Source organism: Oryctolagus cuniculus, chromosome 7, assembly GCF_051225735.1.
Source record: "Oryctolagus cuniculus isolate XC-2025 breed Fujian yellow rabbit chromosome 7, ASM5122573v1, whole genome shotgun sequence".
Lineage (NCBI taxonomy): Eukaryota > Metazoa > Chordata > Mammalia > Lagomorpha > Leporidae > Oryctolagus > Oryctolagus cuniculus.
This window is the reverse complement of record NC_142873.1, coordinates 145,255,786-145,376,451: the sequence shown is the minus strand read 5'-3', so window position 1 is coordinate 145,376,451 and position 120,666 is coordinate 145,255,786. Positions and strand designations below refer to the sequence as shown.

The 120,666-nt window shown below is 55.5% G+C and overlaps 4 protein-coding genes and 2 long non-coding RNA genes across 19 annotated transcripts; 3 read left to right on the top strand and 3 right to left on the bottom strand.

The window, feature by feature from the left end:
- The first annotated feature begins 2,590 nt into the window (after positions 1 to 2,590).
- NUDC (nuclear distribution C, dynein complex regulator) lies at positions 2,591 to 24,656 on the top strand. Its single transcript, XM_002716096.6, has 9 exons — positions 2,591 to 2,779; positions 6,907 to 6,984; positions 21,722 to 21,925; positions 22,008 to 22,073; positions 22,463 to 22,582; positions 22,668 to 22,862; positions 23,675 to 23,758; positions 23,851 to 23,969; positions 24,391 to 24,656. The coding sequence occupies exons 1-9, from the start codon at positions 2,699 to 2,701 to the stop codon at positions 24,440 to 24,442; spliced, it is 999 nt and encodes a 332-aa protein (XP_002716142.1). The 5' UTR covers positions 2,591 to 2,698; the 3' UTR covers positions 24,443 to 24,656.
- On the bottom strand, positions 24,391 to 38,068 carry KDF1 (keratinocyte differentiation factor 1). Of its 7 annotated transcripts, none has more exons than XM_089301251.1 (5): positions 37,921 to 38,062; positions 35,581 to 35,743; positions 28,397 to 29,467; positions 27,898 to 27,972; positions 24,391 to 27,421 (listed from the first exon to the last, which is right to left on the bottom strand). In XM_089301251.1, the coding sequence occupies exons 3-5, from the start codon at positions 29,433 to 29,435 to the stop codon at positions 27,339 to 27,341; spliced, it is 1,197 nt and encodes a 398-aa protein (XP_089157377.1). In that variant the 5' UTR covers positions 29,436 to 29,467; positions 35,581 to 35,743; positions 37,921 to 38,062; the 3' UTR covers positions 24,391 to 27,338. The 7 variants fall into 7 exon arrangements, with proteins under 7 accessions (XP_089157377.1, XP_089157375.1, XP_089157376.1 ...); XM_089301249.1 differs by having other exon boundaries at positions 37,861 to 38,061; XM_089301250.1 differs by lacking the exon at positions 37,921 to 38,062 and adding an exon at positions 37,458 to 37,761.
- On the top strand, positions 37,981 to 61,921 carry LOC149125777 (uncharacterized). Of its 5 annotated transcripts, none has more exons than XR_016211204.1 (4): positions 37,981 to 38,115; positions 43,894 to 43,994; positions 44,312 to 44,365; positions 61,784 to 61,921. It is a non-coding gene; the product is annotated as an uncharacterized LOC149125777 (long non-coding RNA). The 5 variants fall into 5 exon arrangements; XR_016211205.1 differs by lacking the exon at positions 61,784 to 61,921 and adding an exon at positions 44,606 to 45,262; XR_016211201.1 differs by having other exon boundaries at positions 43,894 to 44,365.
- On the bottom strand, positions 60,908 to 65,456 carry LOC149125776 (uncharacterized). 3 transcript variants are annotated; one of them, XR_016211200.1, is made up of 4 exons: positions 64,980 to 65,456; positions 63,460 to 63,507; positions 61,734 to 61,923; positions 60,908 to 61,283 (listed from the first exon to the last, which is right to left on the bottom strand). It is a non-coding gene; the product is annotated as an uncharacterized LOC149125776 (long non-coding RNA). The 3 variants fall into 3 exon arrangements; XR_016211198.1 differs by having other exon boundaries at positions 64,958 to 65,398; XR_016211199.1 differs by lacking the exon at positions 64,980 to 65,456 and adding an exon at positions 64,434 to 64,939.
- Positions 65,457 to 65,532: 76 nt separating this feature from the next.
- TRNP1 (TMF1 regulated nuclear protein 1) lies at positions 65,533 to 71,022 on the top strand. Of its 2 annotated transcripts, none has more exons than XM_070077008.2 (2): positions 65,533 to 66,501; positions 70,353 to 71,022. In XM_070077008.2, exon 1 carries the CDS (start codon positions 65,661 to 65,663, stop codon positions 66,342 to 66,344), a length of 684 nt encoding a protein of 227 aa, XP_069933109.1. In that variant the 5' UTR covers positions 65,533 to 65,660; the 3' UTR covers positions 66,345 to 66,501; positions 70,353 to 71,022. The 2 variants fall into 2 exon arrangements, with proteins under 2 accessions (XP_069933109.1, XP_051712758.1); XM_051856798.3 differs by having other exon boundaries at positions 65,534 to 66,483.
- A 2,614-nt stretch (positions 71,023 to 73,636) lies between these two features.
- TENT5B (terminal nucleotidyltransferase 5B) lies at positions 73,637 to 80,706 on the bottom strand. Its single transcript, XM_002716121.6, has 2 exons — positions 80,130 to 80,706; positions 73,637 to 75,543 (listed from the first exon to the last, which is right to left on the bottom strand). Exons 1-2 carry the CDS (start codon positions 80,394 to 80,396, stop codon positions 74,524 to 74,526), a joined length of 1,287 nt encoding a protein of 428 aa, XP_002716167.2. The 5' UTR covers positions 80,397 to 80,706; the 3' UTR covers positions 73,637 to 74,523.
- Between the last annotated feature and the right edge of the window lie 39,960 nt (positions 80,707 to 120,666).

Below are 120,666 nucleotides of genomic sequence, written 5' to 3'. Positions count from 1 at the left end.
CTGTTGGTAATGTTCAAATGCAGATGGAATCAGAGGTTGCTAGGGGAGACTCACTGGTCACCAGGACCATTTATTATCCTGGTGAATTCATCAGAATCCAAGATCAGGCCTTGATTTCTCGGGGAGCAGTCACAGCAAACAAGTGCCTGACTGCTGAATGAAGTCAGAATGCCAGTTCAGGGAGGCAGAGCTCTGTAAGGTATGGATTCTGGATAGGCTACTTGGATTTGAATAATAACTCTACTCTTTCAGTGGAGAGACTCTGAGTATGTGACTTCATTTCCCTGTCCTTGTTTTCTTTTCCTTCAAATAAGGATAAAAACAGCATTTATAGCACAGGAGGTATTGGAAGGGTGAAGTGCAAAATTTTATGAAGTGTTTAGTACTGAAACCTAATAAGTCCGTAATTAAAAAAATGATTTATCCAGCTATTTATTTATTTGAAAGGCAGGGTGATAGAGAGAGGGGGACACAGAAAGAAGCAGCAATCTTGAATCTCTTAGTTTGCTCCCTGAATGCTGGGAGTGGGTCAGGCTGAAGTCAGGAGCCAGGACTTGATCTGGGACTCCCACATGGGTGGCAGGGACCCAACTATTTATTTTTAAAGATGCATTTATCCATTTGAAAGTCAGAGTTACACAGAGAGGAGAGGCGGGGGGTGGGGGTGGGTCTTCCATCTGCTGGTTCACTCCCCAACTGGCCGAAGCCAGGAGCCTCTTCTGGGTCTCCCATGCAGGTGAAGGGGCCCAAGGACTTGGGCCATCTTCTGCTGCTTTCCCAGGCCATAGTAGAGAGCGGGATCGGAAGTGGAGCAGCTAGGTCTCAAACTGGTGCCCATATGGGATGCTGATGCCTCAGGCCAGGGCATTAACCTATTGCGCCACAGCGCTGGCCCTGGGACTCAACTATTTGAGACATCACCTGCTGCCTTCCCAAGTTGTCAGCAGGAAGCTAAATGGGAGGTGGAGTAGCTGGGACACCAACCAGCACTGGATAGGGGATTTGGGCATTCCAAACAGTGGCTTAACCCACTGCACTACAACAGCTATTCCAGAAGTCAATAATTTGACCAATATTTACTGGTAAGTTATGTAGTAAAATTCAATGATATCAGACAAAGGCCGTTTTTTCATTCTTCAATTATTTATTTGAGAGGCAGGGTGAGAGAGCGAGCAACAAGCCTGGGTCAAGTTCTGCACTTCCAATCCAGCTTTCTGCTAATGTGCCTGGGAAGGCAGCAGAGGACTGCCAGAGTCGTCACCCACTTGGGAGACGCAGATGGAATTCCAGGCTCCTGGCTGTGGTCTGGCCAAGCCCATGGGCTGTTGTGGGAACATGGTAAGTGAATCAGCAGATGGAAGATCTCTCTCTCCCACTCCCTGTCACTCTTTCAAATAAAGACATCTTAAAAAAGAAAAGAAAATTGGGTTGATGGGGAAAATAGGGTCACAGAATTGTGAAAAATAAATTATTTTAAGCATGTTGTAAACTGAAGAGACAGATCCCAGGGAAAGAAATTTGTGATGCAGGAACTAAAAAGGATAAGTTTTTTTTTTTTTTTTTTAAGATTTATTTATTTGAAAATCAGAGTTACATAGAGAGAGAAGGAGAGGCAGAGAGAGAGAGAGAGAGAGAGAGAGTCTTCCATCTGAGAGTTCACTCCCCAAATGGCTGCAACAGTTGGAGCTGTGCCAATCTGAAGCCAGGAGCCACCTCCAGGTCTCCCACGTGGACGCAGGGGCCTAAGGACTTGGGCCATCTTCCACTGCTTTCCCAGGCCACGGCAGAGAGCTGGATTGGAAGTGGAGCAGCTGGGACTTGAACCCGCGTTCATATGGGATACCAGCCCAGCAGGCGGCGGCTTTACTCGCTACACCACGGCGATGGCCTCAAAGGTTAATTTCTAAACTAGAATCCCTGAAAAGGGGAATAGGAAGAGACTCAGGCTCGCTTTAGACGGCTGAGTCCTGTCCCCCTCTCTCACGGGAGTTAAAGTCAACAACAGCACTGCTCATGTCATTTGCTGGGCCCAGTGTAAAATGAAACTGTGTGGCTCCTTATTAAAAAAAATTAAAAATCTCAAAAGACAAAACATAAACATCTCAAGCCAAGCGTGGATTTCTTCTAAACACGGGGCCCTGGGCGGCTGCAGTTTAAATGCCCATGACCCTGCCGGGTGTAGCTCCTGGTGATAGCCTCGAAGGCTGTCCTTGGGTCAGGTCCCTTCTCTCCGGGATGCCATTGCTGCACTGTAGGCTACGAAGAGATGACTAAAGACAATTGGAGTTTCACTGTCCTACAAGCTGAGTCTCATTAACAAAGTGGACGCGCAAGGCTTGCCCCCTTTAAACTTCCAATTCCAACAGACTTGCTTTCTAGAAAGCTCTAATGCATCTGGTGACCATAGCAACTCAAGCCAAACTCCCGGGCCCCTCAGCTCCGCCCACCACGTCGCGTTCGCGCTCGTTGATTGGCTCTCCAAACCGACCAATGGTCGGCGAAGCGGGCTGTTTGCCGCGCGATCAATGGTCGCGGGCCGGAAGGGAGGCGGGAGGAGAGGGAGAGAAGGCGCGTGCGTGTTTCCGGCTCCGCTGCAGAAGGCGGACGACCGGAGCCGTTGGGCCCAAAGCGACCCGAGCGAACCGGGAGAGCGCGGGAGTCGAGTGCGGAGCTCGGGGCGTGGATCGGGGCCGGCGCGATGGGCGGGGAGCAGGAGGAGGAGCGGTTCGACGGCATGTTGCTGGCCATGGCGCAGCAGCACGAGGGCGGCGTGCAGGAGGTAACCGCCCGCGCGGCGTGGTCCCGGCCTGGCCAGTGGCGCCTGCTTACCCATCGGCGGCCCTAACCATGCTCCGTTCGCCCTTGCCTGCCTTCCAGGGCCGAAATCTGCCCCCGGGCCTCGCGGGTGTCTGGGATTCCGACCCCCATCCTCCGCGCCCTGCACGTTCTCGCAGCGTTCCAGCTTCCGGTCCGGCCTCCCTGCGGGCAGGTCTAGTGTCAGTCCCAGGTGCAGCTCCCCTCGGGAGTTCTCGTTGCAGCCATTCCACGTCCCTGCACCCGCCCCGGAATTCGCCCAGACGTAGGAGCCCCCTCTTCGGTCTCACATGCTTCCGGCGGAGTGGATGATGGCCGCTCCCGGAGGAACACCCTTTAGGGAGAGCCATCTCAGATTTGCACCTACCAAGACTGTGATTGGCAATTTCTAGGACTTGGAGCGAGCCTGGGAGTGTGGGGTGGGAGGACTGGGCGGTGTTAGCACGTGGTTTTTTTAGACCTAGAGTGGGGATGGGAGGCCTGTGTGCACGGTTGGTTCCCACGGCCTTCCTGCTTGGGGCCTGTCCCCGTCTGCAAGCCCCAGGTTCCTTGTCTCTGAGACGGAGCTGCCTGAATCGTGTAAGAGCAGTGTCTCGAAGACAATGCGTCCTCAGACTTGTTGGTTCAACAAGTGTTTGATTAATGTGTTTCAGACTCACGGGGCTGGGTCCTGGGGGTACAGAGGTGAGCAGAGCCCTGGCCTTGTCCTGATGATGCCTACAAAGCGTTGCAGAAGCCTGATTCTTACTGAGTGACCAGACACAATGCCTGGATGATAAGGACAACTTAGCATAGAATCTGAGGGTTTTTTTTTTTCGGGGGACAAGAACAGAAAGCTGTTGGTAGAAAAGCAGTAAGATTTTTCCGAAACTCCCATTCCATACAGCAGCTGAGGGCCAGGAGGGGCAGCTACTTGTGCGAGGTCATCCAGCAGGCTCCTGGCCTGGACAGGACCAGACTGCTTAGGCCAAGGTGCTTCCCGCAGAGCGTGGCTGAGTCTGTATCCCATTGAGACAGATTTTCTTTTTCTTTCTTTCTTTTTTTTTTTGTAAGATTTATTTATTTGAAATAGTGATACAGAGAGAAGAAGCAGAGAGAGAGAGGGAGGTCTTCTGTCCGCTGGTTCACTCCCCAGATGGCCACAGCAGCTGGAGCTGAGCCGATTCAAAGTCAGGAGCTTCTGGGTCTGCCATGTGGGTGCAAAGGGCCCAAGCACTTGGGCCATCCTCTACTGCTTTCCCAGGCCATAACAGAGAGCTGGATTGGAAGTGGAGCAGCCGGGGCTTGAACCGGCACCCATACGGGATGCTGGTGTTGCGGGCAGTGGCTTTACCCACTACGCTACAGCACCGGCCTTCAGACAGATTTTCATTCCCATTCTTTAACCTGCAGTGCTTTTGGTAACCCAGGACTAATAAGCCCTCTGAGGAGAGGAGGGTGTTTCTGATTTGCAAATGTGAAAAGGCTCCTAATCTGCACTCCCCTAAACCGTTGACACAAAACGGGATTTTGGAGGGGGTTCAATTTTTGAGTAAATCGGAAAAGGATCTGGTAGCAGGAATTGAAACCATTGAAATGAGTTCCAGTGTCAGATTTGGGCAAATAAAAGGACTGTGTCTGTGCTGAGCTTAGGTTACTGCTACGTTGTTTGACTCAGGAGGAGCTTTACCGAGCACATACAGCTGCTTCTTTCTTCTTCTTCTTTTTTTTTTTTTTTTTGACAGGCAGAGTGGACAGTGAGAGAGACAGAGAGAAAGGTCTTCCTTTGGCTGTCGTGGCCAGCACGCTGCGGCCGGCACACCGCGCTGATCCGATGGCAGGAGCCAGGTACTTATCCTGGTCTCCCATGGGGTGCAGGGCCCAAGCACTTGGGCCATCCTCCACTGCCCTCCCGTGCCACAGCAGAGAGCTGGCCTGGAAGAGGGGCAACCGGGACAGAATCCGGCGCCCCGACCGGGACTAGAACCCGTTGTGCTGACGCCGCAAGGCGGAGGATTAGCCTGTTGAGCCACGGCGCCGGCCTAACTGCTTCTTGACTTAGGATGGCATTGCATCTGGGTAAACATTGTAAGTTGAAAATGTATTTACTGTGCCTAGCCAGCTGAAGGTTGTAGCTTAGCAACACAGTGCACCTGCAGTATTGCTTCTTGCCCTTGGTGGTGGCCAGGCTCACCATGGGCTACAGCTTGCTGCTGCTGGCCAGCATCATGAAAGCATCATTCAGCTTTTTTTTTTTTTTTTTTTCTTGTTAAAGAGTTTTATTTACTTAAGAGAGGGAGTTACAGAGAGAGTGAGAGACAGAGAGAGGTCTTCCATCTGCTGGTTCACTCCCCAAATGTCTGCAATGACCAGAGCTGGGCTGATCCAAAGCCAGGAGCTTCTTCTGGGTCTCCCACCTAGGTGCAGGGGCCCAAGCACTTGGGCCATCTTTTACCGCATTCCCAGGCCTTAGCAGAGAGCTGGATCAGAAGAGGGGCAGCTGGGACTAGAACCGGCGCCCACATGGGATGCTGACACTGCAGGTGGTGGCTTCACCCACTATGTCAGCACTGGCACCCATCATTCAGCCTCTTATCACTTGCCTGGGAAGAAATCAGAAGCTTGAAGTACTGTTTCTCCCACATGCTTATCGCTTTTGCACCATCATAAGTTGCAAAATTGCATCAGGGACTGTTTCTACTCCGAACGGTACCTGGTGCCCAAGCTGTGGATGTGGACAATGTGGTTCACATTCCTGCTCATGAGGGTGGGTCTCTGCTGTGTGCCAGACACTGCTAAGGGCCTCACCTCCATGATCTTGTTTAATCTTCACAATGTCCCTAGAAATAAATCCTGCAGCTATAGAATTGGGAAACTTCCCCAAGGTTCCAAGGCTAATACACAAAGAATCTTCAAAAGGTTTATGAGAAATGTGTATAATGAAGAAATTATGTATCGATTTCAGTTTTTTTTCTTTTTTAAATTTTTTTTGACAGAGTTAGAAAGAGACAGTTAGAGACAGAGACAGAGAGAAAGGTCTTCCTTCCGTTGGTTCACTCTCCTAATGGCCGCTACGGCCGGTGCTGGACCGATCTGAAGCCAGGAGCCGGGTGCATCCTCCTGGTCTCCCATGGGGTGCAGGGACCCAAGCACTTGGGCCATCCTCCACTGCCCTCCCGGGCCACAGCAGAGAACTGGCCTGGAAGAGGGGCAACCGGGACTAGAACCCAGGCTCTGGCGCCTCACGTGGAGGATTAGCCAAGTGAGCCACGGCGCCGGCCGGATTTCAGTTTTTCTTATACCGACATTATCTGTTTTTCCATTATCCTCGCATGTCAACGCTGATGCTTGACCCCATGCTTTTTCCTGCTTGGTTACATTCGGGCCCTCCCAGTGTCAGTCCCTCTCAGCCTGCACTGAAGTAGCTTCATTTGTTCCCTTTTTGGCTGTGCCCTGCTTACTTAGGCAGTGGCTTTTTATTTATTTTTAAAGACTTAGTTATTTATTTGAAAGTCCGAGTTAGAGAGAGGAAGAGAAAGAGAGATCTTCTGACCTCTGGTTTACTCCCCAGATGGCCCTGGTGGCTGAAGCCAGGAGTGGGAACTTCTGGGTCTCCCACAGGCGTGGCAGGGCCTCAGCACTTGGGCCATCTTGCGCTGCTTTCCCAGCCAGTAGCGGGGAGCTGGATAGAAGTGGAGCAGCTGGAACATGAACTGACGCCCACATGGGACTCTGGGCATCACTGCGCCACAGTGCCAACCCCAGCTGGTGGGGTTAATGGGCTTTTCACCTCTTGGAGAGGAAAGCTGGACCCGGGCACCAGACAGTTCACGCCAACTGCAGGAGCGTGTTCCACATTCTCGGGCTGTTTTGGCACACAGGGAATGTGAGACGTGCCTGCACGCACATGAGAAATGAGAAGCCTGTCTTTCAGGTGGTCTGGATGAGACTGGGATGGGCTTTCTGGCGGAAGTGACAAAGGGGGCCCTCAAGGAAGGGTCTCTCCTCCGTGTAGAGGCCCAGGTCCCCTCCTGCACTAAGGAAATTGTCTCCTGTGCCCTTGCTCCCTGCACGATGTCTCCGTAACCTCAGACTATGCCCCCTGTCTTTCAGCTTGTGAACACCTTCTTCAGCTTCCTTCGACGTAAAACAGACTTTTTCATTGGTGGAGAAGAGGGGATGGCGGAGAAGGTGAGTGTCGGGCACTCGGTCCCTGGCGGGCCTGTCTCTTCAGGAGGAAGGCTCAGCAGGCCTTCTCGGGCGGAATGACCTGCAGCAGACGTGCAGTGCCAGTGGCGAGGGCTGGGGAGGCAGCAGCGTCCTTTCTGAAAGCCCCACTCCTTGCTGCTGCTTCGTCCACTTGATGGTCCCAGATTCTGCAGCGGGTCCATGAGAGGGGCAGTGTTAGATGTCCCTGTTTTTCAGATGAGCACATTGACTCAGGGATGTTGTACACCTTGTCTGAAGTCTTGAGCTGAGTGGTGGGAGAACCAGGCCTGTCTGTTCCTCCCCTGGCACCTGCTGCTTGGTTCCTTGTCCACTAAGCAGGTTTTAACTAAATTACCTAGCTGGGAGGTGAGAGTGGGCAAAAGTTAAGAATGGAGGCATAGAAGACAAATTTAGGGCCAGCACCCGTGGCTCACTAGGCTAATCCTCTGCCTACGGCACTGGCACCCCGGGTTCTAGTCCTGGTTGCTCCTCTTCCAATCCAGCTCTCTGCTGTGGCCCAGGAAGGCAGTGGAGTATGGCTTAGGTGCTTGGGCCCTGCACCCGCATGGGAGACCAGGAGGAAGCACCTGGCTCCTGGCTTCAGATCGGTGCAGCGCCAGCCATGGTGGCCATTTGGGGGGTGAACCAACAGAAGGAAGACCTTTCTCTCTGTCTCTCTTTCTCACTAACTCTGCCTGTCAAAGGAAAAAAAAAAAAAGAAGACAAATTTAGGAAAACTCTTGGGCTCCACGTTGTGGTATAGCAGGTTAAGCTGTCAGTAGGGACACCTGCATTCCATATCAGTGTCCAATGGAGTCCTGGTGACTGTATGCTTCTAATCTAACTTCCTGCTAATGTGCCTGGGAGGCAGCAGATGATGGCCCAAGTGCTTGGGTTGCTACCACCCACATGGGAGATCAGGATGGAGTTCTTGGCTTTTCCTGTCTGTCACTCTGCATTTCAAATTAATGAGTAAATCTTTAGAGTAAAAAAGAAAAGAAATTGAGGACATCTCGGACCCTGACAATCCATGTCTTCCCAGATGTTATAACCCAGAGTTCAAGGATTTGGAGACTGCATTTTTTTTTTAAATATTTTTATTTATATGAGAGGTAGAGTTATAGACAGAGGAGAGACAGAGTAGTCTTCCATCTGCTGGTTCACTTCCCAAATGGTTGCAATGAACAGAACTGGGCCCATTTGAAGCCAGGAGCCAGGAGCTTTGCCCAGGTCTCCCATGTAGGTGCAGGATCCCAAGGACTTGGACCATCTTCCACTGCTTTCCCAGGCCATAACAGAGAGCTGGATTGGAATAGGAGCAGCTGGGACACAAACTGGTGCCCATATGGGATACCAGCGCCATGGGCAGAGGCTTAACCTCCTATGCCACAGTGCCAGCCCCTGGAAACTGCATTTTGTAGCAGTGGTTCTGAGACCTTGAACTTTCTGACTCCTTAGGTTGTAATTATGTTTATGAAGGTTGATAATCATGAGGCTGGTCCCTCACTGAACTATGATTTTAATTTTTTTCTTTAGAAATCAAGATTTATTTATTTGAAAGGCAGAGTTAAAGAGGAAGAGAGAGATCTTTCATCTGCTGGTTCACTCCCCAAAATGGCCGCAATGGCCAGAGCTGGGCCATTCCAAAGCCAGGAGCCAGATGCTTTATCCAGGTCTTCCAAGTGGGTGCAGGTGCCCAGTCTTTCCTAGGCACATTAGCAGGGAGCTGAATCAGAAGTGGAGCAGCCAGGACTCAAACTGGTACTCATATGGGCATTGGTGCTACCGGCTGTGGCTTTACCTGCAATGCTACAGCACTTGACCCCTGATTTTACTCTTAATGTTTGTTTTCACTTAAACTTCAGTACGTTGTAATAGGAAGGAGGCTTTGTGCAGACTGCCTCCTGAGGCTTTGGTTCCAGCAAGCAGCGTGCTTGGTAAGGTCCTGAAGCTCTGAGGCTCCTGTGTCACCCATCAGCCTGGGAGGAGGAATCCCAGGGTCTTGGTGTGGCTGTGTGACCTGCCCAGATTCCCACCAGTTCCCTGTCCTTTCAGTATTCATGGGGCAGAACGTAGACTCCTAGCTCAAATATTGTTTCTGTGTTAGCACGAGCACCTCTGGGCTGGGCTGCCTCACAGCATTAGCATTCGTTTGTGCAACAAATGTTCATGAAACACTGAACAATTGCCGTGTCAGGGCCTGCGCTGTACCCCTAGGGGTTACTGGAGTGAGTGCAGCCATGGTCTTTGTTTCCATGTTTCTTGTAGCTGTTAAAAAAAAAAAAAAAAGTGGATTATAGAATGGAAGTTCTGGGAATATAAACAAGGGTTAACCTAGGTTGGGACCCCAGGAAAGGTTTTTTTTTTTAATTATTTATTTGAAAGGCAGTTACATAGAGGGGGTGAGATCTTCCACCTGCTGGTTCACTCCCTGTATGGCTACGGCAGCCGTGTCTGGGCTAAGCCCAGAACTCCATCTGGGTGTCCCTTGTGGCAGGAGTCCAAGTACTTCAGCCATTTCTAAAGCATTAGCCAGAACTCAAATTGTTTTTTTATTTTTTTTTGTTTTTAGATTTACTTATTTATTTGAAAGGCAGAGTTACAGAGGCAGAGCCATCCACTGGTTCACTCCCCAAATGGCTGCAATGGCTGGAGCTGTGCCAATCCGAAGCCAGGAGCTTCCTCCAGGTCTCCCATGTGGGTGCAGGGGCCCAAGGACTTGGGCCATCTTCTGCTTTCCTAGGCACATCATTAGGGAGCTGGACTGAAAGTGGAGCAGCCAGGACTCGAACTGGCACCCATATAGGATGCCAGCCCTGCAGGTGACTGCTTTACCACCACAGTGCCAGCTCCTCAAACCAGTGTTTGCATGGGATGACAGCATTGCAGGTGGCGACTTAAACTGCTGTGCCACAACTCCAGCCCAGGGAAGGCTTCCTGAGGAGGCGATGGCTTGAGTTCATAAAGGATAATAAGAGGTAGTGGGAAGAAAGTGGAGAGATAAGAATTGATGTTTCAGAAATGTCATGGGGTTGGCGCTGTGGCATAGTGGGTAAAGCTGCCACCTGCCGTGCCGGCATCCCATATGGGTACTGGCTGCCCTACTTCTGATCCAGCTCTCTGCTATGGCCTGGGAAAGCAGTAGAAGATGGCCCAAGTCCTTGGGCCCCTGCACCCACATGGGAGACCCAAAAGAAGCTCCAGGCTCCTGGCTTTGGATCAATGCAGCCCCAGCCATTTCGACCAACTGGGGAGTGAACCAGTGGATGAAAGACATCTCTCTCTTTCTCCATCTCTCTCCATCTCTCTCCATCTGCTCTCTGTAACTCTGTCTTTCAAATAAATAAATAAAATCTTTTTAAAAAAAGGAAATGTCATGGGAGTGATGATGGCTATCATATATTGAGTGTCTGCCGTCTCTCTGAGAGCCTGTTGTGTTCTCAGCTCTTGCCCAGGGTGTTGGTCAGATTCTCAGATGGGCAGAAATTTGTGCAGCCTTCCTGGTTGGTCTTTGTAACACAGTAACCATTGTGTTGAGTAGGAATGTGCAGAGCCACCAGATACATCCTTCCAAGTGCATGGTTAAGGGCAAGGGCTCTGGAGTCAGGCAGATGTGGGTTTGAATCTGGTTTCCCCCACTCCCAACTCCAGCAGTGCGTCCTTGGATGAGTCACTGAGTTGTAACCTAATTTTTCTTATCTGTAAAGGAGGATAATTCTTTTTTTTTTTTTTTTTTTTGAAATATTTTATTTATGTGAAACTCAGAGTTACAGAGAGACACAGGCAAAGAGAGAGAGAGGTCTTCCATTTGCTGGTTCACTCCCCAAATGCTGCAATGGATGGAGCTACACTGATTCGAAGCCAGGAGCTTCTAGGTCTCCCACGTGGGTGCAGGGGCTCAAGGACTTTGGCCATCTTCTACTGCTTTCCCAGGCCATAGCAGGGAGCTGGATTGGAAATGGAGCAGCCAGGACTTGAACCAGCATCCGTATCGGGATGCTGGTACTGCAGGTGGCTACTTTATCCGCTATGCCACAGCGCCACCCTGAGGAGAATTCTTCTTAACTCATAGGGGTTGTTAGCATTTTTTACAAAGGTAATACAGATGAAGTGGTTGGCATATTAGATACAAATTAGAATTCAAATTCACAACCTTGTTTTGGACCCGTTGGGGCCATGTGTGCTTCTGGATTTCAGGGAAGCGGTCCAGTGCCTGTACTGTACGTTGTATGCAGTCCCCCAGTCCAGGAGTGGGAGCAGCGTATCATAATCAGACACGTGAATATTTCCCCAGGGAAATGTGGATCAGTTTTCATATCCAGTGGTAGAAATAAAGGTTGATGTGTCTTCATGCCACTGACCTACACGAATACCCAAACACTAGTTGTGGCTTTTGTGACTAGGAACAGTGGATGAGAAATGTAGACTGAGTGAAGCCATAATGATCCAGTCACCATGGTGTTGACATAACGAGGAGAAGAGAGAATCCAGGAGTAAAATCCAGCATGAGGAGTTAGCCTGCTAATCAGTTCCTTTCAGTAGACGAAGGATGGTTGAAGTCATGCTACTGAACTATGTTTGTTTGTAAAAAAACAAAAATTGTACCATATGTTTTATGTATAAAGATGAATTCCAGATCAAGAAAATTCCTACAAAGAAATGTAGGAAACTGCACAGTCCTTGGTCAGGGAGGCTTTTCAGTGTTAAAGATGAGAAGCTATAAAGAAAAGATGGCCCAAGATTGAGACTGTGGTGGGCGCATGGCCTGTCAGTGAAGACGCCCGCGTCCCACAGTGCACTGCCTGGGACGATTCCTAACTCCAGCCGCCTCCTGATGCGGAAGCTGAGGAACAGTGGTGATGCCTCAAGTCACCTAGCCTCAGGTTCCTAGCACCCACATGAGAGACATGGCCTGAGTTCCTTGGCTGTCACGGGAGTTTGGGGAGTGAACCAAAAGTGGATGGAAACCCTCTGTATGTCTCTGCCTCTCATATAAGTAAATACATAAAGACTTTATTGGTGTTTTTTTTTTTTTTTAAGGTTTATTTATTTATTTGAAAGGCAGTTACAGATGGAGATCGTCATCTGCTGATTTCATTTTTCCCAAGTGGCTGTAATGGCTGGGGCTGGTTCAGACTGAAGCCAGGAGCCCAGAGCTCCATCTGGGTTTCCCGCAAGGGTAACAGGGGCCTAGGTACTTAGGGCATCTTTTGCTGTCTTCCCAGGCGCATTGGCAGAGAGTTGGATCAGAAGTAGAGAAACTGGGACTTGAACGAACTGGCCCTCGTGGGGTGTTGGTGTACCAGGTGGCAGCCTAACCTACAGCACCACAATGCCAGCCCCCATTAATATTTTAAAGAGAAAAGAAGTTTTAGAAAATTTATTTGAAGTACCCTCATTTAGTAAAAGAAGCATATGATACAAAGTCGGTTAAAAAGCAATAGGGAAAAGTTGATTTAATTTGTGGGAACTCTTAAAAATTGACAAGAATAAATGAAAAAATGAGGATTTCCAGGAAGTGGAAATTCATAAAAAAGATGCTCAAATTCACTTTGGTCTAGAAAACCTAAGTTAAAGAAACTGAAGAGGGGGCTGGCGCTGTGGCATAGCAGGTAAAGCTGCCGCCTGCAGTGCCGGCATCCCATATGGACGCCAGTTTGAGTCCTGGCTGCTCCTTTTCTGATCCAGCTCTCTGCTATGGCCTGGGAAAGCAGTAGAAGATGGCCCAAGTCCTTGGGCCCCTGCACCCACGCAGGCAACCCAAAAGAAGCTCCTGGCTCCTGGCTTCAGCCTGACACAGCCCTGGTCGTTGTGGCCATATGGTGAGTGAACCAGCAGATGGAAGACCTCTCTCTCTCTCTCTAACTCTGCCTTTCAAACAAATAAATAAATCTTGAGGGGGAAAAAAAACCCTTTCTTCGTGTAAGGCTGCATGAGTATATTGGACATTTCTGGTAACAGTGAGTTGTAGCTCTTTGAAAGCATTTTGTGGGAGCGGGTGTTTGGCCTAGAGGTTGATACACCTGCCTCCCCTGATGGAGCACCTGCTCCTGATGCCACCTTCACTCTTGGAGGCAGCAGGTGATAGCTCAGGTAGCTGGGTCCCCATGAGAGACCCAGGTTGGTTCCTGACTCCTGGCTTTGGCCTGGCCCAACCAGGTTATTCCAAGCATTTGAGGAACGACGTATCAACTCCTCCAAAAAGAAGTAACAATTTTTGAAACATTACCAAATATTTGCTCAGAGTTCTGATTTCCTTTGATGCTTTCTTACTATTTTCTCTATAAAATTGTGGTATAAACCACATAAAATTTACCATCTAAATCATATTGAAGTGTACAGTTCATCAGTGTGAAACACACATCATTGAGAAACAGACCTGCAGGATTATTCCTTTTCTTTTTTTTTTTAGATTTATTTATTTATTTATTTGAAAGTCAGAGTTACACAGAGAGAGGAGAGGCAGAGAAAGAGAGGTCTTCCATCCGATGGTTCACTCCCCAATTGTACATAATGGCCAGAACTGCGCCGATCCGAGGCCAGAAGCCAGGAGCTTCTTCCCGGTCTCCCACGTGGGTGCAGGGGCCCAAGGACTTGGGCCATCTTCTACTGCTTTCCCAGGCCATAGCAGAGAGCTGGGTTGGAAGTGGAACAACTGGGACTAGAACTGGCACCTATGGGATGCTGGCACTTCAGGCCAGGGCGTTAACCCGCTGCACCACAGCGCTGGCCCCGCAGGATTATTCCTCTTACAGAATTGAAACTCTACCTGGGGCAGCAGCTGTGGTGTGGCAGGTAAAGCCAGCACCTGGGCCACTGGCATCTTACGTGGGCAGTGATTCATGTGCCGGCTGCTCCACTTTCAATCCAGCTTCCTGCTGGTGGCCTGGGAAAAGCAGTGGAAGATGGCTCCAAGTATTTGGGCCCCTGCTCACATGGGAGACCCAGATAAGACTCCTGCCTTTGGCCTGACCCAACCCTGGCGGTTGGGGCTATCTGGGGAGTGAACCAGTAGACGGATGATCTCTCATTTTCTGTCTCTGCCTCTCTGTAACTCTGACTTACTTTCAAATAAATAAATCCTTATGGAAAAAAAAAAAGAAACCACCCACTGAACGACTCCTCCTGGAAACCCCATTGTACTTCGTTTCTGAGTGGTTGACTACTTCAGATACCTCACAAGTGGAATTATGTAATTTTTTAATGATGTATTAATTTATTTGAAAGGCAGAGTAACAGATATGAAGAGAGGTCTTCTACTCACTGGTTCACTTCCCAAATGACTGTGACAACCAGGCCTGGGCCAGGCTGAAGCCAGGAGTCAGGAACTCCATCCAGGTCTCCCACATGAGTGGCAGGGTCCCAAGCACTTGGGCCATCTTCTGCTGTTCTCCCAGGAACATCGACAGAGAGCTGGATCAGAAGTGGAGCAGCTGGGACTCAAACCATTGCTCTGATATGGGATGCTGGTGTTACAGGCAGGGGCTTAACCCGCTGCACCATGATGTGTGTCAGCCCGCTCCTTGTGGTTTTGATTTGTACTTCTCTGATGATTAGTGATGGTGAGCATCTTTTCATATACTTTTGACCATTGTTCATCATCTTTGGAAACATGTCTGTTCAAATCCTTTGCCCATTGGGAAAAAAAAATGGACACACAGAAAACGATAAACAGAGGCCTTCCATCCACTGGTTTACTCCCCAAATGCTAGGTGTTCAAGGTTGAACCCAGGGTCCAGGACTCCATCCATGTCTCCCACCTGAGTAGCAGGAGTCCAGTTAGTTGAGGCATCACTGCTGCCTCCCAGGAAGCTGAAGTCAGGAGCTGGAACCAGGAACCCAGACCAGATCTTCGTTGCGGAAGCCTGGTGCCCGCCACTCTGCTAAGTGCTTGCTCCCTTAATTGTGTAATTTGATTACAGATGTTTTTTGGTAGACAATCCAAAGTTCTAGGCTTTATACTGGTTGATAGGAATTTATACATTGAACCTTTGTTCCCTTGTAACTCATTTATTGAAGAAACCTGCTCATTTGTCCTAGCAAATTTCCCAGTCTAGATTTTGCTTGTTGTATACCATGAACTAGTTTTACTCATAATGTATGACACCAGATATGTGTGCTTTTTCTTCCACCCAACAACCAATTCTCCGATTGTCCAGACACTAGATGCCGTGTGGTTCAGTTCTGGCACTAACTGCCCAGTGTTAGTGCAGACCCCACAGGCTGAGAGCTCAGACCCCACACCTGCCCCCTGAGACCTGCCTCTCAGGAGCCCCAGAGTACCGATTGTACTTTTATTTTTTTTAGAAGATTGATTTATTTACCTGAAAGGCAAAGGTAGAGAGACAGATCTTCCATGCACTGGTTCACCCCTCAAATGGCCACAGTGCACACGCCTGAGCCAGGCTGAAGCCAGGACCCATGAACTCCATCTGGGTTTCCCACATGGGTGCAGGGGCCCAAGCACCTGGGCCATCTTCTGCTGCGTTCCCAGGCGCATTAGCAGGGAGCTGGATCGGAAGTGGAGCAGCCGGGACTGAAACGAGAGTTCCCATATGGGATGCCGGTGTTGCACGTGGCAGCCCGACCTGCTAACCACAATGCCAGGCCTGCACCTTCACTTTACTAGAACGACAGGTCTCAGGAAAGTGCTTCGCTTACTGTTACTGTTTATTTTAAAGGATACAGCTCAGTCCCAGCCAAATGGAAGGGCTCCAGAGGGCAGGTCTGGGTCAGGTGGGCGAGCAGCTGAGGCTTCCCTCCCGGTGCCTGGATGAGTGCGCTCGCCAGCCCCCTTGGCAGGGACTCCGATGGCAGGCTCCTAGTGTGGGCAGACTGAAGAAACCCTTGGTAGTGGGGCTGAGCTGCCTCTCCTGGCTTCTCCCCTTCTGGGAGATGGGTGGGTCAGGCTGAAAGTTCCAGCCCCATTCTCCTGTCTTGGTCTTTTATCTATCTATCTATCTATTTATCTATTTATTTATTTTTAAGCTACTTACCAAGAGCTGCCTCGGTGGAAGACCCTCCTATACTTGGGTGATTCCAAAGGATTTAGATTCTTTGGACCTGGGGCAGAGACCAAATACCTGTTGTTACTGTAATCCCAGGTCCCCATGGTGTCCTGTAGTGGTGTGTTCTTCCCTTGGGTTTCCTGTGTGGTGGTGGTTAGGGCCAGAGGCTCTGTCTCAGCCACTGGGTTTCCTTTCTCCCCAGGGCTGCTTCGTAGGCGCACTGCTCTATTCCACCAGGAGGCCTGTGGCGTGCGGCCATTTCTCGTTGGGTCAGCAGGCACTGGTCATACCTCAATCTACTAGTATGTTCTTAGAGGCTGGCAAAATGCTCATATTTTGTTCTTCCTTTGTGAGCTGAAAATCTAATTAACCATTTGGTTACCTAGAGAGGATACAAGGTGAGAGCCCATTGCTTACTGCGTTCAGGTTGAGTACTTGGTTCCCCAGCGTCTTCTAAGGCTGGGAGGGAGGCTGCAGCAGGGGAGTGTGTTTCCCACTGTTGTCATGAGTGCAGAGTGTGTGTGAGTGTGTGTGTGTGTGTGTATATATATATATTTTTTTTAAAGATTTATTTTACTTATTGGAAAGGCAGAGTGACAGAGAGGAAGAGGCAGAGAGACATCTTCTACCTGCTGGTTCATTGTCCAAAATGTGATGGCCAGGGCTGAGCCAGGCCAAAGCCAGCAGCCTGGAGCTCCCATCCAGGTCTCCCGTGTGGGTGGCAGGGACATCGGGGCCATCTGACTGCCATTTCCCAGCTTCATGAGCAGGGACTGGATTGCACGCCAGGCAGCCAGGACTGGACCAGCTCTGTGATGTGGGCTGTCAGTGTCACAGCTCTCCCTGCATACATAGGATTTTTTTTTAAAGTATTTTATTTATTTAAGAGGCAGAAAGAGACAGACAACTTCTGTCCACTAGTTCACTCCCCAAATGCCTGCAACAGCCATGACTAGGCCTGGAATTTGGTCTAGGTTTCCCACATAGGTAGCAGGGACTCATACTTGAGCCATCGCCTGCTGCTTTCCAGGGTGCATGTTAGTAGAAGGTTGATGTAAGGAGCAGAGCTGGGATTCAAACCCAGCACTCCAATATGTTATGCAGATTTCCCAAGCGTCTTAACCACTGGGCCAGACGCCTGCCCAGTGCAGATTTATGTTCCATGTCATTGCAGTTATTCTTTATTTGAAAAGCAGAATGATAGGGAAGAGAGAGACCAAGAGAGAGATCTTCATCTTCTGGTTCACTCTTTTTTTATAAAGATTTATTTTATTTATTTGAAAGACAGAGTTACAGAGAGAGGTAGAGACAGAGAGAGAGGTCTTCCATCTCCTAGTTCACTTCCTGAGATGGCTGCAATGGCCAGAGCTGCGCTGATCCAAAGCCAGGAGCTTCTTCCGGGTCTCCCACGTGGGTGCAGGAGCCCAAGGACTTGGGCCATCTTCTGCTATCCCAGGCCATAGCAGAGAGCTGGATCGGAAGAGGAGCAGCCGGGACTAGAACCGGCGCCCATATGGGATGCTGGCGCCTCAGGCCAGGGTGTTAACCCACTGCACCACAGCGCCAGACCTGGTTCACTCTTCAAGTGGCTGCAACAGCCAGGTATGGTCCAACTTAAAACCGGAAGCTAAGAACTCCATCTGGGTCTCCCGTGTGAGTGGCTTGGACCCTCACCTGCTGCCTTCCTGGGTGCATTAGCAGGACGCTGGCTCAGAAGCAGAGCACAAGGACTCCACCCGGCATTCTGATACGGGTGCAGTGTCACAGGCGCTGTGGTGCAGACCTGCTGCTGATACTCTTGCTGGAGGCGCAGGCTCCGGGTGGAGCACGGGCTTAGCCTGCAGTGATGAGGACATGGTGCGTTCTGTGTGGTTCACAGATGACTCTGCCTCTCCTCTTGGCACCCAGAGGAACAGTAGTGCCACTCCCAAGACAAGAACCACAGGAGGAAGAGAAAGTCGCTGAGGGCACTGGCTTGTGGGCGAGAGTTGGGAACCCCCGCGGTGGCACTGGGATCACAGCAGTGGTCCCCAGGGATGTGCTGGTGGTTGTGGTGTTGGGGACATTTTGGGTCATCCTTGCTTTGGTGAGGGCTTGTCTGCTCTTCTCCTTGCCTTTCCTCTAGGCATCTCCGAAGCTGATACCTTTAGTTCTTTTTTTCTTTTTAAAGATTTATTTATTTATTTGAGAATTACAGAGGGAGAAGCACAGGCAGAGAGACAGAGTATCTTCCATCCACTGCTTCACTCCCCAGGTGGCTTCAACAGCTAGGGCTGGGCCAGGCCGGAGCCAGGAACCAGGAGCTTTTTCTAGATCTCCCAGATGGGTGCAGGGGACCAAGGGCTTGGGTCATCTGCTGCTGCTTTCCCAGGCCACAGCAGAGAGCTGGATTGGAAGTGGAGCAGCTGGGACTCAAACTGGCTCCCACCGCAGGCGGCAGCTTTACCCGCTATGCCACAGCACTGGCCCCTATCTTTCAGTTCTTATTCCCAGGGGCCCTGGAAGTGGGTGAGCCCCAAACGCACCACTGTTGTTTAATCTTTGGAGTGAATAGTCTCCCTCCCTCATATATGGAGGGGGATACTTGCATCATTACCACCACCGGGAGGGACACATTTGGGATCTCCTGCCTCTGGGTTCAGCTTAAAGAACTCTCAGGTCTGCCCTGGGCAGGCTGGCAGACCACTCTGCTCCCCTGTCACCACGCCTGGTCAGGGAGAAGCTGTGCACACTAGGTGGTCTGTGGGGCAGGCCCAGCCTGCCTCACCCCTTCCCCACCCTGCTAGAGTGTGCAGTTCTGAGATGTATCCAGAGGCTGACGCTTGACGGAGGCAGCCTCTGGGTTGGCTGTCCTACCTGAGTGCGTGTCTGTTGCTGGAGCTGGGCCTGAGCAAAGCCAGCAGGAGGAGATTGGGAGGAGGGGTCAGAGGCTGCTGTGATTGGCCTTGACTCTGCTGTGCCCTAACTTAACCGTTAGGAACCAGGAAGGAACAGGACAAACGGGATGGGACGTGATTCACTGAGAGGGAAGGGCCCTGCCCCCTCCTCTCCTTGGCTGTGGTTGGTAACTGATTTGAGTTCAAGGTCTCCCTGATTCGGGATTAGGGCCAAGGCCCTGTGGTGGAATAGCCTCTGCTGGCTTGCTTGTCTTCTGACCTTTGTTTTTCTGCACAGCGGAAGGGCTGTCAGGTGGCTGGTTTCCCTGTCACACACATGCTCCTGTTTGTCGGCTCGCGTGTTTCAAGGGGGTGCTCTTAATGCCCTTTAACCTTGCAGAGCTGTGGGGCCAGGGCTTGGGAGAAGCCGGAGTGGGAAACCGTGGGATGTTTGGCAGAACCTGAGTTCTGGGTGGACTCCTTCCTTCCAGCTCTGGCTCAGAGCTGCTTGAAGATTGGTTTCTTGATCATTGGTCACTTGGTGGGCACCCAGGGAGGCCTCCAGGTGTGTGTGTGTGTGTGCGTGCACGTGCATGCTGTGTGTGGGGTGGCATAGACCTGCATTTCCTAAGGGTGTGTTCTGGGCCTGTTGAAGAACCCGAGTTCTCCTGGGGCACCTGAGAACTAGTCTGGAGTTTCTCAGGTGCCCTGGCGGGGGGGGGGGGGGGGGCAGGGACGTTCTAGGCAGATACCATATGCCAGGGTTGCTTTTTAGAAATAATAGTGGCACCCAAGTAAGAATAAACCAAGAAGTTAGATGTGAGAGTGACTGTCAGGTGTGCATGAGGGAATTGGCCAGGAGGGCTTGTTACAAATAAAAATTGCTGGACCACATTCTAGAATTTCTGGTGTTACTGAAGTAGGGCCTGAGAGAGTGCATTTCTGAGTGGTTCAGGTGATGCTGATACAGGGCTGAAGAATCACACTCCAGAGATACTGGTGTCACCATGGCCATAGCACTTCTGTTCCCGCAGCTGACAGGCCCAGCTGCAGCCAGTCCTAGCGTATTGGGAAGCCTACACTGTCTATGTGACTATGATGTGATATAAACCATACCAGGCTCTTTTTAAAATTTGTTTATTTGAAAGGCAGAGAGAGAGATCTCCCATCTGCTGGTTTATTCCCCAGATCCTATAGCATCCAGGCTTGCCCAGACAAAAGCCAGGAGCCAAGGGTTCCATCCAGGTCTCCCGCATGGGTAGCGGGGACCCAAATACTGGAGTCATCACCTGCTGCCTCCCAGGGTATGCGTTAACAGGAAGCTGAAATGGAGAGTTAGAGGCATGATTCAAACCCAGGCACTGTGGTATGGACTGCAGGCATCCCAGTGGCAGCTTACCTGCCGTGCCTGTGCCAGGCTCTTGGTGGGTGCTGTCAGAGTTCTTGTGGCAAATGAGGAAACTGAGGCTTCAGTAGAGTCCCAGCTCACTTACCCAAGGTCGCCGGGTCGGATTGTGTGTGGGGAGCCCTTGAGTGGAGGGGGCCAGCTGGCAGGGTACGGGGTAGAGGGCATAGTGGGAGAGAAAGGATTTGAAATTGACAGGCCAGCCTCTGCCCTCATGAAAGCGATGTGGCCTTCTGCGTGTGCTGAGGTGGGGTCTTGCAGGCAAAGACGCACCCAGGCAAGAGAGCATCAGAAGAGCGGGCTTTTTTTTTTTTTTTTTTTTTTTTTTTAATTATTTGAAAGGCAGCGTTACAGAGAGAATGGCACAGAGATCCTCCATCTGCAGGTTCACTCCCCAGATAGCCACAATGGCTGGGGCTGGGCCATGCCAAAGCCAGGAGCCCAGAACTCCATCCAGGTCTCTCCTGTGGGTGGCAAGGGCCCAAGCACTTGAGGTGGAGCAGCCAGGCCTCGAACCCGGTGTTCATGTAGGTGGCAGCCTAACCCACTGTTACATGCCGGCCCTAAGGAACAGGTCCTTAAAAGACTGAAGACCCTCTTAGTTTTTTGAATTTTTAAAAAATTTTAAATATTTATTTATTTATTTGAGAGGAAAAGGTAGAGAGAGGTCTTCCATCTGCTGGTCCGCTCCCCAGATGGCTGCAATGGCTATAGCTGCACCCATCAGGAGCCAGGAGCTTCTTCTAGGTCTCCCACATGGGTGCAGGGGCCCAAGGACTTAGGCCATCTTCTGCTGTTTTCCCAGGCCATTAGCAGGGAGCTGGATTGGAAATGGAGCAGCTGGGACTCCAGCCAGTACCCGGAGCAGTTTTACCCACTACACCACCGTGCTGACCTCTATTATTTTATTTGAAAGGCAGAGTTAGAGAGAGAGACAAAGACGAAGAGGTCTTCCATCTACTGGTTTACTCCTCAAATGGCTGCAACGGCCAGGACTATGCCAGGCCAAAGCCAGGAGCCAGGAGTTTCTTCTGGATCTCCCATGTGGGTGTAGGGGCCTGAGCACTTGGGCCATCTTCTTCTGCTTTTCCAGGCATGTTAGCAGGGAGCTAGGTTGCAAGTGGAGCAGCCAGGTCTTGAACTGGGGCCAATATGGGATGCTATTGCTGCAAGCAGCAGCTTAACCCACTATACCACAACTCTGGCCACTGAACTTTACTTTTTTTAAAGTAGCCACTATGTATTGAGCTAGGTTCGTTGTAGGTATTCTCATTATGACTCTGAGGTGGGTGCATCACCCCATTGTGCAGATGGGGACCTGAGTTGCGAGTGCAGTGCTTTGCCGGGCGCCCCACAGCAGCAGATGCGGCGGCACCCAGGCCTGGGCCGCGGCCTGCTGTGGTGCCTCATTGTCTTCTCTTGTGCCCCAGCTCATCACACAGACCTTCAACCACCACAACCAGCTGGCACAGAAGGCCCGGCGGGAGAAGAGAGCGCGGCAGGAGACCGAGCGGCGGGAGAAGGCGGAGCGGGCAGCCAGGCTGGCCAAGGAGGCCAAGTCAGAGACCCCTGGGCCCCAGATCAAGGAACTGACGGATGAGGAGGCAGAGCGGCTGCAGCTGGAGATTGACCAGGTCAGGGGAGCCCCCGCTCTCCCTCCCAGATCCCCACTGGCATTGGGGGCCTTGTTGCCCACTGCTGTGTCTTTTACCACAGAAAAAAGATGCAGAGAATCATGAGGCCCAGCTCAAGAATGGCAGCCTTGGCTCTCCGGGGAAGCAGGTGAGGTGCACTGGGATTAGCCAGGGGCCAGGGGCCGCTCTAGCCTGCCGCTTTCTCTGGTGCTCCCTCCCCGTCTTTGAGGATTCCTCTGAGACAGTGGCCAAAGGACTGGGCCAGCAAAGGCAAACTCCTCTGGTCTTAAGCTTGGGCACTGCAGCCTGAGGCGGGCTGGCTCCGTGACGCAGCCACGAGCTTTGTTCTGTGGGGTGAGATAGCCTGGGCTCTTGGCAAATATCAGGTCAGGTTTTACCTCTGGTTCCCAGGGATCCAGGGCATGGGGATCTGCCTCTCTGTTGAGTGGGCAGGGAGCAGGTTCTGCTTTGCAGCCCAGGGTGGGGTGGGGTCAGTCTGTGCCAAGAAAGTAGCAAAGCACCCCTGACTGCGAGCAGGAGGCTGAGGAGGACGAGGAGGAGGAAGACGAGAAGGACAAAGGAAAACTGAAGCCCAACCTCGGCAACGGGGCAGACCTGCCCAGTTACCGCTGGACCCAGACCCTGTCGGAGCTGGACGTGAGTGCGGGGCCGGGGCGGCAGCCAGGGAGCCGGCCTGGTGTCTGGCAGCCCCTAGTGGTCCCTCCTCCTCTGCTCCACACAGCTGGCTGTGCCTTTCCGTGTGAACTTCCGGCTGAAGGGGAAGGACGTGGTGGTGGACATCCAGCGGCGCCATCTCCGCGTGGGGCTCAAGGGGCAGCCGGCCATCATTGATGGGGAACTTTACAACGAGGTGAAGGTGGAGGAGAGCTCGTGGCTCATTGAGGACGGCAAGGTGGTGACCGTGCATCTGGAGAAGGTGTGTGTGGCCCAACTCCCGGCCTGGGTGTTGATGCTGGGAGGAGGAGGGGCTGAGAGCTGGGGGCCTGGTGGAATTAGCATATTTAACCCCCACAGCGAGACTTGAAAGTAGGTCTGTCACTGTTCCAGAGTCAGGAAATGGGCCCAGAGATTTGTCCAGGCTCCTCTAGCTAGGAGCGGGTGGGTGGAGTGAGGACGGAAGCACTCTCCAGTGATTTCCATGAGGTTTGTGTGTGCATTCAGTTCAACAAATATTTGAACACCTACTCTGTGCCAGGTAAGTTCTAAGTGCTGGGAAGGGAACAGCAGAGAAATCGTAGAAGAGTCTGGGGCTCGGGAAGCCTCCGGTGCCCGCCCCTTGGGACACAGGCACCAGGGAAGAAGGTTGCTCTCTGTAGAGGGCGGGGCCTGGCACAGCCTCCTGGGGCACAGGATGTCCTGTCCCGGCCCAGCTGGGTGCTGCTGGCTGCCTCTCACCCCTCCGTGCCCTAGCCCTTGGTTACTCTCCCCTCTGGGATGTCCTCCTCTGCCTCTTTGTCTTCTTGTTTTCCTGCCCATTTTCTGTCCAGTACACTGTTGTTTCTCACAGCCCTCCCCCTGCCCTTCAATCTCACCACACTGGCCTGGAACTGTTTGCTTCTGTGTCTGTGTCTGTCTGCCTGAGCCGCTGGGAGGGCAGAGGTCTTGCCTGTCTGTCCCCCTGGTCCCGGCACGCTCCTCGTGTGTGGGCTGTGGCTGGGAAGGAGTCTGGTCTGCAGGGGTTGAGGGGTGAGTCCCACAGAGCAAGCCCCCTCCTGCCCCTTCTCACAGATTAATAAGATGGAGTGGTGGAGCCGCTTGGTGTCCAGTGACCCTGAAATCAATACCAAGAAGATTAACCCCGAGAACTCCAAGGTGAGCCATGGCTGCATGGGAGAGCTGGACAGGGAGGTGAGGGGCCTGGCTGATTGCGAGCTTCACCCATCTGTGTCACTGCCTGCTCCCAGCTGTCAGACCTGGACAGTGAAACTCGAAGCATGGTGGAAAAGATGATGTATGACCAGAGGCAGAAGTCCATGGGGCTGCCCACCTCGGATGAGCAGAAGAAACAGGAGATTCTGAAAAAGTGAGCAATTCAGGGAGGGTGGGTGCCTGGGGGCTTGGATCTGGGTGACAGCAGTGAGTGGACCACCGAGTAGGACTCAGGAGCTGCCCTGCCCCCTCCTGGAATGAGCCAGCCAAGTTTATAGCTTGGCGGCCTTGGCTTGCCTAACCTGATCACTCGGTGAGGTCATGTCGAGGGCAAGGCCAGCTCACGGTAGGTAGGAAGGTGTAACACATGGTCATTGCCACCTACAGGGAAACAGTGCCAGTGCTGGCACCTTGGCCGCTAGTCTCAGGGACTGGAATGGGCCTCAGACACCTGGGGCCCTGCCCCTGCCCGACCTGGCTTTAAGGTTCTAGAGATTAGACCTGACTGGGGAGGGAGAGGGGAAGCTTGGGGAAAGGACTGCCTGTTTCACTTTATTCCTTTTTTCCCTTCCCAGATTCATGGATCAGCATCCAGAGATGGATTTTTCCAAGGCCAAATTCAACTAGCTCCTGCATTTGCCTCCCTGAACTTTTGAGGCCGAGACCCAGCCATCTGACTTCCTTCCTCTCCCTTCCCTGGAACTTGGGAGCCTCAGGGCTGAGGCAGGCGCAGGGCTGGCCCAGGCACACAGGTCCCTGAGCACCATGGGAGAGGGCCTGGTGGGGGTCCCGTCCTCCCCACTTGGCCAATGTTACACATTAAAGCTATTTACTGGCTCTACCTGTGTCCTCCCTCTGGCCTTTCCCTGGGGCACAGGCCTGTCACGGCTGCTGCTGGGAGCTAGGGTTTGGCTTCGAGCCCAGATTCTGCCATGTGACCCAAGGAAAGTTTTTGCCCTTCTCTGGGCCTCAATTTCTCGTTTAAAGACAAGATTAAGGCAAGGCTTTTTCCTTTGTCTAGGAGTCTGAGCAAAGGTGAGTTTCTGGCTACAGAGACTGGAGCATGTGTCAGGTTCTCAGAGGGGCCCTTCTCCTCGGGCAGCTTCCCCCCCGCAGCGGGGCTGTCCTCCGCTGAGCCAGGTGTTCCCGGGGCACTAGGGCAGCAGGGGCTGGGGTGGCACTGCCTGGACCCAGGGACCACCTCAGCCTCAGTTCTCTTCTCCGTGTGGTTTGGGGACATGGCTAGGAGGACCTGGTGTCAGTGGGGCCCTGTGAGTCTCTGACCTGAGCCTCTAGATTTGAGGCCTTCTCAGTGCCCGGCCCTGGGGGTGCACAGCCAGCCTCTTGTCCACCTTGGCCACTCGATGGAGAGGCCGCAGAGGCTGTGGGAGGGTCTAGCTGGGTGTCTGAGTGTTCCGTTCTGTGGGCCATGGTAACCCCTGAACTTCCGGAACACAGCATGTCTGCCTCCAAAAATTTCAGAACAGTTTGTAAGGATTTCCGAGGCTATGCAGTACTTGGTTTGTCTTTTCCTCAAACCTGATAAACTTTTGTTTTGCTTTGCTTTCAATTTCTATTTTATTAGCAGTGGCTTGCCAGTCAGATGATAGGCTAAAACTGTCTTGAACAAAAACAAAAAGTAATGAGTAGTTTTAATAAAGCACAGAGATCACCTGGGGACTTAGTCGACCTGCAGACCCTGACTTTGTAGGTGTTGGTTGGGAGGAGGCGGCAAGAGTGCAAGACCCGGCAACCTCCCTGGTGATGGCTGATCCTGGGGCCCCATCAGGACTTTGCCAAGGAATCATGCACGTAGCTAAGATTTTAGGTGACGTCAGCCAGGGTCCAGAGAGGTGGACCTTCTTACCCAAAGGTGGCAGAAGTTTGATGTCTTGATCTAGGAAAATCCTTCTGAACGTCCCCTTTTCAGGTATGCCAAAGCTGCCTCAGGATACAGCCTAGCAGAATTGTTGGGCTGTTAAGTACTTGTGTGTTTAACTATATGGGACTCCAAGCCAAATCCTACAGGACTTGAACTAGATGCTTCCCCGATAAACTCTTGTTTCTGGGAATACAAATAATGGGTCCCAAGGCTGAATTTGGAAGACACTGCTCGGGCGGGGCTGGAGAGGAGGGGCTGCAGTCACAGCTGTGCCTGCAGTGCTGCCCCGCTTTCCTGAGGTCATAGCCCTAAGGGACCATCCAGGGTAAGCAGTATAGCTCAGTTGTCTCTTGTGAAAGGATGCCCGCGGGGACAGTAAGAAGGGTGGGGAGGCTAGGCGCCCATGGCCTGTATTGGTGTTGCTGGGTTTGAATCCCAGCTGCAGCTTGTTGCCGATGCAGACACTGGGAGACAGCAGTGGTGGCTCAAGTGGTTGGGTGTGCTACTCACATGAGACGCAGCTTAAGCTCTTGGCTTTGGCTTGGCCCAGTTCTGGCCATTGAGGGCGTTTGGAGAGAACCAGCAGACAGGAACTGTCTCTTCTTCTCATAAAATAAATTGTTTTTAAATGTAAGGGGATCTTGAACATCTTCCAGCTGCTTCATGACTCAGCAACGGGCTGGTGGATCTGCCCTGGCCCCTCTGCTTGCAGACTGGCCCATGGGGGCAGCTAAGCAGGGTGCCTCTGAACCCAGCTGGGCTCTGGTGTCCAAATGAGGATCCTGCTTCTGCCCTAAGGTCAGCTTCCAGCTCCAGAGCCACAGTTAGTAGCTACATAACCCACAAGTGTTCTTGATTTCTCTGAGTTCTTGCTCCCACTCCAGGGTTGGAGTAACAAAACCACAGCACCCTGATGGCAGCAGGGAGAGGCAGAGGGGAGCAGCAGCCCCAAGGCAGGTTTGGGAATGACCGTCAGGGATTTGGGGATGGGCCAGCCTGCACAGGGCAGCCCATGGGCCCGCAGCACAGCTCCCCAACAAAAACCGCCTTCCTCCCGTTCGCCACTCCTGGCTCCAGAGCTCCCGGAGCAGCACTGCCCCCATTTCATCCTCGCGACTTCAACCCCACAGCAGCACTAAGCCACGTTCCATCTCCCACTCTGGGTAGCAGTAAGGCCAGGCAAATGGGACTAAAGATGATGCCACCTTTGTATTGCCAACTATGGTCATGTTAACAGAACAAACAACAAAACAGAACGGCGTGGAGTGGGCCCTGCCCACCCCCAACCCAGTCCACTTACTGCTTTTAGCTGGAGGGTCCCCCTGGGAGGGAGAAGTTTGCATGATTGGTACAAGTGCCATATTATGGGATAGAGTCAGGATTCAATCCTGGAAGGTAACAATTCTTTGTTTTCTCTGGAGAGCCACCGAAAGCCATGGGCTGGAAGGAGCAGGCCCGGGCCGGGGTCAGGCTAGCTGAGGAGGCCTTAGGGTGTGGGAACCAGGGTCCAGGAGTCAGTCGGCCAGAGCGCCAGAGCGCACACTGCCGAGTTCCTGGCCCAGCCTCCCCGAGATGGGGCGTCCTGGGCCCTCTATTCTGCAGGCTCTTCCCTGGAGGGTGGTGCCGCGGGGCCTGGTGGGGTCAGCAGTACACCTGGAGCAGGGGTGCCCCAGACGAGTCTGTGTCCGTGCCCTGGAAAGACGAGTCACGGCTGGCTGGGTACCCTGGGGGAAAGGGAGAGGAGGAAACAGGCTGAGAGGGGAAAGAACTCACCAGGCCCCAGGGCCGGGAGAAGCCTGCTGAGAAGCAGCAGAGCGGGACTTGAGCCCGAGTCGCTACGATCCTGACTGGGAGACGCACTCAGTTCCTTGTTCCTTGTCCTCTCGACCCTAGCTTCCCCCTCTGTAAAAGGGAATGATCTTGCTCCCAGAGGGTTGTGAGGGCCAAGGCCACCCAGGGTGCCCTTTCAGCACCACAGCAGATGGCCGTCTGCCCTCCTGCTGTCCACTCCAGAGCCGGGCTTAAGGGCTGGGGTCTGAGTACTGGCCTGTTGTGGCACCTGTGCTGTAAGCCAGCTTACAGGGTGGGATGGTTCTGGCCGCTCAGGCCCCTTGTCCCCTTCTGATCCCACCCTCCCCACCCCAGGAGGATGTTGGGTGAGGGGCCCTCAGGGTAGGCACTCATTAGATCAGGACCACACCTGGGGCTCCATAAGGCCTTAGCTTCCGGGCGATGGCGTCCGCCGTGGTCTCCTGGGAGATCTGCACTGTCAGCTCTAGGGGAGGGAAGGAACGGTTGTTATCACACCCAACCCCCAGCCAGCCGGAGGAGGGAGGCCCGAGAAGCAGGGCTTAGAGACCCTGTGGGGGGTGGGGCAGGTTTTAACGCCAAACCAGCGGTTCAAATCCATGAGTCCCCAGGTCCTGCTGCCCAGTCTATGCCAGGAAGCTACTCTGGCAGCCAAGAGCAGGGGCCAGAAGGAGCCTGTTAGCGTTGTCCTCTCTGGGCACCGCAGCAATGGCCAGAGAGCTCCCTGGGAAGAGTCAGCCTAGGAGCAGGGGAGAGGGAAACACGGGAGCTGAAGTCAAGAACGGGGTCTGGCGCGGGGTAGGCCCACAGTGGCCAAAGACTTGGGTCCATCCCTCCCTTGGTCACAGCCTCCCCTACTCCGCCCCTTAGCCCCGCGGGGCCCCACCTACCATCCTGGCTGAGACCCGAGCCCACCATGGTCTCATGGCCACTGTCAGGGGCAGGGGCAGTGGGGGCAGCAGCCCGCGTGGAGCGCCCCTCTGAGGTCTGTGGGCGGGTGCGGCTCTTCCGGGTGCTGATGCGAATGATGCCGCGCACCAGGCGGCCCTCGGCGTCCTGCTCGTCCAGGTGGTAGTCCTGCGTGATGCTGCTGATGAGGTCTGAGATCTTGCTGGTCTTCTCCAGGAACACCGTGTCCGACGTGCACTTGGCCAGCTCATCGATCTGGTGCACGCTGAACAGCTCCGTCAGCTTCTTGAAGATGAGCACGTCAATCTCCCGGCTCGACATGGAGCCGCTGCCCATCTCCGGCAGGTCCAGGTCCGACTCGTGGAAAGAGTAGTATTCCTCGGAGCCACGGGGGCTGCTGGCCAGGGTGCTGGGCAGGCTGTGCCGCAGGGGCGGGGGCTCGGCCAGCGGCTCCTTGCAGCAGGAGTCCGCGTCAGGGGCTGAGGACGGGGTGTTGCGATAAGGATAGACAGGGATGCCCTTGAGCTTGACGTCAGGGTAGCTGAAGCTGCTGCCCATGTTTGACTTGAGTCGCTGGCCATCCCGCCGGCTGGGGGTTGCACGGTCAGGGCTGGGGGGCACACCATTGTGCTCCTTGGCCCAGCTGGCTTCGGCAGCCCCCTCAGCGGAGTCCCCAGCAGACAGGCAGGGGCTACAGCCCTGCACACAGGCTCCACAGCGCTGGAGGCAGTCTCGGCAGCGGCGGAAGCAGAAGGCAGCCCGGCACCAGTCCCACACCCAGGGTCGCCAGAGCAGGCAGCAGGCAGGGGGCTCGGCAGCTGGCTCAGCGGAGCCAGAGATGAAGGTAATGCTCTCGGGGCCATAATGGCCAGGGTCCTTGGGGTCTGGCCTACGGGCTCGGTGGCTTGGCAGAGGCTGGGCTGGCTTATCGTATGTCTCCAGGCATAATTCTGTTGGCTGCTCCCAGGGTCCCAAACGTGGTGGCCCAGATGATGGGCGGGGGTGTCCAGGGCGGGGCATGGCTCATCGCATGGTTTGTTACAGCCAGACACCTGCAGGGAACAAGCCAGGAAGGAGTCAGGTTCATAGGTCAGGGATAAACCTTAGGGCTGATCAGCAGAGCTTTGGACACCTGGCTTCTATCTATCGTTTAGTTTATTTGAAAGGCAGGGAGAGAGGTCCCTTCCACTGGTTTGTTTCCCAAGTGCCTGCAACAGCCAGGGATGAGCCAGGTAGAAGCCAGGAGAACTCAACCTGAGTCTACCACGTGGGTGAGTTGGCAAGACATTCAACCACTTGACCACCACCTGCTGCCTCTCAGGTGCACATCAGCAGAGGCTGGAATCAGGAGCAGAGTCCGGACCCGAATGCAGGCTTCCCAAGTGGAGTCGTAACAGTTAAGCCCAATGTCCACCCCAGCTTCTGGTTTCTGAGACCTGTGACGTGCAACCCTCACTTCCTGGGACTTCACACTCCCTGGGATGTTATTTAAAAACAAACAGGAGCGGCCAGCGCCGTGGCTCAGTAGGCTAATCCACCTTGTGGTGCCGGCACACCGGGTTCTAGTCCCGGCTGGGGCGCCGGATTCTGTCCCGGTTGCCCCTCTTCCAGGCCAGCTCTCTGCTGTGGCCAGGGAGTGCAGTGGAGGATGGCCCAAGTGCTTGGGCCCTGCACCCCATGGGAAACCAGGATAAATACCTGGCTCCTGCCATCGGATCAGCGCGGTGCGCTGACCATGGCGGCCATTGGAGGGTGAACCAACGGCAAAGGAAGACCTTTCTCTCTGTCTCACTCTCTCCCTGTCCACTCTGCCTGTAAAAAAAAAAAAAAAAAAAAAAAAAAAAAAAAAAAAAAAAAAACAGGAGCAGTGTTGTGGCACAGCCGGTTGGAATTACTGTTTATGGGGCCACTGTTGTGGCATAGAGGGTTAAGCTGCTGCACGGGCCTCCTACATGGGTGCTGTCCTGGCTGCTCCATTTCCAATCCAGCTCCCTGCTGATGTGCCTGGGAAAGCAGCAGAAGACGGCCTAAGTGCTTGGTCTCCTGAACCCACCTGGGAGACCCGGAAGAATCTGCTGGCTTTGGCCTGGCTACTGCAGCTATTTGAGGAGAGAACCAGCAAGTGGAAGATCTCTTTCTGTCTCTCCTCTCTCTAATTCTGCCTAAATAAATAAATAAATAAATAAGTCTTAAAAGAAGTAGTAGTAGGAGGAGGAGGAGTGCTGGTTACAGTCCCAGGTACTCTGCTTCTGACCCAGCTCCCTGCTATATGCCTGGGAAGGCCGCAGACCTAAGTACCTGAGCTTCTGCCACTCGTGTGGGAGACCCAGATGGAGTCCCTGGCTCCTGCCCTCAGCCCGCCCCAGGCCTGGCTGTTGTGACATCTGGGGAGTGAACCAGAAGATGAAGATTCTCTTTGTCTCTCCATCACTCTGTCATTCCAATAAATAAATCTTTTAAACACAAACAGGCATGATGCATGGTGGTGGTAGCTGTACAATATGAATATATTTAATCACAGGACTGTACACCTAAAAATGGTTTAAAAATGTGAACGTGTATTTTGCCACAAAAAAGATCTAGAATCTCCCTTTGGGAGAAGCAGTCTCCCCAGTGTCTCCTGCTGGTGGGCCCACGCAGAGCCTCCAAGGCTGCTCAACAAATGCTCTTCCGCGTGATTTGCTGGGATCCTGATCACTGCCATCCCTTTCCTTCCTGCATCCTTCGATCAGACGTGGAAGGTTTGGGGTCCCCTCCAATATTCCAATCAAACTCAGAACTGTGCTCCTAGCCACATGTAGTGGCAACCACTGTTTTGCTTCGTTTGATTAGACAAGAACATTGAGTCACAACATACATCTTTCCCCTTTTGATTTGGTTGCTAGGAAGCTCAGAACTAAGACTTTATTCACTCCACAAACACTGAGCCTGGTCTTACATTGGGCACTTTGGAACCAAAAATGTATCAGTTACAGATCTTGTTTTTGATGACTCACAGGTGGTTTTTCTAGAGGGAAAACAGACGTTTTGTAGGACACATGAGGCACTATGGGAGAATCCTCTCTGGCTGAGGGAGTCCCAGAAGGCTATGCAGTGGTGTATAGGGGAGGATCCCTGATCACATGTAGGCATTTATTGGGTCGTAACTATCCTCAGCCTGCGTTTTTGTTTTTGTTTTTAGATTTTATTTAGGGACCAGTGCTGTGGCATAGCAGGCAAAGTTGCTGCCTGCAGTGCCAGCATCTCACATGGGCGCCAGTTCAAATTCTGGCTGCTCCACTTCTGATCCAGCCCTCTTCCATGGCCTGGGAAAGCAGTAGAAGATGGCCCAAGTCCTTAAGTCCCTGCACCTCTGTGGGAGACCTGGAAGAAGCTCCTAGTTTCAGATCAGCACACCTCCGGCCATTGCGGCCATCTGGGGAGTGAACCAGCAGGTGGAAGACCTCTCTCTGCCTCTGTGTAACTCTGTCTTTCAAATAATTAAATAAGTAAATAAAGATTTTATTTAGGGGCTGGCGCTGTAGCATAGCAAGTAAAGCTGCTGCCTGCAACGCCAGCAGTGATCCGAAGCCAGGAGCCATGAGCTTCCTCCGGGTCTCCCACATGGGTGCAGGGCCCAAGCACCTGGGCCATCTTCCACTGCTTTTCCAGGTCATAGCAGAGAGCTGGATTGGAAGTGAAGCAGCCAGGACTTGAGCCGGCGCCCATGTGGGATGCTGGCACCATAGCACCAGCCTCATCCTGTACTTTCTTTTCTTTCTTTTTTTAAGGGAAAGGGTTTATTGGTGGGGAAACCGGATAGACCCAAGGGAAGGGTGAAGAAGGAAAAGAGGGAGGAAAGCCTAAGAGAGATCAAGAGACAGAGAGGGAAAAAAGACATGTGTTCAGGAACAGGTCCTCTTGAAACTTTGCTGGGTGGCGGGCAGGGAAGTAGGAGCAGCGAATCCCACTGTGTGTGGGGGGGTGGGGGTGGGGGGGTGGAGCTGACACCGGTGGTTGGGCCATGGGGCTTAGGACGGAAGCCTGCGGGCCAGGGCCCAAGATGGTGAGTGAGGCGTAGATGGTGCCACAGACTGTGCCGTTTTATTAACATCCCCCTCCCTTTTCTTTATAAAGCAAGTGTTGTATGGGATTACATTAGCCCCTAAAGCCCAGGAGGCGCAGAGGGACGATGATCTGTCTTTAGAGCTACTTCCTGCTGACGTGGGGCGATGTCTCAAGCCGCTGTCTCCTGAGTGTGGAGCCGAGTATACCCCCGTAGCGGCATTTGGTTGACCGCCTGGTTCATGCTGTATTTTCTACAACACGAATCCCTTTTCCTACTATCTGACTGAACACTGGTGTCCTCAACTGGTGAGGAGCAAGGGACTGGGCTAAAAGTTAGGACATCTGTGTTCTAAACCCAGTTCTGGCCATTGTAGGCCATGTGCCTTGGGCAAATCAGTGCCACTTCCCTAAACAGGCCACCATCGCCTCTCACCAGAGACTGTCAAGGCTCCCACTCCGGCAACCTCCTTCCCTTGTACTTGCTGCAGATAGTGAAGAACTTAAGAAAATGCACGAACCTGGAATAACCTGCAGAGACCACTTTAATTACATGATCAAAGTTAATATCGCCAGTAAGACGAACTGACAGCATGTGCCTCTTCCAGCTATAGCCTACTTATACAGTACTTCAGCCAAAAGTGCAACATCTGACTGTAATCATTAAGAAACCTCACACATGCCCAAGTTGAGGGACACAATGACTAGTGAAGGGGGCTGGCTTTGTGGCACAGCAGGTTGGGCAGCCACTCGCCACAAGAGCATCTCTTGTCAGAGCACCGGTTTGAGCCTGGGCTGCTCCACTTCTAAGCCAGCTCCCTGCAAACGTGCCTGGGCAAGCAGCAGATGATGGCCCAAGTGCTTGGGATCTTGCCACCCATAAGGGAGACCAGGATGGAGTTGCAGGCTCCTGGCTTCAGCCTGGACCAGCCCTGGTCATTGCAGCCATTTAGGGAGTGAACCCGTGGATGGGAGACCAACATCCTCCCCCCAACCCATTGCTCTGAAAATAAATCTTTAAAAAAATAAAAGCTTGGGGCAGGCGCTGTGGCACAGCAGGTTAATGCCTTAGCCTGAAGTGCTGGCATCCCATATGGGTCCCAGTTCAAGACCCAGCTGCTCCACTTCCCATCCAGCTCTCTGCTACGGCCTGGGAAAACAGGAGAAGATGGCCCAAATGCTTGGACCCCTGCACCCACATGGGAGACTGGGAAGAAGCTCCTGGCTCCTGGCTTCAGATCGGTGCAGCTCCAGCCGTTGCGGCCAATTGGGGAGTGAACCAACAGATGGAAGACCTCTCTCTCTGCCTCTCCTTCTCTCTCTGTGTAACTCTGACTTTCAAATAAATAAATAAATGTTAAAAATAAAAATCACTAAAATTTTTTTTAAATCTTTAAAAAAATAACTTGGGGCCGGCGCTGTGGCACAGCAAGTTAAAGCCCTGGCCTGAAGCACCAGCATCCCATATGGGCACCGGTTCTGGACCCGGCTGCTCCTCTTCTGATCCAGATCTCTGCTATGGCCTGGGAAAACAGTAGAAGATGGCTCAAGTCCTTGGGCCCCTGTACCCACATGGGAGACCTGGAAGAAGCTCCTGACTTCGGATTGGCTCAGCTCCAGCCATTGTGGCCAATTGGGGAGTGAACCAGCTGATGGAAGACCTCTCTCTCTTTCTCTACCTCTCTCTGTAACTCTTTCAAATAAATAAAATAAATATTTTTTTTAAAAAAATTAAAATAAAAACTAAAACATGATTGTGGATCAAGAGAAAAAAATGCAAACTAGATAATGTGGTTAATTGGTGAAACTGGAAAATACACTAGAGGGGCCGGCACTATGGTGCAGTAAGTTAATCCTCCACCTGCGGCGCCGGCATCCCATACAGACGCCAGTTCTAGTCCCGGCTGCTCCTTTTCCAATCCAGCTCTCTGCTATGGCCTGGGAAAGCAGTAGAATATGGCCCAAATGCTTGGACCCCTGCACCCACATGGGAGACTGGGAAGAAGTTCCTGGCTCCTGGCTTCAGATTGGTGCAGCTCTAGCGATTGCGACCATTTGGGGAGTGAACCAATGGACAGAAGACCTCTCTCTCTGTTTCTCCCTCTCATTGTCTATAACTCTACCTATTAAATAAATAAATAAAATCTTTTTTAAAAAAGAAAGAAAATACACTGGAAATTACTTAATAGTAGTATATGATGTTAAATTTCCTGAATATTTTTAGGTATTTATTTATTGGGGCTCTCAGTGTAGTACAGCAGGTTAAGCTGGCCCCTGTGACACTAGAGTCCCATATAAGCACTGGTTCAAGTCCCGCGATTCCACTTCCAAGCCAGCTCCCTGCTGATGCACCTGGGAAAGCAGCAGCAGATGACCCAAGCCCTTAGGCCCCGACACCCACGTGGGAGACCCAAATGGAGTTCCTGGCTCCTGCCTTCAGCCTGGTCTAAGCCCTGCCGATTGTTGACATTTAGGGAGTGAACCAGCAGACGAAAGATCTGTCTCTTGCACTCTTTATTTATTTTTAAAAGATTGCATTATTTATTTGAAAGGCAGAGTTACAGAGAGGCAGAAGCAGAGAGAGAGAGAGAGATGGGTCTTCCATCCACTGGTTTACTCCCCAAATGGCTGCAACAGCCAGAGCTGGGCCGATCTGAAGCCAGGAGCTTCTTCCAGGTCTCCCATGTGGGTGCAGGGGCCCGAGGGCATGGGCCATCTTCTACTGTTATCCCAGGCCACAGCAGAGAGCCGGATCGGAAGTGGAGAAGCCGGGACTTGAGCCAGCACCCACGTTGGTTGCCTGTACTGCAGGCAGCGGCTTTTGCCCACTGTGCCACAGCATGGGCCCCTCTCTATTTATTAATTTATTGGAAAGGCAGAGAGAGAGGAAGAGACTGAGTTAGATCTTCCATCGGCTGGTTTACTCTCCAAATGGCCACAATGGCCTGGGCTGTGCCAGACCGAAGCCAGGCGCCTGGAGCTGGGTGGGACTTGAACCGGCATCCACGTGGGATGCTGTGGTGTTGCAGGTGGCAGCTTAACTGGCTGTGCTGCAACGCTGGCTGCAACACAAGGCTCTCTGTTCCTACAATTCCTCAACCCGTCCCCTGGCTCCACTCACCACTCCAGGATCTCTGGTCAGACGGGAGCTGCTCTCCTGAGATCTTCTGCCAAGCTCTGTTAGCTGGGACGGCCTTGTACTTGAGGTTAGGCTAAGCCTATCTCCCCAGGGCCCGTGAGGCTGCTCAGGGGCGGAGACTATGCTGCTCCTTCTGCCTGGGTGTCTGCAACAGGGCGGGTACATCAGGTGCTGTTGTGGGGCCTCTGGGCAGAGAGGAGGGGCACCTGGGTGCTGAGGGTGACGGGAGGGGGAGGGGCAGCGAGAAATCCTGTCTCCAAAGGTGCGGGAACTGAAACTGCACAGCTGACTGTCTGGGGCATGCAGTTAAAAATCCTCGCTGTGGCTGGAGCAATGTCCAGTTGAGGATGGATTCAGTCATTCGCTCAGTTAGCAAACGTTCACTGAGGGTCTACCGTGTGCCGGGTGCTGTTCTGAAACCCCAGGGCAGAGCAGCAGACACAATTCCCTAACCTCAGGAGTTTGCGTTGTGAAGGAGCTCACATTGTCCTAAGTGCTCCGGGTGTGATAAAACACTTCTCTTAAGGCTCTATTACCACTACTCTGAAGCACACACAGTCCTAAAGTTGTCCAAGCCACACATTAGCCTGGCCCCAGGCTCCTATCTGCCAACCCTTCCTTCTCTCAAAGAGGACTCGGCTCTGTTTTCCAATGGCACCTGTTCCTTGTGAGGGAAGGGACAGTTAAAGCTGCCCACTCCCAGCTGTATGGAAAAGACAGTGGGAGCCCTGAGCCTGGCAGGCTCAGACTGTAGTCAGGAAGGTGGGCACCTCCACCCCTCTACAGCCACATGGAGCACACAGGTTCCTGGGCTTTGTAAAGGGATCAGGAAGTTTCCACCTCCCTCCCGTGCTGTCCTCCAAAGCCGGAAGACTTGCACTGCTGACTAGATCAACCCAACCGCGTTGCGTATCGGAGTGCTAGCTAGAGTCAGTCCCAGCTCTGCTGCTGATTCCAGCTTCCTGCTCGTGCACCCGCTGGGAGGCAGCAGGTGACGGATCAAGTGGTAGGGTCCCAGGCTTCTGGCTTTGACCTGGCTCAGCCCCAGCTGTGTGGGCATTTGCAGAACTAGTGGGTGGGAGGTCTCACCCTCTCTCTTTCTGCCTTTCAAATAAGTTAAATAAAAATTAAATAAATCCAGCAACTACATATTGAGCACATATAACATCACTGTGCTAAATGCTGAACAAACAGCAGAGAAGGGGCCAGAGGACCCCACACCCCACTTTGTGCAGCCCCTGCGGCTGCTCTGTGAACAAGTCATGCCCCTCCTTAGCACACACACCCGAAGCAGGGTAAGCAGGGTAGGCCACAGCCAGGGACACCTACACAGCTGACAGGGTCGGGGCGCTCTGGGGCCCACCTGCTGCTCTCCCTGCCCCCCCCCAGTGCTGGCAGCACGGGGTGAGGGTGTGGGAGAAGGGGAGTGCCACACACAGGTACCCGCTCCCCTCCAGCCTCTGAGTCCTCCTCAAAAGTCAAACCCCGCCGGTTTCCTACAGGCTGCATCCCTGGCTCCTGCCCCCACCTCCGAAATCCTATAAGCACCGTGGCCAGAGGCAAGGTTGTAAGCCACAGCTCCCACGTCTGGAAAAAGAGATGAGTATCCTCGCGGGCCCCCAGGGAGGTTTAAGTGAGAGACCGCAAGAAGCGGGTTTAGCGCAGTGCCGGTGCCCAGGAACGAACACACACACTCCCGGGGGTCTGCCTCGGGACCGCCCCTCCGTCCAGCGTCCCCAGGGACAGGCCCCGCCGCACCGGCCTTTGCCCCACGCCCATTGCCCAGCCCTGCTCATCACACAGCCGTGGGCTCGGACGCGGGGCATCCGTGCACCCCGAAGGCGCAGCCCGAGACTCACCCCTCGGCGGGGGATCCAGACCCCCGCACTGCTCCCAGCCTGGCCCAGCCCCCGCAAAGGCACCGCACTCACGGCGAGCGCCAGCCTCTCCAGGTACAGAACCCTCCGCCGCCGGCCGCCTCAGCCCCTCGCCCGTCCGACGCCGTTCCTCGGGGTTTGTCCGTCCGACCGTGCCCCGCGCCGGCCCGGCCCCAGGAGCGAACGCGGCCTCTCAACCCACTGTGGCCGCCCAGCCCGGGCGCCTGCCTGCTCAGGCCGCTCCCTGGCCCGCGCACCCCGGAAGTGGGAGGGTGGCCCCGAGGAGCCGGGCCCGAGACCCTCCCCCGTCCGTGCGCAGCCCCGGCGGGCTCCCCACGCTGACGACGCCCCGGTTCGCGCCCACTCGGGTCCGCGCGGGGCTTACCTGTCCCGCCAGGTGAGCCGCCTGCAGCTCAGCCCCTTCCCCGCCCCCCTCGCCGCTCACCTGGGGCGCAGGTGAGCGTCTCGCGGGAGCGCGGCACGGGCCGCCGCTGGGGACACACTTCCTTTCTCGCGAAGCGCGCGGCGCCGCGCACCTGGGCCGAGGCCCCGCCCCGGGACTCTGGGCGGGCCCCGCGGCCGGTGTTGGGGCGCCGGGCAGGGCGGCCTGCTTTGAGTCCCGGCGGAGCGTGATGAACAGGTGCTGGGCTCAGTCTCCTCTTCTGTTAGATGGGCGGGTGGTCCAGGGAGCACCCTGGCAGGCCTTAAACGCCTCCTCCGAGGCGGTTTCCTGGAGTCTGTCTGGGTCTCCGTTATGGAACTGTGCTGGTTTATCACAATGCCCAGCGCACACAATGCCCAGCGCACCGTTGCTTTCCTGACTCCTGTTAGCCTGTTACCTTGAGGGTAGGTCTGGCCTTGTTGCCTGTCCCCAGTGCCCACGCACAGGCCCTGGCACAGACCAGGAACTCAGGAAACATTCTTGACTGAGTGAACGGCTGGGCTCCGATTTCTTCCTGGGCCCTGGGTCCTCTGTGTGCTGGTCAGGTCACCTTCTCATCTGTTCCGGGAAACCTACAGGTGAGGAGAGTGACTCGGCTTTGGGGCCGGGCATTGCAGCCCCACTCAGCAGAGGTGGCCAAAGGCACCGTGAAAGCTGTCTCCCTGGGGTCTCTGTCTCTGCAAGACGCGACACCTGTGGAAGGCAGGCAGTCCGGGCTCAGGCTGTCCTGGGTTCCTGCTCGCCTTAATAAGAACTTAACCATCTCACCAATAAGTGAGTGACTGGTAGGGAGCATCCCCAGAACCCATGCTAAGCCCCTTGCACAGCATTATCAAATCTCTCCACTGATCGGCCGGGTGGGGTGGGGCAGGTATGTTTTTTTTTTTTTTTTTTTTGAAAGATTTGTTGACACAGAGAGGAGAGGTCTTCCATCCACTGGTTCACTCCCCCAATTGGCTGCAACAGCCGAAGCTGCGCTGATCCGAAGCCAGGAGCCAGGAGCTTCTTCCGGGTCTCCCACGCAGGTGCAGGGGTCCAAGGACTTGGGCTGTCTTCTACTGCTTTCCCAGGCCACAGCAGAGAGCTGGATCGGAAGTGGAACAGCTGGATCTCGAACCCTCCTAAACAGAGATACTCTGTTTAGGCATAATATTAGGTTCAGCCACATGAAACTGCTGTTAATTTATCTTTTTTGATACTTTTAAAAAGCCACTCCCCTCCCTATCCCATCCAGGGACGTGTGGCACTCAGGAAATGGGGTGCAGGTGAAAACCTTTGTGCAGGTTCATTCTTGGGGTACGGCCATAAGAAGCGCCCATATGGGAGGCAGGCGCTTCAGGCCAGGGCGTTAACCTGCGGTGCCACAGCACTGGCCCCGGGGCAGATGTTATCATTCCCATTTTACAGGTGGAGCAACTGAAGCTTAGAGAGGAAGAAATTGTTTGCTCAGGCAATGGGCACAAACCGTCTGAGCAAGAACCCTCCTTCTCTGAGCTCCATCTGCAGAGACAATGGTAGCTACCGCTGGGAGGAGTTGCAAGATGACCCATGCAAAGTGGGTAGACTTAGGCACAGGTGATCAGTTTCCAGCAGAGCCACTCCCCTCGACATCCCCTCCAGGGATGTGTGGCATTCGGGAAATGGGGTGCAGGTGAAAACCTTTGTGCAGGTTCATTCTTAGGGTACAGCCGTAAGAAGCATCTGCACAGGCGTGCCGAGAAGGAGCGTGGACAAGAATTAGTAGAAACAGTTTGGGGTGGTAGCTTCAAGCCAGAAGCAGCCCAGTGCCGCTGACGGATGATGCAAGCGTGTGGAGCGCCCACGCACATGAACAGAAAAGGGATGACAGCCAGCACTCGGCCGGCGTGCGCAATAAGATGATAGTGAGTGGAAAAAGGCAAAGCCAGAAGATGACATCTGGAATGGGATCCCTTTCACACAGTTCAGACACTGGAGCTGCTCTGTTTAGGCATAATATTAGGTTCAGCTGTATGAAACTGCTAATTTATCTTTTTTGATACTTTTAAAAAGATTGATTTATTTATTTGAAAGGCAGAGTTACAGAGAGGCAGAAGCAGAGAGAGAGAGAGAGAGAGAGAAAGAGAAAGGTCTTCCACTTCCATCTGCTGGTTCACTCCCCAGGTGGCCACAATGGCTTCCATCTGAAGCCAGGAGCCAGGAGCTTCTTCCAGGTCTCCCACATGGGAGCAGGGACCCAAGGACTTGGGCCATCTTCTGCTTTCCCAGGCCATAGTAGGGAGCTGGATCAGAAGTGGAGCAGCTGGGACTCAAACCGGCGCCTGTATGGGATGCCGACAATGCCAGCAGCGGCTTTTACCCACAGCAGCTGGGAGCTAGATCAGAAGTGGAACAGCTGGGACTTGAACCGTCAGTCATGTGGGATGCTGGTATCACAGGCAGGGCTTTACCTGCTGTGCCACAGCACTGGCCCCATCTTTTTTTTTTTTTTATCTTAAACATGACAGATGTATATGATTCAGCCTAACTTATATGTGAAAAAAAAAATGTTAGAATGAGCCACTCATGAGCACAGAATGATAGGCAGAGAGAATGGCAACAGCATGGCGCAGCAGCTCAGCTGATGACGATGGGTAACACGGAGTAAAAATGCTAACGTGGGGCCGGTGCGGTGGCGCAGCGGGTTAAGCCTCTGCCTATGAGGCCAGCATCCCCTGTGACCAACGGTTTGAGTCCCAGCTATTCCACTTCTGATCTAGCTCCCAGATAATGTTCCGGGGAAAGCAGTGGATGATGGCTCATGTACTTGGGCCCCTACCGCCCATGTGGGAGACCCAGATGGAGTTCCAGGCTCCTGGCTTCAGCCCAGCCCAGCCCAGCCCTGGCTACTGCAGCCATTTGGGGAGTGAACCTACAAATAGATCTCTGTCTCTCCCTCTCTCTCTCTGTAATTCAGCCTTTCAAATAAGTAAAATAAATCTTGTGAAGAAAACAAGTGAGTCTAGAGTCTTACGTAGTTTTTTCCCAATTGATTTATTCGTTCTTTAAAAATTAAGTACGTTTAAGGCCTGCACCGTGGTGGGAAGGTGAAACCTCTGCCTGCAGTGCTGCATCCCATATGGGCACCAGTTCGAGTCCTGGCCGCTCTTCTTCTGATCCAGTTCCCTGCTAATGTGCCTGGGAAAGCAATGGGAGGTGGCTCAAGAGCTTGGGTCCCTGCACCCACATGGGAGACCCGGAAGAAGCTCCTGTCTCCTGGCTTAGAATCAGCCCAGCTCCAGCCATTTTGGCCATTTGGGGACTAAACTGGTGGATAGAAGATCTCTCTCTCTCTCTCTCTTTCTCTTTCTCTTTTTCTCTTTCTCTTTCTCTCCCCTCCCTCTGCCTCTCTCCTTCTCTCTCTGTATCTCTGCCTTTCAAATAAATAAATAAATCTTTTTTAAAAATTAAGGTATGAGGGCTGGCGCTATGGCACAGTGGGTTAAAGCCCTGGCCTGCAGTGCCGGCATCCCATATGAGCATCGTGTCAAGTCCCAGCTGCTCCTCTTCCAATCCAGCTCTCTGCAATGCTCTGGGAAAGCAGTAGAAGATGGCCCAGGTCCTTGGGCCCCTGCACTTGCGTGGGAGACCCGGAAGAAACTCCTGGCTCCTGGCTTCGGATTGGCGCAGCTCTGGCCGTTGCAGCCATCTGGGGAGTGAATCAGCAGATGGAAGACCTCTTTCTCTGTCTCTACCTCTGTAACTCTGTCTTTCAAATAAATAAAAACAAATCTTTATTTATTTATTTGGACAGGCAGAGTTAGACAGTGAGAGAGAGAGAGAGAGAGAGAGAGAAAGGTCTTCCTTTTCCATTGGTAAACCCCCCAAATGGCTGCTACAGCCGGCACTGCGCTGATCCAAAGCCAGGAGCCAGGTGCTTCCTCCTGGTCTCCCATGGGGTGCAGGGCCCAGGCACTTGGGCCATCCTCCACTGCCTTCCCGGGCCACAGCAGAGAGCTGGCCTGGAAGAGGAGCAACCGGGACAGAATCCAGCGGGACTAGAACCCGGGGTGCTGGCGCCACAGGTGGAGGATTAGCCTAGTGAGCCATGGTGCCGGCCAAAAAATAAATCTTTAAAAAAAATAAAGTATGTACAATGAGTGTTGTGGTGCTGCAGGTTACACTGACACTTGGGACACCCACATCCCACATCACAGTGCTGATCTGAGTCCCGGCTGCTCCACTTCCATCCAGCTTCCTGCTAATGTGTCTGGGAGGCAGCAGATGATGCCCAAGTACTGGGTTCCTGCCATCCACATGGGGTACTTGGATGGCTTTCCTGGATCCTGGCTTCAGTCTGGCCAAGCCGCAGCTGTTGCGGGCATTTGCAGAGTGAACCAGCAGATGGAAGATTCTCTCTCTCTCTCTTTCTCTGCCTTTCAAGTAGATGAAAATAAGTATTTATTAAAATTAAGATATAACTTACAGATAGTAAAATTCACTGTTTTTATTGCTAAATTTTTTTTTAATTTTTTTGAAAGGCAGAGTGGACAGTGAGAGAGAGAGACAGAAAGGTCTTCCTTTTGCCGTTGGTTCACCCTCCAATGGCCGCCGTGGCTGGCACGCTGCAACCAGCGCACCGCGCCGATCTGATGGCAGGAGCCAGGTGCTTCTCCTGGTCTCCCATGGGGTGCAGGGCCCAAGCACTTGGGCCATCCTCCACTGCACTCCCTGGCCACAGCAGAGAGCTAGCCTGGAAGAGGGGCAACTGGGACAGAATCCGGCGCCCTGACCGGGACTAGAACCCGGTGTGCCGGCGCTGCAAGGCGGAGGATTAGCCTAGTGAGTGCTAAAGTTTTTTTTTTTTTTTTTAATTGTATTCAGGGCCAGCACTGTGGTGCACTGGTTTAAACTCCTGTCTGCAGTGTCGGCATCATATATGGGCACCAGTTCGAATCCTGGCTGCTCCACTTTGGAGCAAGCTCTCTGCTTATGGCCTGGAAAAGCAGCAGAAGATGGCCCAAGTCTTTGGGTCCCTGAACCCACGTGAGAGACCTGAAAGAAGCTCTTGGCTCCTGGCTTTGGCCTGGCCCAGCCCTGGCCATTGCAGCTATTTGGGGAGTAAACCAACAGATGGAAGATCTGTCTCTGTCTCTCTCTCTGTATTTCTGCCTTTCAAATAAATAAATAAAGATTTATACATAAATCTTTTGGTATCTTTATAAATAAATAAATCTTTTATTTTAAAAAAGGTTTATTTATTTATTCAAATGCAGAGCAACACTGAGAAGGAAAGACAGGGAGAGACCTGTTGAATCTGAGGGTTTGTGAGACAGTAAGACAAACCACAACTCCGTGGATGGCACTCGGGGTGCTGGTTAGAAGCCGCACCACCTGCAGCCTTGGGCCTGAGGGTCAGGTCAGGGGAATTGGGCTGATGTGTGCATCCGGCTTCCAGGCTTCAGCCTGTCTGTGTCCCTTCCTCCCTTCTGTGGCTGTCTGGTTTGCCTAGTGTGCTTCTCCCAAAGGGGCACTAGGGGGCAGCACACAGCAGTGGAAATTGCCAGAACTTCAGAGTCACTGTATCTGGGTTGGAATCCTAGATGCACCATTACCCATAACTTTAAAAAAAAAAGATTTATTTTTATTTATTTGAAATGTAGTGTTAGAGGGAGGGACAGGAAGAGAGAGATCAATCTTCCATCTGCCCATTCACTCCCCTAATGGCCGCAACAGCCAGGGCTGGGCCAGGCCAGAGACAGGAGCCAGGAGCTTCTTCTGGGTCTACCATGTAGGCGCAGGGACCCAAGAACTTGGGCCATCTTCCACTGTTTTTCCAGGCCATAGCACAGAGCAGGATCTGAAAGAGAGCAGCCAGGATTTGAACTGGTGCCCATATGGGATGCCGGCACTGCAGACAGTGGCTTAACCCAATGTGCCACAGTGCTGGCCTCGAATGCAATTAAAAAAAAACAAATCTTTAAAAATAAACACAGTCATATTCTTATGCTTTCCCAGGCACATTAAGCAAGGAGCTGGATCGGAAGTGGAGCAGCCAGGACTCGAACCGGCACCCATTTGGGATGCTGGCGTTTCAGGCGGCAGCCTTCCCCTGGGAGGTGAGGAGCAAGGGTGCTGGGCCCTGCAGTTGGAGCCCTGGAATGCTGAGGAGCCGGGCTGTGGAGCTCCAGGAACTCTAGACTACTTGCTATGTCGGGTGGGAGACCGCAGGTGCACCTGGAATGGGAGGGGCTCCCTGGCTCCACCTGGCATTGCACCCAGGTGCTGGGCCTGGAGGAGGCTGGGTGCTGAGGAAGCGCCCTGCACACGGTGGTCGGGCAGGGGCTGCTCCTTTGGCCGTGACTTTGGTTCCAAGCCCTGGTAGACGGATTCTGCAGACTCTTGTGCTCAAAGAGCCTTCATCCCATCGCTTCAGCTGATGGAGGCGGCAATGAAGCACAGGACAGGGACCGCCTTGTGAGGCCACACGGTGAGTACACAGCGGGTGTGGCGACAGCTGACCCCCTGGTCCTTCCCGTGGCTGTGTGTGGCGTCAAGATGCACCTGGGCTCAAATCCTGCCTTTGCTACTTAGCAGCTTGGAGCTCTGGGCAATGGACTGGGAGCTCTGGGCTTTAGTAACATCCATGAATTCCTTTAGCCCTTCGCTTCCCTACACCCCCACCCCCACCATGCTGCTCCGTCCCCAACCCCTCCCACCTCCCACACAGGTCACAGATACGCAGGCCTGGGCTGACTCCCCTGCTTACTCACGGGGAGCGACAGACAGCACAGGCCGCTGAGCAACCACCACCCACTCTCTGCCCGCCCTGCAAGCTCATTTCCTCTCCGAAGCTGGTCCAGAGGAGCCCAGCTGTACGGCTGCCTCCTGGGCTATCTCAGGAGGCTGTCCCAGCCAAGCGGACTCTAGATCTGCCTCACCCCGACCCCAGAAGGGAGCTGACTGATGTCACCTGGGACACTAACCAGGCTGGGGCGGGTGTTTGTGGAAGGAGTGAGGGAGCACCTCCGCCCACTCCCTCTCTCGGGAGCCGGTGACCACCACCGTCACCTCCTAAACCACTGTCGTGACAGAAAGAGCCCTGGAGAGGAGGTCAGACAGATGGGGGAGGTCATCCTGGCCCGCCTTTCCCACGGCGTGAGTTTGGGCAATGACTTCATTTCTCTGAGCCTCAGTTTCCTCTTCTGTAAACGGCCTTCCCAAGGAGGAGACATTTTAGCTGAGAACTGAATGACTTAGACGTAAAGAAGGGGAGGGAGAATCTTCCAGGCAGAGCATACAGCTGGTGCAAAGGCCCTGGGGTGGGGGATAGCTTGGCATATTCAAGAAACAGAAAGGAAGCCAGTGTTTCTGGAGTGCAGTGAGCCAGGGGGAGACTGATTGGGGACCGGGGGCTTGGGGGTGGGGAAGGTGATGCCGGCTCTGCCTCTCCAGAGTCTTGGGCAGGGGAGGGACTAGATTTAACCAATATCTCAAAAGCTGCACTCTGGTCACTGGATGGTGACCACAGGAGGGCAAGCCTGGAAGCAGGGCGTCCAGCCGTCCAGGGCCGAGATGGTGGTGCCAGGGGACATGGGGAGCAGTGGTTGGCTCACAACACATTCTGGGCACGGAGCCCCAGGTCTGGATGTAGAGGGGAGGCAGGCGGAGGACTCGGGGTGCCCCTTGTTTCATGACCTATGGCTGATAAATAAACCCCACCCCTCAAACTGCCAGACTTGTAAAAATTCTGTGGTTGCTTGGGGCCCAGCTGAGCGGTTGTGCTGGTTTCCTGTGGGCGGCTGCATTCACCTGGGAGCTGGGCGGGGGCTGGATTGCCGGGGTGGCTTCACCTCTCCCCTGGCCTCTGCCAGTCCTCTTCACAGTGGGGCCGCTGGCTTGCAAGAGACAAGCCCCAGCGTGCAAACTCTTAACGCCTCTGCTTGCTCCATGCTCTCGATGCCCTGCTGGCCGAAGCCTGCAGTGAACCTGGGAGGGGCCCACAGCAGAACACGGACATCTGGACACCTGGCTGAGCAGTGTAACAGTTTAGCACAACCTGGAGCCAGCGTCATGGCACAGCAGGTTAAGCTGCCACCTGCAGTGCTGGCATCTCATGTCCGAGTGCTGGTTCAAGTCCTGGTTGCTCTGCCTGCTGATGTGCCTGGGAAAGCAGCGAGAGATGGCCCAAGTGCCTGGGCCCCTGCACGCATGTGGGAGACCTGGATGGAGCTCTGGACCCCTGGTTTTGGCCTGGTTAAACCCCTGCTGTTACAGCCATTTGGGGAGTGAACCAGCGATGGAAGAGCTCTCGCTCTCTCTCTCTCTCTCTCTCTGACTCTGCCAAATAAATAGGTAAGTCTTTAAAAAAAAAAAAAAATGTGGCAGTGGCCCGAGGAAACTGATGAAGTTCAAGGGTAGAGCTGGGTTTGCTGGGGTTTGGGGGTGGTTAGATTGTGTCCTGCCCCAGGACCCCCCAGATGACAGCCTGGGGAGGAGAGTAGGCTGGAGATAGCCAATGGCAGCACAGACACCTGGCAGGTGTGGTGGGGTGGGGAGAGTGAGGCCAGAGGGCGGTCTTACCGAGCCCTTGCTCTGTGCCTGGCCCTGGGGAGATCCAGGGAGGAATAAGACCCGCTATGACATTAGGGGGTTCACAGTGTGTATGCAGGGGTGCCACTACAGTGACAGAGCAAGAGCTTGGTACTGCACTGAAAGGCAGAGGTCTGGAAGGCGCGATCCCAGGAGTGCTTCCTGGTGGAGGAGTGCTAGGCGAGACAAGATGGTGGAGCTGGAGCAGGGAGAGGCCAGCCGGAAGTGCAGGGGTAAAAGTGACCTCTTACAGACCAGCTTCAGAGAGCACTCTGCATTTTATAGGTGAGCAAACTGAGGCTCATCTCAGCAGGGAGAAGTAACTCCTCCCAGATCCACTCACCACGTCCTGGACTTCTTTCCACCCAGCTCAGAGGGAAAGGGGAGAGGGAGCTGCATGGGAGCGCCCCTCCCTCTGTCCTGGACTTGCGCCACCTCCCCTAAGCATGCCCTGTCTCTTCTCTCTGTGGGCAGAGACAGAAAGAGAGGTGATGACATGGACATGGGTGGGGCAGACCCAGACTCGCCCTCAAGGACCCCCCAGTCTGAGGGTGGAGCCCCCAGCCTTGACCTCAGAGATTTATGCTGTCTGAGGGGTGGCTGAAATATGGGTCTGATCTCAGGGATGAAGGATGGAGGGAAACTGTGTGGAGACCAGAGGTCAGAGGTCAGGGCCAGAGGTCTAGGCAGGTTCCCTGCAGAGTAAGAAAGGGAGGTAAACTTGCCAGGGTTAGCCCCTGGGGATTAAAGTTGGGAGATAGGTGGGAGGTAGGGAACTTAAAGCTTAAACTGAACTTGTCCTGCTCTTCCAGACTGGCCCCAAGGGTCCCTAGCACTCTGCCACGAGAAGCCCCCCAGCTCAGCAGCGCAACAACAGGCGAGCTGGCGAGCTCTGACCCCCACGGGGGAAGAGACACCTGCCTGCTCCCAGCTTGTCTGTCTGGGGTAGGGCCACCGCTGTCTGGGGCCGGGCGGGGAGGGGGGAGATAGGAGGAGTGGGGCGGAGGGAGCTGAAGGGGGCGGGAGAGTTTGTGCTCACACCTAAGACTTCTTTTTCCTGGCGCCTGAGCTCTCTGTACAGGGGCTGACAATCGGGCTGAGATGGGGTGGGCGCAAGGTGGGGGTGTATGGCTGGGGGAGGGGCAGGCATGATCCCAGACACAGCAGAGGGCTGTGGAGATGGGCACCACGAGGTTCTGAAATGGAGGGAGGAAAGCAGCAGACACAGGGGAGGTGCACACATTCAAGGAACGGGCTGTCGTTCTTCCGCACCAGCTCAGAGCCCCCCACTCCATCCGGCGGCTGGGAAACCCAGGCTCTGTTACTGGGGGCTCTCTCAGCCTGGGCCAGCCCTGGCAGTTGCAGCCATTTGGGGAGTGAACCAGAGGATGGAGGATCTCTCTCTCTCTCTTTCTCTCTCTCTAACTCTGTAAAGTCCCCCATTGCTATTTTTTTTAAACTCAGGTAAATGTTTAAACTCTGGTATCTTTTATTTTAAAGATTTATTTATCTATTTGAAAGTAAGAGTTACACAGAAAGAGGAGAAGCAGAGAGAGAGAGAGAGAGAGAGGGAGGCAGAGAGAGGGAGGAGTCTTCCATCTGATGGTTCACTCCCCATTTGGCAGCAATGGCCAGAACTGCGCCGATCTCAAGCCAGGAGCCAGAAGCTTCTTCCAGGTCTCCCATGCGGGCACAGGGACCCAAGGACTTGGGCCACCCTCCACTGCTTTCCCAGGCCACAGCAGAGAGCAGGATTGGAAGTGGAACAGCCGGGTCTTGAACCAGCGCCCATATGGGATGCCAGCGCTTCAGGCCAGGGTGTCAACCCGCTATGCCACAGCGCCGGCCCCTCCCCCCCATTACTATTGTATTAGAGTCTATGTCTCCCTTTAGATCCCTTAACATTTCTTTTAAATATCAAGGTGCCCTTTAATTAGATGCATATACATTTCTTATAGTCACATCTCCCTGTTGTATTGATCCCTTAATCATTACATAGTGCCCGTCTTTGTCTCTTTTAACAGTTTTTGTGTTAAAGTCTATTTTGTCTGATATTAGGATGGCTACACCAGCTCTTTTTTGGTTTCTGTTCACATGGACTATCATCCTTTCGCTTTCAGTCTACATGCATCTTTGTTGGTGAGATGTGTTTCCTGTACGCAGCAAATAGATGGGTTTTGTTTTTTAATCCATTCAGCCAGTCTGTGTCTTTTTTTTTTTTTTTTTTTGACAGGAATAGTGGATAGTGTGAGAGAGAGACAGAGAGAAAGGTCTTCCTTTTGCCGTTGGTTCACCCCGCAATGGCCGCCACGGCTGGCGCGCCATGGCTGGCGCGCTGCGGCTGGCACACCGCGCTGATCCGAAGCCAGGAGCCAGGTGCTTCTCCTGGTCTCCCATGGGGTGCAGGGCCCAAGCACTTGGGCCATCCTCCACTGCACTCCCTGGCCACAGCAGAGAGCTGGCCTGGAAGAGGGACAACCGGGACAGAATCTGGCGCCCCAACCAGGACTAGACCCCGGTGTGCCAGTGCCACTAGGTGGAGGATTAGCCTATTGAGCCGTGGCACCGGCCTGTCTGTGTCTTTTAACTGGAGAGTGAGGCCATTTACATTCAAGGTGACTATTGATAAGTAATGACTTTGCCCTGCCAGTTTTCCACAAAAATTCCTATTTTTCACTTTGGATTTCCTTTGCACTTCTACTGGGAGATTTTCTTCCTTTACCTTCTTTCGTAGGGATGACCATGTTTCTGTGTTTCTGTGTGCAGCACATCCTTAAACTTCTTTTGCAGGGCTGGACGGGTAGTGACAAATTCTTTCAATTTCTGTTTGTTATGGAAGGTCTTTATTTCACCTTCATTCATAAATGAGAGCTTTGCAGGGTACAGTGTTCTGGGTTGACACTTTTTTTTCTCTTAAGACTTGGAATACATCTCTCCATTCTCTCTTAGCCTGTAGGGTTTCTTATGAGAGATCCACTGTGAGTCTAATTGGAGATCCTCTGGATGTGATCTGGGATTTCTCTCATGCACATTTTAGAATTGTTTAGTTATGTTTTACTCTGGTGAGTTTGATTACAATGTGTTGTGGTAAAGATTTTTTCTGGTCATGTCTATTAGGAGTTCTGTGTGCTTTGTGCACTGAATGTCTGTTTCTTTTTCCAAATTAGGGGAGTTTTCTGTTATTATTTCACTAAAAAGGCCTTCTAATCCTTTTTTTCTTTTCATGCCTTCAGGAACTCCTAGAAACCCCATGGTGGGTTGTTGGACATATCCTGTAGATTACCATTGATGATTTTTAGTTTTATAATTTCTTCTATTTGTTTTTTGTCTGACTGTATAATCTCCTGTGCTTTGTCTTCTAAGTCAGATATTCTTTCTTCTGCTTTGCCAATTCTGTTGTTAAGGCTTTCCACTACAATTTTTATTTGTTCTATTGAGTTCTTCATTTCCAAGATTTCATTTTGATTTCTCGCCTTTTTAAAAAAGATTTATTGGCCGGCGCCATGGCTCACTAGGCTAATCCTCCGCCTTGCGGCGCCGGCACACTGGGTTCTAGTCCCAGTCGGGGCTCCAGATTCTGCCCCGGTTGCCCCTCTTCCAGGCCAGCTCTCTGCTGCTGTGGCCAGGGAGTGCAGTGGAGGATGGCCCAAGTACTTGGGTCCTGCACCCCATGGGAGACCAGGATAAGTACCTGGCTCCTGCCATTGGATCAGCGCAGTGCGCCAGCCGTAGCGTGCTGGCCGCGGCGGCCATTGGAGGGTGAACCAACGGCAAAGGAAGACCTTTCTCTCTGACTCTTTCTCTCACTGTCCACTCTGCCTGTCAAAAAAATAAAAAAAATAAAAAAAAAAATTAAAAAAGATTTATTTATTTGAAAGAGTTACACAGAGAGAGGAGAGGCAGAGAGAGCGGTCTTCAATCCATGTTCACTCCCCAGATAACTGTAATGGCTGGAGCTGCGCCAGTCTGAAGCCAGGAGCCAGGAGCTTCCTCCAGGTCTTCCCACATGGGTGCAGGGGCCCAAGGACTTGGGCCATCTTCTAATGCTTTCCCAGGGCATAGCAGAGAGCTGGATCAGAAGTGGAGCAGCTGGGTCTCGAACCAATGCCCATATGGGATGCTGGCTCTGCAGGCAGCAGCCTTACCCGCTATACCACAGCACAGGCCCCATTTTGATTTCTCTTTAATATCTCAATCTTGTGGGAGAAATTTTCTTTCATGTCATGTATGGATTTCTTTAGTTCATGCATTTGCTTCTGATTACTTCTATGTAATCTTATGATCAATATTTTGAATTCCATTTCTGGCATTTCTTCAATCTCATCATCTTCACAATCCAATATTCCAGCGCCGCGGCTCACTAGGCTAATCCTCCGCCTAACGGTGCCGGCACACCGGTTTCTAGTCCTGGTCAGGGCCCCAGATTCTGTCCCAGTTGCCCCTCTTCCAGGCCAGCTCTCTGCTGTGGCCAGGGAGTGCAGTGGAGGATGGCCCAAGTGCTTGGGCCCTGCACCCCATGGGAGACCAGGATAAGTACCTGGCTCCTGCCATCGGATCAGCGCGGTGCGCCGGCCGCAGCGCGCTGGCCTCAGTGGCCATTGGAGAGTGAACCAACGGCAAAAGGAAGACCTTTCTCTCTGTCTCTCTTTCTCTCACTGTCCACTCTGCTTGTCAAAACAAACAAACAAACAATCCAATATTGAAGTGTTGTCTTCTTTTTGGGGCGTCATGTTATCTTCCTTATTCTTGTTTCTTGAATTGGTGTGTTTGTTCTTCAGCATTTGTGGAGTGATTCCTTGGTTTCTTCTTTGTTTTTTCACTGTGGCAGCTTTTATCTTTGTACTATGCCTCTGTAGATTAGTGAAGTGTCTGCTTTCATTGAATACTTGGAGGTGTGTGGTGGGTGTAGCCAGGGAGCTGGGTTCAGTTCTCCAGGGTGAAGGGCGTGTCTGAGGTGACACACCCAGGTTTGGCATGGTAAATCTGCTCTTTTTTTGTTTTTAATCAGAAGGGAGGTTTATTCTGCTCAGCTGAGCTCCTCCCCTGAAAGGAGACCAGTGCCTGAGCACTAGCCCCTGTGGGTATAACATTCATCTGCTCTGCCCCAAGGACCACACAAAGGATCCATGCAGTCCTCATTGTAAGCTCAGATTCCCAGCAGTGCCCCTCACCAGGTAACCAGGGAGCCCTGAGTGTGTGGAGCCTTCCACAGTGACTGCCCAGAGACCCAGCCACACCGAGCCCTCCCATGCAGCCTCAGTGTTTTCATAGTCCTGGCACACAAGCCTCCCACAGTCATGAGCACCCAGCCCCCTGTCAGTTCTCCCCACCACACTCAGAAGTCTCCACTCGGCTGGTTGCTGGCGCAGCTGTTACATGTGTCCAAAACAGCGCCTGCTCTCTATCAGTCTGTTACACGATGTTGCTGCAGGGTGATTGGGGAGAAAGGTGCCCCCCCTTTTTCTTGTCCCCTCTAGTTTGGCAGGTACACTATCCCCCACGGGGCTCCAAGCCAGGTTCCCTCTAGGCTCTTCCTGCAGCTTTATTGCCAGTGGCTTGGGCTGCTGCAATCCAGTTTCACTCACTCTCCAACACTGGTGCGGAGGCTCTCAGCTGCAGGGTGCCTGAGTTGTGGGCATCCACGCCCTCCACGTAGGTCCGCTGTCTCCCTCCAATTTGAGTGGAGTTTCCTCTGCTGTATTCTCCCTAACTCTTCCCTGAGACTGTACTCTCTCCACTTTTTTAAAACTATCTTCTCCTAGACCAGAACAGTAAGCTCCGCCATCTCAATCCCCATTGCCTTTGCTCTCTTTATTTATTAATTTAATTTTTAATTTTTTAAGATTATTTACTTATTTATTTATTTATTTTTGACAGGCAGAGTGTACAGTGAGAGAGAGAGACAGAGAGAAAGGTCCTCCTTTGCTGCTGGTTCACCCTCCAATGGTCGCCGCGCAGGCGCACTGTGCCGATCAGAAGGCAGGAGCCAGGTGCTTCTCCGGTCTCCCATGGGGTGCAGGGCCCAAGCACCTGGGCCATCCTCCACTGCACTCCCTGGCCACAGCAGAGAGCTGGCCTGGAAGAGGGGCAACCGGGACAGAATCCGGCGCCCCAACCGGGACTAGAACCCAGTGTGCTGGTGCCGCAGGCAGAGGATTAGCCTATTGAGCCGTGGTGCCGGTCAGATTATTTACTTATTTATTTGACAGGCAGAGTTACAGACAGTGAGAGGGAGAGACAGAGAGAAAGGTCTTCCTTCTGTTGGGTCACTCCCCAAATGGCTGCAACAGCCGGCGCTGCACCGATCCGAAGCCAGGAGCCAGGAACTTCTTCCGGGTCTCCCAAGTGGGTGCAGGGGCCCAAGCACTTGGGCCATCTTCCTCTGCTTTCCCAGGCCACAACAGAGAGCTGGATTGGAAGAGGAGCAGCCAGGACTAGAACTGGTGCCCACATGGGATGCCAGCACCTCAGGTGGAGGATTAACCCACTGTGCCACGGCGCCGGCCCCCTTTGCTCTCTCTACTAAAAGTGTTAGTGTGGGGGCCTGCATTGTGGAGCGGCGGGTTAAGCCATTGCCTGTGATGCTGGCATCCCATATCTGAGCCCCAGTCTGAGTCCCAGCTGCTCTGCTTCTGATGCAGCTCCCTGCGAATGCTCCTAGGAAGGCAGCATAAGATGGCCCGAGTGCTTGGGCTCTTAGGCCTCTGCAACCCACATGGGAGACCAGGATGGAGTTCCAGGCTCCTGACTCAGTCTGGCCCAGCCCTGGCTGATGTGGCCATTTGGGGAGAGTGAACTAGCAGATGGAAGACCTCTCTCTGTCTCTGTCTCTATCTTTTTAAAGGTATTTATTTATTTATTTGAGAGGTAGAGTTACACCTCCTTCTCTTTTTTTTTTTATTTATTTTTATTTTTTTGACAGGCAGAGTGGACAGTGAGAGAGAGAGACAGAGAGAAAGGTCTTCCTTTGCCGTTGGTTCACCCTCCAATGGCCGCCACGGCCGGCGCACCGCGCTGATCCGATGGCAGGAGCCAGGAGCCAGGAGCCAGGTGCTTTTCCTGGTCTCCCATGGGGTGCAGGGCCCAAGCACCTGGGCCATCCTCCACTGCACTCCCTGGCCACAGCAGAGAGCTGGCCTGGAAGAGGGGCAACCGGGACAGAACCCGGCGCCCCAACCGGGACTAGAACCCGGTGTGCCGGCGCCGCAAGGCGGAGGATTAGCCTAGTGAGCCGCGGCGCCAGCCACCTCCTTCTCTTTTTAACTACCTTTCAAATAAATGAATATATTTAAAAAATATAAATAAGGAAACCTCAAATAGAATACTTCTAAAAATAAATGAGAAATAAAAATTGTGAAATATATCTAGCATATATGTGTGTATATGCATGCATATAAAATAATACGTATTTCTACATAAAATTACATGTGCCATATAAAAATATCATGAACATCAGACACCCATCTTGCATTTAATGGGACCTCCAGGCCTTTTGAGCACCCTGTACCCCTCTTCTCCCCCCAGAGTCACCCTGAAAAAGATGTGTCCATTTGCTTGTTTGGAGGCTGATTTGTCCATTGGGTTCAGGAGGCATAGGATCTGGAACCCACAAAACTTCTAGGGACCCACAGAAGTACTTCCATTTTTTCAAAATCAGTGGGGGGGCGGGGCGGAGAGAAGAAACAAATTTTTCTTACAGAATTCCAAATCCTACATGTAGCTACTCCCCTGGCCCAGGAGGGGGTGCTGTCTGGGGTTCATGGTGCTCTGTGTCTAGCTGGCAAAAATGTTTACTAGAACAGATTATTGAATTATCAGCTGCTTTTTCTGTACAAGTTGCAATGTTTACTTGGCTTTTCTTCTCTGGCATATTAACATGCTTAATTACAGTGATAGATTTTCTGTTATTGAATCAAGTTTCCTAGAATAAACTCAATTTTGTCATGAAGTATGACCTCTTAACTACATTGCTAGATTCAGTTTGTAAATATTTTACTTAGGACACTTACATCTATGTTCTTTTTTTTTTTTTTTTAAAGATTTTATTTATTTATTTGAGAGGCAAAATTACAGAGAGAGGGAGAGACAGAGAGAGAGGTCTTCCATCAACCAAACTGAAGCCAGGAGCCTGGAGCCTCCTCCAGGTCTCCCACGCAGGTGCAGGGGCCCAAGCACTTGGGGCATCTTCCACTGCTTTCCCAGACCATAGGAAGAGGAGCAGCTGGGACTTGAACCGGCGCCCATATGGGATGCCAGTACTGCAGGCCAAGGGTTTAACCCACTGAACCACAGCGCAGGCCCTCTTTCTTTTTCTTGATCAGTCATGCCACGAGTTTCTAATACAGCTAATTTTATTACTGTATCAGTTAAAATCAGGATGAATTGGAATGTAATCCTTGAACAGCAACTCATGGCCCTACTCTCCCTACAGCAAGGCCCTTGTCCTTAAGGTTCTCACTGTTCTCTGAGTTTCTGACAGCAAAAGCGGGAGAGCAGAGAGAAAGCAGCAAAGATGTGGCCGCTCCTCACGGCTGCTTAGGCTCGGTGCTCGGTCCCCGCTGCTTTGCCTTTTCTCCGATCCCACAGATCCCACAATCATGTTGTCCAGTTAAATACACACTATTGGGAGTGGGCATTCGGCCTCATGTTAAGATGCTCACATCCCATATCAGAGTGCCTGAGTTTAAGTCTTGGCTCTGCTCCAGACCAGCTTCTTGCTAATACGCACCTTGAGAGGCAGCAGGTGATGGCTCAAGTCGATGGATCCCTGCCACTACCCACATGGGAGACTGGATTGAATTCCTGGCTCCTGGCTTTTGCCAGCCCTGGCTTGTTGTAGGCATTTGGAGAGTAAATCAGCAGATGGAGTTATCTGTGTCTGCCTCTTTCTGTCTCTCATATTCATATTCATATATGCATATATATTAAATGAATGAATACATGTTGTCCACATGCTGATAATTTCAAATTCCTGTATGCAGCCCAGTTGCTCCAGGTTCTTGTCTGCACTCGAAAAAGAATTCAAGGTCGGGGCCGGTGCTGTGGCATAGTGGGTTGGGCCTCTGCCTGCTGCGCCAGCATCCCATATGGACACTGATTCGAGTCTGAACCGACTGCTCCTCTTCTGATCCAGCTCTCTGCTTATGGTCTGGGAAAGTAGTGGAAGATGGTCCAAATGCTTGGACCCTTGTACCAGTGTGGGAGACCTGGAGGAGGCTCCTGGCTCCTGGCTTCGGATTGGTCAATGGAAGACCTCTCTCTCTCTCTCTCTCTCTCTAACTCTGCCTCTCAAATAAATAAAATGAAATCTTAAAAAAAAAGAAAAAGAATTCAAGGAAAATACATAGATACAGGTGAGCAAACAAGCAAGATTTATTTAAAGTGAAAGCACACATCAAGGAGGAAGTCAACTTAAGAGAGAATGAGCTGTCCTTGTTTTTTTTTTTTTTTTTTTTTTTTTTTAAGATTTATTTACTTATTTGAAAGGCAGAGTTATAGAGAGGCAGAGGGAGAGAGAGGTCTTCCATCTGCTGGTTTACTCTGCCATGGCCAGAGCTGGGTCTGTCTGAAGCCAGGAGCCAGGTTCTTCTGAGTCTCCCATGCGGGTGCAGGGGCCCAAGGACTTGGGTCATCTTCTACTGCTTTCCCAGGCCATAGCAGAGAGGTGGATCAGAAGTGGATCAGCCGGGACTTGAACTGGTGTCCACATGGGATGCCAGCACAGCAGGTGGCAACTTTCCCCGCTATGCCACAGCGCTGGCTCCATGAGCTGTCCTTTTATACAACCTAGAAGCATAGGGGTTGGTGTCTTGGGAGGGGCTTAACTGAATATTTAATGATGGTGGAGTTGAGGATGGGGCTAAGCCTGCCTATTTCTGTCTCTTTTCTGGAAATCTCAAGTGTTATGGTGTCAGGTGCATGGTTGGAGTGGGAGTGTCAGCCATGGTTCTTTTATATTGTAACATTATAATGACCTGAAGGTCATCACAGGGACACAGACTGCAGCCGTATTGGAGATTTCTACCAGGTGCCACATTGGAAGTTACATGGAAGGGGCAGGGGTGGATTGGCCCATGCTGCAGTGGGAGATGTTAGTGCACAGAATGGGGCTTGAGCAGTGCACGGAGAGGGGTCTGGGTGGTGCACACTACGATGTCATGCTGGCTGCCCCCAGCAGGAGCTGTCACAGCGGTCTACCAGGGCTGCTGTGCACGCCAGGCAGGGCAGCAGGGCCGTGCTGGCAAACCTAGGCTCCTCTCGCTAGTGCCACCTCCCTGCCTGCATCCCAGACACATAAATTCAGCTGCCCACTCGCAATGTCTGCTTGTCTAAAATGGAACTCCCTAGAAAAGAAACTCAACAAATTGCTGGAACTCCAAATGGCACATTTCCGCGGCGTGCTTTCTACTTGCGCCTTATAGTCGATTGCATCTTGGCTCCCTGGAAGCAGAATGCCTGCAGGTCCCGGCGCTCTGTCAGTTGGTGGATCTCAACCAGCATTTTTTTTTTAGACATGGTCAAGTGTTCCGGGGCTCTCCGGCCAGGTGGGCTCATCCGCAGGAACAAGCTCCCTTTGCGGTGCTGCCTCGTGAGTTAGACTTTCTTCTGCAAAATCTGCATTTCCTGTTCCTTCCACCTGGATTGCGCCTCCCTGGGCCTGCCCAGCCTGGCTCCTTTGTGTCTCTCGAGCCCTCTGCGTCCGTGAGCATCTGAAATGGCTGAAGAGAATGCAGAAGGTAGGAAGCTCTAGCTTCAGGTACAGCTGGCACCAGGTGCTCAAGTGATCCTCCTGCTCCCGGCTTGCTCTTTGTTTCTGGGCTCCCCTGCCAGGTGGTCTCAGCCTCGGGCGGGCACTTTGCTTGTGGCAGATGGCAACTCGGCTTTATGATCTGTTTGGTTAACGATTCCCAAGCAAAGAGTTTCTCTTTCCTATCAGGTCCAGGAAATGTCCTAGTTTTGAGTTTCACTGGCCAGGTCAGCGTTACAAGCCCTGGCGGTGGGCTGGCCTCAGCCTCTGCACAGACCATGTGTTGAACGTGTCACAGAGGCAACTCTCCCCAGTGGGAAAGGCTCTGCTAATGAAAGGAGGACCCATGGATGACGGGAAAGCAAAGAGCACAAGGCGCACAGTCACCCTGGACTCCTCGTCCCATGCAGCCCCGTGGCCACACGGCCCTGCTTGCTTCCTTTCTGCACGTGTGTGACACAATCCGAGGTGACTTATGTTGCTGCTACAGCACCTGGCACACAGCAAGCATTAATGAGGGCTCGTGGCAGGAGTGAACTTACTGGAGAGCCAGGCCTTCCTTCTTGCTTTCTTTTTTCAAGATTTACTGATTTATTTGAAAGAGAGAGAGAGAGAGAGAGAGAGAGAGAGAGAGACACTATTATCTATCTGCTGATTCACTTTCCAGATGGCCACAATGACCAGGACTGGGCCAGGTGGAAGCCAGGAGTCAAGAACCTCATCCGGGTCTCCCACGTGGGCATAGGGGTTCAAACACTTGGACCATCTTCCACTGCTTTTCCCAGGCCATTAGCAGGGAGCTGGATTGGAAGTGGAGCAGCCAGGACACGAACCGGTGCCCGCATGGGAGGCAGGCATCACCAGCGGCGGCTTTAGCTGCTGCGCCACAGCGCCGGCCCTGAGAGGCAGGTTTTCTTGATTTTCTTGCCCACTTCCTGCTGAGCAGCAAAGCGACCTGTCTATTGCATCACTCCCAACGGCACGCACAGGTCCTCCGGCAACTTCCCTGTACTCCTCCTTTGTTGCCGGCTCCTTGGCTGCTTCCTCGACATCACCCTGACCTCTACAGGTGGTGGAGCCTCGGGCCACTGTCCTCTGTCCACTTCTCTATCTACACCTTCTCCCAGGGCCCTTTATCCTGTCCCGTGGCGTTACATACCATCTCCACACTGATGACTCACTAATACTGGTTTCCAGAAGCGTCTATACACCTGCAGGCTTCTCATGGCTAAGATTTATTTTCTTCTTTATTTGAAAGGCAGAGAGAGAGAGAGAGAGAGAGAGAGAGAGAGAGAGAGAGTCTTCCATCTACTGATTCATTCCCCAAATGGCCACAAGGGCCAGGGCTGGATCAGACAGGAGCCAGGAGCTCCATCCAGGTCTCTCACATGGATGCAGGGGTCCAAGCACTTGGGCCATCTTCTGCTGCTTTCCCAGGTGCATTAGCAGGGAGCTGGATTGGAAGAGGAGTAGCCACTGCTCAAACTGGTGCCCATATAGGATGCTGGGGCTGCAGACCAGGGCTTTAACACACTGCACCACAGCACCAGCCCCTAAAGCGTAAATTCTTTCTTTACCAGGTTTACCTTTCTCCTGTGTGTGCAGACCTTTTCCAGAAATGTACGTGTCTGTTTTCACTCCTGTATTATTTCTTGGCTGAGCTTTGCCTTCCCACATCAGACATATGACGAAGACAATTTCACAAGTTAGAAACTCAGTTCCCAGTGCGCAGTCACTCCACTGTGCTATCTCAGTGCTGTGTTGGTGCCAGTTGTTTCAGACAGCATTTCCCTCTTTGCAGCTGAGTGATGTGCACACCCTTGCAAGGTATGTGAAGAAACTTCAGAAGTTCTTCAAAAGTGGAATTAAAAGAAGTATATTTTGGAGCAAAAATGTGTGAAATCCACACATATGAAGGATCATCAAAAAGTCCACGGAGGGCTTCAGCTAGCATCCCATGTCACAGTGCTGGCTGCTCTGCCTCTGATCCCGCTTCCTGCTAGTGTGCCTGGGAAGGCAGAAAAAGATGGTCCGAATCCTTGGGCCACCATGTGGGAGACCCAGATGGAGTTCCCAGCTCCTGGCTTCAACCTGGCGCCTGCTACTGTGGCCATTTGGGGAATGAATTGGCAGATGGAAGATCTCTCTTTGTCTCTCCCTCTCTGTCACTCTGCCTTTCAAACAAATAAATATTTTTAAAAGTCCATGAAAATGCGTATTATAAATCAATTACTCGTGGATAATCCACTCTACTGCTTTATCTGCAAACCCAGAACAATGCTCACCCCCAAACTAATCCATTCACAGGTCTCCCCAAACTAATACTCAAACTTGCCCTCTTCCTGCCCTGTGCCACTGTGCCTGGCACAGCGCTCCGTCTGCTGAATCCCAGTTCTTTCCCAGGGGGTCCTCCCATTCCCCTCCTGCGCCCTTTCAGTCCATTCTCTGCACAGTAACAATGCGATCTTTTCAAAAATAGATCAGATCAGGCTGAGCCTGGACCCTAATCTTTCAAAGGCTTCCCCTCACTAACAGTAAAATCTGGGACCCTCGCCCAAGGCTGTCTGCATCTCTGACCTTCCCCCTCCCCACTTCCCTGCTGGTTCATGGGCCCTGAAGGCAGTGGGCTTTCTGTCTCCAGGCCCTTGCACTTGCTGTGTTTCTGCTGGGAAATCTCCTTAATTCCACATGACCAATTCCCGCCCATTTCCTGAACCGTCTCCTCCTAAGGAGAAGCCCTCCCTTTTCTGTCATGTCACACACGCCTTGCTTGTTCGTGATTGCCAGGGAAGCACTCTGGCGGCAGACGGCCTGGGCGTCGTGTCCTTGGCGTGGGTCAGCTGCTCTTTGACTGTGCGGCAACAGCCACTCACCAGCCTGTCCTCCAGTTTCCACATCTGTGAATTGGGTACACAGCACGTCACAGGATCAGTACCAGCACAGAGGAAGCACTATGCAAATAGCTATTGTATAATTCTTTCATGGTGCGCTGCGTAAGATTTGATTGTTTTGATTCCCGAGATGTAAGCTTTGTGGAAACAGGGATTGTACCTCTCTTCTCTCTCCCTCCTCTTTTTTACATTTATTTATTTAAAAGGCAGAGTGACAAAAAAAAATGGGGGGGGGGAGGGAGAGAGAGAGAAAGAGAAAATCTTCTATCCACTGGTTCACTTCCTGAACGGCTGCAACAGCAGGGGCTAGGCCAGGCCAAAGCCAGAAGCCCTGAACTCCAACCAGGTCTCCCATATGGTGCAGGGGCCCAAGTGCTGGAACCATCATCTGCTGCCTCCCAGACACATTAGCAAGGAGCTGGATCAGAAGTGGAGTTGTGGGACTTGAACCAGCACCAGATATGGGATGCCAGGGTTCCAAGTGGCAGCTGAGCCCGTGCCCCACCACGCCCACCTAGGTACCTCTTTTTACGGATGTGCCCCTAACACCTTGTGCAGCGGCTGGTCCCTGGTAGGTGCCTGATGAAGATGTTGAACAAGTGCAGGCAGACACGGTCTCGGCCCTTAGGGCGCTTACCTCGTCCTACTTAGCCTCCAACACCTGATGGCTGCAGAGATGTGAAAACTGAGACCCTAAAGCTGGTGTGATTTGCACAGTGCTTCAAGTGGGAAAGGGTATAATTCCTGCCTGTCAGAAACATGATGAAGCATTAAAAAAAAATAAAAAACACGTGGCACCTGCTACCTTCTTTGTGAACACAAGTCACAGTCTTTTATTCTAGGAATAATAACTAGGACAAAATTTTCATCACAAGGGAAATTAAAAACAAAGAAAATCTGAGCTCTCTGGATGGAGCAGCAGAACAGCAGGCAGCATGGACACCGCAGGTGGCCCCCCCACCCTACCTGGGAGACCTCCATCGCCCCGCCCAAGTAATTTGCCCCTACCCCGGCCTTTCTGTCCCTGCCACATTTAGGAATCCAGAGGCCTTCTTTTACAAACGCAGGAACAGGGGTTCAGAGAGAAGAGACTTGCTCAGGGCCACGCAGTGAATGAAACCCGTGTCTTCTGGCTTCTAGGACAAGATCCCTTTGAGACATAATCAATGGGACAGCTCCTAATAGGAGGGAGAGACAGAGGAGGGAGGAGGCAGAGGCAGCGGCATTGGGTCAGGTGTCCATTGGCCAGTCAGGGCACCGGACCGTGTGCAGGCGAGAGGCAGGGAAGGGCAGGGGAGTCCGCTGGGGAAAGGGGAGCTGCAGGCCGGGCCCTGCTGGGGTTATTTTCAGAGCTGCTATCTTTGTCTGCATCTGCTAAATTATTAAACTGAGATCATATCCTAGAGGGTGCCAGGCCAGGTTGCCAGGAAGAGACTGAAGGGGGGGGCTGGTTCTCATTGCAGAAGCCTGGAATCTTCTAGGCTGGGATGGAAATGGACTCCTCGGGCCTCGCCCCCTGCCTCACCCCACTCCCAGCTGGGGCTCTACTCACTGTCCCCTCCCCAGGGCTCTGTCAGCCATCTGCTTTCCCTGGGGTGGGGGTGGCGCCGGGAAGGGAAGGGACCCACCGATCAGGACTCTGGAATCTGATCTGTCTGTGCTGCCTCTTCTCTCGCAGGGTCCCGGATTCAGACCGCAGGCTCAGGGGCAGAGACCTTGCACCTGTCAGTGTCCTTGTCTGGGACCCGGCTTGCAGTCTCCTTTCTCAGATGAGGACCCGGACGTTCAGTGAAAGGTGCCTTCCTCTGGCTCGCGTGTCTGGGAAAGGACGTCAGACACAAAAGTCTCTCTGGATTCAGGGCTCTTTCCCCTCTCTAGTCTTTAAAAAATATTCTAGTATTTTCTCTGCTTTCCAGCTTTTCTACAACAGGAATGTGTACGTTTTATGTAGATCAGAAAAAGGCAACAGAGCAGCCCCGTGAGCTGCAGTGGCTGGGGTGCAGGCCCCGAGGCACCCAGGGGCTCCCCCAGACTGGGATCAGGCCAGTCCTGCAGGGATAGCAGGGAGGTGCTGGGCTAGGCCTTGGTGGGGGGCGCAGACCAGGTCAGCACGGCTAGGAGGCGGAGTGTCAGCAGCAGGGCCCCTGGAGCGGGCGTGTCTGAAGCAGCTCACAGGGCTCAGGGCCTGCCCAGCACGGCCAAGGGAGCTGGGAGCCAGCGGCGTTCCACAAGCCTCTGGTGACTTTTGCTGCCGCTAGAGGATTGCCCGCTTGCTGTCCTAGTGCAGAGACGGGTGCCCTTGGGTTCAACCTTCCAACTGCCCGGAGGTTTGTCTCAGATGTTGCCAACGACCACACCCTCCAGTGCTGCGGAACGAGGGACACTAGTCCCGGCAGCTCCTGGAGCGAGGGCAAGGACCCCAAGCACACCCTAACTAACCATGGAGGCCGTAACCACTACCCTCAGTGAGTGTAGCATCAATGTGAAAAAGCCAGGCACTGCACCTGAGCCACCGAGGCTAAAGGGACTGGTCTGTCCCCATGTCCCCATACCAGCCTGGTTTTTGTAATCAACATTATTATGAAAAAAGAAAAAGAAACCACAGTAATCCATAGAGCTTAAACATATTTCCCTTGGGACCGGCACTGTGGCGCAGCAGGTTAAAGCCCCAGCCTGCAGTGCCAGCATCCCATATGGGCGCCGGTTCAAGTCCCGGCTGCCCCACTTCCAATCCAGCTTTCTGCTATGGCCTGGGAAGGCAGTGGGAGATGGCCCAAGTCCTGCACCCACGTGAGAGACCCAAAGGAAGCTCCTGGCTCCTGGCCATTGCGGTCATTTGGGGAGTGAATTTGAGGAGTCATTTGAGGACGTGAAGGACTTTGCCACCCACATGGGAGACCTGGATGGAGCTCCTGACTCCTGACTTCGGCATGCCCAGCCCAGTCTGTTGTGGCCATTTGGGGGAGTGAACCAATGGATAGAATCTCTCTCTCTCTCTCTTTTAAATAAATAAATTTTATAAGATGCATCCCTCATTCCAAATGTGTTTGCCAGGGTGGCTACGTACCAGCAGGCAGAGGACTGTGGCCCCTGCCCATTCCTGGGAGTGTGGAGCTCAGCTAAGGAAACCGGCAGATGCCAAACTTGTCTCACCTCTGGGCCTTTGCACACAGTGTCCCTTCCGCCCACCATCTCTACATCCTTCGGGTCTCAGTTGAAATATCACCTCCCACAGGAAACCCTCCCGGTCCATCTGGGCCCAGTGCTGCTCCGCGTTCCCACCACCTCTGCTTCTCTCATCAGGGCAGAAACCTCACCGAACTGCCATCACCTGCTGTGTGCTCCCAGACTCACCCGGGACAGGGGCTTCCAGAGGCCAGCCCAGCAGAGGCAGGAAGCAAACTGTTGAATGAGTGAAATAAAAAATGAATGAGCGGAGAAGGGGACTCCTAGTCACAGTGAGCGCCAGCCTTGTGTTATGTTTCATTCAAACAAATGCTTACTGACTGCCTGATAGGGCCCCGCATTGTCCTTAACACTGGGGCATTCTGGTGGTAGGAGGACCAGGGAGGGGGAGAGACAGGTAATCACTGTTAGTCACACACACACACACACACACACACACACATCTGTGACCTGTGGGAAATGCCACAGAGCAGAGGAGCGGGGGTCGGGGCTGGAGAGCAGCAGGGAGGACAGGGATGATTTGGGGCTGGGCCAGACCCTGTGGGAGCCCTTACTTGGCCACCCACCTGCTGGGTGATGGGGGTGGGGTGGGGGGGAGCCTCTTCCTCTCTCAGCAGGAAAAGGCTGCTGAACACCTCACGCCTTGGGAATGAGGTGAGGATGTGAAGGGCATTCCTGCAGGACACAGGGTTGCGCACCTTTTCCCACCCGAGGGAGAGGTTACTCGCTGTCACCCCGGTGGGCAGTGCGAGGGTTTTTTTAATCAGATCTGACGGGTTCTCTGGACCTGGCTGATGGTGGGGTAGGGGTGAGCCCTGGTCTTGTTCCCCTTGTTTCCTCCCCCAGGAGTTAGGAGCAGTGATCTGCCTGATGCAGGCAAAACACCCACCCACCTCCCCACCTCCCCACCGGGATGGGGTTTGGGACCTCAGCTCAGAGAAAGATTCAGAAGTGGATGAACAGGAGGCAGACATGAAAAGTGAGAGCATCCCTGGGGGCGGGGTGGGGGAGGGGGCCTGGCTCCTCTCCCTGAGCCTCCCTTCCACGGGGGCCTCACCACACCTGTCCGCCCATGACCAGCCCCCCCCCCCCCACGCTGAGCGCCAGCTCCTTCACTGAGTCACTGAGCCCTCTCCCCTCACCGAGCCACCCACGCCGTGAGCCTCCACCACTGGTCACTGGGCGCCTTCCCCCTCACTCCCTCCTCTTTGCTGAGCCCGGCGTCCCCCGCCCCAGCCTCTCTGGAGCCGAGCTGTCTCGCCCACGTGTTCCCTGTCACTCAGTCTAAGGCACCTGAAAGCACTCAGAACCTGGGGGGAGGGATGAGGCTCTGTTCTCATCAAAGGCTCCCGGCTCCCCATGGGCCTCCTGTTGGAGCTGGGGCAGGGGTCTCACCGCCCTCACTCCGCCCCAGGCAGGTAGCAGCCCTGCACAGTCGGTTTGAAAGCTGGTTTTCGCCCTCCGGCACCCACCCCCACGGAGCCTTCGCACGCACAAACAGAAGCAGGGCCAAGGCGTTGGGACCGTGTTTGGAAAAGGTGTGACAGGGTCACCCCTACCCACTCTGCGGGGATGATTAGGGTCCTAGATAAGGAGGCGCAGAGCTAGCTACCCCAGGCACCCGAACCCCCCCGCTGGCAGGGACCCGACGTGGCAGCCAGCCCACCTTGGGCAATGCATCGCCACACCTTCAGGGCTTGCTTTCTCCTCGCGAAAGGTGTGGGGGCATCTGCGGTGCGGCGCACGCAGGCTCCAGAGCGGGAAAGAACTTGGCATGCCCCGGGGGTCCTAGGGCTCCTGGGGGGTGGGTGGCACCGATGTCTGCTGGCGCCGCCGCTCCGCTGTGGCGTCCGTTCTGCCTGCGAAGGGTCTGCCTGGTGCCCCTCCCCCGGAACCCCAGCCACCCCGCCGCGTGTACTCCTCGCCCAGCCGGGTGGATCCTGTGTCCTGGGAGACCACAGAGGACTGATTTGGCCGTGGTGGCAGCGTCAGGTATGGGAAGGGGCGCAGCTCAGGGAGGCAACTTCCTGAGCCTGAATCCCGGCGCTCGCTGTCCCTCAGTGGGGTCTCGGGCAAAAGCGCGGCCCGCGTGCCCCGCGTGGAGGCTGGGTGCGGTGATTTCTAAGCACCGGCACTAGCCGGGTTTGGGGCACGCCCCGCACGCGAGGGCCCGGGAGGCAGGCTCAGGGCATGCCCGCCTCCGATTGGCCGAGCTGGCCATCGCTCCGCCCCGTGTTCTATAAGACGCACCGGCGGCGGGTGCAGCGCTGGTGCTGGGGGTTGCAGCCGCGTTCTGCTTTCCGGGTGCGGGGTGTCCACCACCTCCCCGCGCGTGCGGACAGGCGGGCGCAGACCTGCGGGGGCGGGGGATGCCGGGCTGCCGCATTAGCGCCTGCGGCCCGGGGGCCCAGGAAGGGACCGCAGAACCCGGGTCCCCGCCGCCACCGCCCCGGGAGTCCCTGCCATCCCCTCAGCTCCCGCCCCCAACTCCGACCTTGACCTCAGCCCCGCAGCAGCCCGAGGCGACCCAGGGGTCAGCAGCCGGCGCGGCCGAGGGGCAGGAGCTGCAGCGCTGGCGCCAGAGCGCTAGTGCGGGCGCGGGGGTCACCGGGCCGGCAGGGGGCGCGAGCGGCGGCCCGGGCGCGGCGGCGGGGCCGGGGGGTCGCGCGCTGGAGCTGGCCGAAGCGCGGCGGCGGCTGCTGGAGGTGGAGGGCCGCCGGCGCCTGGTGTCGGAGCTGGAGAGCCGAGTGCTGCAGCTGCACCGCGTCTTCCTGGCGGCGGAGCTGCGCCTGGCGCACCGCGCCGAGAGCCTGGGCCGCCTGAGCGGTGGCGTGGCCCAGGCCGAGCTCTACCTGGCGGCGCACGGGTCCCGCCTCAAGAAGGGCTCGCGCCGCGGCCGCCGGGGCCGCCCGCCCGCGCTGCTCGCCTCGGCGCTCGGCCTCGGAGGCTGCGTGCCCTGGGGCGCCGGGCGCCTGCGGCGCGGCCACGGCCCGGAGCCCGACTCGCCCTTTCGCCGCAGCCCGCCCCGCGGCCCCGCCTCCCCCCAGCGCTGACCCCAGCGCCTGGACCGCTGGCCACCCTGGACGGGACGGACGCATGGTGGATGGAAGGACGGCGACACCTACGTGGATGAACAGGTGGACCACAGGCGGACACAGTCGGGGGGCCAGGGGCCCAGGAGAGAAGCATGAGGTGCGGTCTTAGCGGCTGGTGCGTTCACAAGGCGGGACGGGGGGTGCAGGGCCCGGGACCCCCACTCCCTGGGGCTTCTGGAGTCTGCGGGGTCCTTGATGAAGCTGCCCGCTTTTCTGCCCCTCCCTGACCACCGGGCCGAGTAGGGTGTTGGTCCCAAATCCCCGTTAGAGAGTTGGACGGTGAGATCCGGGGGCGCTCAGACCCCAGGAGGGGCTTCGTGGCAGACTTTTCCCTGCTGGAGCCCGCGGTCCGGATGCCGCCCCGCCACCCCCACCGCGAGTTGCCTTCCCTGTCCTAGGTTCCTGGGGGCTATGAGAAGCCTGGCCCCCAAGGCCGCAGCTTTCTGCCCAGACCCGGGGGGGGGAAGGCAGAATGATGGGGTCTCAGGATGGGGCGGGGGCCAGCCCGGGGCTGCAGGACTGAGTTCTCTGAGCCCCTGTTTCTCATCTGCGGAGATAGAATCCCCAGAGAGGCTGAGGACTCCCGCAACTGTGCTGAGGCCACAGCCCGACTCCCCGGACCGAGAAGGAGTGTTTGGCACCTGCTGGCCCAGGGCCCCCCACCCCAGCCTGTCTCTAGGATGGCTGGGCCGGGGCTGGAGCCAGGTTGGAGCCAGGCGATGGGCTTCAGCAGGCCCCAAAGCGGCAGGTATGGCATCAGCCTCCAGAAGAGGGGGCCTTAAAGGGCCAGACTGGAAATGAGATCTCTTCCTGTCCAGATGTCCTTCAGCCCTTCCCCCACTCAGCTGCTGCTCTGCTGCTCACAGCCGAGTTCAGGCAGCCTCACCTGTGGTCCGTGAAGTGCGCATGGTCGCCTCCCAGAAGGGCCACGGGGCAGCGAACACCAGGTGGAGTCTCAGAGGGCACTTGCATTCTTTAAATCGCACTGAGGAGTGGGCACTGCTTTGCTCATGGAGCCAGGGGTAGAGTCCTCCCTTTGCGGAGCAAATAGGGGATCCCTCAAGGTCACAGGCCAGCAAGGGGCAGAGCGGGGTCCCAGGCCTGTGTGTGTCCTGGGTGGGGGTGAGGGGGGCGCTGGCCCGGCTGCTGGCTGCTGTGTGACCTGGGACTATGCTGGCCTCCCTGGTGTTTGCTCCGTTCCTCCTCTCTGGATCTGGCTGGCTGTCCTCATGTCTGGGCCTGGAAATGCGGTGGAGGAGGAGGGGGCTGTTGTCAGAGCCCTGGGACTCTGGTTCCGCTCCAAGACCCTCCCCAGATGCTATCCCATCAGCCGGCCCTCTCCCAGGGTACCAGAGTTTGGGGCTGGTTTCTCAGCCAGTATTCAGGCTTCCCTGAACCAGGTCTTAGCTGGGGAAGAGCCGTCGGGGTTGGGGGGGGGGTCTCAGCGGGGTCATGGGAGCATGGTGGTGGGGGGAGGCTGGCATCCTCTGGTCTCCCCAGAAAAGGAGCGCTTTCTGGAACAGTTTGGGTCCGTGGGGGTCCAGAGGCCCAGGGAGGGCGCTTCGTGGGAGTGACCTGATGAGAGAGCTCAGGCCGCAGTGCTGGGCTGCAGCCAGGGCTGTTTGGTTTCTGGGTTGCACAGGAGGGCACCGGGTGCAGGGGAGCTTTTAGCTAATGGTGTAAAGTGCTCTGGGCAGCCACCGTTTCTCTCTGCTCTGGGATTTGTTGATAATCAGCTTTCCCCCGATTTGGGGTTGGGGTGGGAGGGCAGAGAATTAGAGACACCACTCTGGGCACGTGGCACCTGGGCCTGGTGACCTGAGCAACGCTGCTGCCCCCTGCTCTCCACCAGGGGTCTGGGCCAGGGCTCAGCACGCATGGTGACTTGAACCCCAGCTCCTGCCTAGCATACTGCCCACTGCCCCTCAGCCAGCTGACAAAGTCACCTTCCCTTCCCTGCCTGGTCCCCCCCCCCCCCGAAATGCCCTGGCCTGGCTGCATTTCCCCCTTAGTCCACAAGCATTGATGGCACCAGGCAGGGACCCAGGCTTTTGTCTGCCCACCCTTCTCCAGGAAGCCCTCCTTGGCTGTCATCCTGGGGCCAGCTGCTGGGCGTTGTGTGTTGCTGGAGTACTGTTGCTATGCCGTTGTTAGTAACTTATCCCCTGGGCAGGGGACTTAGCCTCCCATCTCCCCACACCCTGTCCCGTGGACAGTATGGGGATCTTGCGGCAGGGGTGGGGGGGCCTGGGCGTTGAGGACATTGATGGCCACCAGTGAATCTGGGATCTTAGCAAAGGGAAATGAGGGTAACGGGGGCCTTTCTTCAGGCTGATGCCTGGGGCTGGCAGTTCAGGCTGCCAGTCTGAGACCCCCCCCCACCACCTTTCACCTGGATAAGCCCTTCCCTCTCTTGGCTGCCCCAGCAGTGTGTGGGCGCCGCCACCAGAGGGCAGTGTGGGGCTGCTGTGCGAGTCTTAGGGGCGTGGCCTGGGACAGGTTCGGTCCCCAACGTTCCCGCCCCCACCCATGTCTTTCCAGATCGTCCGGGGTAACTGGAATTTGAACTATAAACCTCTGGCAGAACTAGCGGGTAGTGGTGGTTCTAGGGACTCGCTTGGGGAAGGGGCTTCCTTGCAAAGAGGTTGTTCGTTTGGCGCTCGGCATCTGAGCTCTTCATGTGTCTAAGTGAGCCGAACACCCGGCCCTGCCGCCGCCTGGCAACCGAGGTGGCCGCCTAGAGATGAGGCTGCAAGCCTGCAGTGTCCGCGAGGATCCCGGCCCTCGCCAGCCGGGTCCCGTGAGACCATCCCAGGGGCCCAGGCTTCTCCCAGCCGAAGGAGGGGCAAGCTGCTCCTGACTCAGGGAGAGGAAGCACGTGGGAAAACTGCAGCCTCTTTCCCTTGTTAGTCCTTGACCCCACCTGGCACTGCGCCAAGCCCAGGGTCTGCTTCAGCCCCACAGCCACTCTGCAGAGGGTCGTGGTGGGCGAGTGACTTCATCCAAAGACAGAACCTGGAGGATCCCTCAAACATTAGGCTGTGGCTAAGAGGGCTCCGTCTAGGGGGATTTCTTTCCGGCCGCGTGTAGCGCCCCCTGCCGGGTCCTCAGTTCTGGGGAGGATGTTACATAGGAGACCCTAGAGGGCTGGCAGAAGATGCTGCCTGGCTCCCGCTGAGGTCTGGGCACACCCGGGCCTGGTTGTCTGGGCCGTGGGGGTGAGTCAGGCTGAGTCAGCACACCTGGCTCCCTGGGATGCGGAGGGCCTGAGCCAGGCTCGGGCTTGCTGTGCAGGGCAGCCTCCCGTCCCTGCAGATCTGGGCTGGGCGGTTTGGAGGGCAGAGAGCCTGGGATGCAGGGGAGTGGGGGGGATGTCACCCCCCTCCCCCGGTGGGGGGGGGGAGCAGAAAGGGTCCCAGGCCGAACCAGGCAGACTGCGGATTCTGTCCTGGCCTGGAACTTTCCCAGCTGGGAGATCTGGGGGCAATGGCTTCCCTTTGCTGAGCCAGTTTCTTGTTTGTGTGTTTTGGGGTGGAGCTAGGGAGGAGCTCGGCTGTGAGCGAGCAAGGAGCAGGAGATGTGTAGGTGAGGGAGCCCAGGCACCCCGGGCCGGCCCAGCGCCCCGGCTTCTCTAGAGCATCACCATATCAGGAATCCCCGGAATGCCCCCCCGCCCCCCCAGCTCCAGGAGCCCTGGGGAGCTCCATAAGGGGAGAGGGGGGAGGGGCGGGCTTTCATCCCAGGAACATTCCATTCCAGCTGCTCAGACCATTGGGGATCCCAGCCAAGGACAAAGGCCCCAGGGAACCTCTGCCTCCCCCAGGAGCCCCCACCCCTGTCCAGGGCTGGAGCTGGGGGAGCCCCATTTCCTGCAGCTGCCCCTCGGGGAGCAGGTAGATGTGGAGGGGTTGGGGGCCAGGTGGCTGTGGGAAAGGCAATTACAGCTCTGGGAATGATTTCTTCCAGCTCCTCCGAGCCTCCACGCTGTGGACCTGGACTCCTGGACTGCGCTTCTACCCCGGGCACCTCCTTCAGGAAGACTTCCAGAACTGACTCTGCACAGGCTTGGCGCCCTCCTTGCAGGAGCCCTCCCTCCACGGTGGCCAGGGGCCAGGCTCCGGGGAGCTTGCCCACACTGTGCCACCCTTGATTTTGGCTTACACTGCAGGGAGGAGGTGTTACCACAGGCCCCCGAGGTGCAGGCCGATGATTTCAGAGCACAGCAAGCATTCCCAAGGGGAAAACGAAGGGATTTCCTTTAAAGGTACAGCTGTCCTGAAGCTGCCACTGCCGGCTCTGTCCCCGTGTTGGTGGGCATCACCGCCTTGGGGTCTCATGGTGCCAGGAGGCCTGTAGGGGGGAAAGCTGGGGGGTCTGAGCAAAGAGGGGTCCCTGGCTCTCCCCGTGATGGGAGCACACCTGCGGCCCAGCAGTCAGCTGCTGGCTCCTGGTGAGGGCAGACCTTAAACTTCTGTGTCAAGTTTTCAATGAAGACAGAGACCCCTGCGTTGCAGTCTCCTGACAACGGAGGGAAGAAGGGAGCTCGTTTATTCCCAGCCCAGAATGTGTAGGGCCCAACAGCGCGTGAATCAGAGCAGGAAGAATAAACCTCGCCCCTGCGAGGCCGCCGTCCGCACAGCGCGTCCTTGGTGACTGTCACGGCTCTCTGAGCGGCTAGTTCCTTGAGCAGCTTCTGTGTGGTGTCGTTGGGCGACCTGGGCCTGCTGCCCGGTGTGCCCACAGCCCGCCCTCCCCGGGGCCATCCTCCCTGTCACCGGAGGTGATGAGGGGACCTGTGTGGGACTGTGTGACGTTGGCAGCATGATGGCGGGGTGGGCAGGGCTGTATGAACCTGGGTTGGTCAGTGGCGGTCACTGCAGGAGACAGGGCACGCTCCAGCTGGGAAACTTTAAAAGGGGCCGCAGTCCAAGTCCAAGGGGGTGGGCAGGGCTGGCAACAGGGGGAAGCCTGCAGGGACAAGGGCAGCAGCCAGGTGGGGATCGACACGGAATACAAGCCCGGCTTCCTTCACTTCCTGCTGGGCCTGTCACTGTCCTCTCACGGGAAGCTGGGAACAAGGGAGCCGTTGACACCCTGTCCCTAGATGGCAGCAACCCCAGAGCTCAGAGCAGAAGGGCAGAGAGGGGACCCGGAGCGGCCGGCGGGTCACGTCCCTGCCTGGCTGGAGGGTGGAGGATGGGGCTTGCTTCCCTTCCACCATGGTCTGAGTCCCAGCTCCCAATTCCTGCCTGTGCCAGCGTCTGCAAGGCTGCAGAACAATGCCAGTCTCTGAGTCAGTGTTTGTCTCACACCCAGAAACACCGCGCCACTCCCAAACACACCCAGAGGCATGCGGTCGCCACCATGGGCCCCAGATGGTCACCACAAGCTGTGGCCAGTGTCACAGGAGCACTGGACGTGCCACGTACATGCACAGAGGCCTGCTGTCTCGGCCATCCACGTGGCGCACAGGCAGAGGCTGACAGCAGTGGCTCTGGAGTCGGGCACACCTTGACTTCTTGGGCCTCGGTTTCCCTGTCTGTAAAATGGGACTCACACTCACTCTTGTCCCCCAGAGTCGGGAGGATGAAATGAGAGGTGATTTGGGGGACTGGATGAGCCTGCTCTGGAAACAGCAGCTCTTGCTCTGAACTCTTGGGCGCTGCACGGGCCAGCCAGACACCCCCAGGCGCCAGTGTCCTCCCGCAGACACGCCTGGGAGAGCATGAGTACCTTCAGACAAGTTCCCAGGCCGGAACACCTGCCCCGCTGGCTTCCCGCTGTCTTGAGGTCTTGGGCCAATGGTGTCACCTTTCAATGAGGTGCTTCCTTTTAACCTTGGTGAACCCCAGCACCTCCAGCCCCGTCTACACGGGCACCTACCCCTGGCTCACTCCACCCGCATCGTGGATCTCCTGGGTCTGTACGGTGTCTACTCCATTAGAATGTAACCTTCATCTTCTGTGGCTGTTTGTCCCTGAACGTCACACGGCGAGCACTGCATACGCACCACGTGGGTTTCAAGGCCACGCCTCACCTGGACAAGCTGTGCCTGCCTACATCTTCTCACACCCAGGCTCAGATGGCCAAAGTGGGAGGCGACACAGCTGGGACGTGGGCGGGGGCCGGTGTGGGTCATCCGGTAGAAGAAGCGGTTCTGTTTGCCCCTCCAGCAGCGGAAGGGACCAGGTCGCACAGCAGGGACCCAGGGAGCAGGTGAGGTGGCTGGGCTCACCCTGGTACCCTGAGGACTCCTCTTGTTTTTTCCACCCTGGCTGCAACCATCAAAGCCGCCACTTCAGAGGCCCCTAATGAGGCTGACTGTGTTAAGGGCTTTGCAATCCCTGGATCAAAGAGGGAAGGCAGCGTCCAGGGCACCTCCTGATGCCCCGCGGGCACTGCTCCTGGCACGGCCCCAGCTGGGTCTGCAGAGACCCTGCCCCTCCAGGGGCGCTGCTGGGGGCGAGTCCAGGCACACCCAGCAGCACTTGTGGAGGGGGACTGAGGGAAGCTCTCCCAGGGAGGAGGCTCTACCTGGACTCTGGGGGACCCTGAACTCCCCCATCTCAGCTGCTGTGTCTCTCGGATAATTTTTTTTCCATTTTACTTGAAAGGCAGAATGAAAGATCTGTCTGCTGGTTCACTCCCCGGTTGTTTACTACAGCCAGGGCTGGCCCAAGCCAAAGCCCAGAGCCTGGAGCTCCATGTGGGTCTCCCACTTGAGCTTTCACTGCAACCCCCCAGGATCACCTTAGCAAGAAGCTGGATCGTGGCAGAGGAGCTAGGACTTGAATAGGGCACTGCCAACGTGGGACATGGGCAGCCCAAGTGGCGACTTCACTGCTTAGACGACACCTGCTCCATTAGCTGCTGTTTCTGGAGGGGCCTCTAGTGCAGATGCACCCACTTGTTCCCTAGGAAGAGATGGGGTGACCAGGGTCTGAGTCAATTACTAGGCAGTGGAGTGGCCGGCCAGGTCGGGGGCTCTTAGGGCAGAAAACACTGCAACACTCACTATTCAGCAAGAGGCACGTGCAGGTCAGGTGCAGACACAAACTCCCAGAATACAGTTGTCGTCTAGGGCAGGTACTTAAGGGAGGAGGGGCGACCCCCCAGCCACAGCCCAGGCCTCCAACAACTGTCCCTCCAGTGCTCCCTCCCACATACAAGCCAGGCTCAGAACAGGTGGGGGAGGCAGCTGCAGCCCCAGGAGGCGTAGATGGTCCTTCCTTTCCTGGGAGAAGGCATGGTGCAGGCTCAGTGCAGACAATCTTTATTGGCATGTGCTAGGAGTGTAAAACAACAAACCCGGGGGGTGGAAAAGGAGGGGTCCCTCCCCCATGTGAGAGCCCCATAACCAAGCCGGGGCCGCGGGGGTGGGGGGCAGGAGCACTCGACTGTGGTCCCAGCACCTCCCAGAGAACAAGCTCTCAGGCAGGCGGGCTCCTCACGGTGCAAGAGGGAAGGAGCCGCACACTGGGAGGGGCGCGGGCTGCCTCCCACCCTGGGCCGCCTGGCGCCTGCCCATGGCTCACTCCACCCCTTAGGAGGTCTTCACAGCTTGGGGTATGGATTTCAGGAGTCTGGGCTATACCCATCCCTCCCCAAACCCGTGTGTGTGACTGATGCCTCAGTTTCCCTCTCCAGTGATTAGCCAGGTTGGACCACAGGGTTAGTGGCCCGACCACCCCCCCCAAAAGTGAGCAGTCCCCATACATCCCCGGGGGTGGGTGGGGAGTGGGCTACAGGCCCTGGGACGCTGCTCTTGTCCAAAAGACCCTCTCAAGGCCAGGGAGATCCACCCGAGGTGTGGGCCTTGAGGCTACCGCTCAGACTTGCTTCATCTCCTGAAGCCGACCGGTTCTGAAAGCGAACAGCCCCTGCAGCCCACCATCATGCTGGTCCAGAAGCAGGGGGCACTCACCAAAAGGGTCTGTCTGCTGCTGGGAGCCCCCCGCATGGCCTTAAGCCCCTGGAGGCCATGCCTGGGGAGGGCGCCTGTTCAACTGCAGGCCCGCCCCTGCAGCAGGGCTGGGCCGGCCGGCACGGGCTGCCTGTCCCCGGTCCTGACCTTCACCCACTCCTGGGGGTCCCATGCCACCCCGGGAGGCCCAGCCTCTTTTACCCGGGGTCCAAGTCAGTTACAAGGCAGCCAGGTTGGATAGGCGTGTGCCCGAGCCAGCAGAGGCTGCACGGGAGTGACGTAGTAATTGACGGTGGCCGGCACGAGCCCGTCGGGGCCTGGAGGGCGCCAGGCCAGCGCAGCGGCGGCGGCGGGGCCCTGCTCTGCCAGCGCCTGCAGCGCCAGCGCAGCGATCAGGTCCAGCGTCTGGCGGCGCTCGTGGTTCATGAGGCACACGGTGCTCTCGTTGACCACCCGATGCAGCGTCACAAGGCAGGCGTAGCGGCGCGGGGCGTCGGCGCCGCCGAAGTGGGCCTCCAGGTAGCGCTCCAGCGTGCGCTGCTGCTCGGCCAGGTCCGGGAAGTCGATGAAGAACCGCGAGCACATGTAGCGCTGCAGTGCGCGCACGTCGGACCGCGGCCGCGGCCGGAAGCCGCGCACCAGCAGGTGGCAGTACTTGAGCAGGCCGCCGCCGCGGATCTCCTCCGGGCTGCGCGTGGCGATGACGCGGTGCCGCAGGTGCTCCAGGGCTTCGGCGAAGTCTCCGTACAGGCTCTCGCCCGTCACCGTCGGGTGGAAGGCCTCGGACATGGGCGTGGACGAGCACTGGCCAAAGAGCAGCAGCGAGTCCAGGACGATCTGGAAGGAGTCCACGCTGAACTCGAACTGGCGCCTCACGGAGTCCACGAACTTGAGTTCCACGTTCTTGCCGCTCTTGTTGGACAGCGAGATGAGGCTCCAGCGGTCTGTGTCCGTGCACACCTTGACCAGCTTCTGCACATAAGCCTCCTTGAGGGTCACGGGCGTGATCTTGGCCCGGCTCACGCCAGCGGGCAGGAAGTCCAGCAGACAGGCCAGCACCACGGCCTTGGTCAGCTGGAAGGACGCCTCGCTGCGCAGGTCCACCCGGAACACCAGGTCCAGGTCCTTGTAACCCAGGCCGCTCTCAGGGTGCAGGATGTGGCTGGCAGCGGAGCCGTGGAGTCGCACACTGTGCACTCGAAGTCCCTGCTCCTCCAGGCTGCTGCGGACCACCTGTGGGAGTGGAGGCAGGAGGACAGGTCTCAGGAGCCTGGGTCCCTGGGAGCGCTCTGGGACTTCCATGGAAGGCTCAGGGCACCACCCATCAGTGCTGAGCCCTTGCCAACTGTTGTAACTTTGGAAACCTGTAACCCTCTAAGCTTCCATCTCCTAATCTGCAGAGCAGAGGAGTGACTCAGAACAGCAGCAGTAAGAGCAAACCTGCACCGGACTGGCCGGGTGTCAGGTCCTGATCTACCCACTTTTCGTGAGGCTGCTTGGGAGGGTTCCGGGAAACAGGAAATCAAAAGAAACATTTGTTTTGTTGCAAAGAATTTTGAAATCCATGTGTAGTTTTTTCATAGCATGTATTTCCATGAACTTTTAAAGTGCTCTTACACATTAAAATAGAAACTTGAGGCAGGTGTCATGGCACAGTGGATTAAACCTCTGCTTGTGACACCCGCATCCCCGTATCTGTGTGCTGGTCGCGTCCTGGCTACTCTGCTTCCAATCCAGCTTCCTGCTAACATGGCTGGAAGCAGTAGATGATGGGCCTCGTCCTCAGGCCACTGCTGCTCACCAGGGAGACCCAGATGGAGTTGTGGATATAAACTCACTTAATCCTCATGATAAATCGGGGGGCTAGGTGCTTTCGCCCCCACTTCACATCTGGGGCCAACTCACTGGCCCAAAGCCACACAGCTGGAGAATGCAGAGTTGTGAGTCCACCTGAGTCCATGCCCAAACCACTAGGCTATTCTACCTCTCTAACTAAGCGAGTGGAACACTTGGCTCCGTGCCGGGCACCGAGCTAACTGCTCCAGTGAATCGGAGATATCGTTAGCATTTCCCGTTCATTACCACCTTACCCCTCACAACAATCCGCTGATTCCAATTGACAGATGGGGCACAGAGCGGTTAAGAAACATGCCCCAGGCCACAGAGTAGCCAGGTTCAGACTAGAACCCAGCTTGGTTGGACTCTCCCTTCCGTGCAGGCTGCTCTGACATTGACACACTTAACTCATCCTTACAAGCACCCAGGGCGGCAGTCCGGTGAAGCTGTGCAGAAGTGGCAGGGATGGGAGCCCAAAGCCAGGCCCTTTCCACGGGGTCAGGATCCCAGGAAAGCTCCCCAGCCCAGTGGGGAGAGACACGACAGGGAGCCGATGGGGTTTCTTGAACCTGTTGCCGAACTGGAGGCAGCTCCCCAGGCCCCAGGCGTGGAGAAGAGCCAGCAGGGTCAGCAGCCCAAAGTGCTTCACACACCATCCTGAAAGTGACCAGGCAGCATTCCTGCCGGCTGCGATTCTGCAACCTCGCCACGCTGCCAAGTCAGCGCCCAGCTCTGGGTCGGGCTGCCCTCCTTGCCTCCCAGGGAATTACTGCAAAGAATGCACCTAAGTGCTGAGGAGGCAAGCTCAGTGGGGCAATCCGAGGCGGGCGGCTCCTCCAGGAAGGCTTCCGGGACGAGGGCCTTGACTAAGGGAAGAGGTTGTCATGGCAACACTGGTGGTAAGCAACTGGCCCTCAGGAACAAGGGGGACAGGGATGGGGTAGGGGAGGAGGAAGCATTTAGGCACCCCGTGAGTGCCAGGTGCCGGGCCACACCTGAATCCACGAGGGACACATCTTATGATGGCTGTGTTCTCCACGCAGACACCAAGGCTCACAGGAGTGGAGTCACCTGTTCATGATCACCTGAAGGTACCTTCAAGCTCAGCTCTGGCTGGCCCCAGAGCCAATCCTGCTCCCAGCACGGTGCAGAGCCCGGATTGGAAAGAGCAGGGACTAAGGGACTAATGTTCTCAACCTCCTTGCCTTTCCAAATTTCAAAGTGAGGCCAGGCCTCAATTCCCTGAGGCCCAGAGCTGGAGCAGCTGGGGAGCAGGCAGGTAGGGGCTGGGTGCACCTCGGCCAGCCAGCCGGGGCCAGTTGCTGCAGTCCAGCCTCGGGGCTTCTAACCCACACCTGTCAGGTGATACGGAGGCCAATGAGAGCAGTGGGCCAATGTCCTCCGTCCAAGGACCCTGCAGACCCACAAGAGCAGACCAGCCCCCTCCCCTAGTGCCATTAGGCTGACAGAGCCTCCTCTGTGCTGCTCCTAGGCTGGTACCCCCCTGGGCATGGCGTCTGGCCTGGTGAGTAGGTAGTAGCACCCTTGTTAACCCCCTGCATCAGGGCCATGGGCAGCTGTGTCAGCCAGCCAGCGGCTGTTGTCTCTTTCCCAGGTGTGACTGCAGCCAGTTTGGCAGGTGATCCCCAGATACCACCACACCCCAGGACTGCAGGGCAGCTTGGCGCCTCCTGAATCAGACTTTCCAGTCACAGAGGGGGCAGGGACTGCACCCTCCTTTCTCCTGTGCCAAGGCCCTCCCCCAAACCATCTCCTCTGGGCTGCTGTGAGACCTGCAGGGAGGGAGACTGGCAGGTGGTCAGCCGGTAGGCTTGTGAAACTCACACCCAGAGCAGCCGCTGGCTGCAACTGGGGAGCTCAGCTTAAGGCAGAGGACTTACCCAAGGTCACAGAGCCAATGAGTAGCCAAGCCTAGTTAGAACCAAGCTTCCCAGAGCTGTAGGCAGGGGGCCTCCAGGGTGGGTCCCTTAGCCCAGTGTCAGCAAGAACAGCATCTCCAGCTGCTGTAATTGTTGCCATAGGCAAAGCCTCGTGGGGTTGAGAAGAAAACTTCCAGTGCTGAGAAGCCCCAAGGCAACGATCAGTACTGCTGCCACCCCCCAGCCCGCGTGATGCCCCCATCTGCACTCCTTCCTCCCCACCCCCATCCCAACAGCCTCGGGTTCCTCCTGTGTGATGCCCCCATCTGCACTCCTTCCTCCCCACCCCCACCCCGACAGCCTCGGGTTCCTGCCGGGAGACAGGCTTTCTCCCCAGTGGAGGCAGCTGTTTCCTTGGCTTCTGGAAGCAGACAGGGTGCTGGAGCTGTCCCCACTGCGCAGATGACGACAGTGAAGGACGCTGACACTGGCCCAAGCCCTGAACGCAGGTGCCTGACCGCCTAGTCCAGCTCTGAAATCTCTGCAGAGTGACAGATCGCCATTCTGTGGTCCCCCTGAGCCTTGTCCAGGAGGAGGTGGGGACACCACCGCGATCACACGGAGCCGGCGCCTATGGACCTGGCTATGAGGGCCTAATCACATCTGTGCCCTTGGTGTCCCCAACAGGGCCTGGCGCCTGGCAAGCACTGATAAAAGCAGTTTGGATCATTGTGAAAGGCACAAGGACCTCTCCTCCGAGGGCACCCGTGTCCCTGCAGAAGGGGCTCCCACGCTGGGCTCCACCTTCCTGGTCCCCCATGCCACAGTCTGTCCTGGGGAGAAAAAGCCTTGGCCGGTTTGCTCATCAGCCAGATGACAGCGGGCAGCCGAGGAATGCCTCTGCAAGCAGCACTGGGCCGCGGTGAGTCAGGCCCGGGGAATCTGCCCCTGCCTCCACCCCCTCCGGTTGGGTTCCTTGTTCCTGGGGAGGGCGGATGAGGAAACCCCCCTTTACACAGCCCTCCCCCCTACTGGAGGCTAAGGTAGCGGAGGCAGGGGCACGGTCTGCTTCACCTGGCTTGCTTGGCTGCCTCCCCAGAAGGTAGATGCCCTGGCTGGCAGCACACCCAGGGGTTGTCGAGGGATTTCCTGGCTCCTTCCATCAAGGACTCCCCTAACACCTAGAAGGTGAGCTTGAAAGCTGGGGAGGGGGAGGAGGGCTTGGGCAAACCCTGAGTCTGCAGCAGCCTAGTCCCAGGAAGACCCGAGTCGCAGGGTTTGATTTTCACCTTATTAGGCCATTGTAGGTAGCTCACTACCGCCCCGGAGGCCTCGGCTGTAAAATGGGTTCAATAATGATCTAACTCTGGCACGGCAGAGCGTGACCGTGCCTGGGCTGCGCAGAGGAAAGAGAGATTTGGGGTCATGGAGAGTCAGGTAGGGGAAGAGCTGGAGTCTGAAGATAGGAAAGAGCTGGCAGAATTCCCTTCTCTGGTTCCCCAGGAGAAACGCGGGGGTGCCGCTCTGAGACCTGGGTTTTGCCGCGCTTCCGTTGGGGAGAGAGACAAATACGGACGTCGCCCTCAGGGCTGGGCTGCCCTGGACTCACAACCCCAGCCAGGAGACAGGGAGCCCCCGTGGGGATTTCTGGACTTTCCCACCTAGGCAGGGGTTCTATGGGAACACACCGAGATTCTGATCCTGGAATCTTGAGCCCGTGAAGGGGGTGGGAGGCGAGGCTGGGGACTGAAAGCTGTTTCGCCCACGCGTGCACACCTACCCACCCAGGGCTGCCTGGCATCTTCTGTCCTCGCAGGCAGGGCTCTTCTTCCCGCCAAGTCCCTCCCCGTTCTCGTCCTCTCCCCCAGCCAGGGCCCGCGGGGTTCCATTGGAGGGGAGGGGGGACAGGGAAAGCCAAATGAGGAGGAGGAGGTGCAGGAGGAAGAGGTCTGGTCTACCATCAACACGTTCTGTGCAAGGTTTACAGCCCCAGCCCCGTTCCTCAGTTTCCCGAGCTGCCCAGAGAACTGACCAGACTCCGGGTGCCTCCCAGCCCAAGAGCCCCCAGACCCCCCTACCCGCGCCCGCCAGGCGCCCTCTCACCTGCACGATCTGCCGGGGCTGCACGCTCAGCGTGGGGAAGTTACCGCGCCCGTGAATGGGAATCGGCTCGCTCAGGAGTGCGTCCAGCCGCTTCACCTGTGGCCAACTCAGCCTGCTCAGGTGCCGGCCGAGGGAGGCCGAGGCCGAAGAGGTCTCTGGGTCGGGGCCGCCGCCAGCCGGGGCGGCCGTAGCCACCGCTGAGGCCGTAGCCGTCCCCACCTGCGCAGCCGCCCCGTCTCGGCTCTCAGCTCCGCTCTCTGACAGCATCGTTCGCCCAGCCCCGGAGCCCCGACGGCAGAAACCGGGGGGTGATTAAGGGGAGGCGGGCGGGGGGAGCGGCTGTGCTGGGACCAAGGCGGGGGGCGGAGATGCAGGGACGGGGCGGCAGCGACGGCGAGGCAGACCCGGGGCACACCTCCGACAGCGACGACCCACCGACCCTAAAGCCCGCGGTCCCCTGCCCAGCTGACTCTTATAGGCCGCGGGCCACATGCCTATTGGTCCGCGCTGCTGTCACGTAGAGGGAGCTGCCCCGCCTCTTGATGCCCTTGCCATTGGCCAGCAGAACTTTGCACGTGAGTCAGTGTTTCCCAAGGCGATTCCGATTGGCTGGAAGGCACGCCCATGCCCCGCCCCCTTCACACGCTGAATTCCCTCCTTTGGTCTTTAAAGAATTTTTGTGCTTTGTCGTTGGCCTGGGTGGGCCTGAACTTAAAGGGAAAGCGCCCTCCAGAGGCAGGCGGGAGGAAAGGGAGTTGTGGAGTTTGTGGAAGGGTCGGATCGCTGAGAAATTCCAGAAGGAACTGAGAAAATCACTCGGGCCGGTCCTGGTCGTCCGCTCTTTTCCAGAAGCCCGGAGAGACGGCGCCGCTTGCTGAATTCTGCGAGGCGCTTTCTAACGCCCTCTCTTGCGTGGCCCGTTCACACAGCAGCCTGGCTGGTGTCGCTGTGCAGGTGCAGGCGGGGTAGATGCGCTCCGGGAGCCGGTACAGCTTCCCTAGCGTCCCCTCAAGTTCTGGACCAAGGCTGTAGCACCGGCAGACCCTTTCAGCTGCACCTAAGCCGACGCGGGGCTTTTTCGGGGCTGGAGGATGGGCACTCCGTGAGCCTGGCTTCCTCTCCCACCTTACAGAGGCGGGAGAGTGCAGCCTCATTATGGCTTTAAATTCATCTCTTTCCCTCCTGATTTTAAATAAACGTGTGTGGCAAACATTCAGAAACTAAAGCTATCCGATTCATCACTGTAATAATTTTTTCTTAAATATATTCTCAATAACGTATCAAATTGAATCTGATCCTCCCAACGTTCTCCTGTGAGGCAGCCTGGGCAGCAGTCATAGGGCCACTTTACAAACGGGGAAACCAAGATCTGGAAGTGGTAAACCTGAGGTCACCAGCCTGACCCTGACAGACATGGGAGTGGACCTGGGGAGGCCGACTCTTGGGCTAAGCAGCCCCTGGCTCTGGCTTTCCGGGAGGGGACCTACTGCTTGCTCCCCTGCTTGGCTCAGTGGTCTTGGACCAGTCCCTTCCAGGCCTCAGTGCAGTCGGCTGCTAAGAAGTTTATAGAGGGGCACTGTGGCCTAGTGGGTTAAGACTCCATCTGTGGCACCGGCACCCCATATGGACACCAGTTCAAGTCCTGGCTGCTCCTCTTCCGATCCAGCTCTCTGCTATGGCCTGGGAAAGCAGTAGAAGATGGCCCAAGTGCTTGGGCCCCTGCACCTGCATGGGGGACCTGGAAGAAGCTCTGGCCCCTGGCTTCACATCAGCTCAGCTCCAGCTGGGGAGTGACCCAGCGGATGGAAGACCTTTCTCTCTGTCTCTCCCTCTCTCTATCTGAAACTCTACCTCTTAAATAAATAAGTAAACAAACAAACAAATAAATAAAACAGACATAGAAATCTTCGTTGGACCCAGCACATCTCCCTGAGGTTAACGAGGAGAAAGGTCCAGGTGGTCTGCTACCCCCACTTCCGTGCCTCAGCAGAAGAGGGAAAACAGACGGGAACACTTGCTGAATTCCTGCTACGCACAAGCTCGTTTACATACGTGACCTCCAGTTCCTAGTGTACACCTCAGTGTGTGGGGTCATTGTGCCCAGCTTACAACTAAAGAAACACAGGCTTAGGCAGGTCAAGTGATGTCCCCAAGGTCACACAAACCACTACTTGGCAGTCTGGGGCTCGAGTCCAGGTCTCCTGACTCCAGAGCCCAATTTTGCAACCACTCCTCTTGGAAGACTTGGCACAGATCACAAAGTTGTGCTTGGCACAGCTCCGGCCCCACCCACAAGATCCATCCATTCATTCATTAGCCAACAGACTGTGGACCAGGTGCTGGGCTGAGCCCAGAACTTTCTAATGAGAAAGACAATAGTCAAGTAAACAAATCAAACATTTCGTAGAGCTAAGAAAAAAAATAAAACAAGGTCCCAGAAGAGAGAACCCTGAGAGAGAGAGAGAGAGAGAAGAGAGAGAGAGAGAGAGAGAGAGAGAGAGAGAGAGAAAGAGAGAGAGAACTAGAGGTGTGGGTAGACAGCACAGTGCGATCATGGAATATCTCCCTAACCAGGCGGCAGTTCATCCTACACACTAGATGGCATTTTCTTGGAAAGGAAGCTCATCTCTTTTTCTCTCGTCCTTCTGTCTGGGCTAGGAAAAGCAATTAGCAAATTCACGTGTCGTGAATCACCCTGCTTCCATTCCCAAAGCTGGTCATCTCCATGTTTGCTGAATTACAGGGCGTGAACGTCATGATGGTGGGGATGGAGGTGACGGGTGGAGGGGGCGGGGTGTAGGGAGCTGAGAGAGAGCAGGGACAGCAAATAGGGACAGCTTCACGGAGAGCAGCAGTCCGTTGTCCCGGGGGTGGAGGTGTGCCCTGCAGAGCCACTGGCTGCTCTCAGATGTCCTGTGTTCATTGCGATCTTAAAGGGGACTTTCCATGGTGAAGGAAATGCCCGGCACTTGGCGCAGACTCTCCCGCTCAGCTTTCAGAGCAGTCTTAGCATGCAGCGGTCACCTCTCCTTTGCAGGTAGAGAAGCTGAGCTCAGAGCAAATGCCACCGTTTGCTTTCCCAGGTCTGGCTGAATCCCAGGGCCAGGCCCCGCCCCTGAGGATGACATCACGAGGTGGATTACGCACAAATGAGGCCCCCACCCTCCCTGTGAGCCTCCTGCTCGCCTCAGGTTCTCACAGCCCAGGTAATGGCCATCATCATGGCCAGTAATTGTGCTTGCACCCTGTGTAATGCTGATACCAAGTAGCCCATCCCCCCCGACAGCAGCTCCGGTCTTTCCCGCTTGCGACTTGAGACCAACTCCAACTGTGCCTTGACCCTTCATGGCCTTGAATCCAATAGGCCCCTACTTTCTGTCATGGCTTCCACCTCCCCAGACAGCCTGGATTCCATGGACCACAGCTCTAATTCCCTCCTGGCACGCACCCTCTCCCCCTGCGCCTCATCAAATTGCATCTGCCTAGAGAAACCACACCCCGGCAAATCCCAGGCCGGAGGAAGACCTGCCCTGCTCACCGACCTCCCTTGAATGTCACACCCACCAGCCTCTGGGGCCCCCGGTGCAGTCTGACAATCCTGCCCTCCAACCTGGGCTGCTCAGGGCCCCTGTCCCACAGCGCAATGTCAAACGTCTCCAAGGAAACAGAAGCCACCAGAACAGAGTTGTCTTGGACTCAGCTGCTCCCCCACGCCTTCCTGCCTGGCCTCCCTCCCTGCTTGCTCCAGCCAAGGCTGCTGTCCCATCCTCTCAGGACTCACTCTGCACAGTCTCCCTCTCTTGCTGACTGGGTCACCGCAAGCAGCGCTAAAATATGATTTTGTGCATTGCAAGAACGCGACAAAACCTCTCTTGGCCCCACGCATCTCTCCCCTTCCACCAATTTCTCGGCATAGCAGAGCTCTTTAAAAAATGTATATGCCTATGGCCTTCAAATGTCCTGCTCTTTTTTTATTTTTATTTTATTTTATTTTATTTTTTTAATTTTTGACAGGCAGAGTGGACAGTGAGAGAGAGAGAGACAGAGAGAAAGGTCTTCCTTTTTTGCTGTTGGTTCACCCTCCAATGGCTGCCACAGCTGGCGCACTGCGGCCGGTGCATTGCGCTGATCTGAAGCCAGGAGCCAGGTGCTTCTCCTGGTCTCCCATGGGGTGCAGGGCCCAAGCACTTGGGCCATCCTCCACTGCACTCCCTGGCCACAGCAGAGAGCTGGCCTGGAAGAGGGGCAACCAGGACAGAATCCGGCGCCCCGACCAGGACTAGAACCCAGTGTGCCAGCGCCACAGGCGGAGGATTAGCCTATTGAGCCACGGCGCCGACTAATGTCCTGCTCTTTTGCAAATTTATTTGGTTAATGTATTTGAAAGGCAGGGAGACATAGCAACAGAGAGAAATCACTGATTCACTCCGCAAATGCCTGCAACAACCAGAGCTGGGCAAGGCCAAAGCCAGGAGCCAGGAACTCAATCCAGGTCTCCAACATGGGTTGTAGGGAACCACTTCTTGAGCCCTCGCCACTGCCTCCTGGGGTCTGCAGTGGCAGGAAGCTGGAGCCAGGAATTGAACCCAGATACTCTGGTGTGAGATGCAGGTACCCGAACCGGCATCTTTGTACTTGTTTTTAAAGATGTATTTATTTATTTATTTGAAAGAGTTAGAGAGAGAGAAAGAGAGAGAGAGAAACAGATAGAGATCTTCCATCCTCTGGTTCACTCGTCAGTGCTGGGCCAGGCCAAAGCCAGGAGCCAGGAGCATCATCAGGGTCTCCACTTGGGTGGTTCTTGGGCCATCTCCTGCAACTTTTTCCAGGCGATTAGCAGGGAGCTGAACTAGGAGTGGGACAGCTGGGACTTGAACTGGCACTCATGGGATGCTAGCGTCACAGGTGGTGGCTTTACCAGCTGTACCACACAACACAGCCCCCCTAACTGGCATCTAATCATTAAGCAAAATGGCCACCCTTGTCCATTTATAAAAGTGTGCTAGTTATTTATCTTAAAAATGTATTTTATTGGCCGGCGCCGCGGCTCACTAGGCTAATCCTCCACCTTGTGGTGCCGGCACACCGGGTTCTAGTCCCGGTCGGGGTGCTGGATTCTGTCCCGATTGCCCCTCTTCCAGGCCAGCTCTCTGCTGTGGCCAGGGAGTGCAGTGGAGGATGGCCCAAGTGCTTGGGCCCTGCACCCCATGGGAGACCAGGATAAGTACCTGGCTCCTGCCATCGGATCAGCGTGGTGCGCTGGCCGCAGCGCACCGGCCGTGGCAGCCATTGGAGGGTGAACCAACGGCAAAGGAAGACCTTTCTCTCTGTCTCTCTCTCTCTCTCACTGTCCACTCTGCCTGTAAAAAAAAAAAATGTATTTTATTTTATTTATTTGAAAAGAAGAGATAGGGAGACAGACAAAGAGAGATCTTCCATCTGTTGGTTTGTTCCCCAAATGCCTGCAGCAGCTGAGTTTGGGCCAAGCCAAAGCCAGGAGCCTAGGACTCAACCTGGGTTTCCCACATGGGCAGTAGGGACCCAAGTACTTGAGCCACAGTTCAGCCTACCAGTGTGGATTAGCAAGAAGCTGGACTGGAGAATGGAATGAGGACTGGAACCCAGTCACTCTGATAGGAGATGCCAGGGGGCTCCTAATCGCTGCACCAAATGCCTGCCCCCAATTGTGCACTTATTGTTCTTGTTTTCGAGTTGGAAGCATTCTTTATATATTCCAGATATAAGTCCCTTATGAGATACGTGATTTGCAAAATTTTCTCAAATCCTAATGATCAATTCTTAATCCTTATTTTTTTTTCAAATATTTGTTTATTTATTTGAAAGGCAGAGTTACAGAGTTCGGGGGCGGGGGGTCTTCCGTTTGCTGGTTCACTTCCCAAATGGCCACAACGGTCAGAGCTGCGCCAGTCGGAAGCCAGGACCCAGGAATTTCTTCTGGGTCTCCCATGCGGGTACAGGGGCCCAAGGACTTGGGCCATCTTCTACTGTTTTCCCAGGCCATAGCAGAGAGCTGGATCGGAAGTGGGGCAGCCGGGACTAGAACTGGTGCCAATATGGGGTGCTAGCACTGCAGGTGGTGGCTTTACTGGCTATGTCGCAGCACCGGCCCCTTCCCTTGATTCTAAGAGGAGGCCATGTCCTTGTCTCTCTCCCACCCCTGCCCCTGACTGCTGTTCTGTAGTCTCCTCCTCAGCTGCTCAAACCCTAACCCGTGAAAGGTCCCCAACTCACTCCCCACTCCTCTCCTCTGTGTACTCAGCCCTTTTTGTCGTCATCCAGTCTCCCATCGTAAACAGCACCCAGGAGCCGGCGAGTGTCAGAGTCGCGTCTCCCAGGTCCAGAGCTCCTGAACGCCAGGCTCATGGCTCTCACTTTGCTCCGGTTTTGTTTTTATTTTTAATGAACACTTGCTAACTCCGGATTTATGGGGTACGGCGCACACGTGCCCGCATACTGATGCAATCATGGTGATTAACCGTGTGACGCCGTCTCAGCACTTCACATTTGGAATCTCTGCACTCTGGTCTGCTTTGTGTTTGTTTGTTTGTTTGTTTTCTTAAAAGATTTATTTATTTATTTATTTGAAAGGCAGAGTTACAGAGAGGCAGAGGCAGAGGGAGAGGTAGAGAGAGATCTTCCATCTGCTGGTTCACTCCCCACATGGCTGCAACTGCAGGAGCTGGGCTGATCTGAAGCCAGGAGCCAGGAGCTTCTTGTGGGTCTCCCTATGCAGGTGCAGGGGCCCAAGGACTGGGGCCATCTTCTACTGCTTTCCCAGGCCACAGCAGAGAGCTGGGTCAAAAGAGGAGCAGCCAGGACTCAACCCAGCGTCCATATGGGATGCCAGCACTGCAGGTAGTGGCTTTACCCACTACACACAGTGCCAGCCCCTTTCTGGTCTGCTTTGATTCGGCATTTCCACTGTATGTTTACAGCTTTCCCAAACTCTGCGCAACCCAGGCTGAGTTCTTGAACCGAGTTCCTCCTCCCTGGCCAAAAAAAAAAAAAAAAAGAGCAACTTCCAATTCTTGGGGCAGAACACCTGAAGCCATTTCACTTCTTTTTCTCTCATCCCCTTCACTCCACGAAGTTTGTCAGCTAGTCCCATCTGCCGTGCCTTCAGGGTGCAGACACTCCTATCACGAGTCAGCCCTGTCCCCACCATGCCATCCCTGTCCCTGCTTCCCATTGCCTCCAGGGTCCATGTCATCACCCTCTCTCTGCGATTCTTGAAGAATATTTGCTATTGGGCTTGTTTCCTACAGTCTGTTTGCAATACAGCAAGCCAGAGAGCTCCTCTTAAAACACAAATCAGACCATGTCTCATTTATTTATTTGAAAGGGAGAGAGACAGAGATCTTCCATCCACTGGTTCACTCTCCAAGTGCCCACAGTGGCAGAGGTTGGGCCAGGCTGCAGCTGGGAGCCAAAGCCTGTTGCCTCCTAGGGTGCACACCGGTGGAAAGCTGGAGTTGGAAGTGGAGCTGAGCCTCGAGCCCAGGCACTTCGATTTGGGATGCAGGTGGCCCAAGCGATGCCCAAGGCCCCACCTCCAGCTCCCGTCGTTTCAATGCCTCTGTCTCACTTGGAGTAAAAGCCAATGCCCTTCCGATCACCCGGTGCTATGACCTCCTCCCACCCTTTCGATCACCCGGTGCTATGACCTCCTCCCACTCGTCCCCACGCTCCCCCAGGCCTCCTCATTGGCCCCCACTCCTGCAGGCACGCTCCCACCTCAGGGTCTTTGCTCTTCCACCTGACACCCCCATAGCCTCTCCCCGAATTCCTCCAGCCCTTTTTTCTAAAGGTGCTCTGTGCTCTGAGCGCGCAGCTGGAGTGGCAGCCCCCCCCCCCCCCAGCTGTCCTCTTCTGCTGTCTTGTTCCCACAGCACCCAACACCACCTACCGGGCTGTGCACCGACCAGTGTATTAGTGCCTGTTCCTTCTCCCTTGGAACAAAGAGCTCCAGGGGCTTGGGGGTTTTACCTGGTTATGTTTTCTGTGTAATCGAGCACCTGGAGACGCAATACAGTCACAGGATGAATGAAGGGGTGCTTGAAAGGGGAAGGGGGTGCACTCTCAGGAAACCAGATTCTCTTTTAAAGATGGATTTATTCATTTGAAAGGAAGAGAGAGAGAGAGAGAGAGAGAGAGAGAGAGAAGAGACTGAGACACAGAGATCTTGCATCCATTCCTCTCACCAAGCTTATTGACAGCTGGTTCTGGCAAGGAAGCCTAAGTTTTGGGAGCCTGCAGCTCCAGGTCTCATCCCATCCGGACCTCTTCCTGCCTGTGGGAGCTGAGTGCAGGGAGCCTCATTATCACCTACCCCCGGGGTGAAAGAGTGTCTGGCGCAGCGCAGCACAGCACGCAGTCAGCCCTCAAGGCGTGCGTCCCTCCCAGAAACAGTGGTCATTTGGAGCAAGTTTGAGATAAGTGTGGGCTTTAAAATTGTTCTTTCAACTTTATTTTATTTGAAAGTCAGAGAGACAGACAGACACACACACTCGGAGATTTCCCATTTGCTGGTTCACTCCCTAGATGCCTCGACAGTCAGGGTTGGGTCAGGCTGAAGCCAAGAGCAAGGAGCCAGGGACTCCATCCAGGTCTCCCATGTGAGTGGCAGGGACCCAACTACCTGAGCCATCGCCTACTGCCTCGCAGGGTGCGCACCAGCAGGAAGCTGGAGTCAAAAGCCAAGCCAGGACTCGAACACAGGCACTCCGATGTGGGATGTGGGCTAACCTGTGCCAATGGCCTCCCCAGAACAGGCGTGGTTTTCCACATTTTTGGAGGGCATGAGCGGAGAAGGGAGGGGGTAGACAGAGTGGAGGACCAGGCTCCCGGAGAGTGGCAGGGGGGCTGGAGGCTGGGCCTGGAGGACAGGGAGAGGCACCAGAGGCCACAGCTGGGCACAGAGACCTGCGCAGTATAGGAGAGCTGCCCTCCCTCCCTCCGATCAAAGCTCCTCCCAGTGCCCGTGCTGGCTCAGCCCACCCGGCGGGGCTGGCTGATGAGTAAGCCCATTTCACAGACTAGGAAACCGAGGCCCAGGAAGGTGCCAATTTGGGTCTCTGTCTCATCTCCCCTGCTTGAAGCTCTGCGGGTTCAAGGCTACCTCCCTCTCACTTCTGCCTTCTCAGGGTCCATGGTGCTGAGTGGGGACGGGAGTGAGTGCTCCTGAGGGGGCTCCCAGCCCTGGTAAACCCCGCAGCCCTTCACAACAAGGTTTATTTGAAAGGAGGGAGGGGGAAGGGAGAGCGCGCGCGCGCGCGCGAGCTCCCGTCCCCCTGGCTCACTATAACTCTTTCGATGCCTGTCTCCTGCCCAGGGGCGCATTTCCCCGGTACAGACCCCATTCACACACTCCTAACTTAGGAAAGCAGCCAGCGCCCCAGCTGAAATGCGAAGAACCCACAGGAAAGTCTTTGCCGACGCCAGCAGGACGGTGCTGGCTCCGCAGGTTTGCCCGTGAGTCACCTGCGCGGCTCGGCGCGACAGACTCCGCCTCACCAAGGCCGGGGGCCACCCGCCAGGCCGCGCCTCCAGCCTGCTGCCCAGACGACCGCTGCCCAGCCTCGTCCCCCGCATCTGCGTGGCGGGGCGCGGGCTGCCGAGACAGCAGTTCCCACGGGAGGAGCCGGCCCTGGGGAAGGGGCCGCGGGGGAGGGAGGAGGCCCCGCCCTGCCCCGGCCCGCGAGGAGTCGCCCAAGGGGGCGGGGCCTCCGCGACCCCGCCTTGCAGCCCCGCCCCGGCCCCGGCCTGCAAATCCTAGCGCACGGATCCCCTAGTCCCTCCCTCCTTCCTCCTCTCCACTCCCTTTGCCTTGCTCCGACCTCCGCCCAGCTGGCCGCTGCCTTCACTCCCTCCAGGCAGGAGACTTTGGTGGGGCTCTGCTTGTTCTGGGCGGGCAGGGGTGGTGGGGATCCCGGGACATCGACTCCCTGGCCTCTACGGAAAGACAGAACGGCGGACCCCTACCCACGACCCTCACCGCTCTCCCTCCCAGCAGGATGGCACCGTTTACAAAGCACTTTGCTTGCCACTGTCGCATTCCGTGTGCACACACTCGGTGTTATTGCTAGTTGAAGGATGATGAAACCCAGGCTGAGTCCCTAGTGTAAGGTCCCTGGGGCCAAGAGGAAGCTTGAGACTGGTTGGGAAGCACTTTCCGGGTTTCCTGGCGCAGATCAGTCAGGAGGAAGAACGCCGATGGCCGACCCAGCTCCCCACCAGGATCCTTGCCTGGAGACCAGAGCTGGAGGGCGAGATTCAGCTCGCCAGCCCCAGAAGGTCCTGGTCCCCCGCTCTCAGGCTCTCAGATGAGGTCACTGGGGCTTCCCTGGTCCCTGTCCTGCCCGGCGCCCTGGGACCTGTGCCTGGGGACAGTGAGGAAAGAAGGCTTAGGGCCAGAATCCTGCAAATGTCAGCAGAAGGCCTCTGCGGAAGGGAAGGGGTTAGCGCCTGCCAAAGCACGCCTTGCCTCCAGGCAGTGCTTCCTCAGATCTCAGACAGGGAAGGGGAAGTGTCGCTCAAGCAAGAGGGAGGCAGGAGTGGGTCTTCACCCAGGCACCCGGCTCCAGAGGCGAGAGGTGCTCACCAGCCCTGCCCTGGACCTGCTGGGGCTCACGGACCAGGCTTCCGTAGGGTTCTGGAGTTGAGCTGGGCTCGGATGGAGGAGAGAACAGCTGGGTTCTGCATGGGCCTGGGCGGAGGCCCAGTTCCTGAGCTGAGTTGGGGCTCATCTTCGGATCAGGGCAGTCCCGGCCCAGGGTTCCCACTCCAGGAGGGTGAGTCCGGTGGGCAGCTTGGAGTCCTCGGCTCTCTAGGGCTGGAGCCGAGGCTCTGGGTGAGGTTGATGTCTTTCTGGGGTCTCTGGCTCACCACTGCATGGGCCTTGAGGACAGGTGAACTGCCCGTCTCTGCCCAGTCTGCCCACACACAAGTTGCCCCTGTGGGCACATTCAGCCGCCTTGCCTCGCTGTTCCCATGCTAGGCTCCGGAGCCTGCAGCCGGTGAGTGGTGTCGCCACCAGCTCTTTCCAGGAGCAGCTGGGCTCCTAGGCTTCTCTCACGGTGCTCAGGGCTCTGCCTAGAGGTCTCTAAGCTGGTATCTGGCTGGGAAAAGCAAGCAGCAGGGCCTCCAGAGCCCGCTTCAGTCACCCACATCATGTCTTTGAGTGCGAGCTGGAGAGAGACGCAGAGTCCTGTGACCGTGGCCCTGGCGCATGACTGCTCAATGCTGGGGCGGCCCCTTGCTCTCTACAGGGTCCCAGCAATGGCTGGGATCCCCGCTGGCGTGAAGGTGACTGCGGCTGCCATTGGCATCGTGTTTGGGGTAGCTGAGGCTTGAGTGACAGGTGTGGGACTGGTCAAGGCAGGGCCTCTGGGTGCCCAGTGGCATGAGAGCTGCTGAGGGCCCGGGCCCCTGCGGGTTGTCTCCTGGTTCTGTGGGACCTGCTGGGGCCTGATTCACACACCCCCTGCCACTCTGCTCTCCAGCTGTGTGGTGATGCCGTGGCCCCGTGCACCATGTCAGAGCAGGAGCCCAGCAGGTGCGCCGCCCTCACCCTGCACCACTGGGCCAGCCGTCCTCCCTGCGCTGCCTCTCCTTTTCCCCAGGCAGCCCGTGGTGGATTCTGTTGTGGGAGAAATGCTGATCTTTCACCCTGGGTGGCTGTAACCCCAGCGCCTCCACCCACCCAGCCCTGTGCTCCAGCCGCAACCCGGGCCACTTTCCTGATCTGCAAGCACAGCGCACTTGAGCCCACCCCAAGGTCACCAGCCCACAACCGCCCCAGTTTTCCAAAGCCCTGACTCATCCTCCCAGCCCTAAAGTAGACTTACCCGGCACCTCCCTCTGGAGGGGCTCCCCCAGTCCCCAACTTACTGCCGCTCCAGCCACCTGCTTGCCTGTCTGCCGCATTAGCTGTCTTCCCCTCCAGGGCAGGCACCTGGCTCTTGGCTCTACCTGGTTTCTGGCTGGTGCCAAATCAATGGAACAAATGACTAGATGTCCCCATGAATGTCCCTTTTGTCAGCCTGGGCCATTGACGATGTCCTCCTGCCTCTACCCACCCGGGCCCCGCGGCCTCTGTGCGGGGGCGTCAGAGTTTGACCGGGTGGAGCAGGATGATCCCCAGGGGCCGTGGGTCTCGCCAAGCGTGGGAAGTCCCACCCTTGGCAGCTCGGCTGGCTTGCCATGCAGGCGCCGGCGCCTCCTCTCCAGCCTCCAGGTCCCCTCGCCGCTGGGCTTCTGCCCAGCTTCCAACCCCTCTCTCACCTGGAGGAGGCCCCCACTGCCTGAGTCTGTTTTTTTTTTCTTTTTTAAAAAACAACTATTTATTTAAAAGGCTGAGTAGCAGAGAGAAGGAGAGACAGAGTTTTTCCATCCCCTGGTTCACTCCCCAAATGATCACAACAGCCAGGGCTGGGCCAGCCCGGAAGTCAGGAACCTGGAACGCCATTCTGCCGCCTTCTCAGGCGCGGTAGTAGGAAGTAGAGCTACTGGGAGCCGGGTCAGGGATGCCTGGGTTGTGGGTGGTGGCTTAGCCCATTGCGTCACAATGCCAGCCCTGCGGCTTGAGAGCCCTGCGGCACGAGTCTTTTTTTTTTTTAAGTTTATTTTTATTTTTAAAGTTTATTTTTATTTGAAAGGCACAGTTGAGAGAGAGAGAAGGAGAGACAGAGATTTTCCATACCCTGGTTCACTCCCCAAATGGCTTCAATGGCAGAGCTGGGCTGATAGGAAGCCAGGAGCCAGGGGATTCTTCTGGGTCTCCCGTGTAGGGCAGGGGCCCAAGTACTTGGGCCATCCTCCATTGCTTTCCCAGGCACATTAAAAGGGAGCTGGATTGGAAGTGGAGCAGCCGGGACTCAAACCAGCATCCATATGGGATGCGGGCATCGCAGGCAGCGGCTTTACCTGCTACGCCACGGTGCCAGCCCCCTGCATGTGTCTTGCTGGCCATCATGGCCATCGCCTACCCCTGAAGCTGAGGGGGACCACAGACTCCCCTTCTCACTCCCTGGCAGATAGGACCACGGTGCAAAGCCTGGCTGGGCACTCATGTGGCACCCAAAGGCGGGCAGGTGACAGACGCACCCAGACAGCCGGCCTCGAGAGCAGCACTCAGGGCAAGTGAGGGCTGGTGGCAACAGCGCTGTCCGGTGTCTCATGGTGGCCTTGGGCTGGCCGATGCTGTCTCTTGCTCGGTCCCTGCTCTATAGCTGAGCCGGATTGCCAGGCTTCTTGTCAGCTCCCAGAGCTCCCCACATCTTCCTGAGTCAGCTTCTATCGTTTCCACCCAAGCATTCTGATTGCCACCTGCCTCTGCCCCAGACGTTGTCATTACCACCACTCCACCAGGCTCATCAATCACAAGAAACCCATCAGTTTACCACCACCATTCTCGCCAGACACCAGGCCTGGCCAGGTCACCATCTTTGTGACTTCAGGTATCAACAGCTTGGACCAGTAAAGAGTTCAGTGCAGAGAATAGAGACCCACATTGTGGGTTTTTTTTTTTTTTTTTAAGAGGCAGAGTTACAGAGAGAGAGAGAGATCTTCCATCTGCTGGTTCACTCCCCAGATGGCTGCAATGGCTGGAGCTTGGCCAATCTGAAGCCAGGAGCCAGGAGCCAGGAGCTTCTTCCGGGTCTCCCAGGTGGGTGCAGGGGCCCAAGGACCTGGGCCATCATCTACTGCTTTCCCATGCCATAGCAGAGAGCTGGATCAGAAGTGGAGCAGCCGGGACTCGAACCGGCGACCATATGGGATGCTGACACTGCAGGCAGCGACTTTACCCACTACACCACAGCACCGGCCCCTCCTTGGTGTTCTTAGCAGGATGGTGTCTGACGTGGGGCAGCAGGTGCACACACTGTCGCAGGAAAGGCTGCCCGAGCCACGCCTCCAGGAGCAACTCCAAGAGGGGCCCGATTCAAGACAGCAGCCTGAAGCTTCCATCCGGGGATCAGGAAGCTGGAGTTTGGAGGCTGCGACCTCCAGGTTCACCACTGTAGCCGCCTCTGGGCAGACAGGAAGCCAGAGCCTTGACACCGTCTCACCCTGCTGCCTCCTTGCCGGCTGGCAGAACAGCCAAGCGGGGCAAGGAATCATTAAAAAAAAAAAAAAAAAAAAGACAATTGCAACAGCAACCAATGTTTCTGTTGTAGTCTTATGTTGCAGGCATTCCTATCCCATTTTATTTAAAAATTTTATTGACTTATTTTTATTTGAAAGAGAGAGAGAGAATCTTTCACTGGTTTGCTCCACAAATGCTTAGCAGCTGGGGCAGGGCCAGGAGCTTGGGATTCCACCTGGGTCTCCCACATGGGTGGCAGGGACTCAGGTCCCTGAGCCCTCGCCCGCTGCCTCCCAGGTGGCATTAGCAGGAAGCGGTGTACCCGCAGCATCTCCACCACTGTGCCAAGCTCCGGCTCCAGCTGTATCTCGTGAAGGAGAAAACTGAAGCTGGGAGTGACGGCCTCGCTGCAGCTCTGTGCCCTGCGGTCCCTCCTGGGCAAACGCTGTAGGGAGGGAGAAGCAGTGCTCGCCCAGCCCCCACAGCTGAGAGAGCCAGGCACAGCCATCGTGACCACTGTCACCTCCCCAGCACGGCTGGGATCTGCCCCCAGCATTACCCATCAGCAGAGCCACCGTCACTGCCGCTGCCACTTCTTCCACCAACATCAAGAACCAAGGTCAGGCAGAGCCGCTGCCACCCACACCACTCCCATCACTGCCCCCATCACCCGCTCAGGTCCTGCCTGGTGCTCGCAGAGGTGATTGCTTAGTGAAGCGCTTCATGGCCGCCCTCACACCCGGGGAACGTCCCAGGCTCTGATGAGGCTGGGGATGGTTTCGGGCCAGAGGGCTTGGTGGCTCTGAGGGTTCAAGAGAGCCTCTTGGAGGCCATGTTGTGCAACCCCCTGCCTCAGGGATGCTTTGCCTTTGTGGTGGGGAAAAGCCACACGGGGTAATAGCTGAGAGTCCGGCTGAGTGAGTCTCCGGTTCGGGTGAATGTGAGCCCCGCCCCGCCTCCAGAAAGGCCCTGGCTGCTTCCCGCTTCAAGGTTTCCAGTGCTTTAACTACGAAAGGAAAAAGGGTTGCAGAAAACAGGGCACATGTTAGCTGTTTACATTTAACAAATGAACGCTGTTAACACACACAAAATCCAATGCGATATAATTGTGCTATTCACAAGATAATTATAGGATTTATAGAAAATATTAATTTGCCATGCACTGCGGGAGGTGTGGCTGGGTAATGGAGGGAGTTTGCAGAGCGACTGTCTCCCCATGTCCCCACCCCATTCAGGCGCCCCAGTGGCCTGTGGGGCCTTGCTCCGTCTTCTTGCTTTACATCCCTGACCCTCTCTGGCTTCTCCACTGGCCCTTGAGCGCAGGCAGACTGATCTTGCCCCAGGACATTTGCACTTGCTGTCCTCGCTGCCTGGGACCCTCCGCTCTCAGGCGTCTTCGTGGCTTGCTCCAGCAGCTCTCTGCACGCCCTGCAAAGGCCTTCTCTCAGGAGCCTTCCCACACCAGCCTATTTAAAATCACAGATCACTCCTACTCTCCATCCCCTCCTGTCTGCATTTTCCACCCCAGAAGAACTTTCTGGCATCTCACACTGCTGCACCCATGCACACACATGCGCACACACTACACACATGCATGCACACACATGCGCACACACTACACACATGCATGCACACACATGCGCACACACTACACACATGCATGCACACACATGCGCACACACTACACACATGCATGCACACACATGCGCACACACTACACACATGCATGCACACACATGCGCACACACTACACACATGCATGCACACACATGCGCACACACTACACATGCATGCACACAATGCGCACACACTACACACATGCATGCACACACATGTGCACACACTACACACATGCATGCACACACATGTGCACACACTACACACATGCATGCACACACATGCGCTCACACTACACATGCATGCACACAATGCGCACACACTACACACATGCATGCACACACATGTGCACACACTACACACATGCATGCACACACATGCGCACACACTACACACATGCATGCACACACATGCGCACACACTACACATGCATGCACACAATGCGCACACACTACACACATGCATGCACACACATGTGCACACACTACACACATGCATGCACACACATGCGCACACACTACACACATGCATGCACACACATGCGCACACACTACACACATGCATGCACACACATGCGCACACACTACACACATGCATGCACACACATGCGCACACACTACACATGCATGCACACAATGCGCACACACTACACACATGCATGCACACACATGTGCACACACTACACACATGCATGCACACACATGTGCACACACTACACACATGCATGCACACACAAGTGCACACACTACACACATGCATGAACGCAGACACACCACACACATGCATGCACACACATGCAGACACACACACACAGTGTTGATTTGTCATGTGCAGTGTCCTCCGTGTATAGACGGTGCTCCATCAACACTCGTTGGAGGAAAGAATGCATTGCTGGCCTAGCCAGAGCTCCCTGTGTGACGCACCCTGGCTAAGGCCCACCCAGTTCTGTGCCTGCTGCCAGTGCCCAGTGGGTGCGCGGTCCCCTGGCAGCTGAGGCACCTCTGCTGTCTCAGGGGGGCTACACAGTGGGACCCCATGGGTGTCCTGGTGCTACCTTCTCAGAGACAGCGATTGTCACCCTGCGGGGCCCCTGGCATGCTGGGGAGGCCACAGGGGGCCCTGCCAGTGAGTGCATTTCCTGTCTCGCCGCCCCGCATGACCTGCACCTGAGGATGGGGCTTCTGCAGCATGAGCAGGGTGGGGGTTGGGCTTCCATGGCTCCCTTGGGGACACCCCGCAGACTCGGGTCTCAGGGTGTTCCTGAGGCTCAGGTTCCCTGCTGCCCCACGGGATCGCCCCCACACTGCTCCTGCTGTGGCCCCTGCTCCAGGGCTGCCCCGCCTCCTTCTCTTCGAAGGCCCCTGCTCAGCTGCGCAGGCTGCCCCCCCCCCCCCGGGGCCAGGTCTCGTGCCCCCTCTGGCCTCTCAGAGCACTGCAGGACGGGGGTGGGGGTATCAGGCTGGGTGTGGGAACTGGATCTGCCCTTCGCCAATCTGGCTGCCTCCCCAGGCACCGACAGATTACAGAATCTTAATCTGTAAAAAGGTTTTTTAAAAATGCTTTTATGTACTTGAAGGCTGGGTGCCCGGGGAGTGGGGGTGGAGAGAGAGAGAGAGAGAGAGAGAGAGAGACTCTCCCATCTGCTGGTTCACTCTGCAAACACCCACGACAGCCAGTCCTGGGCCAGGCTGAAGCCGGGAGCCAGGAGCTCCCTCTGGGTCTCCCGTGTGGGTGGCAGGGGCCTGAGCACTTGAGCCACCACCTGCTGCCTCTGGTGATGCGCTTCAGCAGGGAGCTGGAAGCGGAAGCAGAGCCCACCTGCCCCTCTTAAAGTCACTCATGGGTTCATTAACTGAGTACCTGTTCTGTTCTGAGACCCATTTTTGAGCTCAGGGGACACAGCAGCGAAGCAGACAGGCCCCTGCCCCGCAGTCCTGGGTGGGAGCCAGGCAATTAGTGAGCAGTCGGGCGGTACGCGCCATGAGGGGCTGAGCAGGGTCGGAGAAGGAATTGCCTGGGTGGGGTCTGGCGCTGGCTTGGAGCTGAAAGGCCCCAAGGCCAGCTGGGGTCAGGACCACCTGGCTCTCTGTCCCTCTCCTGTACAGAGAAAAGCTGCACGGCCTTGGGAGATCAGGTCTCTGTGCCTCCTTTAGCTCATCTGTAAAATGGTGTGAAGCAGTACCTGCCTTTTAAGACTTCCAAGGGACAAACGTGCTAACAGCCTGTAGGAGGCTGAGCCGGAGCCGACATGCTGTCAGCGCTTAACAAATGGAAAGGAGGTGGGGATGAGGAGGACAAGACCAGCAAAGAGGGAGAGCCGGCCCCTCTCCGCTCTGCCTGGGCGGGCAGTTCAAGTAACCGCCACGAGGTGGCGCCTGAATCCCAGGTATGGGGATTCCCTGCGGTTCCCCGCGGAGCAAGCTGTTGGGAGGAGTAGGGACCACAGAGGCAGGTGGACTCTGTAGGCTTGGGCTGTGCTGGGGCTGGGGTAAGGACGTGGATGTGTTCAGCCACTCCCAGCCTCTCTCTTCCTTTGGTTTGTCCCCTAGGGTTTCCTTGACTGTGTTCAAACTCCCAGGCCTCTCACCCCTGCCCTCGCCCTGCAGCCCCCAGGATTGGAGCTCATGTCTCCTGCTGAGTAGACCCCATTCTTTCTACCCCTCAAGCCACCTCCCTTCCTGGCAGGGGACTTCCTGCCGGCCTTCCGGGGTGGGGGCGGAGACAACGGGGGTCCTCGAGACTCCCTCCCCATCTGTAAGTCCTCCTCGCTGCACAGGTGCAGATGCATTGGTCACCTGCATGCAGTCTAATTTTCAAAAAGGCAAAATCCTGATCCTCTACACATAACAAAAGGAACAAAAGTGAAAGACTTTCACTCACGAGATGACAAGGAGGCAGCAAGAAGTTAAAGCTATTTCTAATGAGAATTTGACCCTCCAGGTACCTGTGTTCTCTACAAAAATTTCTTGTGCAGTTAGGAAAAGGAATCGTGTGCATCAGGATCTGTTCTCTACAAGTTGCCTGTATCCCTAGAGTTTTAAAATGGATCGAAAGCAACCCCAAGCACCCCTCGCCCCCACTGAAAGAATCAGATTATTGGGGCTGGCGCTGTGGCACAGCAGGTTAACGCCATGGTCTGAAGCACCGGCATCCTATATGGACACTGGTTCGAGTCCCAGCTGCTCCACTTCCGATCCAGCTCTCTGTTATGGCCTGGGAGAGCAGTAGAAGATGGCCCAAGTGTTTGGGCCCCTGCACCCACGTGGGAGACCTGGAAGAAGCTCCCGGCTCCTGGCTTCGGGTTGGTGCAGCTCCAACCGTTGTGGCCAATTTGGGGGTGAACCATCAGGTGGAAGACTCTTTCTCTGCCTCTCCTCTCTTTGTGTAACTCTGACTTTCAAGTAAATAAATAAATCTTTTTTTTTTTTTTTTTTGACAGGCAGAGTGGACAGTGAAAGAGAGAGACAGAGAGAAAGGTCTTCCTTTGCCGTTGGTTCACCCTCCAATGGCCGCCGCGGCTGGCGCGCTGCGGCCAGCGCACCGCGCTGATCCGATGGCAGGCGCCAGGAGCCAGGAGCCAGGAGCCAGGTGCTTTTCCTGGTCTCCCATGGGGTGCAGGGCCCAAGCACCTGGGCCATCCTCCACTGCACTCCCTGGCCACAGCAGAGGGCTGGCCTGGAAGAGGGGCAACCGGGACAGAATCCGGCGCCCCGACCGGGACTAGAACCCGGTGTGCCGGCGCCGCAAGGCGGAGGATTAGCCTAGTGAGCCGCGGTGCCGGCCAAATAAATAAATCTTTAAAAAAAAGAATCAGATTATCACTGTAGGGTCAGCTTGCTGACTCCCAGCTTTCTTCTGGAAGGAGCCTTTCCCAAGACTTTGTTCTGTTTTCTTGATTATCGCTGGGAAGGGTCAGGGAGGACCGACCTAAGGCATCAGTCACCTGAGAGGAGCCTGGTCTCCCTTCCTCCATCGGGAGATAAACTCCCACCTCTAGCAGGAAGCGGTCAGTCATTGCCCACTCACCAGCAGGTGGCGCTGCGGCGAGTTTCAGCTGCGTTGGGAGGGAATTTTGGGTCGGGGTTGAGGAGTAGCTGCCAGTTTTGGACCCTTGCTGGTCTGGAGTCAGATTTCATGGCTTCCCAGGGTTGCCTTCTGGGGTGAGCTTGTCTTGAGCCATGAATTTATTCAACGCTGGTTCAGCCACTCTTCCACGTGACGAACATGTGTCAGGCCCAGCGTTCCTGAGGTTCTCCAGAGAGCTTTGAAAAACTTACTTATTTATTCTATTGATTTAAGAGAGAGAGAGAGACAGAGATAGAGACACAGAGAGAGAGACCTTCCTTCTGCTGGTTCACTCTCCAAATGTCCACATGGCAGGGCTGGGCCAGGCCAAAGCCAAGGGCCAGGAACTCCGTCTGGGGCTCCTGCATGGGTGGTAGGAATCTCAGTACTTGAGCCACCCCTGCTGCCTCCTGGGATGCTCACTAGCAGGAAGCTGGAATCAGACACGGAGCCAGGACTTGCACCCAGGCCCTCGGATATGGAATGCGGGCACCGAGTGGCATCTTCAACCACTGTGCCAAGTGCCAGCCCATTCCTGTCCTCAGGTGTACTTGCTATCTATTGTCAGAGCACAAACTACCCCCAAAACTTCACAGCTTTAATCTTGTGTCTATTTATATTCACTTTTATGAAAGGCAGAGTGACCGAGACAGACAAGAGCCAGCTCATCTGTTAACTGGTTCACTCCCCAAATGCCTTCAGCAGCTAGGGATGGATCAGGGCCAAACAGGAGTTGGGGGCTCATTCTAGGCCTTCTGCATGTGGGATAGGAACCAAGTTAATTGAGCCATCACCTGCTGCCTCCCAGGGTGAGCATTAATCATTAATAGGAAACAGGAGTCAGAAATGGAGCCAGAACTTAACCCAGGCACTGTGATATGGGGCGTGGACATCCCAAGTTGGTGTCTTAACCACTGTACCAGTGCCAGTCCTGTTGGCAGCTTTTTTTTTTTTTAATAAAGTTTTATTTATTTGCAGGGAGGAAGAGAGAGAGAGAGGAATCTTCCACCCACGGGCTCACTACCCAAATGGCCACAATAGCTGGAGCTGGGCCAGGCTGAAGCCGGGAGCCAGAATTTCCCACGCACTTCGGCTGTCCTGGGTGTGTTAGCAGGAAGTTGAATTGGAAGCAGAGCAGCTGGGGCTTGACTGGCACCTGTATGGGACGCTGGTGTCCCAGGCTGTGGCTTGAATGCTGCGCCACAACGCTGGCCCCAAGGAGTTGGTTCTGTGCAGAATAAAAGCATCTGAGCTATTGGGGTACTCAGAGCACCCTGCGTGCTGGCCCTTGGTAGAATCTTCCTGGGGCTCTGAGAGCCACCCACGCAATTCAAGAAGTTTCCCTGGGGCAGGTGTTTTCTAGTGGTTAAGCCACTGCCCCGGACACTGAATCCCACATCAGAGTGTCTGGATCTGAGTCCTGGGTCCTCTCTAAATTCCAGATTCCTGCTAACGCACAGCCTGGGAGGCAGCAGGTGGTGGTTCAAGGACTTGGGTTCCTGCCACCCACGTGGGGGGCTCGGATGGAGTTCTAGCTTCCTGACTTTGGCCAGCCCAGCCCTGGTTGTTGCAGTCATTTGGGGAGTGAACCAGCAGGTGGAAGATTTTTTCTGTCAGTCTGTCTCTGTCTGCTTCTGCCATAAAAAAAAATTTTTTTTTGAAAAGAAGCTTCGGTCCCCCATTCTTCCCTGTGAACCTCCTCCCCAGCTCCTGGTGCCTGCCTGGGAGCATCAGTCACTTAAAATGTGGTGCAAGAACCCCTTGGGGAGCATGCTAGAAATACAGGTTGTAGTGACCGGGCCTGGGGGTCTGCACTTGAGCCTGCTCCACAGCTAAGCCTAACGCTCACCGAGGGTCTCTCGCGCAGCCTCGTCCCAGCCCTGCAAAGTCCACACAAGGCAGAGCTCTCTGGGAGGCCATGCTGCTGCCCGCCCCCTGTCCACTGAGCCCTGGCCGGCTCCTGGATCGCTGCATTGACACTCGTGTCCTTCTCCTAGCAGGTGCTCTGGCCCCCGGGACACACCCCTTGGTTCTGACCCTCTTTCTGCTACAGCATTTTTCTTTTTTCTCTTACCTTCATTTTCCTTCTATTCTGAGGCTCTCTGCCACTTGCTTTAAATTTTATTTTACCATTTAAAAATATTTTGCATTTACGTCAACAACCTGAAACTCTTGTTTGGAGCCAGGTAATGAATAACCAAACAAGGGAAGCAAATCCCAATTGTCCCTGAGCCTAGGAGACGTTGTTAGTCCCTGTGCGGCCTGATGAGCGCTGCACGAGGACTTCTAATTGTCTTAATGAGCTTCCCAAATTCATGGGGCATGACAGGCGGTGATTACTGCTCCAATGGCCCAGTGAATCAACCTCCTGATGTCCACGCCCATGTGGAGGTCCCTCCCATGCGGACGCTGGGCTTGGCTGGTGCACCATCACTCATGGCAGGGAGCCCCACAAACACTTGTGTGCTCTGGGGCTTGCGCTCTAGGAAATCTCATGGGATCAGCACATTGGGAAACCTAGTCTGGAGCAGCAGAGGCCGCACGGAGAGGGAAGCCCCCACGCTCCCAGAGGCACCCAGCAGCACCCAGCCGACGGCCATTCCCCCAGAGGGATGTAGCCGTCCAGCTGCGCCCGGAAAAATCAGCAGAACGCAGCCAACCCAAGGGTTTGTGGGAAATGATGACTTCTTACTGCTCTCAGCCCTGAAGTGGGGGGGGGGTTGTTATGCAGCAGCGGCTACCTGATACAAAGGGTCACGGTCAGAACCACAGACCGTTCTTCTGGGCCTCTTAGTGGGGCAATGGGAAAACGCAGTGGCTTGGGCAAGGCTGTTCTTGAATGGCAGGCGTGGGTGGGGCAGCTCCGCCCCGTCTCTAGGCCCAAGGGGAGGCCTTAGCTCTTGCTTTCTTGCGGCCAGCAAGAAGAGCACAGAGTGAAGTGGACACATGCCCTGTCCCTTTAAGAGCAGAACCCAAGGGGCCGTAGCTGTGGCCTAACAGTTAAGCCAAAGCCAGCTTCCCATATGGGCCCTGGTTTGAGTCCCCGCTGCTCCACTTCCAATGCAGCTCCCTGCTAGTGTGCCTAGAAAAGCAGTGGAAGATGGCCCAGATCCTTGGATGCCTGCACCAGAAAAGGCTCCTGGCTCCAGCCATTGGGGTCCTTTGGGAAGTGAACTAGCAGATAGAAGACCTCTCTCTGTCTCTCTCCCGCTCTCTCTCTTTGTAACTCTTTCAAATAAAATAAATCTTTTTTTTTTTTTTAAGAGCAGAACCCAAGAGGGGCACACATCACTTCTATCAATATGGCTTTGTTAAAAGTTGGCACAGGGCTTTGCTTAGTTTCAAGGGGAGTTAGGAAATGTAGTTTCTAGCCAGGCAGTGTGTGTCCGGCTAAAATATGGCAGTTCTTTCTTTTTCTTTTCTTTTTTTTGGGGGGGGGGATAAAATTTATTTATTTATTTATTTACTTGAAAGGCAGATCAACAGAGAGAGAGAGAGAGAGAGAGAGAGAGAGAGAGAAAGAGAGAAACTTCTCTCTGTTGTTTCACTCCCTAAATGACTGCAACATCCAGGGCTGGGCCAAGCCAAAGCCAGGGGCCAGGAGCTTCACTCAGGTCTCCCACATGGGTGCAGGGGCCCAAGTCCTTGGTCCATCCTCCACTGCTTTCCCAGGTGCATTCGCAGGAGCTGGATCGGAAGTGGAGCAGCCGGGTCTTGAACTGGTGTCCAAAGGGGATGCTGGCATTGCAGGCAGAAGCTTGAGCTACAATGCCACAACACCGGCCCCTTCACCACTTGTGAAACCCTTGCCTGGCTGGGTGCTTTCTTCCTGACTGTAAGCAATAGTGGCTAGCAAGCTTTCGTGCCGGAATCTATTAGGAAGCTGTCCGCTCTCGCAGAACACTCAATTAACGCTTGGCTCCAGACTCGCGAGTTTATCGTCTTGGAGAGGTAGACTGTTTTGAATCACCAGCTTCTTTCCCTTCTTTCTGCCCTCCCATCTTCTCTGTCAAGAAAAGATGCCGATGGCAACAAATATCACAGCCACGGGTAACAAAATAGCAACAGCTTGCAAATATCACAGCCACGGGTAACAAAATAGCAACAGCAGCCATTATGTACTGAGTGTTGCCGTGAGCCGGACCTGCCGGAAGCTTTCAAAGGCATTGGCTCATTCCGCCTTCACAGAGGCCGGGGAGGACGGGCGCAGGTTATTTTCATCCTGCAGATGAGGACAGCCGGGGCAGAGAGGCCGAGTGACCTGCTCTAGAAACACAACCCATCAGACGCAGCCGAACTTTAAGCCCAGAAGTTCGGCCCTGTGATGGGGGACCGGGTTTAGGCAGGGAAGTTTTAGGGAATAAATGGACTAGGAAATTTCCCACGTTTCCTGTCTGCGCAGCCCAGCACCATAACTCTGCCCCCCACATGCCAATCCAGCACTCCCATTTCCTGCGATGCACCCCAGCTTCCTTCAGGGCCAGGAAGGAGGAGACACCATGATGAGCACGCGTAAACCGAGCTCCACGTGGAGACGCCAGGAAGCTTTCCCGGAAGACATCACGTGCACCAAGCCCTGCCCAAACTCCACCCCCTACACCACCGAGGGGCAGTGGGCACGGGCTGCTCCCTCGTGCTGACCTCTCACCGAACTGTCTCCGACCAGTCGTTGCAGCTGGGGACATTGCGCTGTCACCCAACCAAACAGGCATTCCTCTGCAAGTAGCAGGGGCAGTCTGTCCATGGCGGGGGGCTGGAGGCTGGCCAGACCCCTTCTCCCCTCGCCACAGGCCTCTGCGGCCCGCAGGCTGTCCGTGGTGGGGCCCTGGGTTCCTGCTTCCGCTCAGTTCCAGCCGCCGTTCCCAGTGTTTCTGGCCCAGAATGGACTCACAGTGTAGGGCTGTGGCTGTTTTTTCTCCCATGAAACCATGAACACCAGGTTGGAGATCGGCCATTTCTAGAAGGTTCTGGAACTGCTGCACACATAGCTGACAGTGGCACCAGGACATCTTTGTCCTGGCAAGCTGGTTCCTCACCCGCCTGAGTCCCTCACCCCCCCTTCACCTCCCTGGCCACACAGGGCTGCCGTTCCCACCCCCCACTCACCTCCCTTCCCCCTCCTCCCTCCGCAGCCCCCGCCCCGCTGCTGCCTTTTGCTGCCAGCTCCCAGCTCTCTCCTGTGATACCTACACTTGGGCGCCCCCAGCGCCTCCCACACTCCCCACCCCGCCTTTGGAGCTGCTGGGGGCCGGGCCACGCCCAACAAGGGGCCTCAGACCCAAAGGGCCTTTTCTTTGAGGAAACAGGAGTGACAGGTGGCAGGGCTCCTCCAGGAGCATGGGAAAGTCGGGTTTCAGAAGAGCTGGCGGCCCAGAGGGGGCCCGTGTGAGCCCCTCAGAGCCGTGGGAAGTCACCGTGGAGGACACGGCACCTTCCCAGAACCTGAGAAGGGAAAGCACACTGGGTGGGAAAGACGCGGCCCTCCCTGGGCGTGCTTTCTTCCTTCTCTCTCTCCCTCCTCCTTCCTTCATTCCCTTTTTGTCCCCTAAGATTGATTTATTTGAGAGGCAGATGTGAGAGAGAGAGAGAGAGAGGGAGAGAGGAGAGAGACATCTTCCATCTGCTGGGTCACTCTCCAGAGCTGGGCCAGGCCAAAGCCAGGAGCCAGGAGCCAGGAGCATCAGCCTGGTCTCCCCCGTGGCTGCAGGGGCCCAAGGACTTGGGCCATCACCTTCTGCTTCCCAGGCACATTGGCAGGGAGCTGGATCAGAAGCGGGTCAGCCAGGACTGGAACCTGGCACCTGACATGAGATGCCGGGGTCACAAGCGGTGGCTTAGCCTGTTGCACCATAACACTGATGGCCCCTCTCCTAGAGTTTTCAACTGCTCTCCCCAAAACCGGTGCCTCTGGGTGCCTGGGGGGGCCCCGCGCCCGGCCAGCAGGCTCTTTGCCCCTGACACTCCGTAGCCTCTCGAGAGGCTGTTGTAAGGATTGGGGAGCTCAAGGAAAGTGGGCAGGACCCCCATGTGATTTGTGCAGAGGGCCCCGGGGCCCACCAATGTCCCAGACTCTATTTGAGGATCAGGGTAGCTCAGACCCAAAGCCTGGTCCCCAACCTGGCCCTGGAGGAGGCAGAGCCCTGTCCTGGAGCCCCTGTACCCCCATACAACCCCGGGGGCTGCTCAGATGTACAGCATTGGGGGCAGGCCCTGTCCCCTGCGTCACAGGTTTGGCCATGGGCAGGCGGGAGGGAGCTGCCTGGGGAGTGAGCAGGCAACGGTGCTGGGAGAAGGCGAGGAGGCAGGGAGGGAGCCAGGGCCTTGGTGTAGGGGCGGGAGGAGGCGGCCTGGGGCTTTTGGGACCGGTACTGTGTCTTCTGCCCCCTTCCCTTGTGTCTTTGGTCAAAATCCCGCCCACACAACAGCGGCTCTGGGTGTGGGGAGGATTTGGGTCAGCTCCAGGGCAGAAAGAAAGGCAACAGCTGCAAAAAATCAGCTAAAGCAGGAATGTGGCCATGAGCACCCAAGCCTTAGAGTGGGAAAACTGCGCTGAGAACGGAAGCCCTGAGAACCGGGGGCAGCCGGAGGCCCTCGGCCACCACGGCCACAGCCAGGGCCACGGCCACACTGGGGTTTGTGTTCACCTTGGCCCGAGTCCCCGGGCCGGCTGCGTCTGGAGCTGGTTATGTCTTTTGACCTCTTCATGCCTCTGGACTCCTCAAAGGGTAGCCAGCAGCATCCCTGGAAACTTCGAGAAAAGCCTGGTCCTGACCCCACAGACCTATCAATCACACCTCTGAGGGTGGGGCCAGGAGACTGCTTTCCCACAGCCTCAGGTGCCTGGGGTCGGAGCCCCAGGAGGTCCCGTGGTCCCCGCAGCAGCCGAAGCCCTATTTTACCCAGGCATTTCCGTTCCTTTCTGCCAATGATCAGTCTGGGGGCCCCCATTCCAGTCAGAGACAGAAGGAGGCTCTGGAAAGACCCCCACCCCCATTCCCTCATAAAACAAGATGGGGAGCTCTCCCTATCAATTTGCCTTGAGCGCCTTCAGAGGTCGCATAGCAGAGTGGACAGAAGGGGGCGCTCCAGTCAGGTGGCTGTGGGCTGCTAGGGTCGGGAGCAACAGGAAGGGGAACAAAGTAATAGGAGCCCAGCGGTGAAGGGCTGCCAAGGGTTTTCCATATGCCAGTCACTGTCTTTTATTTATTTTTTAAAGGATTTATTTATTTATTTGAAAGACAGAGTTACAGAGGTAGAGGCAGAGAGAGAGAGACAGGGGTCTTCCATCTGCTGGTCCATTCCCCAGATGGCCACAATGGCCAGAGCTGAGCTGATCTGAAGCCAGGAGTCAGGAGTTTCCTCCAAGTCTCCCACGTGGGTGCAGGGGCCCAAGCACTTGGGCCATCTTCTACTGCTTTCCCAGGCCATAGCAGAGAGCTGGATCAGAAGTGGAGCAGCCGGGACTAGAACCAGTGCCCCTATGGGATGGGGCACTGTAGGCGGTGGCTTTACCTGCTACCCCACAGTGCCAGCCCCAAGTCACTGTTCTTTTTAAAGATTCATTCATTTACTTATTTGAAAGAGAGAGAGGGAGAGAGAGAGAGAGAGAGAGCCATCTTCTATCCTCTGGTTCACTCTCCACAGCTTGGGCTGGGTCAGGAGCCCAAACACTGTGGCCATCTGCTGCTGCCTTTCCAAGTGCATTAGCAGGGAGCTGGCTTGGATGCGGAGCAGCTGGGACTCGATCCAACATGGAATGTTAGAGTTGCAAGTGGTGGCCTAACCTGCTGCGCCATAGCACCGGCCCTGCAGACACCACCCTAAGTGTATTTCACTCTCAGAGCAGCCCCATGAGGCAGGGTCTATTGCTCCCATTGGTAGATAAGGAGACTGAGGCAGGGCTGGTTTTAAACGACCGTCCAAAGTCCTGCAGCTCCTGTGGGTGGGCCAGGAGCAGGCCCAGCTCCTGGGGGAAGGGCCTGGCAGGCCACACTGGAGACCTTGGCCTTGCCCTGAGCATACTGGAAGCTGCTGGAAGGCTTTGGGCAGGGGCAGAGTCCTGGTTTACCTTTCCAAAGTCACCAAGGGGCAGGTGTTTGGTGCAGGGTTTGAATCGCTGTGTGGGACACCAAATCCCGTGGGTGCCTGGGTCTGAGTCCCACTGCTCTGACTCTGGCTAATGCGCAGGTGCACCCTCGGAGGCAGCAGGTGATGGCTCAGAACCTGGGCCCCTGCCACCCACGTGGGAGACCTAGATGGATTTCTGGGCTCCTGGCTTCAGCTTGGCCCAGCCCCAGCCATCATAGCCATTTGGGCAGTGAATCAGCGGATGGGAGATCTCTCTCTGCCTGTCTCTCTGCCTTCTGAATTACATGAAAATTAGTTGGGGCTGGCACTGTGGCATAGCGGGTAAAGCCGCCGCCCTATAGTGAGTACATCCCATATGGGCACAGGTTCAAGTCCTGGCTGCTCCACTTCCAATCCAGCTCTCTGCTAATGGCCTGGGAAAGCAGTAGAAGATGGCCCAAGTCCTTGGGCCCCTGCACCTGCATGGGAGACCCAAAAGAAGCTCCTGGCTCCTGGCTTCGGATCAGCGCAGCTCTGGGTGTTGCAGCCATCTGGGGAGTGAACCAGCGGATGGAAGACCTCTCTCTCTCTCTCTCTCCCTCTCTCCTTCTCTCCCTCTCCTCTCTCTGTGTAACTTTAGCAAAAGCTCCTTGAAGACTTTGCTCATGAAAGTGCCCAGGTGTTGGGGACGAGGGAGACACCTGTTCTCCAGCCTCTTTCCCCTTCCCTGAGACACTGCCCCCAGCCGAGCCCAAGCCTGGGGTGACAGGGACGGGGGGTGGGGTGGGGGCACAAGTCCCCATCACGCTCTGAGAAGAAGCCAACAGGACTAAATCTCTGTGGTGTAGACACAACCAGATGGTCATCCCTGGGGAGTGGGGTTGGGTGACTTCCCATCTGCATGTTTTCTTGAAATACAGCATAGACACCAAGAAATGGACATAAGCTTTTGGTCCTCTGAGCACACCTGCAACCAACAACCAAATGAAGAACAAAGCGCTATGGATTCCTGGTACCCCCAGAGCCCTCACTGTCTCCTTCTGGCTCCATTTCCTTCCTTCCTTCTTCCTTCTTTTCCTTTTCCTTCCTTCCTTCCTTCCTTCCTTCCTTCCTTCCTTCCTTCCTTCCTTCCTTCCTTCCTTCCTTCCTTCCTTCCTTCCTTCCCTCCCTCCCTCCCTCCCTCTCTTTCTTTGATTTACTTATTTGAAAAGCATAATTACAGAGAGAGAGAGAGAGAGAGAGAGAGAGAGAGAGGTCCTCCATCCACTGGTTCACTCCCCAAACAGTGCGATGACCAGCCAAGCCACAGCCAGGACAGGAGTCTCTTCCAGGTCTCCCACGTGGGTGCCAAGGGCCCAAGAACTTGGGCCATCCTCTGCTGCCCTCCCAGGCACACAGCAGGGGGCTGGACCAGAAGAGGAGCAGCTGGGACTCAAACCGGCACCCATATGGGATGCTGAGGCTTTAACCCTCTGCGCTGCAGCACTGGTCTCAATAAACTAATTCTTGAATCCATTTTCCAGAAAAAAGGTTTATATATATCCATCCACTAGAAAGGGACAGAGAGAGAGAGGGAGAGAGACAGAGAGCGATTATCTTCCTTCCTGGTGTTTTACTCTCCAAATGCTTGCCACAGGTCAAAGCCAGGAGCCAAGAACTCCATCCAGGTATCCAACATGGGTGGCAGGGGCCCAAGCATTTGAATGATCACCTGCCACTCCTAGGTGCCTCAGCAGGAAGCTGGCTCTGAAGCAGAGCTCTGGGACCAGGACCGGCACTCTGATATGGGACACGGGGGTCCCAGCTGCTTAAGCCGCCGCGTCACACCACCTGCCCCGCTGGGCGCGTTCCAGGTGCTTGAGGCTGGCATATGAACTCGTTCTCCTCCAGCTCAGCCTTGGCCAGGGAGCCGAGGAGGGCAGGCCAGGGCCCGGGCTGTCCGTCATGTCCAGTGCCCTGGCCCGTGACGGGATCCTGCTGGCCGCAGGGTCAGCATCCAGCTACTGTTAGAATCCTTGGGACTCATCCTGGTGGTGTCGGCCCGCGGGGCCACCCGCCGGGCGGTTCTGCCCCTCTAGGACCCAGGACCCAGGACCCAGGCTGTTCCCAGCATGTGTCGGGGGAGAGGCGGCCACTGCCAGACTGCAGACATCTGCACGCTGAAGTTAGAAACATGCAGTGGGGGGGCCGGCGCCATGGCTCACTTGGTTAATCCTCCGCCTGTGGTGCCGACATCCCATATGGGTGCCGGGTTCTAGTCCCGGTTGCCCCTCTTCCAGTCCAGCTCTCTGCTGTGGCCCGGGAGGGCAGTGGAGGATGGCCCAAGTGCTTGGGCCCTGCACCCACATGGGAGACCAGGAGGAAGCACCTGGCTCCTGGCTTCAGATCAGCGCAGCTCCGGCCATAGCAGCCATTTGGGGGGTTTACCAATGGAAAAGGAAGACCTTTTTCTCTGTCTCTCTCTCTCACTGTGTAACTCTGTCAAATAATAAAAAAAAAAATGACACTTTTTAAAAAAAAAGTGCAGTGGGGGTGCCGTGGACCCAGCAGTTAGGATCAGTTTGGGACGCCCACATCCCATCTCAGGGCGCCTGGGCTTGAACCCCAGCTCCGCCCCCCATTCCAGCTTCCTGCTAAAGCGCACCCTGGGGGGCAGCAGACCATGGCTCAAGGACCTGTGTCCCTGCCACCCCATAGGAGACCTGAATGGAGTCCTAGGCGCCCAGCTCTGGCCTAGCCCAGCCCCAGCTCCTGTGAGCATTTGAGAAGCGAACCAGTGGATGGGAGACATCTGTGTGTCTTTCTGCCTTTCAAATAAAAATAAACAAAAAGAAATTTAAATAGAAGTTTATTTTAAAAAATTGTACTTGGGCATTGTGGCAGAGTGGATTAAGCTGACATGGGGACCCCCACATCCCGTGTAGGGGTGCCCGTGAGTCCTGGTTACACTGTTTCCAATCTTGCTCCCTGCTAATGCACCTGGGGGGCAACAGGTGATGGCTCAAGTACTTGGGCCCCTGCCACCCACATGGGAGACCCGGATGCAGCTGCAGGGTCCTGGCTTCAGCCTGACACAGCCCTGGCCGTTGTGGTCATCTGGGGAGTGCACCAGCAGACGGAGGATCTCTGTCTCTCCCTCTCTCTATAACTCTGCCTTTCAGTGAAATAAAATACATCTTTTAAAAAATTATTGATTTAGTTGGAAAGGCAGTGAGAGGCAGAGGCAGAAGGAGACAACTCCAATCCCTGGGTCACTCCCCAGATGCCCACAACCAGGGCTGGGCCGGGCCAAACTCGGGAGCCAGGAGCTCCACCCAGGGCTCCCACGCGGGCAGCAGGGGCTGAAGCGCCGGTGCCTCCCAGGGTGTGCACGAGCCGGCAGCTGGAATCGGAAATGGAGCTGAGGCTCGAACCCAGACGTCCCGACACCCAGGCCCGCCACAGGAAACGCTTGTTGACAACAAGGGTGGGGGCTCCGCACGGCCTCAGGGCGTGGGACGGGACTTGAGCAAAACTTGTGTCCGTCTCGAGGGGCACCCCGCTGACCCCTGGCTTCCAGACAGTCTGGCTGGCAACGTGCCAGGCCTGGGGGGCTGCACCTCCTGCGGGCCTCCGCCTCCCGTCACTGGCAGGCGGCTCGCGCCGAACGACTCAGCGAGAAGCGGGCAGAGCGGATCTCTCCAGGCCGTGCTTAGGCCCTGTGTCTCCCTGCTCCGGCCAACCTGCCAGGCGTTTGAAAGAATCAGATTCTTGTTATAAAGCATTCAGGGGGCTGGCGCCACGGCTCACTAGGCTAATCCTCCGCCTTGCGGCGCCGGCACACCGGGTTCTAGTCCCGGTTGGGGCACCGGATTCTGTCCCGGTGGCCCCTCTTCCAGGCCAGCTCTCTGCTGTGGCCCGGGAGTGCAGTGGAGGATGGCCCAAGCACTTGGGCCCTGCACCTGCATGGGAGACCAGGAGATGCACCTGGCTCCTGACATCGGATCAGCGCGGTGTGCTGGCCGCAGTGCGCTGGCCACGGCGGCCATTGGAGGGTGAACCAATGGCAAAAGGAAGACCTTTCTCTCTGTCTCTCTCTCTCACTGTCCACTCTGTCAAAAAAAAAAAAAAAAAAAAGCGCACTCAAGGCAGTGACTGGCGCTCACTAAGGATACCGCGAAGGGAGCTGATCTCATCTTTCACTTGCACCACCAGCTCCCTCTGTTTTATCTACTTTCTGTGCCTTAAATCACCATTTATAAACACCGGAATAAACTATAGCAGATCTAACTATCATTCCCAAGTTCTGGCAAAAGGCACATAAACAAGAGTTGTCTCAGAGTAAAGGGATTGTGCCTCTCTCCTGCCCTTTCTTCATTTCTGCTGGATAAAATGCAGGTGTGATGGCAGGAATGGGAGCAGCCATTTTGGATCATGTGGCAAAAGCTGAATGTGGAAGATTTAGGAGCAACAAGAAAATGTCTAGGTCCCTAAGGGTCATGGCATCACTGTACCAGCCTGAACTGTATCCCTCTATATTTGCATAAAAGAAATACATCTCAACCTTATTAAGAGCCTGTCGCTCCCCTTCTTCGTGGAGGAACGACACAGGACCCTGCACTGTTCTTTTGTCTGCTCGGCCCTCCCTGGGTTTGCTGCTGGTTCTTCCCGGGTTGGCTACCGACCCTTCCACCTCCGTGGAAGGGCGGTTCCCCCTGCCACTTTCCCCACTTCCGCGGGGGAGCGGCACACCGCCGGCTGGCTCTCTCGGGGGCTGCTCAGGTGTTCCTCAGGTGTTCCTCTTAGATGTTCCTGGTGCATGTTGTCTCTCTCCTCCTTTATAGTCCTCTCCACCAATCCGTGCTCTGCTACCCACACGCCGAGTACGCTGCTCTCCTCCAATCAGGAGCAGCTCCTGCAGCTTGTCAAGTTAGTGAGAGGCAGCTGTGTAGAAGCTGTTTTTACTCCTCTCCCAGCGCCATATTGTGGGAGAGCAGATGCATAGAATAAGTCTTAATTTCAGTAACAGTCTAGTCCGAGTTGCTCCCCACAGAGCCCTGTTACTCCAGGTGTCCATCACTCATAACTGCAATGACTCTAGACTACCACAGAAGTAGAACTTGGATTTGGACCCAGGCCCACCTGACCCTGAGGTGCTCTTGTGTTCGTCAGCATCGCTGGCAGGCTCCCAGGGCCAGGGCCAGGGTGGGCAATGTGTTTAAAACGCGTGGTCAGGGTACAGCATCCGCTCTGCTGAGGCAGGCTCTGGGGCTGGTCCCTGGGCAATTCTCTTTCAAACCAGGTCCCCGGGAGGAGGATCCTGAACGCACACTCGGCTGAGAAGCCTGTGCCGCGTTTCATTTCCTCCTGTAAGTCCTAAGGAAGCCAGGAGTCCATTTGATCCCCCGGCCGGGACAAAGGGCACGTGGGCAAGCAGGGAAGGCTGTGGGTGGGGCGGGCCCTTGGCACCCCACCTCCCGGGACAGTGCGGAGCCGCCAGCCTGGAGGAGGCAGCTGCGTGCCTGGCCATCCTGGAGGGTGGACTGCCCCGGCCGCCCCCACGCCCCGCCCTCCCACACAGCAGTTGCGGCGAAGCTTCCTGGAGTCATCTGAGGCCGGAGCGCCCGCAGCACGCCCGAGCCCTGATGGAGCGGGACGGCCCCAGGAGCACAGCCCCGCGAGGAGGCGGGGTCTGCGTGCACAGCTGTGTCCCTTCTGCGTTCTTTTCCTTATGAGAAGCCGCTCGGGCCTCTGCTGAGTTGGGGGCCCCCGGGGAGAGGGAACGAGGCTCCCGGGACCGCGTGACAGAGCGCTGAGAGCTGTCTGACCTTGCCACAAAGTCAGGCGCGCCCTGCAGCGGCTGTCACAGTCGGGGGTGAACGTTTTGGGCCCAGAGGTCGAAACTGAAGGGCCCGTGGGCGGCTGGGGGCGGGGTGGCAGCCTAAGGCCCTGGGCCTCCAGGGCCCCACCTCGCCCTCCCGCAGGCCAAGCTGGGCTCAGGCCCTGCCCGACCCGCAGCGGCAGGGAGCCCTGGGACTGGCTTGCTGGTTGCCAGGCAACGAGGCGGGCCTCCGAGGGCACTGCTCAGACGACTTGGAGCTGGCTCCCCAGCCTGGGGACAGATGGCCCGCCAGCAGCCAGCCGGGCCAGGCGTCCCCTGGGCTGCAGCCCTGTCCATCCCGGAGGCAAAGGTTCCCGGGGCCGCGGCGGTGCCGTGCGGGTCCCTTCTGTGGAGGAGGCGAGGCGGGCTGGGCAGCGGCTGGCTGGTGGTCGCGCCAGGGGTTAGGGCCTTGGAAGCAGGGAGGTGGAGGGCTGGTCACAGGCGCTGGGCTCCCACTGCAAGAGGACACCTGTCCCAGGCGGCTGCTCCCCAAGACGGGTGTGGCCATCTCGTCTCCCTCCACCTTTAGGAGGTGGACAAAATTTGAGAAGATTCCCAGCACGGGCAGGCCTCGCCTGGGATCCCTCTTTCTGCGGTGAGACTTGAATCTTAGCCCAGGAGCTGGAAGCCGCGCCTCGGCTGTCCGGGTCCCACTGCCCTGATCGCATGACGCCGAGCAAGTCAGCGGCTGTCCCCGGGGACAGAACCGCTCCCGACTGTGACCTCTTTTGAGACAGTGGAGCAGGCGACACCCTGACATCCCAGCGTGTCGTCTTCTCTTACCCGAGGCACTTGAAGGGCCTCACCTTTCCTAACCGGGACGTTAAAGAGCACGCGGCCTGTTTTTCTCCGGGACGCGGACGAATCCCCTTTAGAATTGCAATCCTCCCGGGTCCTCCTTCCGCGGCTGCAGCACGGGTGATGTATCTCCTGCTCTCGCGGGCTTCACGGGCACAGATTGTTAATTCCATCTGCCTCCCAAGAGGAGGACAAGTTGTTCCCTGCTGATGCCCTGGGTCGCGAGAGTCTCTCTGTGCCACAGCTGCTCAAGACCGAATCAGTGGGGCCGTGGGCAAAGAAGCCACGGAGGCAGGCGTGGCCTCTCTGCCAAGGGCCTGTCCCCTAAGCAAGGTCAGCCCGGCTGCCATCCCCTCTTAGTGGCCAAACCTGCACCCTGGGCGCTCGGCCTACCCTCGGGCGGCTGCTGAGCTAACCAAGGCCGCCCTTCGCCCCCCTGCGGGAGCTCCTCGTGCAGTTGGCGTGGCTCCCCTGGTCGTGGCTCCTCTGTGGTAGGGTGGGCCACACGGCAAACCTCCACCGAGAAACCCGGATTTCTGCACCATAGAGAGCCAGTGCCCATCACCCAGGGCGAGGCGGCCTTAGCGGTGCGGGGCTGAGGGCGCCCCGCTGAGACTCACCCCTTAACCAGGCCTGCGGTCTTCGACGCGGTACAACACGCCCCTCCAGACCAGCCGCTGCGGGAGACGCGATCTCTCCTGGAGTCAAAAACCCGTGGGCCGGGGGTCAGTTGGGGGAGGCGGAGTGGACCCAGGGGAGCAGAGGGTGCATCCAAAGCACGAAGATGGTGCCTCTGAAGGCGAAGCCAAGGCTGTGCGGGGCGGCAGAGGGAACAGATTCGGCGGCAGAGAGGGGCTGGGCACCGCCTCGCCTACAGGGGGCGCTGGAGGCCGTTGCTGCCTGGAGATCGAGCCTGTTCCTCACCCCGGTTCTCACACCCTGCTCTGCAGGATGCTGGGGCGTCAGGGTGGGGTTTTCTTCCAGGCGGCAGGTGGTCAGCAGACACAGCTGGGAGTCCTGCCTACCTGGAGAGCGGCCAGAGCCACGGGCCAGCGGCTCAGGCCCCAGGCTGCCCCTGCCCCAGACGCCACCACAGGGAGTAGGCTGTCACTTGGTACTGGCATGGCGCAGCGGGCTACGTCCCTGCTTCTGTGACACTGGCCTCCCGTGTGAGCGCCAGTTTCTGGCTCCTGGCTTCGGCTTGGTGTGGAGCGGACTATTGCAGCCTTTTGGGGAGTAAACCCATGGATGGAAGGCTCGTGCTCTCTCTCTCTCTCTGTCTTTCAAATACATAAGACAGTCTTTTTAAAAAGGAAAAGGTGTGAATAAATATTGACCTAAGTCAGCCTTGTTATGCTGAAGGGCTTGGGCATGAGGTGTGGGACATTTGCAGATCACATAAAGAAGAAAATGCATTGTTGTGCACAGCAGCCACCATCGGGTCCGCTCACTGAGTGGCTGAATAGAATGCCACGCACATATGGCAGGCTCTGTGCTTGTGCAACGACTCCGGTGGAAAGGTTGGTGTTTTCCAGCAACTGTTCCCACCCAGTGACCCGACAGCGCCACTGCTGGGGAAGCGCACACGTCGGGTGCCAGGAGACTCCCGGAAGCAGTTCAGGGCCCATCAATAGTAAACTGGATAAATACATTTTCAAATAATCACGCTACAGAAACTTAAAGAGCGATTAAGGAATGAGTTGTTTGGCCGGCGCCGCGGCTCACTAGGCTAATCCTCCGCCTTGCGGCGCCGGCACACCGGGTTCTAGTCCCGGTCGGGGTGCCGGATTCTGTCCCAGTTGCCCCTCTTCCAGGCCAGCTCTCTGCTGTGGCCCGGGAGTGCAGTGGAGGATGGCCCAAGTACTTGGGCCCTGCACCCCATGGGAGACCAGGAAAAGCACCTGGCTCCTGGCTCCTGCCATCGGATCAGCGCGGTGCGCTGGCCGTGGCGGCCATTGGAGGGTGAACCAACGGCAAAGGAAGACCTTTCTCTCTCTCTCTCACTGTCCACTCTGCCTGTCAAAAAAAAAAAAAAAGAGTTGTGTGCGTCACAGCGATCCAGTGCTGACCGGAAGAAGCGGAATTCCAGAGATGCACAGGGAGGGCTGCGGACCGCAAAAGGTTCAAAAGCAGAAAGATGGAAGTTACCGTGGAATGGCACTGTAGTTACAGTGTAAGGGAAGCACGGGGAAGACCGACCCAGGGAAGCGGGTGTGATCCTAAGGACGCAGGCGGGAGAAGGAACGCACGGGGCGGGCGGGGCAGAGAGCAGGCGCCCGGGAGTCCTGTGCAGTTGGCTGGCCCTCGCGCTGAGAGGGGAACACCCCGAAGTTGGCTTTATTGTTACCATTACACAATGCACTTTTGCTTACCCACCTTTGGGAAAACACGCGAGTCACATTTCACAATTCAGATTTTTTTTTTAACATTCGCTATCTGAGATCAGAGTTACAGAGAGAGAAGGAAAGACGGAGCAAAAGGAATCTTCCATCCACTGGTTCACTTCACTTCCCAGATGGCCGCAATGACCAGGGCTGGGCCAGGCCGAAGCCAGGAGCCAGGAGCCAGGAGCCTCTTCTGGGTCTCCCAGGGGGCTGCAGGGACCCATCACTTGGACCATGTGCACTGCTTTCCCAGGTGCATTCTCAGGGAGCTGGGTCGGAAGCGGAGCAGCCGGGACTTGAACTGGGGCCTGTTTGGGATGTTGGCATTGCAAGCGGCAGCTTAACTCGCTGGGCCAGAATGCGGGTCCCTGGCTTGGGCTCCTGACTCCAGCTTCTTGCTAATGCAGACCCTGGGAGGCAGCAGTGATGGCTCCAGTGACTGGGTTCCTGCCTCCCATGGGAGACACTGGATTGAGTTTCTGGCTCCCGGCTTCAGCCTGGCTTAGTCCCATTCATGGCGGGCATTTGAAGAGTACACCAGGAGAAAGGAGCACTCTCTGTGTCTCTCCAATAAGTAAATAAAATTACCAGAAACTTAGCAACTTAAAGACACACACTTATTCTCTGCTGATTACTGTGGAGAAATTGGGATCTGGGCCCAGATGAGCTGGGTGCCCTGGATCAAGTGAGGGCCTAGGGCTGTGGTGTAGCGGGTGAAGCCACCGCCTGCACTGCCAGCATCCCACATGGGCACTGGTTTGAATCCCGGCTGCTCCACTTCTGATCCAGTTCTTGGCTGTGGCCTGGGATAGCAGTAGAAGATGGCCCAAGTCCTTGGGCCCCTGCACCCGTGTGGGAGACCCGGAAGAAGCTCCTGGTTTCGGATCGGCTCAGCTCTGGCCATTGCGGCCATTTTGGGGCTGAACCAGCAGATGGGATGGGAGATGTCTCTTTCTCTCTCTCTGCCTCTCTGTAACTTTGCCTTTCAAATAAATAAATAAATCTTTAAAAAAAACACCTTGAAATACAGGGGAAAAAATGGAAGAAATAGACAATTAAAAAAAAGAAGTAAATCACATGTCCTTGCTTATAAGCGGGCACTTCACAAATTAATAGAAAATGGAAATAAAAGATAAGTTTATTTTGGTGCAAAAGATTTTGGAATCCATGAATAATTTTTCATAATATACATTTTCCATGAATTTCTTGAAGATCCCTTGTATGCATAGATCTCAAAAGAATTTTCTTTCTTTCTTTTTTTTTTTTTTTTTGACAGGCAGAGTGGACAGTGAGAGAGAGAGACAGAGAGAAAGGTCTTCCTTTTGCCGTTGGTTCACCCTCCAATGGCCGCCACGGCCGGCGCGCTGCGGCCGGCGCACCGCGCTGATCCGATGGCAGGAGCCAGGAGCCACGTGCTTCTCCTGGTCTCCCATGTGGGTGCAGGGCCCAAGCACCTGGGCCATCCTCCACTGCACTCCCTGGCCACAGCAGAGAGCTGGCCTGGAAGAGGGGCAACCGGGACAGAATCCGGCACCCCGACCGGGACTAGAACCTGGTGTGCCGGCGCCGCTAGGCGGAGGATTAGCCTAGCGGATCCGTTGGCGGCGCCGGCCAAGAATTTTCTTTTCTTTTTTAAAAAGATGTATTTATTTATTTGAAAGTCAGAGTTACACAGAGAGAGAAGAGGCAGAGAGAGAGAGAGAGAGAGGTCTTCCATCCGATGGTGCACTCCCCAATTGGCCGCAACGGCTGAAGCTGTGCCAATCTGAAGCCAAGAGCCAGGAGCTTCCTTTTGATCTCCCATGTGGGTGCAGGGGCCCAAGGACTTGGGCCATCGTCTACTGCTATTCCAGGCCATGGAAGAACTGGATCAGAAGTGGAGCAGTCGGGATTTGAACCACTACCCATATGGGATGCCAGCACCGCAGGTGGTGGCTTTACCTGCTATGCCACAGCGCCAGCCCTAGAATTTTCTTCCTTTCTTTCTTCCTTCCTTCCTTCCTTTCTTTCCTTTTTTTTTTTTTTTTTTTTTTTGGACAGGCAGAGTGGATAGTGAGAGAGAGACAGAGAGAAAGGTCTTCCTTTTTGCTGTTGGTTCACTTTCCAATGGCCGCCGCGGCCGGCACGCTGCGGCCAGTGCACCGCACTGATCCGTTGGCAGGAGCCAGGTGCTTCTCCTGGTCTCCCATACGGTTGCAGGGCCCAAGTGCTTGGGCCATCCTCCACTGCACTCCCTGGCCAAAGCAGAGAGCTGGCCTGGAAGAGGGGCAACCGGGACAGAATCCGGCGCCCCGACCGGGACTAGAACCTGGTGTGCTGGCGCCGCTAGGTGGAGGATTAGCCTAGTGAGCCGCAGCGCCTAGAATTTTCTTTTCTTAAAGGTTTATTTATCTATTTGAAAGTCAGAGTTACAGAGAGAGGCAAGACACAGAGGGATAACTTCTATCTGCTGTTCACTCCCTAGATGGCCACAACAGCTGGAGCTGGGCCTGTCTGAAGTTAGGAGCCAGTAGTTTCTTCTGGGTCTCCATCTTGGTTGCAGGGACCCAAGCACTTGGGCCATCTTCCACTGCATTCCCAGGCACATTAGTAGGAAGCTGGATTGGAAGTGGAGCAGCTGGGACTAGAACTGGCACTCATATGGAATGCTAGCGCTGCTTGTGGAGGCTTTACCCGTTATGCCACCAGTGCTGGCCCTTCAAAAAATTTTTAAATGCTTATTTATTTGAAGGGGAGAGTGAGAGAGAGGGAGAGAGGGCTTCCATCTGTTGAGAGAGATATAGCTATTGGTTCACTTCCCAAATGGACACAATGGCCAGGGCTGGTCCATACTAAAACCAGGAAGCCAGAGCTGCATGCAGGTCTCCAGGTGGACGGCAGGGGCCCAAGTACTTGCGTCTTCTCCTGCTTTCCCAGCGGTTCGCAGGGAGCTGGATCCGAAGGGGAGCAGCGGGGACCTGAGCCCGCACTCTTAATAAGGGCGTGGGTGTCCCAGGTGGCAGCTGAGCTGCTGTGCCGAACACTGGACTTTCCTCATGTTAGTCATTTTGCTGCCATCGTGAAATCCCCGAGGCAGGCTAGCTTCACAAAGGGAAGGTCTACTTTGGCTCACAGCTCGGAGGCCCAGGTCTGAGGGCCTCACCTGGCGACGGCTTCGCCTGCAGGATCCCGAGGCCTCCAGAGCAGCACGTGGCGGTGGCCTTTGATGTTGAATTTTTATCCCGGAATGTTGCGCTACTTTAAATTCCTATTTCTTTTTTTTAAGATTATTTATTTATTTGAAAGGCAGAGCAACAGAGAGGGAAAGACAGAGGGGCAAAGAGAGAAAGAAAGAGAGAGGGATCTTCCACCCACTGGTTCATTCCGAAATGGCTGCAACAGCCAGGTCTAGCTTAGGCAGAAGCCAGGAGCCAGGAGCTCCTTCTGGGTCTCCCCCTAGGGTTGTGGAGGACCAAGCACTTGAGCCTTCATCTGCTGCTTTCCTAGGGCATTGGCAGGGAGCGGGACTGGAAGCAGAGCAGCCAGGACTCAGGGTGGCGTCCAGAATGGGATGCTGGTGGCAACTGAACATGCACTACAATGCTAGCCCCTGCCTACTGCTCTGCTATATCTAATCTTAAAATATATTTTAGGCATATG

Bases quoted from the DNA above. Each gene is read 5' to 3' on its own strand.
- NUDC (XM_002716096.6), top strand. From the start codon at position 2,699: ATGGGCGGGGAGCAGGAGGAGGAGCGGTTCGACGGCATGTTGCTGGCC. The intron at 23,759-23,850 runs GTGAGCCATGGC...GCCTGCTCCCAG, and splicing joins TTAACCCCGAGAACTCCAAG to CTGTCAGACCTGGACAGTGA. The intron at 23,970-24,390 runs GTGAGCAATTCA...TTCCCTTCCCAG, and splicing joins AAACAGGAGATTCTGAAAAA to ATTCATGGATCAGCATCCAG.
- KDF1 (XM_051856802.3), bottom strand. From the start codon at position 29,435: ATGCCCCGCCCTGGACACCCCCGCCCATCATCTGGGCCACCACGTTTG. The intron at 27,973-28,396 runs GTAGGTGGGGCC...TCCCTCCCCTAG, and splicing joins CTCGGGTCTCAGCCAGGATG to AGCTGACAGTGCAGATCTCC. The intron at 27,422-27,897 runs GTGTGGTCCTGA...CCTTTCCCCCAG, and splicing joins AAGGCCTTATGGAGCCCCAG to GGTACCCAGCCAGCCGTGAC.
- TRNP1 (XM_070077008.2), top strand. From the start codon at position 65,661: ATGCCGGGCTGCCGCATTAGCGCCTGCGGCCCGGGGGCCCAGGAAGGG.
- TENT5B (XM_002716121.6), bottom strand. From the start codon at position 80,396: ATGCTGTCAGAGAGCGGAGCTGAGAGCCGAGACGGGGCGGCTGCGCAG. The intron at 75,544-80,129 runs GTGAGAGGGCGC...CCACTCCCACAG, and splicing joins AGCCCCGGCAGATCGTGCAG to GTGGTCCGCAGCAGCCTGGA.